Source organism: Colossoma macropomum, unplaced genomic scaffold (assembly GCF_904425465.1).
Source record: "Colossoma macropomum unplaced genomic scaffold, Colossoma_macropomum, whole genome shotgun sequence".
Lineage (NCBI taxonomy): Eukaryota > Metazoa > Chordata > Actinopteri > Characiformes > Serrasalmidae > Colossoma > Colossoma macropomum.
Window position 1 is genome coordinate 6,306,223 of NW_023494809.1, and position 144,179 is coordinate 6,450,401.

At 39.8% G+C, this 144,179-nt stretch overlaps 8 protein-coding genes across 20 annotated transcripts in view; 2 read left to right on the forward strand and 6 right to left on the reverse strand.

Moving 5' to 3' along the window:
• The window catches only part of gramd1a (GRAM domain containing 1A), a 66,895-nt gene extending 61,167 nt beyond the window's left edge, over positions 1 to 5,728 (reverse strand). For 2 of the 7 annotated variants that reach the window (XM_036558144.1, XM_036558143.1), the window contains exons 1-2: positions 5,616 to 5,728; positions 5,248 to 5,351 (exon numbers count right to left, since the gene is read on the reverse strand). Coding sequence is in view for 1 of the 7 variants with exons in the window: in XM_036558149.1 (XP_036414042.1) it covers positions 3,884 to 3,975 (92 nt within the window). In the remaining 6 variants the exon portion in view is untranslated. Of the gene's footprint in view, positions 1 to 3,883; positions 5,188 to 5,247; positions 5,372 to 5,615 lie in introns of those variants that run through there. The other 5 variants (XM_036558145.1, XM_036558149.1, XM_036558148.1 and 2 more) reach the window with 5 other exon arrangements.
• A 5,364-nt stretch (positions 5,729 to 11,092) lies between these two features.
• Positions 11,093 to 19,298, forward strand: si:ch211-225p5.8 (uncharacterized protein LOC555567 homolog). The gene is made up of 5 exons (XM_036558878.1): positions 11,093 to 11,464; positions 14,329 to 14,495; positions 16,825 to 17,062; positions 18,534 to 18,693; positions 18,845 to 19,298. The coding sequence occupies exons 1-5, from the start codon at positions 11,413 to 11,415 to the stop codon at positions 18,888 to 18,890; spliced, it is 663 nt and encodes a 220-aa protein (XP_036414771.1). The 5' UTR covers positions 11,093 to 11,412; the 3' UTR covers positions 18,891 to 19,298.
• Positions 19,299 to 38,060: 18,762 nt separating this feature from the next.
• Positions 38,061 to 48,072, reverse strand: LOC118799123 (caspase-4-like). Its single transcript, XM_036558834.1, has 7 exons — positions 47,412 to 48,072; positions 45,631 to 45,776; positions 44,767 to 44,943; positions 42,859 to 43,096; positions 42,227 to 42,346; positions 39,552 to 39,661; positions 38,061 to 38,561 (listed from the first exon to the last, which is right to left on the reverse strand). Exons 1-7 carry the CDS (start codon positions 47,674 to 47,676, stop codon positions 38,463 to 38,465), a joined length of 1,155 nt encoding a protein of 384 aa, XP_036414727.1. The 5' UTR covers positions 47,677 to 48,072; the 3' UTR covers positions 38,061 to 38,462.
• Positions 48,073 to 51,824: 3,752 nt separating this feature from the next.
• LOC118798716 (caspase-1-like) lies at positions 51,825 to 68,675 on the reverse strand. The gene is made up of 7 exons (XM_036558230.1): positions 68,339 to 68,675; positions 63,833 to 64,041; positions 61,180 to 61,356; positions 57,424 to 57,661; positions 55,460 to 55,576; positions 54,433 to 54,542; positions 51,825 to 54,344 (listed from the first exon to the last, which is right to left on the reverse strand). Exons 1-7 carry the CDS (start codon positions 68,607 to 68,609, stop codon positions 54,246 to 54,248), a joined length of 1,221 nt encoding a protein of 406 aa, XP_036414123.1. The 5' UTR covers positions 68,610 to 68,675; the 3' UTR covers positions 51,825 to 54,245.
• A 2,056-nt stretch (positions 68,676 to 70,731) lies between these two features.
• Positions 70,732 to 80,257, reverse strand: LOC118798714 (ETS1-related protein). 4 transcript variants are annotated; one of them, XM_036558229.1, is made up of 8 exons: positions 79,992 to 80,257; positions 79,673 to 79,754; positions 77,967 to 78,044; positions 77,700 to 77,774; positions 76,040 to 76,213; positions 74,355 to 74,594; positions 73,075 to 73,193; positions 70,732 to 71,724 (listed from the first exon to the last, which is right to left on the reverse strand). In XM_036558229.1, exons 1-8 carry the CDS (start codon positions 80,121 to 80,123, stop codon positions 71,452 to 71,454), a joined length of 1,173 nt encoding a protein of 390 aa, XP_036414122.1. In that variant the 5' UTR covers positions 80,124 to 80,257; the 3' UTR covers positions 70,732 to 71,451. The 4 variants fall into 4 exon arrangements, with proteins under 4 accessions (XP_036414122.1, XP_036414120.1, XP_036414121.1 ...); XM_036558227.1 differs by having other exon boundaries at positions 79,947 to 80,255; XM_036558228.1 differs by having other exon boundaries at positions 77,967 to 78,077; positions 79,992 to 80,253.
• Positions 80,258 to 86,773: 6,516 nt separating this feature from the next.
• On the forward strand, positions 86,774 to 120,395 carry fli1rs (Fli-1 proto-oncogene, ETS transcription factor-related sequence). Of its 4 annotated transcripts, none has more exons than XM_036558220.1 (9): positions 86,774 to 86,974; positions 101,915 to 102,126; positions 104,603 to 104,772; positions 109,864 to 110,067; positions 111,550 to 111,621; positions 113,564 to 113,632; positions 115,184 to 115,249; positions 115,350 to 115,397; positions 118,532 to 120,395. In XM_036558220.1, the coding sequence occupies exons 1-9, from the start codon at positions 86,957 to 86,959 to the stop codon at positions 119,050 to 119,052; spliced, it is 1,380 nt and encodes a 459-aa protein (XP_036414113.1). In that variant the 5' UTR covers positions 86,774 to 86,956; the 3' UTR covers positions 119,053 to 120,395. The 4 variants fall into 4 exon arrangements, with proteins under 4 accessions (XP_036414113.1, XP_036414114.1, XP_036414115.1 ...); XM_036558222.1 differs by lacking the exon at positions 86,774 to 86,974 and adding an exon at positions 87,090 to 87,287; XM_036558223.1 differs by lacking the exon at positions 86,774 to 86,974 and adding an exon at positions 87,299 to 87,589.
• A 1,303-nt stretch (positions 120,396 to 121,698) lies between these two features.
• zp3d.2 (zona pellucida glycoprotein 3d tandem duplicate 2) lies at positions 121,699 to 128,990 on the reverse strand. The gene is made up of 8 exons (XM_036557892.1): positions 128,517 to 128,990; positions 127,006 to 127,115; positions 126,012 to 126,115; positions 125,717 to 125,891; positions 122,799 to 122,910; positions 122,617 to 122,705; positions 122,426 to 122,508; positions 121,699 to 121,999 (listed from the first exon to the last, which is right to left on the reverse strand). The coding sequence occupies exons 1-8, from the start codon at positions 128,988 to 128,990 to the stop codon at positions 121,839 to 121,841; spliced, it is 1,308 nt and encodes a 435-aa protein (XP_036413785.1). The 3' UTR covers positions 121,699 to 121,838.
• Positions 128,991 to 131,387: 2,397 nt separating this feature from the next.
• On the reverse strand, positions 131,388 to 144,170 carry zp3d.1 (zona pellucida glycoprotein 3d tandem duplicate 1). Its single transcript, XM_036557893.1, has 12 exons — positions 143,628 to 144,170; positions 142,965 to 143,000; positions 142,337 to 142,505; positions 140,172 to 140,272; positions 138,776 to 138,950; positions 136,453 to 136,564; positions 136,280 to 136,368; positions 134,533 to 134,603; positions 134,334 to 134,440; positions 133,274 to 133,453; positions 132,711 to 132,884; positions 131,388 to 131,879 (listed from the first exon to the last, which is right to left on the reverse strand). Exons 1-12 carry the CDS (start codon positions 144,160 to 144,162, stop codon positions 131,388 to 131,390), a joined length of 2,241 nt encoding a protein of 746 aa, XP_036413786.1. The 5' UTR covers positions 144,163 to 144,170.
• Between the last annotated feature and the right edge of the window lie 9 nt (positions 144,171 to 144,179).

The window sequence follows — 144,179 nt, forward strand, 5'->3', positions numbered from 1 at the left end:
ACTCTCTCTCTCTCTCTCTCTCTCTCTCTGATGGGGTGGAGCTTAGCAGATGAAGTTGGAGGATTTCAGTCTGAACAGTTTGATCCACATTTCAGCCTGGACTGCTTTATGACTGAGGCACAATACAAACCAGCCAATCAGAACAGAGCTCATTTACATATTTCAGTCTTAAAGACACAGAAATAAAACAGCCTGTTTAACTCTGGTACAAAGAGATGTGGGAAAACGGTCATGTGGAAATAAATTACAGTGGAATATGATCCTCCTAACAGTTCAGCCAGAAACAAACAGGTCTGAGCTCCGGCACAAACATCGGCGAACTCCTCACAGGGACGCTTTTACGAGCGCGCTCCCTGGGTTTCCGCACAGCATGGCCGATCTGTAATGGACAAGGCAGAAACGCGTCCCTGTGTTTGCTCGTCTGTTTGTTCAGCCTGAATCTCTGCTTCACTTCTGTTTGCTCAGAGTAATCCAGGCGCTGCCCTGCCGCTCTTTACTGCCCTGTAAATCACACCACGTGGGAATAAATCACCCCAACCAATACCTGCAAACACTGACAATGGAGGCCGGCCAGAAAAATCACTCACTTAGACCACAGAGCGACGATTTTTAATGAGTTCTTATCATGATGGAGAAACTACACACACTGACAGGTGGACTCCACACATCACTCATTCAAAAAAGGGAAAAGCGGAAAAGATTACACTGAAAAAACAATAATTAACCCTCATAAATTAGCACAGGACTCTTAAAGTCACATGAGGTTACCTTCACCTTACATTACCAGTGGTTATGACTGATACAGAGCCACAGCAATAATTCACTCAATGCTGTAATATCATAACAATACATTATAATATAATATTATACTGTACTGAACTAATGTGGGGTGAACACAGACTTATTAGGGTGAGGGTGAAATTTCTAAACCAATTTAACATCTTGTGAATGTAGAGCTCACATTAGGGGGCGCTGGTGTGCTCGTCAGCACTGTCTGACAGGCAACAAGCTTGCCTTTAGCACATGGCTGCAGTATAAGTCAGCAAAAAAAATCAAATTAAGCATGTAGATGAGAGTCGCATGTCTGGAGAACACATTACATGCAGTAAACATAGACATTTACCTCTTATAATGGAAACAGTTCCAGTAAAGCACTACTTTAGCTTTAGAGCATCACACTGTGCTGGTGATTAGGGATGCACCGATATGGGAATTCTGGGCTGATGCCAATATCTGATATTTCACATGTACATACCTTTATCTACGTATCTTGGGCATGAAAAGGTGCCTTCTGTAAAGGCCACCACACTCTGGACGCGCCACGCTGCGCAACGCAATATCACTACTTACCCCCGACAAGCTGACTGATCAATCAAAATATCCTTATTATTCATTTAATGCTGGTCACATTTTCTGATAAGGTGACTTAGACCGTACAATGCTGAGGTCAGCTTCTTATTCTCCAGCTTCTTGTTTGAATTTTCCAGCTCCACCTTAAATGGTGCAGCAGTTACATTCTGAGCCTGGCTCTCACAGAGCTCACGTCAGACGTCCAAGCGTCTGCAGTAAGGCTAAAGGATGCCACATTATCGTCAATGACCTTGTGAATATGCCGCTATATGTACAGCTACAGGAAAGGCTACGTTGGAAAAATGATGACTGGGTTTGGTGTAACGTGGTGTAACATCCTCCAGAACTGAGAATGAGCATCCAGAGTCGTAAATTCCATCACCTTTGCTGTTTTAGCTGTAATTTTTGGGCTGTTTTGTCGAATTCACCTTATTACTGAAGCAGCTGATCTACCGGCTGAGTAGCTGCAGGTTTTGCGTGTGCGCAGTGCTGCGAGAGACATTTTAGCCGCGCTTAGCGTCACCTAAACATTACAGGATCACACAATAATAGGATCATTACATATCGCTTTAAAATATCGGCCAAATCTTAAGCATCAGCCCAATGCAGATTACCTTTAAAAAGGCAATTATCGGCCGATACCGACATGATTCTGATATCATCGTGCATCCCTACTGGTGATAAGTTAATGGTACGTTACCAGAGGCTGTGTGTCGCCTCTGAGTTTCACAGTTACAACAGTACAGCTGGTTGTACTGGGAGGGGTTTCTGTTGCACTGAGAGGAGTGTGGTTGTTGAATGCGTCTTGGAGAGACGGATGTGTTTACGCTGCTATAACACGTGTCTCAGTCCACCCCCTGAAGTGGTTTGAGTGATCAGATTAGTATCTATTTTTAACGTGTTTACACTCACATTTTTATGTGGCCTCATTCAGACGCAATCCTGATACTCAAGACGCATGAAGTGACCAGGTGTAAACGGGGTCTTAAAGTCATATAAGCTTACCTTCATCTTACTCAGTCAGTTATGATAGATAGAGATCAATGATTCATTTAATGATGCTAATATTATAACAATACATAGGATGATTGATACGTTTTAAAGGAGCATGCTGAAAAAAAAACACCTAACCTCACCATATCTTGATAATGCTAACTACCGCTTGACCACCCCTGGTTACAAATGAAGTAAAATGATATGCAGATATTTCAGTACAGTAACTGTCAACCAAACATAAAGCTCCTCTGGAGTTATATGGAGAAGAATTGGCCACATCGGAACGTCCAAAGCTGATTTTTTTCAGTGCAACTATCTCCTGATACCAGTATGCTTCCCATATCATCATATATCCCAAACTGTTTTCATCCCAAACCTAGTTTATGTATTCAATCCTTCTTTAAATTGAATCTGACAGAACTGAACGAATCCATGCGACGGCTTTGCAGCAAGTCAGGAACCAAGCCTGTGTTCTACTAACCAGCATCTCAATACCTTTCCTGAAAACAACACATCCTGACTGCTGTATTTACACTTATTTGTATTTATTCTAATGTCATATTGTGTTTTTTACAGGCAGAAAACACTTTACTGCTAAGAGAAAACCATTTAAATCATTTTACTTTCTGTACTTTACTGATTCATTCACGATTCATTCAGCGATGCTTCTGTTGTAGCTAATATTCACTGATTCATTCAAAAGAGCATATAAATAACCTCATTATCAGACAACAACAACACGTGAACACTTCTCTCCTTCATATTAACATACAGCCAAGCTTTAAAGCACCAAACCCGCATCAGCATTTCCAGCACACACGCTTAGAAAGATGCTTCTTCAAGGGTTCTTAAATAAAGGTAATGGTTCTATTTAGATCCACGAGTTCTATACAGAACCATCTGCATGCTTAAATGGTTCCTTGCATGGTGAAATGGTTCTTCAGATTGATGGAGAATGAGTTGTATATGGTTCTATATATGTTCTACTGTTGTAAGCTTGACACTGTAATGACAGAAGAACTCTTTTTGGTTTTGTTGCTATATAGAACCATATATAACACATTCTCCATCAATCTGAAGAACCAGTTCACCATGCAAAGAACCATTTAAGCATACACTCTCAAAAAAAGATGGTTCTTCAAGGGTTCTTTAGTAAAGAAAATGATTCTATATAAAACCATGAACACTCAAAGAATCCTCTGCATGATTAAAGGGTTCTATGCATCATGAAAGGGTTCTTCACATTGATGTCAAGCTTGAAACAACAGAAGAACCCTTTTTGGTGATATACAGAACCATAAGCACATTCTCCACCAATCTGAAAAACCTCAGGACGCAAAGAACCCTTTTCCCAGTTCTTTGAGTGTTCATGGTTCTGTACAGGGCCATCTTCTTTACTAAAGACCCTTGAAGAACCATTTTTTAAGTGTGTAGAACTCATGGTTCTACTTCACTAAAGAACCCTTGATGAAACATCTTTTTTTTAAGTGTTTAGACTCCAAAACTGCATGGAAATGGACTAATAACTCAGTCCTACCTGCCGTTTGATGAGTTCCCCCCATTTCGGTTGTCCTGTTCAGGCCGTTTGTTGACATTAAACTCCACTTTCTCATTGGAGCACATCAGCATCCTCCACAACTCGCTCCCTACAGCTCCTCTAGCTCAGCCTACAGCCAAATCTGCTCTACAATCCAATGTTTCTTCACAGTATCTTCTTATGAACGCCTGTAGTGAAACTCCTCGAGTGCTTGGTTTAATATCTGAGGTTATATCAGCCGCGAAGCGAATTAAAGTGAAGAAACCATCACAAATAGCCGGCCAGCTGCTGAACGTTAGCTAGTTCACAGTGAACGGTTTGCGGTCACCGCACTCCTCCTGCCTGTTCAGGCTCTAACTTTGACTATTCACATTAAACAGCGCCATTCTCGCTTCCTGAGACAATAAATAAGTGATTTAATCAACTTATCCTGTCAAACCTTTCTTGAGAAACTTAAATTCCACACAATACGATGTAGCTATAGCAAGTCTCCATTAAGTCGAACAAAAGTTTAGGAGTAGGGGGGGTTCACGGAAAACAATACGAACTAATGCGGAATATTTCGCGAAATGGGAGTCATTTTTAGCATTTTCTAAAAATGTTTCTCTATTTTGGCCATTTTCACGCTGAAACGGACACAACTGGGCACACATTTCTGTCTTTTTTCACTCCTAAACACAACACAAACACCCCCCGCCCGCCTTAACTTTATGGTAGCGTCGACAACATGTACGCAAACAGAAAAAGTAACGGATGTTTTTGACAGACAGGCGAGCTGGCCAATGGCACCGGAGAGAAGCGCTAGGTGGGCGGGTCCAAGACAAATGATTGGACGATTGAATCAGACTGCCGAGAACGTAAGATACAGAATATTAAACGGCTAACTCTGTATATTATGAACATGATAAAGGCTTAATAACCGTAAGACAACTTTTTAAACGTTTAGAAAGTTTTTAAGAAGTAAAAAATAAAAAATAATAAAACAAACTGCTATTTCTGTTTTATTTGACCAACTTCTCTCATTCAGTGCAGATCCAGGTGCGCTAGTTTATTGTTAAATATAATAAGACTTTAACTTTAAAATTTTAATGCAGAGCTTATTTGAGTCTATATATATATTATAACCAGCGCATTATATTTTTAATTAACACCTTGGGGGCTTTGTTTGCTACTAGAAGTGCTCTCTATGGTTTGGTTTATAAAGTGTGTATATTTTATTTAGTTTATAGACCGTATAGGCCTGCAGTTTCGTCAAATTAAAATTACAGCTTGCCAAATAAATAAATAAATAAATACATAGATAGATAGATAGATAGATAGATAGATAAGTAGAAAAGGATGAAAAAGTGCACATGCTTGCTCACCTTCACGTGTGGCTCCAGCGCTGTTGTTTATTATCATGCTGCTCGTGTTCATCTGCTCGGCACGCGCCTGATATCCACTTCTGACCAAGGGTACGGTCACCTTGCTTTATTGGAAACAGAAGGGCTGAAATACAGAAGCCTGAAGTGTAACCGTACCAAAATATTACAGTGCGTAAGATTCACTATTTAGTGACGTTGCAAGTTCCAGGATTCCAGATTTCGACGAGGCTGAAACTGGGTTTTATTTTGAATTTTCCGTTCCACCTTAAATGGTGCAGCAGTTCCCATTCTGGCGCTGCACCATTTAAGGTGGGACGGAGAATTCCAAGAAGAATCTGCAGCCTGGCGCAAAACTCTGCTCCACTCACTCCGGATGAGTTTCGGCTCGTCTCCTCCTCCCGCTCTCCGTCTCGATGCTGAACCAGTTGAACGCGATACTCTTCCTGGATTCCCTCCGGAGCTCGAGGAGCGTCTGAACGCGCGCCCGCGGGGCTAAATATATAAACACAGGCACGTGGGAGCCGGGACAGGGAGAACAGGCGCGCGTAGAGCTGTGCGCATGTGCGCCAGCCCCGCTTGCGTTCCTAAAGTTTGACGTCAACATTCAAGGTCCATGATCTGCGACCCCCGACCCTGGACTGCGTGCTTGTGTTCTTACTAGAACCCTCAGCTTAGTTTACCTAGTGCGTTCTTCTATCAAGAACATCTAGCTGGTGCGCACTTGAGTTCTAACTACAACGCTTAGGTCGTGCATACCTGAGTTCTAACTAGAACCCTTAGCTAGTGTGTTCTCCTGTTGTAACTAGAACATCTAGCTTCAGTATACTTGTGTCCTAACTATAAGGCTTGAGTGCTCTACTAGAGTTCTAACTAGACTAACTGGTGCATCCTTAGGTTCTGACTAGAACACTGCTAGTGTGTTCATCTGTTTTAACTTGAATGTCTAGCTGGGTACACACTTGAATTCTAAATAGAACATTTAGCTAGTGCATACACTCAGTTGTAACTAGAACACTTTGCTAATGTGTACTTAAGTTCTTACTAGAAGGCTTAGCTAGCACATTCTTCTGTTCCGACTAGAACACCTAGTGTGTTCTTAGCTTCTATCTAGAAAGCTTAGCTGATGCATTGAGTTCAAACTAGAGCACAGCAGGTGCGTTCTGCTGTTCGAAGTAGAATGTCCACACACTTCAGCTCTAACTAGAACACTTAGCTAGTACATACTTGAGTCCTAACTTCTAGCTGGGGAGGCGTGTACTTCAGTTCCGGCTACAAAGCTTAGCAGGTGTTTACTTGGCCTGCTGAAAAAACCATTAAAAGTGTAAAGGGGTCTAGTGAGGTCTACTGTTCTCTAACAGTAACCGTTAAGCCTATTCCCATTAAAAAAGCAAAACCATCAGCTTTTAATCCTAATGGTTCTAATGGTCTGTTTTCAGCAGAGTGCGTTCTCACTGTTGCGTACACTGAGTTGCGTGGTGAGTTCTAACTAAAAGGCTCAGATGATGTTTACTTGAATTGTAACTAGGCCACTTAGCTAGTGCACTCTTCTGTTCCAGCTAGAACGTCTAGCTGATGCATACTTGATGTCTACCTCTAGAACAGGGGTGCACAACTCCGGTCCTGGAGGCTGGTGTCCAGCACGGTTTGGTGATTACCTGCTGAAACACACCTGATTACACTCACCTGTTAACTGCCAGGTTAAGTGGGTGTGTTTGAGCAGGGCAACCTCCGAACTGTGCTGGACACCGGCCCTGCAGCACCGGAGTTCTGCACCCCTGCTCTAGAACATTTACGCAGTGCATACACTCTTAAAAAGGTTGGTTCTTCAAGGATCCTTTAGAAAAGAAAATGGTTCTATATAGAACCCTGAAGAGCCCTTCGCACGATTAAAGGGTTCTTTACGGCGTGAAAGAGTCCTGCAGATTGATGGAGAATGTGTTGTATATGGTTCTATATAGCCTCAAAATGGGTTCTTCTTTTGTTACGAGCTTGATGTAAGTGTAGCAGAACCATTTTTTGGTCCTATATAGAGCCCTTTTCAAAAAGGTTCTTTATAGAAACATCTACAGTACATTCTCCATCAAAGTGTAGAACCCTTTGAGGATGCAAAGAACCCTTTAATCATGCAAACAGCTGGTGTGTTCTAGGTAAAAATGCCCGTCTGTTGCATTCTTGTATTGCAGTGAGCTCATCTGAGTCTCTGACAGTAGCTCGTTCTGTATCAGTGCTGTGAGCACATCTCGTGCATAAAGGACGTTTTATTAACCTTGTGTTCTCGTGGAACGTCCTTGTGCTCGAGACTGGACAAACTGACATTGACACCGCGAGCCTCGGTTCTCTGAAAAGAAAACAAGTCAGCCTTCAGGAAGAGTTCTGAGTCCACAGCGTTCTGTCCGTCCCAAATGTTAACCAGTTCACCTGACGTTATAAGTGTTTCAGCCTGGGACTTCTTTTTGAACGAGGCAGCCAATCAGAACAGAGCTCATTTACATATATCAGTCTTAAAGGTACAGTAACAAAAACAGTTCCATTCTGAGGGGTAAAGAGAGGCTGGAAATGGTCCTGTAGAAATGTTTTGATGCATTAACTGACCACTGTGTCGTAAATGTAAGACAGGGGTCCTTTAATCATCAAGATTACGGCCCAGTCCCATTTCACCCCTCACCCCTACCACTCAGCCCTACCCCTCCGTTTAACACGTTCTCATCTAGGGGTAGGGTGTCCCGATGAAGTGTTGGGGCTACATGACCCTCCAAACGGAGGTTAAAAATCATGATAACCATCTTATTATCTTAGTTTAATGTTGTTTCAGTGTATTTTGGTCCTTTTCTTCATAACAAGCATAAAAAATAACTACGGGTGTCTCAGTAGCTAGCTAAATTTCCCGTTCCACCTTAAATGGTTTTATACGGGAACGGGAAAATTCGGACAAGAAGTTGGAGAATATCTGACTTCAGCTTCATATCACTGAAGAATTAGGGGTGGGTGATAATAAATAATTGCCCCCCTCTTTGAAGGCATATGATGTCCTAAATGTAACTAAAGCCCAGCAGTGAGGAGCTGAACTTTACCCTCCTCTGCTGTCACTGCAGACTGGCAGGGTCGCCTACAGAGCAGCGCTGGTAGCTGTTAATGAAGTGATGCTCTTTTTATTTGAGGGTCCCATTTCAGAGGGAAGATTTCAACCACTACCCTGTAACTCAGTTCCAAGGGGCAACACTCAAAAACAAGGGGTAGGAGTAAAAATAAGAAATGGAACTGGACCTAAACAGCAGAATAACAGGTTTGTATTATATCTGTGCTTTATTCTAGTTTTCAAGACACTTTTTTAGGGAATTTAAGATCATTTGGAAAATCTAAGATGATATGATACTCCAGCCTACACGAGAATTTCACTGTGAGCGTCAGAACTCGTAATCAGACGTGTTTTTATGTTTATTTATTTGCATATGGCCGTTGTTGAAGGGTATATGGCTGTCCGTGCTCCTGGAGAACAAAAGACCTGCCTGTTTGACATTTTGAATAGTTTTGCTTCTTTTTTGCATTTTTGGAAAACAGGCGGTGCTGAGAGTTCTTATCACCGCATCACGCCAGAGTGAAGATACACAGAGCTGGGCAAAACACTTTGAAAAAGTGGTGATGTACTGTAGTGAATACTGAATAGACTGCACTAAGGCCCAATCCCGTTTCTTATTTTTACCCCTACCCCTTGTTTACGAGTGTCTCCTTGCCCCTTGGAACAGAGTTAAAAGGAGTGGTGGTTAAAATTTTCCCCTTTGTTCCTGGCCGGCCACGTCTCTGAGGATCTGTCTTGGAACTTCAGCACCTCCAGTAGCGTCTTTACCTCCTGAGGAGACTGAAAAAGGTCTGTCTCCTCAGATTCTCACCAACTTTTACTATTGAGAGTATCCTGACCGACTGTGTGACAGAGTGGCAGCTCCACTGTGGCTGACAGGAAGGCCCAGATCAACGCCACTAGTGCCCAGCAGTGCTGTCTGCACCCCTTCCACTCCAGCCACAACCTGTACAACCTCCTTCCATCCAGGAGGAGATACATGAGCATCCAGGCCAGAACCTGTCGGCTCAGGTACAGCTTCTTCCCAGCAAGCGCCACGCTTAAAATCTACACTGCACTGGTAGAGCACTGATGTATATACAGCACACAATATTCATTTATTTGTTCATTCATCTCCTAAACCACTTATCCTCCTGGGTTGTGGGGCGAGCTGGAACTCATCCCAGCACTCACTGGGCAGAAGGCAAGAAACATGCTGGACAGGTTGCCAGTCTATCACAGGGCAAAGACACAGATGTACACACACACACACACAGTGTCTGCAATTGGTCTGCATGTCTTTTGACTGTGGGAGGAAACCGGAGAACCCGGAGGAAACCCACACAGACACAGGGAGAACATGTAAACTCCACACAGAAAGGACCCTGGTTACCCAGCCGGGGAAGTGAACCCAGACCCTTCTTGTATTGACACACAAGTCAATACACCAAAATCACCACCATTCTGTACCTTATATGTCTATATCTATCTATCTATCTATCTATCTATCTATCTATCTATCTATCTATCTGCCTATATACATATGTATGTAAATAGATATATACATATGAATCTGTACTACACAAATTTACACGTATATATTTAGATTTAAAGAAAATTGTAAATAGTATCTATGGATAATATTACACTTGCACTTTGTTCCTATTTGCATTAACTGCGTGTCTTTGCCTTCTACTTATGCTAAGAAACAACAATGAAGGTGAATCTATCTACCTATAAAGAGCCTGCTGAGTGTATTTGCCTAAAAGTGGTCCATTTCCGTTTCAATGTCTCCACCCAGTGGCTGTTCTTTGTAACTGCACTCAGCTCAAATTTACATTTGTTGCACACTGACAGGCCCAACTGACCAAATAGTCTCCAAAAATGTAATTCTAAGCCTTGTACTTTGTTAGAGAGTCTGATATCTATATCAAACATCCACTTTCACTTATAAAAGTATCAGCACCTTTTGTAAGTAGCTCTAGTCTAGCGATATTTCAGCTATATTAATAGATATAAACTTAAATGTAAATATCTAACAGCTACAGTGTCTGTTTATTAGATAATTACTGACTAAATCCTAGGCCTCAGTATCACGAGGATGCGATTATTCCCATGTTCTGCACACACAAATTTGAATAAACAAAACACCTATAAACAAGCAGATGCTGATAAGTTTCCTTCAGGCCAGGGACATTTAGTTCCCAAACAGCTTAAAGCTTTCGGTGAGGCTAATTTGGCTTTTTAGCTTATCATCATTTGCTCTGCGTCTTAAAGGGCCTGTTTCAAAAGAAAAAAAAGACCCTTGTTCTTTTTAAATAAAATGAACAGGTTTAATGTCATGTGTACAGTGTATATTTAGAAGCTAAGCTAAATACAGCACTGTTTTTGTCATGTCACAAACATAAGCACATTTCCGAATGATGCCCATTCAGCTTACAGCAGTTCAGTCCTACAAAATTCGTTATAAGGAATGTTTCAGCCCAGACTGCTGTCTTAATGAGGCAGAATACAGAGCAGCCAATCAGAACAGAGCCTGTTTACATATATCAGCCTTAAAGACACAGTAACAAACTATCTAAGGGGTAAAGAGAAGTCATGTAAAGGTGAATTATGGCTGTTTTTGGTACATAAACCACACAAAATGTTACAAATGAACCTCAGGAGGGCAAAATAGAATGCATGAAATGTAGGATATGGGCACGTTAATGCTGGGAGCCCCTCGACCCAATCCTGACTGCTCAAATTCCGCCTTGGATTGCAGTGTGACAGGGTGTCATATTAAGACATGAGGATTCACACGGTCTAAACTTAGACCCGAACAGGCTTGTGAGCACAGTCTCGCAAAAAAACCTGCACTGGATTTAACTGGAATTTTCAGAGGTTTGGTGGAATAGCTGAAAAAGAGCTAGAACAGAATTCTCAGCTGAATGTATGAAACTGAACTGCGCAGTGAAAATGCTGGAGAAGAAGAATAACTGACAGCAGACGGAGAGGAAATGTGACTAACATTGCACAACAGTGGCCGCTAAGCAGAATCAATAAAACCTTCAGGACACAAACATTCAGGACGGACCTCAGTGGGCGACTTTGAAGTGATTCTTCTGAAAATGTCTCTGAAAATTGACTCATTTTTGGTCCTTTGTGTGGTTTTTATATGCGGTAAGTTTTCTTCTTAAATATGTGACCATAAAAAATTATTTTGATAATAATTAGTCTTATTTTCATTAACCTACACCCTTAAAAATAAATGTTAAATGGTTCTCAGTTTGGACATACGGTTCTGGGAAAAGCCTTTAACTGGTATGGAATGTTTACATTATGTGGACGATCTTTAAACCTTAAAAAGGTTCCTCGTACTCACACAACTCATTTACAACATCTTTAAAGATCCTTCTAGAGAAACATCCTTTGGAGAACCAAGTACACTCTTAGCAAAAAGGGTTCTATATAGTACCAAAAAGGGCTCTGTAGCAATAGTGGAGCCCTTTTTGGTGCTGTATAGAACCCTTTTCAAAAAGGGCTCCATATAGAACCATCTACAACACATTCTCCATCAATCTGAGGAACCGCTTTCATGATGCAAAGAACCCTAAAATCATGCAAAGGGTCCTTTGAGTGTTCATGGTTCTATATAGAACCATTTGCTTTACTAAAGAACCTTTGAAGAACCGTATTTAGTGTAGTGTAATATAATATGAATTAGACTCTCATGCGTCTGATGTTTTAGTTAGAATATAGGTCCGTATTAAAGAGGCACTCTGGCCTAAAACTACAGTTGAATATACTATTTGTTCCCCAGTATCCTGTGGCACAGTGTCTAACTACAATACCCAGCATGCATTGTGCAAATACATCAGACAACCATTGGGGATCCCTCTGGTGCCAACCAATCCTGACTGCTAGCCTAGCCACTGAGCTACAGGCTGATACAGACAAACAAGCTAGTGTAAGCACAACTCTCACCTCAGCTGTCAAACAAAAACATGAAGAAAACACTGTTTCTATCTAAATAAACACCAGAGACGAGTTTTTACCCTTTCAGTCAGACAAAAGGAGTCAGACTAAGGGAGATGTCTAGATAGCCAGGTAGCTACCACGCTAACTGTAGCTTTTAGCGTTTAGCTTGTTGTCCTCCTCTTCTGATGTATTTCTGTGGTTTGAGTGATCCATTCTCTCCACTGTAATGATGATTGGAAGGCGGTTACTACAGTAATACAGCTGTAATAAAGCTAGCAGTAGCGCTAGCTATCTGCCTTTGTTCTGAAATAGCCAGCTAACAAACAAAACATTTCAAAATGGCCCCCAAAGCAGCTGCAGCTCTTCAAGAGCTCCTCATAACCTCAAGATGCAACATCTGAAGGGGGTTTTCCAGTCTTTAAACAGGAAAATCTCACTGTAGAAACTACTGAAGCGCTATAGATGCTGAGTAATGTTTACAGCAGATGTAACAGGGATTACACTTTTCATTACTTTGGCCTGAGTGTCCTTTTAAGCCCAGCAATGGTTAGCCTAAATCAAGCTGAAACAATATTCATTCACTGCTGGACTGTAGAACTTTGGGAATTCCTAGAGTTATTACTAGAGTTTTATTGTAAGTATAGTTACAATACAACTCTAGTAATAACTGTAGGAACTGTAGGAAGTTAATGGAGAAAATGTAATATTGTACATTTTCTCCATTTACTTCCATGTAGGTGTTTTGACTTATTTGTACTTTCCTGAGTATTTCTAAATGATAATCCTTTTACAGCCCTGTTTCCAAAAAGTTGCAATGATGTGCAAATCATTTAAACCCTACGTTTAATTGATAACAGCACAAAGACAACATATCAAATGTTGAAACTGGAAATTTTATTGTTTTTTGAAAAATATATGCCCGTTTTGAATTTGATGCCAGCAACATGCTTCAAAAACTGTGTTGCATTACCTCTTATTTTAACAACACTCTGTAAGCGTTTGGGAACTGAGAAGACTGATTGCTGAACTCTAGAAAGTTAAATGTTTTCCCATTCTTTTTTGACACAAGATTTCAGCTGCTCAACAGTTCAGGGTCTCCTTTGTTGTATTTTTCATTTGATAATGCACCAAATGTTATCCGTGGTAGCAGGTCTGGACTGCAGGCAGGTCGGTTTAGCACCCAGACTCTTTTACTACAGAGCCATACTGCTGTAATATGTGCAGAATGTGGTTTGGAATTGTCTTGCTGAAATAATCCAGGCCTTTCCCTGAAAAAGACGTTGTCTGAATGGCAGCATGTGTTGCCAAAACATGTGCACTAATGCAACCCTAGACCATCATGGATTCTGGTTTTTGAACTGTGCACTGTCAACAAGCCTTATGGTCTGTAGCCCGGAGGACACAGTGTCCATGATTTCCAAAAAGAATTTCTAATGTTGATTCGTCGGACCACAGGACACTTTTCCACTTCCACTTTTCCACTTCCACTCAGTCCGTTTAAATGAGCTCAGGCCCAGAGAAGGCGGCGGCGTTTCTAGATTCTGTTTTGTATAATGGAACTTCGTCGGACCACAGGACACTTTTCCACTTCCACTTTTCCACTTCCACTCAGTCCGTTTAAATGAGCTCAGGCCCAGAGAAGGCGGCAGCATTTCTAGATTCTGTTTGTATAATGCAACTTGCATTTGTGGATGCAGTGATGAACTGTTTTCACAGACAGTGATTTTCGGAAATGTTTCTGAGCCCATGCAGTGATTTCCCACTACAGAATGATGTCTGTTTTAACAGACATCATTGCGCCCAAAGATCACAACCAGCCATTATTGGTTTTGGAGGTTTGAACATCTGTGGATAATGTATAGGGATATTTCTAAATAAAGTTTTTTTTTAAGGAATGAAGGTAATTCAAAATCAAAAGAATATTTTAAATGAATAGAAATAGCTATTTTTACTTAAATATTTTCAGTGTTTATATTATATTGTTATTATTTGATCAAGTGCAGATAATCTATTGGGAACTGAGAGGGAATTGGGAGTTTGACTCTGTTCTGTTTGTTTGTGTGCAGCCCCTCAGTGCCATGCAGGCTGTGCGGAGGTGGACTCTATGACCGAGGCGGTGGCTGGTGAGAGCTTCATGCTGGGCTGTATTTCGTGTAAGCGGAGGGAGGAGGTGTCTGGAGAGACCGCTGTGGACTGGCACTTTAAACCTGATGGGACAGACGAGTTCTACCATGTGAGTGTCAGTCACTACATTACAAACATTACATTATACAGTGTTCACAGAGTTAAACAAGGATCACAGCATCACCACTGCAGCTCACAGCACTTAAAGGGGCACTCCAGCCAAAATTGAAAAACGTAACCATCACTATATCTGTTGTAAAACGTTTATCTGTCAAAATGCCTACTCACCCCCTATAGCTGTGCTGCAGTATCTCTAGAGTGAGACTTCCCAGTTTAAAGACTAGAAAACTCCCTTCTGATGATGTATCTTGAAGGTAGGAGGAGCTTTTCTAAAACACTGCAGCTGCTTTGGGCTGGATTTTTGGGGCAGAGTTTTGGAATCTTTCTAGCTGGTAAATGCACCCATTTAGACATCTGGCACAGTATGAAAATGGCCCAAAAATGTATTTGTTAAATATATATTTAAAATGCATTTATTAGTATTAGTTATTATCTGTGTTCAGTTGAGTGTAATGAAGGTTCCAGATGTAACTAAACGTTCTTCTGTGATCTGCACTGTACTTTACATTAATCAGTACGTCTGCAGTCAGACTCTCACACACAATGTATTTCACATAAACAAGATATCAGATCATAACTGCATTTTCACAGAGTATCAATACCCACAACACTCGCTTCTGTCCTGTCAAAGGATCATTTGATCAGATTTAAAATGAAGATACTGGAACACAAACTCATTTCTAAAGGTATCAGACAGTGAAGAGCATCAGACAGGATTCTGGATATTCTCATACATTTTCAATGGATTTGATAAACACATTTACATACGTTTATTTTTGTATGGTACATTTCCATGTGTAATATTTCCCCATCCATTTTAAAAGAAATGTATTTGAATAATATTTGGTTAATATGGTAAAATATTCTGAAATACAGTTTAGTGTTTGGAATGTATTTCAGCATCGACTGCAATTGAAATGCATAAAAATACATGTCCATATATGTTTTTCCATATGGGAGGTTACTGCAAGAGTCGTTGTGCTTTATTAAAGGCTGAAACCAGCCCAGCCACACTGTGTAAAGAGAGTTATAGTCTAAGAGTTTGCTCTGGGCTTGGCTACGCCTGAGCTCCAACTGAGTTCTTCCTGAACAACACATAAATACGAAGAAAATAAAATGAAAAGAAAGCCTAGTTCTTCTTTCTCTATTAGAGTCCTTGTCATAATAAACCCAGAGAACAACTGCTGGAGAACTAATAACCCAGAATAAGCAGGTAAACATTTTCTGAAAAATAAGTGCCCATACAGAATGAAGGCAGATAGCTAACGCTAATGCTAATGCTAGGATGTTCAATACCTTACTGCAGCTGTTTAACTGTAAGTTAGTAACTATCTTCAAATCATCATTACAGTGGAGAGAACGAATCACTCAAACCACAGAAATGACTCATGCTAAAGGACAGCAAGCTAAAAGCTACAGTTAGCAAGTTAGCTACCTGGCTATCTAGCTATCTCACCAAAGAACTTGTAGAGACCACTCTGTAACGTCTTCTGGGTTTCTCGAGTGCTAGAGGGCGCTCCCGAGCGAGTCCAAAATGAATGGGTTAAGAAGGAGCATTTGAGCAAAATCACAAAATCAGAGCATAAAACATTTTAACACCGCTGTTATATTTTTAAGAGCTTTTAAACTCGAGTTATAGGAGTTTAAAACGGAGCCTCATGTACGTTCATGACATCAGTGAGCCGAACAGCCAATGAGCTGCTCTGCTCGCCAGCCAGTCAGCGCTCAGTAGCAGTAATGTTAGCGTCCTGCTGCCCAAAACTTGTTTGCTGTAGAATAAATGAAACATACAGGTGAGTTTTCTTTGCTATTTTAGTGAGATACATCCTTAGCTCCATTTACTCCCATTCATTGAGGACTCGCTCGTGGGCGCCCTCTGGCATTTTGCAGTCCTGTTTTTGATGTAATGGGGAAAATAAGAAGTGGCCAGGCTCCTCATAAACTGGCTCTGATCTTACCTCAGTTTGGCTCATAAAAACTCATCTCTGTTGTTCGTTTTGTACTAAATAAAGTTAGCTTTTTTATGTTTAGCTGTGCATTAACGCTAGCTTGGTTGTATATATTAGCTCAGTGGCTATGCTAGCAGTCAGGATTGGGTGACACCACAGGGATTCCCAACGGTTATATGCTGTATTTGCGTAATGCATACTGGGTATTGTAGTAAAAGAAACATACCAAAATAACCAGGACTCAGTTTTAAACAGTGTCTTCAAGATTATCTGTGTCACTATGAAGCTGTGTAGGCTGGTAGAACTTCAGGCCCACAGTTTGACTCTCCGTATGTAACTCCACTCTAACTGAGCTTCTCTCTCTCCCAGATCTTCCATTATGAATACCCGCTCTCCACCATCCTCCACAAAGACTTTGAGGGCCGGCTGGAGTGGCACGGGACGGAGGGCACGGCGGACATTCAGATCGGCGCCATCTTCATCCACAACGTCACCTACAACGACACGGGAACCTACACGTGCACCTTCGAGCGCACGCTCTTCTTACCTCCGGGAGAACAACACGTCACCATCCAGAAGACAGTGGAGCTCGCAGTGGTGCCTGAAGGTGACATCATCTGTTATAGGCTGATCTTACAGGCTGTAGATTCACCTCACTGTTCAGTTCACCGTCAGCTCACAGACTGAACTCTTTCAGTTCAGTTTCCTCCTGATCTCTCAGATTTCCTTATCTTCCTTATCCATCAGGTCTGTTCATCTGATCTATCAGGTCTCTCCTTCTGATCCGTCAGGTTTTCTCCTTCTGATCTATCAGATCTATCAGATCTCTCCTCCTGATCTATCAGATCTCTCCTTATCTATCAGATTTCTCTTCCTGGTCTATCAGATCTCTCTTCCTGATCTATCAGATCTCTCCTTATCTATCAGATTTCTCTTCCTGATCTATCAGATCTCTCCTCCTGATCTATCAGATTTCTCTTTCTTATCCATCAGGTCTTTTCATCTGATCTATCAGGTCTCTCCTCCTGATCCATCAGGTCTCTCCGCCTGATCTATCAGGTCTTATAATTAAGACCTATAATTAAAATATAAATATGGACATATAAGATGAATATACTTATATAGATGTACAATAAATTTGATTCAATAATAACACCAATTAATTATTATTATTATTACTTTTTCTTATGTCATCCGAATCTCACCTCTCACTATTCACCTTATAATAATAATAATAACAACAACATTTGAATTATTATTACCTCTCTCCTTTCCCTGGCTTAATCTGCAACCCCTCTTTTTTCTTTCTCACTTTCTCTCTGGTCTTCCACTCTTTCTACCTCTCTCTCACTATCTTTCTTTCTTGATGATGATGGGGATGATGATGATGATGATGATGATGATGGTGATGATGATGGTGATGGTGATGATGATGGTGATGATGATGATGATGATGGTGTTGATGATGACGGTGAAGATGATAATGGTGATGATGATGATGATGATGGTGGTGATGGTGATGATGGTGATGATGACGGTGAAGATGATAATGGTGATGATGATGATGATAATGGTGGTGATGGTGATGATGGTGTTGATGATGGTGAAGATGATAATGGTGATGATGATGGTGATGATGGTGATGATGATGCTGGTGATGATGATGATGATGATAATGGTGATGATGATGATGATGGTGTTGAAGATGATGATGGTGACGATGATGATGGTGATGATAATGATGGTGGTGATGGTGATGATGATTATGATAGTGATGATGATGATGATGACGATGATTATAACGATGATGATGATAATGGTGATGATGATGACGATGATTATAACGATGATGATGATAAAGGTGATGATAGTGATGACGATGATGATGGTGATGATAATGATGGTGGTGATGATGATGATGATGATAATAGTGATGATGATGATGACGATGATTATAACGATGATGATGATAATGGTGATGATGATAGTGATGATGATGATAATGGTGATGATGATGATGATGATAATGGTGATGATGATGATGATGGTGATGATGTCCTGTTCCCTCCTGTGTGCAGCGAATCGTGAGCTGACTGCGTTGATCTCTGAGATCATGATGTACGTTCTGATCGTGGTTCTGCAGCTGTGGATGATCGGAGTGCTGATTTATTGCTATAAGAAGATCTACGCTGAGAATGAAGCGCGCGAGGCTCGGAAAGCTCTGCGCGACACAAACAAGTGAGACTCTCCTCTCAGTTCTGTTTACGTACCTGGAAACATCTGTTTACTGTGCTATAGATCATTCTTCTCTCACTGGAAGCTCTGATTTGTTTGCTGTGTTATTGGCTCTGATTCAGAATTACCTTAATGACCTCATCTCTCTTTACAGACTCATTGACCCGAAGGACACGTGCGATGGGGTGCATTTGGAGTGACTGCGGTGGTCAATGTGGTCAGCATGGTTTGTTATAGTGAATAATAAAAGAGCTCTGAGTGTTGTGTTTGTATAGTTCTACAAATTCTGGAGTTATTTTGGAGATATGTGCTCGTGTGTTTCTATAAGGGTTACCAAATCCAGAAAGCTTTGATATTGCAAGCAAGAAATATTATAAATGCTGCATTAAAACATGAGAAATTATGTTAAATAGAAAACTGTTGGTACTTAGATACGAACGTGAAAAAACAACTCCAGCACTTAAGCTTTTATTACTGCTTTGCAAGAGTATTTTAACAGATTTGTGTTGTAGTTTGACTTCTGTATCCTGATGACCTTATGTTTGAAAAAATCACTAAGAATCCAAAAACTGCTTTTTATCAAATAAAAGGTTTATATAAAATTGTGATTTATATTGTGATTTGTTATTCTTTTAATGTTATAAATGGACAATATAAGTTGCAATGCAAGTCAAAAAAACAGTTGTAATGCAAACTGGCAGACGATCACTTTGAAGGGACATTCTGTCCTAAAAATAATAGAACTAAAAAGAACAGAACTACAAGTGATTGAGCATTGCAAAGCATAGCAACCACCTATCAACACCCTAACAATCACCTGGGATACCACAGCAACCTCACAGCAACACATTAGCATCCACTTGGGATAACTTAGCAACTGCCTAGCAACCACTTGGGATAGCATAGCAACCACCTTGCAACACCCTAGCAACCACTTGAAAAACCATACCAACCTCATAGCAACACTGTAACAACCACTTGGGTTAACGTAGCAGCAACATAGCAACACCCTAGCAACCATCTGGGATACCACAGTAGCTGCCTGGCACACACCTGGAAAACCTCTAAAATACTTAGTGGTACATGTTGCTTTTAGCAAAAGTGTGACTGTATAAATGATTTTAAACATTACAAATAAGCTGAAGATCATCAAGCTGGAAAGTGAATTCAGGCTGTTCAGACAAAAGTAATTATCTTTCTGATTTTTCTATAAACGTCATTTGTGACGGTCAAACTCAGACAGATGCTGCTGAAGTCTGCACTTTAAACCGGTTTGGACCAGTTTAGTTTGTACATCCAGGAGGAAGTCAAACATTTCCTGTTTGAAAAGAGCTGTTGGAAGCAGATTTCAGAGCTTGGGGTGTTCTTTACACCTTTACTTATTCTATTTTCATTTCAAAATCCATGAAAAACAGGAAAAAGGGGCTGTTATTGTCTGATGTCAGAGGAAAAAAAATCTAGAAATACGTTTGTTTTATATTTTCACAAACTAGTCATAAAACCAAATAACAAACAAACAACAATGGAGTAAGTTCCCTTGCACAACATGCAAAGCCACGTTTACATGCAGCCTAATAATCCGTTAATAATCTGACTAATAGCTCAGAATAGAATGGAATACATCCATGTAAACACCTCAGTCGGAATAGTCTAGTCTGATTGAGGCCATTCAGAATACAGTTTCTATCCGACTGATCGAGGTGGGTAATCCTGTAAATAATCCGTTAAATAGAAGAATAATATCCGTGTAAACGCCTGTATCTGATTACATTCCCTATCAGAAAGTTTAAGTCCGTTCTGATCATGTTCGTCGCGTCATAGTGAGAGTTTATACCGTCCAACATGGCAGAGCAGAAACTGGTCTGCAGAGGAGACGAAGTTTATGCTCTGGTCTTTAAAAGACGGCGGTGGGACGGACGTCCAGCTTATGTGTCTCAGAACACGACGTCTTCCTCTCGGCCTTCTTTAATAAGGACATGTGAAGGACGTTTTACTGAGTCTGACATCATTTTCACTGTGCACTGAAGCTGAAGAGCAGGCGGCTCTACAGGCAGTTCAGACAAAAAAAAACTGTATTTATATATACCTAGCAATTCAACTCAACTTCAACACTGGAGCCACAAATGTGGACCTTTTCGCCGCCGTGCAGGAGCGGTAGGTGTGATTGTGTGTGGTTTTGGGTGCGACTTTGAGAAATCGGTTTGTGAGGCGGCTCAGACTGTGAGACAAGCGACCAAAATGTCTGACATGTCAGAAATCCATCCGATCATCCGACTGCTCAACCAGAGCTCGTTTGGGCAGCTAATCGGGCATCGTTTCCCCTCTCACACCGCACGGGAAACGACGGCCGATGAAGCTGAAATTCAGCCCGATCATGAAATTCAGTCAGCTCCGACTGAATCGGGCTAAAATCGCACAGAGTGCGCCTGGCTTCAGACTGTATAACCTGCAATGAATGCAGCCTAAATTAATCACCTCTTTGGCCTGTGTATGAAATGTTTTCCCTAAGATTAACGTTGCACTGGAAAGTGACTTGATTTAGGTTTGTCTATTCAAATACATCATATCCTCATGAAAGACTTCAACACAGTTTTGTCTTTCAGTTTACTATCAGCAATAATTGCATCGATGCAATATTTTAATCAGTGGAGAAATTCAGTTATGTACAAAGAAAAAATATTGCATCACTTTTTATGCTATTTTAATATGGTAATGTTATTTTTTTCCTATAAAACCTCTGGGCCACCCCATTAAGGTTCTAGCTATGCACCTGATTGGACTCCCACCATTTGAGAGCGAAATGGAAGAGAATGAAAGTCATGTCGCCCAATAATGATGAGAAAAAAGTAACACTAAGTGTGTTACTGCTCCAAGCTTGAAACAATAGCAGAACCCTTTCGCTGCTATATAGAACCATATGCAACACATTCTCCATCAATCTGAAGAACCATTCCACCATGCAAAGAACTATTTAAGCATGCAAATGTTTCTATATAGGACTCTTTTTTGAGTGTAGCGTTGATGGTTCTTTTTAAGACTGTGTTGTTTTAACTGGGTAGGTTAGTATTCTAAAAATAAAAATTCACCTAAAGATGTTTAAAGTAACTGTATTCTGAATTCTGCCTTTACTAAATGGAACTTGGACTGAACACAGATATTTAATCTCTACATTCTGAATATTTTCCCTAATACTTGTATTGTGTTACATCCCAACCCTGATAACATATGATACAATACAGGATGTCTGCTCAGAGATCCAGTTACTTTAGAAACATAATGACTTCTGACACCTCAGAGACAAGATTCTGATTACAATATAAAGGTGAACAAGTAAAAATAATATATAAAAATAAGAAGAATGAACACATTCAGTCAAATAACGCACCCACAGTTTAAATCAGTTGGGGATCTTTAACACATCTAAACTGGCACAAGCCTAACAAACAGCTTTAAATGACAATATCTGCTCTGCAGTATTATACAGCGAGAATGATGAGGTTTGATGTGAAATAAAGGTTCTGTTCAGGTACATTTTTCGTTCGTCAAGGTCCAAACAATGTAAATGTTCCCTCAAAGCTCCAACAGTGGTTTTAAGGTCTGATTGTGAACCTTAAATAAGTTTTTCCAGGTGAAAAGTTCGTATTTGTACCTTTTCATAACCGAATGTTTTAAACAGAACAGTAAAATAAAAGCCTGGAGGCGAGACGGGGTGTGTGGAGTCAGTACAGCTTAGAACATATCATTTCAGTGGATTATGGTTCAGTTATGTTCCCTGACTAACCCCTTTACCCCTTAAAATCTCAGGCTTAGTATTCTGTTACTACAGGGACTTCAGTGCAAACTGGTTGAGCTATTCTTAGGTTATAGAAGTGTGTAATAATACTTTATTATACAACAGTTAGTTCCGGCCACGCAAGCTGATTGGTTGAGAAGCGTTCTAACCGTGCTGTTATTTCACCAAAACACTGTATCACTCCGCTGAGACGCTGTTGCTAAGCAACGACTTTGACAGCTGTAGGAGACGCTCAAGACATCTGAACGTTTTTACTTCTTACTTTGCCACAAACAGAAAATGGACACTTTTAAGATCACATTTGACCGACAGCCGATTTGGTCAGACTCTGAAGATGAGACGACACTAAATTCCCAAACTGTCATCACCACTGAGCAGCTTTTCAGTCGGCAGCTGAGACAGAAGAACAGCTGAACAACCTGGAATCAGCCAGAAATGAACCCAACACCATTCGCCAAACTAAATGGGCTGTAAGATGCTTTACAGACTGGCTGGAACAAAACAACACTAATACTGATCTGGAAAAACTGACAAAACTGAGCTGAACTTGATATTGCGGCAGTTTTATGGCTCAGTCTGATTTGGTCGGACTCTGAAGATCAGACTACACGTTTGGCAAATGGTGTTGGGTTCATTTCTGATTCCAGGTTGTTCAGCTGTTCTTCTGTCACAGCTGCCGACTGAAAAGCTGCTCAGTGGTGATGACAGTGTGGGAATTTAGTGTGAGGAGCTGGAGAACGAACTGCCGGCTGTGCAGCGAGTGGGCAGAGCTCGTTACTCTGACGTAGCAACAAGCTGCTCGTTAAGGAACTATAACTTGGTGAAGGAACTGCGAACATTAAAACATATTAAACGCCGCGTTCACGGCCCACTTTATTAATTTATTACTGTATTTATTTAACTGTTGTATAAAAGCAATAACATCACGGCTGTGATGATCTACAGTGACCAAATCACAGCTAACACACTAACACACACTGATAACACACTCCCTCTCGGGTTCTACTGCTTAATTAATACAGGCCACAGCTTGTTAAGGGGTTCATATCTGCATGTACCACAATCAGAGTAATTAAAATGTTATGTATATCTAGCAAACAGAAGATAATATTGATAAAGTGAAATCATCTGGCAGTGAGGATAGTTTCATTTGATAAAATCGCTTTAAGTAAACAGTAACAGAGCAGACAGGTACTGCAGTCCTATGACATCCTCGTCACAATTTAATAGAAATATTAGATGTGTTGAATATAGTTAGTTCTTTTGCAGAGCAGCAATGAATGACTCTGTTGCTGCGAATGTACTAAATGATCTAAAACGATTAAGAGCTTCAACACGACGGCTGATAAATAAATCTAAATAAGAATGTGAAACACAGAAAGATCTAGAACACTGCAGCCTTGTGACACACACCTTCTCTCTGAAAGACACGGCTGGTGTGCTTGAGGTTAAAAATGAATATTGAAATATTATGTGAATGCTGGAGCTATTCAAAAATAATGTTAAATTAAAACATTTTTACATAATACAATAGGCTAAATTAATGGCATTTGGCAGACACCTTTGTCCACATCAACTTATAATTTGATCAGTTTGCACAGGCAGGTGAAGGTAGTGTTAGGAGTCTTACCCAAGGATTCTTATTGGTATAGTGTAGGGTGTTTACCCAGGCAGGGAATTTGAACACCAGTCTAGAGCATAGAAGGCAGAGGAATTATCCACTACACTACACCAACCACATACAACTATACATTAGTGGCAGATAATAATTAAACCCCTTTAAATTTTCTGAGGAGGGAGGTTTCGTTTTAATTATTTGCTTTAACTAGACACCTGGCATTTTTGGTGCATGCTGGGGATTGTAGTGCAGCTCATGGTGAAATAAGCTAACTTTACTAGAAAGTTACAACAATTTCGTGGGCCGGATAGGATTGTGCCATGGCCTGATTTGGCCTGCGGGCCTTGTGTTTGACACGTGGATCTTATTCTATACATTCGGCAGGTTGATCTCCTGTTAAAGCGTTAATTATGGTTAATGAAATCTGAACAAACACCAACACATATGAATTTTGTATTATCTATTTTCAGTATTTGATTTATTTCTTGGTTCACATTTGGCCTGATCACAGAGCAGCTGCAGTCCGTGGTTTGGTTTAAACAGCACTAAACTGGCTTGAAAATGTGGTATTTACACAGTCCAGTGGAACTCAGTCTGCGGAACCTTAAACAGACTATTGTTTTTCCTGCATTGAGTGGAACCTGAATAGCAGTAGTGCTGTACTGTGCTGTTCAGTAATGACAGAGTTTCACAGAAACGTACAGTTTCATCACAGTTTTATTGTAAACAGATGTTATGCTACACACTTAAAAATGATGGTTCTTCAAAGGTTCTTTAGTAATGACAATGGGTCTATATAGATCAACACTCAAAAAAACATTTGTATGATTAAATTGTTCTTTGCACATGAACGCGACGGAGATTGATGGAGAATGTTGTGTATTGTTCTATATAGCAAACTTGACAACGTAAGAATAGAAGAACCCTTTTTAGTGCTACATAGAACCATTTTCAAAAAGTTTCTATATAGAAACATCTACAGCACATTCTCCATCAATCTGAAGAACACTTTCACCATGCAAAGAAACCCTTCCTCATGCAAAGGGTTCTTTAAATGGTCATGGTTCTATATAGAACCAATTTCTTTAAGAACCATTTTTTAAGAGTGAATGAAGGTGATTTAGGAGCATTCCATTACTACAGTGAATTAAACCTGGAATCACCACAGAAAGCCAATCTAGGTGACACATGGCTTTAAAACCAAGACATGCAGTCAGGCTAAGATCTTCAAGATGAACAGACACATGCTAATCCAGCTCCAGTAGCTCTTTAGACAAGTGAGCTTGCTAAGTTCTTTAGCGAGCCCCCAGGTCCTTCATCATGTAGGACTGCTGCTCCATCAGAACTTTGTACAGGGCGCTTTTCGCTGTGTTGCCACCAGCAAAAATTGGTCCAATAACCAAAGCTCTCATCATCTTCTGGGCCGTTCTCTCTGCGCTGATGTCGCTGTATTGGTTGCTGTTGATGACCTTCCTGCTCAGGAGAACGTCCAAGATGGATTCCACCCCAGTGGCTCTGCTGACCAGATCTGCCCACTTCTCATCAATGAATTCGGCTTCTGAAAGAAGTGGTGATCGGAACATCGAAAACACGTCAATTTACCGTTACATTTTTACTTTATAGTCAAAGTTATTTTAGTCTAATTTTCCAATAAAAATTCCTCTGAAATGAAAAACATCTATTTACCATTGAATGGAGCCCCCGCATTGGTTGGTCCATCTGTAGAACATCAAGACATTGTTACTGACTCTCTGGTAAGTCAGACACAATCAATCCTATACAAGATTAAATGCATTTTCATCTGGCATACGGTAAACCAACTTGGTAACGCTTTCTAACACTATTTTGTAGTTAATATGTAACTATTCAGGAACTAAGCAGGGACAAATGAGTAGTGCTGCATTAACACTTAAGTAACTACTATTAACTACCAGGGAGTACTAGTTAATTACTCAGTAGGTCATAGTGAACTAATGATTAGAGTAGTTCACTATTAACTAACTAAATAATAGTTTATCTTACATTTCTCCTAGAAAACTACTCAGTAACTATGGTGTCTTGGAATGCTCATAAATTACTGATTGAACAGTAATCTCTCAAGAGTCTGATTTAGTTTATTCCATCACTTCTAAAAGTACTGAAATAAACAGGCATGATTCTGTACTGGAAATCACTGCATGCGCTCAGGAACACTTCCAGAAATCATTGTCTGTGAACACAGTTTGCCATACAATCCACAAATGGCAGTTAAAGCTGTATCATGCAAAGAAGAAGCCAAATGTCAACATGATCTAGAAACGCCGCCGTCTTCTCTGGGCCAAAGCTCATTTAAAATGGACTGAGGCAAAATGGAAAACTGTTCTGTGGTGAGATGAATCAAAATTTGAAACTCTTTTTGGAAACTACGGTTGCTGGAGCTGCCACCAGCAAAAATTGGTCCAGTAACCAAAGCTCTCATCATCTTCTGGGCCACTCACTCTGCGCTGATGTTGCTGTATTGGTTGCTGTTACCTAAATAATAGTTTATCTTACATTTTTCCTAGAAAACTCCTCAGTAACTGTGGTGTCTTGGAATAACTGCTCATAAATTACTGATTCGACAGTAATCTCTCAATAGCTGAGTCTGATGTAGGTTATTCCATCACTTTTAAAAGTACTGAAATACACATTTTACAATTAAGCAATTGCTGTTGAATTGATTAGCAATTAACGAGTAGTTATTCTAGGAAAGCACAGTTACTAAGCAGCTCTCTATGAGAAATATAAAACTCAGATGTTATTGTTTAGTTAATAGTAAACTACCCTAATCATTAGTTCACTATTACTGAGTAATGAACTAGTACTTCTTGGTATTTAATAGTAGTCTCTTAAGTGTTAATGCAGCACTACTCAATGCTTCTCATGACTCAGAACTCCTGATTAGTTATATATTAATTGCAAGACAGTATTATAAAGTGTTACCGCCCACTTAAACATTCGCAAATCTACTGGAACAACATCTAAAAGTGCTTCCATGCTAATACGTATTACATTTTGCACTCTAAAAGCTGCCGGGGTGATTTTTTCAGACCCAAAAGCTGAGCTCAGAACATTTCAGTTGTTATTTACAAAGTGTTGGGTAGTTTTTGGGTAGTTTTAGTGCTGAGTCAGTTCCTGGATAACACCCCAGCCAACATGAGCATGGAGGCATGGCTGTCAGAAACGTTTAAGTTTACATACCTCACAGTTTATACACCTTTTACTTTCTACTCTTAAAATAACGGTTCAGCAAAAAATAAAATGTACCAAAATTTTATGTCATGTATTTTTTTCCCAAACTATTCATTTAAGTGAAACAACTAATCTCTTTTTTTCAATTAAAAACTGTAATATTAACTGTATTTGTCTGGTAGTATTTGTGACAGGATTGGTGTTAGCTTGCTAGCTAACTTACAGTCATAATGTTTGTTACTACTGTCTCACTAGAAGGTCACTACTGAATGTTCAGCAGACATTAATGTTAGCTGTGTAATAAATGTACTGTAGTTGGCTAAATGTTAGCCATCTTACATTATTTCAGAAGGTATTTTAGCCTAGTTTTCTACTGAAAGCTCCTCTGGAAAAAACACATCTATTTACCATTTTCAGCTGATCCACCTGCAGAACATCAAGAAGACTGTAAATCTTATGTACTGTGACAACAACTAAATGTGTTGGAACGTATCACATTTTAAACTCTACAAACTGCTGGATTGTTTTTTCATTCTTCATTTGCCAGGTTGAACCTGTTGGGTCTTTTTGTTGGGTTATTTCCAAAGTTATGACTAGTTTTTGCCATTTTTCCCACCCAGGGAGCCAATTAGAAAAGATTGTGTTAAACGGTTTTCATTGGTAAAGGCAAACAGCCACGGCCAACAGAAATCTGTCTTATCTCTTAAAACAATTACTTCTTTACTCTGTAAAGAACAGTTTGTCAAAAAAAAATCTAATTTACACAGTTTTACACTTGCAGCGTTGACCTGGACATGGTTTAAACAGGTCGACAGAGGTTTTTGGGGTGTATTTACACAAAAGATTTGGGTGACTGGAGAGTTTGTTAGCAATGTTAGCCTTGTACCTGCAGCGTTACCTAAAGATGAAACATCTGGAAACTGGGGTAGGTGGACAGTTGAGTACATTTTTGTGAATTGACTAGGTATGGCTATTTATTTCCAGTAAGTACTGTAATGTTATTAACTGTATATTTCTGGTTGTCATGTGACGTTTGTGACCGGATCAGCATTAGCTTGCTAGCTTAGTTGTTTGTTTCCACTGCCTTTCTAGACGGTCACTGCGATGTAACCAAGTTTACGATATTTGCTGGTACTTATAGTTAAATGTTAGGTGATATTTCAGTCAATATCATGTTAACTGTGTATTAAATTTACTGTAGCTGGCTGGGTGTTAGCCGAACAACTGAGCTACATGCTAGAATATCTGCAGCAAAGCCGAAAAAAAGGCCAGATTGACTTCAAGCAAATGTCTGACTGTATTAATGCATTTAATATTACAAATATGCTAAAGACGGCTCTCATTATTGAGCAATTATTGAGTTCTGTTAAAATAAAAAACCCTAAGCTTTTTCAATAGTCAGTTGTTGCTATGGGACCATAGAGCTTGTCCATATTGGCCAAATTGACCCAACCTGGGTCGATATTAACCCAGCAGTTGTTAGAGTGTAGTTTAGCAGGATGTTCATGTCTAAACACGAAAAGCTTCAAAAACACAAAAGCTAAATATACAATAGATCTGTGAGTGGATCGATTCAGTGTCAGATCTTAATTGAGATGACGATTCATCGTAATATTTCAAACCAACTATAACTCAGCTGTGTGTTGTTTTGGTTTGTCTTCTACTGTCTGCTTCTGGGTTCACCCACCTTCTCGAGGGGGCAGCTGGAGTCCGATCGCTGAAAAAAAAGAAGAAACAAAATCAGATCGTATGACTTATTTCCTTAGAACAACTTCAGCTCCAGAGGCTCCTAATCTCAAAGAAAAGAGCAGAACACATTTTTAAGGGCTCCACTGTGATACTGCAGAGTGAACCTTACTGAAAAGTGTGGCGCTTATTAAATCATCTCCATATTAATCAAATTTAGACCATTTCTACTTTTCAAATATGTGTATTTTTCAAATCTAATTCCAAACTTGAGCTTTGAACTCTTCATATTTTTATTATTTCTATCTCAAAACTGTTATAAAAAACATGAAAAAGTGGATAAAACTGGTCGTTTGCTGAGCATTTTTTGTTGGTTATACAGTAAGTGATTATGTGGAGTAATTTATTTATATTTTCATTAATTCATATTTTGGCAAAGGATCAACCAAAGACTGTATACAGTTGTATGCAAACTTTTGGGCCACAGGTCAAAAAAAAATTTTAAAAACATAAAATCAAAAGTTCTGGCAAACTCAGCAATGAAACGGAAATACTGCACCACAGTTTTTAGTTTAAGCGTGTTATCTGAGGATTTGTTAACTTATTCGCACTTAGAAAAGTGGGTTTTTAACTTAAAAACGTTACAGGGCTGCCTAATTTTTTAACTTAACCCTTGAGTGGTGTTCAGGTCTGTGGGACCCATTTTCAATGTTCACCAAAAGAAAAACTGATGTGATTTATTATCATTTGTACCTCAGATTCTTGTCCTTTGCTCATTTTCTGTGAAGAACATATAAAATAACCCATTTTCAGTGTCTTCACTCTGTTCACCCCCCACACATTTATATTACACATGTGGTGTTGGGTTAAACATCTAGTATTTTTACATAAGTTGTTATGACTGTATTGATTTAACAAACAATAATGCGGTGGGTCCACCAGACCACCGAGTAACAAACACATCAACACCACACAAGGGTGAACAGAACAAGAATCTGTGCCTGCTTATTATTTGAAGTTCACATAACTCAAGAATTTAAGGTAGCCCAGTAACTAACTTTTTAAACCCCAATTTATTATTTACAGTATATAACCATATAGCCATACATATATATATATATATTGTTGTTGTCAGAACAAAACCTTGTATCTCCAAACCTACTTTACTGTTAATGTAAGTCAATGGAACCAGAGTTTTTCCAGGTCATTTTGGGTCGTTTCTCTTAATCCATTCATCATGAAATTTACACACAATGTAAAGAGTAACAGGCATTTTCAAATTATGTAAAAAACTGAAAAACGGCAAAAATGGAGATATGAGTTTTTCTTCCAAGAACAGCGATATATATATACATATATACATACATATATATATATATATATATATATATATATATATATATACACACACTACCACTCCAAAAATCTGGAATCACTTTTTGTATGACTAATTTTTGCATCAAAAGTTTTCTTCTGTTCTATCTGATCATCATTATGAATATAATGTAGTTATGTTATAACTGAAGTTTGAGGGGAGGAGCATGGCTGAAACCCCTCCTTCTTTCAATCTAACGCCCTACAAATTCACATCCTCACCTTCCGTTCCGTGACGACGTGTTCGCAATCCCCACCGCCACCCCATCTCCTCCCCATTCCTCAGTCCTGCATCAGGCCTACTACGGCTATGAGGGGGGATCTGGCCTTCTAGCTACAGGCAGAAGGTGCCCAGAACTCCAGCCCAAGTTCTCAGAGTTCTCCCCCCTCTCTCAATCAATTCTCCCTCATACTACCACCACATGTTGAAGGCACGGTCCGAACTCACAAAAATGTATTATAATAAACTGCGTTGATTTTAGAATCTTCTACAGCTCAGTTTATCATTCCTGTTACATCTCTTACTTATTATAAACATCCCACTGATTATATGTTATTATACAGTGAAATAACGCTAAATGAGTAGAATATCAGCATCATTTTACTCATTTATCACCACTTTTATATACTGATATGATTATTTTTATTGATTAACACCGATTCCATAAAGATATCAGACATGGGAGTGAAAGTGAAACTAAAAGCTGTTAGTTAAGTCTGATTGCGGTGCTCACTCTCTCTCTCTCACTCACTCTCTCAGGTGTATAAATGTGAATAAATAACCCCCCCCCCTTACTTGCTGCCTCCTTTTCTAGATCCTCCGCTGGCTGGATGAGTCCGATCGCCTTCAGCAGTTCCCCTGCGACCCCCAGCGCGCGCTTTTCCGTGTAGGTGTCTATCATAATGCGCGTGACGTCTAAGCGGTCCTTCTTTTCCACGGCGCCTCGCCGCACGCGCGGCTCCAGGCGAGAGTCAGTCAGCTTGTCGGTGAACCTCTTAAACTGCTCCTCGGTCAGATCGTCCAGACCCTCGAGCAGGACGTCCCGCGCGGATTTGGACATGGTTCACAGCAGCGCGCGCTTCCACACCGGCGGCGATGGAGGGTCAAAAAATGTCTTTCAGGGCGTGACGCGTTTTTTTCAGGAAGTTAGAAAAAAAGCCCGCCAACCTCCTCCTCCGCCTCATGAATATGCATAAATATTCATGAGTTTGGAAGTTGGCTTCAGGAGCGCCCTCTGCACTTTTAGGCTCTTTAAAAAAGATGGTTCTTCAAGGGTTCTTCAGTAAAGACAGTGGTTCTATATAGAGCCGTGGACACTCAGAACCGTTTGCATGCTTCAGTGGTTCTTTGCATGGTGAAATGGTTCTTCAGATTGATGGACAATGTGTTGTAGATGGTTCTATATAGCATCCAAAAGGGTTCTGCTTGACATCATAACAATAGCAGAACCCTTTTCAAAGAGGTTCCATATAGCTGCACATTCTCTATCAATCTGAAGAACCCTTTCACCATGCAAAGAACCAGTTACGCATGCAAAAGGATTCTGAGTGTTCATGGCTCTATATAGAACCATTGTCTTTCCTAAAGAACCCTTGAAGAACCATATTTTTTACAAGCGTAGACAAAGGTAAACATCAGCCTAGAGCCCCAGTGAATATACATATTAGACATATTGCACACAGGGGCAATTTTGCCCCCCGGCGTGGTAAAAAGGAAAAAAAAAACATGTTTATTATGCTGTATTTCTTTATGAGGCTGGTTGGTGTGCATTTAAAGGTAACACAGCTAACAATTAATAAGGTAAGTTTTGCTTTCACTGCTAAAACATATCAACTTGGTAGGTGAAATCATCTTAAATCTAGTCAATGTATGTAATATTTCTCATTTTGAGATCACTGGAAGCTTATTTTAAGATATATCCACGTATTTGTAGTCATTTTTGCTTGCTTTAAATAATTTTGTTGAGTAAATTTATCTCACTAGATAATTTTGCTGATTTCAAGCATGCTTATGAAAACAACACTCAGGGATGGGGGAGTAGGTAAGTAGCGCGCTACTTTTTGTAGTTACAATTTTTAGTATCTAATAGCTGTAGCAGCCACAGTTTTATGAAATGTAGCTAGTAGCCGTAGCGCCTACAAATTTTTGTGCAGCTATAGTGAAAACTTTTGCTACAATTTCGCTACAGGCTTCAGTCAAACCGCCCAAAATCTGGACCAGAACGCGGTCGGTAACTGGGCTGGTGGCGACTGTGCAATCCTGACTGACAGCTCGAGAAAACGGGCACGCGCTGATCACCCCTTACTAGTAGGCTTAGCTCAGGGGTCACAACCCAAATGTTAAGAAGAGCCATTTTGTCCTTTCAACGAAAATCAAACCACTGTGGGAGCCACAACATTTTATGTCCGTTTTACCATCTAGGCTGTAAATATGTCTCAGTAAGTGTTGATACAGGCTAAAGATATAACATAAACACAAACTCAGACTTACTTTCTCTGCTTTAACCTTTAGCTCCGCTGTAGCCGCTTTTCTCACATCTCGGGAAACTTCTCCGCGAGTTTCTTGTGAAATGTCTCTCAACATTCGACTTTTTATGAGGCTGAAGCCGCTTCTCATTCTCCAGCTTCTCGTTCAATATGTCCCGTTCCACCTTAAATGGTACCTGAGGTGCCAGATTGTACTGCTGCACCATTTAAGGTGGAAAAGGAAAATTCGAACGAGAAGCTGGAGAATGAGAAGCTGACTTCAGTTTCACGAGTTGCTGTAGATTAAACGTATCAGGAAACCAGCTGAGTGATCTCTAAATGCATAAGTCCATTCATCTCCAAATTATTGATGTTCGTCTTAAATCTCTCTCTTTGCCGTTTCGTTGTCTGTGTTGCTGTGTGTCCAGCCGCTGAGCGTCAGTCTTCAGCGTTAAAGGTTGGTGAATTAGCCGTTATGCATTAACTCCAGCGTTTAAGACCATTTATTGTGAAAACTGTGTTAGAACGATTTTACAGTAAAGGAGGATTATGTTATTTTACCTACAAATCTAGTTCTGCTGTGGAGCCGCAACAGTGGAGAGATTATTCAGGTCTGATTCTCACCCCAAACAGAGCCAGAGTCACTGATGAGAACTTTGAGGCTAAAGTGTTACTGAAGTTTAACACAGGTCTCTGAATGCCATGTCTGTCTGTACTGATCTCACTGAAAAGTTTAAATTAGAGCAGTTTTATTTCAACAGTTGAATGGTTTGGTTTGTCGGTTATTTCTGTTGATTTTTGTTAGGAAAAAACTGGAATGATTGACTTTGCCTTTAGTCTAAATTGTTGTTGGATATCACACCTTTGGTTGTGTAAGTTTGAGTGTTGGTTACACTCAAACTGACTTTTTGGTGATCTTTTTGTATATTTGCAGCTTTTCAGCTGTACGTTTCTTTCTGGCTCATGATTAAATGCAGTGTCTTGTTCACACAGTCAGTTGGGCTTGTTTGGTGTGTCAGGTGGAGATTCATAAACATTCTGACAATCACGCTTTGAAAGTAGCTAAAAAGTAGCCACTACTTTTTCTGGAAAAGTAGCTAAATTGTATAGCTACAATTTTGGGGAAAGTAGCTACAAAGTAGCTAACTACTAATTTTTCAGTAGCTAGGCCAACCCTAACAACACTGATGCTAAATTTATCACTCACAAACACATCCACAACTGGGTTTGATCATTCCTTTAAAAGAGCTCAGTAACACTGAGATTAATAACTGATCACATTGATTTATCAGTCTACTCAGGCTTTAGCAGAGCTCAGTAACACTGAGATTAATAACTGATCACATTGATTTATCAGTCTACTCAGGCTTTAGCAGAGCTCAGTAACACTGAGATTAATAACCGATCACATCGATTTATCAGTCTACTCAGGCTTTAGCAGAGCTCAGTAACACTGAGATTAATAACTGATCATCACATTGATTTATCAGTCTACTCAGGCTTTAGCAGAGCTCAGTAACACTGAGATTAATAACCGATCACATTGATTTATCAGTCTACTCAGGCTTTAGCAGAGCTCAGTAACACTGAGATTAATAACCGATCACATTGATTTATCAGTCTACTCAGGCTTTAGCAGAGCTCAGTAACACTGAGATTAATAACCGATCACATTGATAAATCAGTCTACTAAGGCTTTAGCAGAGACTGAGTAGACTGGGCTGAGACTGAACTTTACTGGGTTATGACAAAAACACTGTCTGTTGCATTAACTACTGATAAAATGCTCACTAGATGTATTGAATCAAAACCTTTTCCTTGTGTTTGTTATGAATGACTGCTTACTAACTAATTGCTAGTTAGCAAGCTAACTTGTTCTCTCGTCTCTGTGCTCCTCGTGCTTCTGAAATCCTGATTTTGGGTTTGTTTTTATTTTTGGTTGGAGGGCAGAAAGCAGGCACATAAGCATTCATCTTATCATAGAAGTTATTGTTTATTTCTATAATAACAGTGAGTATATTAGAAACCAAAATCAATGTATATCCAAGGCTTTTGCAGGGCCCCCCTCCAGGCAGCGCCCTGATTAATCTGGTCCACCATGACCTGTGGTCCGATGCCCCTGACTATACGTGCTGATGTTGAATCACCTATTCTGAAATATGTACACAATTTAAAAACAGCTGTTACTTGCAATCGTAGCAATTCTTTACAGTATATTCCATGCAGCCTCACTCCTCAGTCATGGTTATCCCTGCTAGAAAAACTAGCATAGACAAGCACGGCTGGTCACCAGCAAAACCAGCATATGTTGTGTTTTAGATGCTTGAATGCTGGTCAACCAGCATGACCATACTGGATGATGAACTAAACCAGCACTAGACCAGCATAAACCAGCATAGACCAGTGTAGACCAGCTGACAAAGTGTTAGCTGACAAAACAGTACTAGCAGTTAGCGTTCTCCTCCAAGCGTGTTGAGCCCCAGTGACATTACAACATTGGCAGTTTGAAAAGATCTGGAGCTTTATGTGTCTCTGTTACGTTCCCCTCAGATGTAGCTAGGGGTGGAGGGGAAATAACATGGCATGTGATGGAGATGGAAGGGAAGGACACAAGTACACAATAGTGGCGTTTGCAATCAAGTCTTTAGTTTTGCTTCTCACTTGCAAAAGTGTCTGATACAGGAACAACATATTTGCAAGGAAAGAGAGTTAATATAATAAGCTGAGCTGAATGCGTATAGATTAAAAGAAAAGGAGTTAACTAACCACCAAGTATGCAAGAACATTGACTAAGGGGACCCAACCAACCGCAAGGGTGGACGGAGGACGGTGCCAAAGAAATGAAACAAAGAAAACCAAAGTCTAATCTGCCTAGCCAAGTCTAATCCTCACCAAAATACAGCGGGTGGCACTCGCCCCTTACCTGATGTGTCTAAACAATCCAACCACTATTGTGTATGCACATGTATAGGCGCGCCCAACTTGCCTGTCCACACATGCGCTGGGGGAGAGAGAGAACTAGAGAGGGAGCACGGGAGACTAGCACTACTGGTTACATATTCACGGCTAAAGTAACACAGCTTGCCACTACAAGTCTCAAGCACGCTAAACGCTCCCCTCCATAACTGGTCTCAGGTGAGTGCTTTTATCTGCCAAGGCCCGCCCCTTTGCAGAAAGCACCCATCCGGATTTGTAGAGGGTAGAGCACAGCCAAGCGTATGTTGTCCACATTGGTCCTTTTATCCACACCTGCACCACGATCTGGTTGGGGGAAAGAGGAGAGAGAGAGAGAAAGGAAAAAAAAAAAACAAACAAAGAAAAACAAAACATACGTGCATCGTATACGTGCACGTAACAGTCTCTAAGGAAGCTCATGCTAGCCTTCACCCTCTGAGATTGGAAGAACAGAGTGAGGCTAAGCTATCAGGCTGAGCTGGACACGACTAAATTGTTGAGAAAACTGACTAAAATTCATTTTAAGATGTTGATAAGTAATCCATAATTCAAAGTTGACCTGACTTTTCATTTGTTTTACAGTGAAAACATGCTAACAGACATGGCTGTGTTGTTATTGCTATTGAGTGTCCTGTGGTGCAACACGGACAGGCTATCTTTGGGAAATTACACAGATGCCACAGATAATTACAAAGATCTCAAAAATAGCCGGGCATTTGTTGCACCACTTTTCAAAGTACTGATGAACCATCACTTTCTGATTGAGTTCAGCTCGTTTACATCATAAAGAAGTTAAACCACACAGAGTGCTGACCAATAGACCCGAACGGAGAGAGATTCAAACTCAATGACAGAATCAATCAGAAGGTCCATTTCAGCTGGGGGAAGGGTAGGTGTTCAGTATTGTAGGGGCTTATTCAGTACTGAAGATGCTGCTTCAGGACTGTCAGTATTAACTCAGTACAATAGATGTTCAGTACAGTAGGTGCTAATTTAGTACTGTCAGTACTTATGCAGTACTGTAGATGTTCAGTACTGTAGGTGCTAATTCAGTACCGTAGATGTTCAGTACTGTAGGTGCTAATTCAGTACCGTAGATGTTCAGTACTGTAGGTGCTAATTTAATACTGAAGGTACTAATTCAATATGGTGAGTATTAACTCAGTACTGTAGATGTTCAGTACTGTAGGTGTTAATTCAGTACTGAAGATGTTCTATACTGTAGGTGCTAATTCAGTACCGTAGATGTTCTGTACTGTAGGTGCTAATTCAGTACTGAAGATGTTCTATACTGTAGGTGCTAATTCAGTACTGTAGATGTTCTATACTGTAGGTGCTAACTCAGTACTGTAGATGTTCTGTACTGTAGGTGCTAATTCTGTATTGAAGAGGTTATTTCAGTACTTTCCATATTAACTCAACTATTAACCAACAACCAAAGACCAAAAGAAATGCTTCTGAAGCTAGAACGTCTTTGTTTATGCAGAACTGCATATTGTATGATAATGTAATAAAAGCATCTTCAGGAACAATTACACCAATCAGGCATAACATTCTGACCACCTCCTTGTTTCTACGCTCATTGTCCATTTTATCAGCTCCACTTACTATATAGGTGCACTTTGTAGTTCTACAGTTACAGACTGTAGTCCATCTGGACTACAGATCAGACACAGCAGTGCTGCTGGAGTTTTTAAACACTGTGTCCACTCACTGTCCACTCTATTAGACACATCTGCATTGTTGGTCCACCTTGTAGATGTAACGTCAGAGACGATAGGTCATCTGCTGCTGCAGTTTGTGTAGGTCATCCTCTAGTCCTTCATCAGTGGTCACAGGACGCTGCCCACAGGACGCTGTTGGCTGGATACTTTTGGTTGGTGGACTATTCTCAGTCCAGCAGTGACACTGAGGTGTTTAAAAACTCCAGCAGCACTGCTGTGTCTGATCCACTCAGACCAGCGCAACACACACTAACACACCACCACCACGTCAGTGTTACTGCAGTGCTGAGAATGACCCACCACCCAAATAGTACCTGCTCTGTGAGGGTCCATGGGGGTCCTGACCACTGAAGAACAGGGTAAAAGGGGGCTAACAAAGTATCAGAGAAACAGATGGACTACAGTCTGTAACTGTAGAACTACAAAGTGCACCTATATAGTAAGTGGAGCTGATAAAATGGACAATGAGCGTAGAAACAAGGAGGTGGTCAGAATGTTATGCCTGATCGCTTTATAGTGCCAAAAACTAAAAACAACTAAAAACTCTTTTCAAAAATATGCTTTAATACTTCCTTCCAAAAGTTACAAAGCTTCTCCTGCTAATCTGAGTTTGTCCTGTCATGTTATATCTGAGAGACATACAGCATAACAGCATAATTACAGTGTAAGACCAGTTCACGGTATGCTGTGTACATCATTATTCATACAGCATTAAAGTCATTACAGTTCTTTGTGAATCATGTTCATGTTTACTCTGAATGTGTATGTAAACCAAAAAAGTAGTACAAAAAATCAATTATTTTGCATTTTTCTCCTAAAATTGTACATTTTAATCCTAAGTAAAAGAAAAAGAATTGGCCATAGTTGCACCACTGTAGGGCGCCTCTTTACAGATTCGTATGTGATAGTCAAGCAGAATAAAAGCTCAGACAAAACAAGTGTCATCTCAGAGCCCGGGGAACAGGTAGAACAACTTTGTGAGAGAAATTCGATCCTTAGACACCATCTGCTTGAGCTTCTGGAAGTTCTCAAAGCGTCTCATAACCTGAGGACACAAATCACAACAAACAAACATCACGTATATTAGACGCCTATTGCTTAAGTTGGAACTTGTCTGAATCCGTTTTCTTAATTAACTCGACATCATTTTGTATGAAAGCCTGGATAAGTTGAATTTACTTAAAAAAATCGAGGAAACTGGTTGCCTTAAAAAAGATAAGTAATGTGTAACGAAAGCTTGACTGAGAATAACTATAATTTTTCTGTTAGGTTAACATAAACGCATGTTTGTGGAATTCGTAAATTCGGATTATTTTAATTTAACGTTTTTACGTCGCAATTTAATTACGTTTCATTGGGCAATTAAGAACTTTTTTCTAATTAAGTGATACTGACCACTTTGCCAAACACCCAAGGGTTAACCCTTAGTGTGAACGTGGTCACTGACCAACACAAACCCCAAATCATCGGCAAAGAGAAGGGTAACCTTCACTTTTAGCCAAGAACACAAGGTCAAGGAGCTGAATAAGGCATATATTATAAGCATACGCCTGAGGAAAGGCAGCCTGGGTGGAATGAAAACACACTGAAGGTGAGTAAAACAAATGGAAGGAAACACCCAATATGCAAATAGCTCCAGCCAGGAGCCAATGGGAAAGAAAAATACGTTATATCCAACAAATTTGTGTTAACAAAACAAACATGTAACTGTATTTCACAGCTTACTGAGCTTCACTCAGTTTCACACATTTGTTCAGCAACTTTACTGAGAAAGAAACGATTAAAACCAACAGAAATTTCATCATTTTTTTAATGTGGGGTTTCAAAGCTTCCATGGCAACAGACTAAACTAAATAGCAATAAGTTAATTCGACTCAAAAATGCCATTTGAGTGTACAAAATCATCAAAAACATTCCCTTAATTTAAAATTGTTGAGCAATATGTGGGGTATACTGAGTTGTATGTACAACAGTCTTAATTTATTAGAGTTCAAACAAAATGCAGGATTTCAGTGTAGGTGTAATTTGAACTTGCCTGTCGGAACAGTTCCTCAATGTGGTCCTTATGGGCGTTCGCATTGAACACCTCCACCAGGAATCCGATAAAAAATGCTCCGTGTTCTGTGTGCCTGTAAGACACGGTGTCTGTGGAAGAAACAGTCACGATTTAGAGAATCCTAAAAAATTTAACCAAGTCACAAAATTTCTCCACTGACCAGAAGAAGAACCCTTAAGACATCAGTTGCACACAGGATACACTGATGGTTTTGGTAAGGTATTCAGTCTGATCAATCAGGCACCCTTTAAAATGATGGTTCTTCAAGGGTTCTGTGGTAAAGAAAATGGTTCTGTATAGAACCATGAAAAATCAAAGAGCCCTTTGCATGATTAAATGGTTCTTTGCATCATGTAGCACCAAAAAGGGTCCTTCTGTGGTTACAACCAGTGGTGGACGAAGTACACAAACCACGTACTTGAGTTAAAGTAGAGATACCCAAGGTAAAATATTACTGCAGTAAAAGCAGAAGTTCCTCCCTTTAGACCTCCACTTGAGTAAAAGTACTAAAGTATTTGCCTTCAAATGTACTTAAGTATCAAAAGTAAAAGTACTAACAGATTAATTATGACTTTAATGTCCTGTTATCATTTATGTAACAAGACTCGCTTCATTAACTCATTTTAGGTGAAAATACTCCAGTGTCTCTCTTGGTAAACCAGTCTTTTAATAGAGTCATTAATTAGTGACGCTGATGTCTATTAAAATGATCATAAGCACAAAACACTGAAGGCAAACAGTTTCCATCAGGTAGAACTGAGTGGCTCTGAAATCACTTTTTACAAACAAGCAAAGTTTCAGTTTAAGATTTATTTAACTTAGTTACAAGTTTAAGTTTAATAAAAACTTTGAACTCAGATTCACAAATGAGTTTTCCTTTACTAAACTGCATCTGTAGGTCTCTGTTCATAAACATAAACTAGCCAAAACTAATTTACTATAAAATGAAATGTGTTTGTATAAATTCAGATAAAGACACGTCAGTCTCAACTGCATATGAGTACATATTTCTATATTGTGGTCTGTTTACACAAAGTTAGGTTAGTTCATCATTTATGTTGAATAGACTCTCCCAAAATTTTACGCTGCTGCACTGATGTTGAGCCGTGTGCTGCACTGGGTCGGTATGACCAACAAGCTCAAAACAAGCTCTAAACAAAGTGCGCTGTGCCCTGATTGGTGTTCTTGCTTTGTGCCTCTTTTATTTTGACGGTACGTTTTAAACACACATAAACCAAAAGGAGCGACAGATTTCTCATCATGTAGTGGAGTAAAAAGTGAGATATTTGACTCTGAAATGTAGTGGAGTAAAAAGTGAGATATTTGACTCTGAAATGTAGCGGATTGAAAGAAAAAAGTCGCCCAAAATGGAAATACTTAAAGTACAGATACACGAAAAAACTACTTAAGTACACACACACATCATCTAAACCTCTTATCCTTCTGGGTTGCGGTAGGGTGCTGGAGCCCAGCTGTCATTGAGCGGAAGGCAGGATACACCCTGGACAGGTCGGCAGTCCATCGCAGGGCAGACAGACAGACATACACATTCACGCCTAGGGGCATTTTAGCGTGTCCAATTGGCCTGACTGCATGTTTTTGGACTGTGGGAGGAAACCGGAGTACCCGGAGGAAACCCACACAGACCATACAAACTCCACACAGAAAGGACCCTGGTCGCCCGGCCGGGAATCGAACCCAGGCCATTCTTGCTGTTACAACACAGACATCGTCACAATAGAAGAACCCTTTTTGGTGCTACATAGAAGCTCTTTCCAAAAGGTTCTATCTAGAACCATCTACAGCACATTCTCCACCTATTGTCGCTTTTCCACTGCATGGTACCGGCTCGACTTGACTCGACTCCACTCTACTTACTTTTGGTACCAACTAGTTTGTTTTCCACTGCAAATATAGCGCCCCCTCGATGTAGCTGTTCATCATAGCGACGCTGCATAAAACTGTCGAGACGTGAAAGAGACAAATTCATTTCAGAAGAGGCTGAGGGCAGCAAGACTGAACACAGCTGAAGAAAACAGGAGAGTTTGGGGAAAAACTACATCAGACGACGAGACGATTCTGGTGCTCAAAGGCGACGCAAGACGTCTAACCTGGTAGCTAACGTTATGTGTTTAGTGATTCTCTCCAACCAATCAGTAGTTTGTAGCGTCTTTACGTCACCTATTGGTAATAGCTCAGCTTTCTTGGAACCTTAACGGAGGTGATACCAAAAAATAGAACCTTGTACCAGGTACCAGGTGCTAGATTTGCCTAAAACCAAAAAAGAGAGTTCAGTCGAGTCGAATTGAGCTGGGACCATGCAGTGGAAAAGCAGCTGAACTGAAGAACCCTTTCACGACGCAAAGATCCTTTTAATCATGAAAATGGATCTTTGAATGTCCATGGGTCTACACAGAACCATATTCTTTACTAAAGAACCATTGAAGAACCATCATGTTTAAGAGTGTGGACACTCGATAATTTAGCGTAGAGGAGTGAACAGTGGGATGAAACAGTCATTCAGTGTGGGGGTCAGTGTGTTCAGACCAATATAATCCAGTGTGGACGGTGAGAATGACCGGGAACAAAGCAATAGTTTTAGTGTCAGCCTTGTTGGTGTTTTTGGAAGGTAAATCAATGATGGCGTTACTCACCAGGTGTGCAGGACAACAGCGAGACAAAATCCTTCTCTTTATGCTCCCAGACACCGTCGCTCTCCATGTTCCACAGATCCTCTGATGCACTGTCAGCGACCCAAACACGGCCTTTCTCATCTGAACACATCATTAACAGAGAGAACATGAACGACGGCTACAGCTGAGTCTCTAGCTTCTCTCTCCATCACTGGCTCTAAATGTAGGTATTGTGATATAAACTGAGTCTGTTCTACAGTTTCTCATTAGGCTGAATGAATAACCGACTCTAAATGTAGGTATTGTGATATAAACCGAGTCTGTTCTACAGTTTCTCATTAGGCTGAATGAATAACCGACTCTAAATGTAGGTATTGTGATATAGACTGAGTCTGTTCTACAGTTTCTCATTAGGCTGAATGAATAACCGACTCTAAATGTAGGTATTGTGATATAAACTGAGTCTGTTCTACAGTTTCTCATTAGGCTGAATGAATAACCGACTCTAAATGTAGGTATTGTGATATAAACTGAGTCTGTTCTACAGTTTCTCATTAGGCTGAATGAATAACTGACTCTAAGAACCAATATATCTATAATAATTGGGTCATTTTGTGAAGACAAAGAGAAATGATTATTAATATTAGACGTACCTCCTCTGCAGGCTTGAATCAGAATAACTTTTGGTTTGTTGAGCAGAGCAGGACAGTTCTGCGTGTTCAGGTGGGAGTAGATTCTATCAACAGAAAGGAAATCAGTTGGGTTGTCAGGTTTGTGATGGACCCCCAAAATGGCGTCTCTCTTGCCGTGGGACATTATAACCACGAAGGTGCTGTCTGACTCTTTGTGCTCACTACGTCCAGCAAAGCTTCTTAGCGCCTCGTCCATTTCCTGAAACAACAATCAGTCATTTACTGGTGGGATCAAAGGTGGTGGACCCTATGTGTTCTAAGCTACCTCAAAAATATCAGTAATAAACTTTATGAACAAGGTAGTTGTTTGACAATGGTCCATCTCAGATTTATACTGACCAGTTATGTTGGTAGCTTTGTTTACACTTGGATTAACTAGCAGGGATTAGTAAGAAAGACCAGATATGGGTTCTACCACTAGAAGTTAGCTTCCTACATTAAGATCATAGACTTAGTATATTGTAAACTATATTATTCAGTATATGGACTACAATGCAAACAAACTGAGTTATTCTCAAGTCATAGAATCATGTACTAGACGTTTGGACACAGTAGTGCACTTAAAGGTTCTACCATACAATGCTAATTTGGCTAATCCAGAAAATGTAGCATGATCTGATGTAGTCTTGCAGGGCCAGGGTGAGCTCTCGTAACAAAACTACACACCTGGGGACAAACCTTTTAATCTTTGGTGCTGGACTACAGTGAAATTGGTCACTAACAATAATACGGCCCTTTAAACTCCGCCCCCAGATTAGTATAGTCCGTTTTTTTTAACATCTAGAGTAAAATCAATGACACAAGCAAAACCAGCTAGCTAGCGAAGTGCTAATTAGCTAGCAGAACTAGTAAGAGGTCATGTTTATTTTGAGTGCATGTAATGTAGGTGATGTGTTCTTTTACAGTCCCTTAAGTTCTAGACATTATCCAGGTAAGAATGAAGTACAAACACCAAAGGACTAGCTAGTTATGGTGAGTATCATGATAGTGAGTTCTAAGGCAGTCAGATGAAATTACACTGAAATGCCCAACAGGTTCTAGATATTTTCTGAGTAAGCGTAACATTTAAACTAAATTATTTTGATAGTTAATGATGTAAGATGGTTTTAGATGAACAAAGTACATAGTCTTATATAGTTTGTAGCTGTTTATTAGCTATAAACTAAACTGAAGCTGGGCTGTAAAAGAAAGCAGTGGTTCTTATAAGGGTTCTAATGGGTTCTTACATTTTACTTACATTTACTAACTATCTGTGTATTTTGTGTCATCATTGCCCTTCATAACTTGTTCATAACAGTTACTTCGTAATTTGTCTTGGAACTCACCATCTTGTTACCCAAAATAATTATCTAGTACATAGGAGTTTGTACTCTATATTTACCAGGTTAATACTTAGAACTTAAGGGACTGTTACTGTAATGTGTTCTCCGCACATGCAACACACATCTACATGCTTGATTGCAGGTTTCTTGGGGGGCTGTTCTGCACTGCTAACTTACATCACAACGATGTGCCAACAACAGGCTTGCTATTTGTTTGACGAATGCACCAGCGCCCTCTACTGTCAGCTCCGCCCTCTTGAGCCATTGGATTGGTTCAGAAGATTTCACATTCTGTTGGTTGCTTCCCTAATATGTCTAGGTTCCCTCCAATATTTAGCCCAAACTTTCTCATGGTTGTCCCCAGAACCCAGTTTGGTCCTTTAGGACTAGATGGGATGTTGATCAGATGTCGTAGCATTTAAGCAGAAAAGCCAGAGAATGGAAACAACAAAAGTCTCCACACAGATTGTCCTGGAATTTTTGTCCTGGAACTTATTGCACAACAAGGTCTCATACAGACGAACGGAAGTTTGTTTTCTTGACAAACCTGTCCAGAGAGGTTGGTGTGTTTTACGACGTCGTAGCCCAGACCTCTCAGCAGCTTCTCCATGTTCTCCTCGTCTCTCTGAGCTCCTCTCCTCCTCATATTCTCACACTCAAACTCCACGTTGTTGATCAGCAGAGCCAAACGCTTCCTCACTCCCTTATCTAGAACAGGGTAAATCTGACAAACAGCACATACAAATTTGTTGGTTATTAGTGTCCTACAACATTTCAGATGATGGTTCTCTTTCTGTACATGAGGTATGAGTGTGAAGAACCTTTGTAAAGCCCAGCTTTCAGCTGTCATTCATAACTGTTTGTAAAAGGAAGGTTTTTCCATTTTTCTTCTACATAATTTCATGTTTGAGATTTAACATTTAGAGTGGTTTGAAACTTACACAATTATTCACAGTGGTGGTGATAGGAACCAGACGTCCACCTCTAAAAGCTCCCTCACAGAAAGTTCCTACATGAAATGGTTATGAATTCACTGCCTGATGACTGAGACACTGTTTTATGATAGTTTAGAGAACTTAAACTCCATTCATGGTGGAGGGATACATGCAGGGCGCTGTGAGGCAAAATAGTCCCCAAAGAAAACGTATTATTTCAGATTTCCCACTATTTTCCATCATCAACATTCCATATAAACTCAGAAGACTCGTGTAGGTTCACTGGTGGTTCTGGATAGTAAATAAAATGTCTACATTTGTGTTGTAGTCATGGTGACCCCTGGTTCCTATCACCACCACTGTAAAGACATCTGAACCATTTCACACCAAACCACTCTGAATCTCTCTGTTTACATCTCACACACTGAGTTATGCTGAAGAACTAGTGGAACTGCCTTTTCTGAAGAGATACTTGCCTCCTGTCCTTTTTCTTTGAGGATTTTGTCTTTGAACTGTGGGGTGCAGTGAATGAGAGGAGAGCTGGTGTTTGGCTGTGGGCCGGGAGGAGGACGTTCCTCAGGTTCCTTATGAGGCGGTTGCTTATGTTCCTCAAGATCTAAAGCTGAAATCATACAAATAGAGTGAGAGCAAGCCCTAAAAAAGTAACTTTAAAGGAGAAGGAAAAATATAACAAGTCTGTTAACGTAGCTTACTAAACCTTAAAATTTTGGACTATTTCTATTTAGAATTCAATTTTCACCAAAAATATTATCTATTAATCTATGTTGACCGTCCCGTGTTTATAATCAGCAGTTTACACTCTGAAAAACGATGTGCTTCTGTGTTACATTGTTATCAGGTGTTTTTCTTTCTTTGTTTTTCTCTTTGAAGCTCTGCTCTTCCAGCACTGATCCGTTATTGACTCTTCTCTTCATGCTGAAAGACTTTTCATTGTTTTCTGGTCAGTTTTTATCACATTGGCCACAGTCATGCACAGAATAGCACCCTCTGAAAAGTGATGGGCTGAGTGTCCTGAGAACAGATAACATTTCTATATTTATTTCATTTATTTCGTTGCTCATACACTGTTATTAATAAAGGTTCTGTTTAGGTATATTTCTCATTCATTATAGTACAAACACTGTAAATGTTCCCTCAAAGGTCCAACAGTGGTTTTAAGGTCTGATTGTGAACCTTAAATCAGTTTCTCCAGGTGAAAAGTTCGTATTTGTACGTTTTCATAACCGAATGTTTTAAACAGAACAGTAAAATAAAAGCCTGGAGACGAGACGGGGTGTGTGGAGTCAGTACAGCTTAGAACATATCATTTCAGTGGATTATGGTTCAGTTATGTTCCCTGACTAAAGGTACTGAGATGGAGCCTTGAGGGAACCACCCCAGTGACCAGAGGGGAACCACACCAGTGACAGTTTAGTGCCTTTATTTCTGAGAGTGTTTATTTGGAGGGTTTCATTACAAAATATATTATAATATCAAGATTTTTCTTGATGTATGTTGTTGGGAGCGAGCTTTACACTATATTTAGCTGTATTATGATTAATACCACCTTTAATAAAGAAATAAAAAAGTATTTTCCATCATACGTCGCTGTTATTTATTTATTTATTTATTTATAATCAAATCTCCAAAATTGTTACAAATAAATACTTAAATTTCACTTCTGCAGTCACTTCGGGCAGTGAAAGTTTCCTGGCCATTGGCCCCACTGACCTGGTCAGCAATCCACCCCCAGTTATTCTACACTCTTAAAAAAAAAGATAGTTCTCCAATGGTTCTATATAGAACCATTAACACTCAAAGAACCCTTTGCATGATTGAATGGATTCTTTGCATCATGAAAGGTTTCTTCAGAGTGATGGAGAATGAGCTGTATCTGGTTCTATATAGAACCTTTTTGAAAAGGGTTCTATATAGCACCCAAAAGGGTTCTGCTTTTGTTATGACGTCAAATTCGTAACAATAGGAGAACCCTTTTTTTGGTGCTGTATGGAACCTTATACAACACATTCCCCATCAATCTGAGGAACCATTTCACCATGCAAAGAACCATTTAAACACGTAATGGTTCTACATAGAACTCATGGTTCTATTGCCTTTACTAAACAACCCTTGGAGAACCATATTTTTAAGAATGTAGAACGAATCGTTTTAACCACTCTGAATGATTTTATCTTAATTATTTAATTATGCAGAATGATAACTGCGCGTGAACCCTCGTCCCCCCCCTCCTCCTCACCTGCTGCCTCCTTTTCTAGATCCTCCGCTGGCTGGTTACATCCTATCGCCTTCAGCAGATCCCCTGCGACCCCCAGCGCGCGCTTTTCCGTGTAGGTGTCTATCATAATGCGCGTGACGTCTAAGCGGTCCTTCTTTTCCACGGCGCCTCGCCGCACGCGCGGCTCCAGGCGAGAGTCAATCAGCTTGTCGGTGAACCTCTTAAACTGCTCGTCGGTCAGATCGTCCAGACCCTCGAGCAGGACGTCCCGCGCGGATTTGGACATGGTTCACAGCAGCGCGCGAGAGGAAACTAGCAGAAAAACAGAAGAAGAAAGTCTGGAGCGCTGAGATCAGAGAAAACGAAACCAGGCTCACCTGGCGGCTCAGGTGTGCCGCGCATGCGCAGTTCAGAGTTTCCAGACGAGCAGTGGTTTCTGACTGGCATAACTGATATAAGATTTCTTATAAAGTGGACAGGAAGTGGACTCAACGGCGTTTACACTGTAAGAGACATTTTAAGATTTTTTTTAAAGACGGTTTTGCAAGGGTTCTCCAAGAGTTCTTCCAAGTGGTTCTGTGCATGGTAAAATGGTTCTTCAGGTTGATGGAGAATGTGTTGCATATGGTTCTATATAGCAACAGAAAGGGTTCTTCTGTTGTCAAAAACTTTTGACAACAGACTTGACAAAACACAATTTTTGGTGTTACATAGAACCATATAGAACACATTCTCTATTCTCCAGAACCCTTTAAGCATGCAAATAGTTCTTTGAGTGTTCATGGTTCTATGTAGAACCATTGTCTTCACCAAAGACCCCTTGAAGAACCATCTTTTTCAAGTGTACAGGCTTTTAAAGGCCCACATAATCTTGTTAAAATAAAAGAGTTTGATGTGGTATTTCAACATTGAGTGTGTTTACATGCACTTAATAATCTGATCATTATCAGATTTCTGCAGTTCTCTGATTATTCAGTGGTCATGTAAACAGCACACTCTGTTTTCTTAGATCAGATTAAGGTCTCTAAATCTGATGAAGAAATCTGATGAAGAGGCTGGATTTGAGTCAGTAATGGGGTTTCTCAGTGCTGTAAACTCTCACTCTGATTTCTTTCATTTCTCTCAGTCTGAGCATGTGCAAAAAAGAGCACCGTCCTGGTAACAGCAAGCAACGTTTAACACAGCACCCGTGAGACGCAGCACAGCACTTTGGAGCGGCGCTAAACCAAATACATGCTCAACGAGATGAAGGATTTAAATATTCTTCATCTTCTACACAAAGTGTGTTCATATTTTCCACTAAAGTGACTTGATCTTTTCAAAAAAGATGCAGCATGACGTTTGAGTTTTATGTCGCGTTTGTGTCTTATTCTGTGAGTGTAAACACACTGAAGCGGTTACTGACACAATCTGATTTCTGCAGTTATCAGATTATTAGGTGTAAACACACTGAACCGATTACTGACACAATCTGATTTTGTACAGTTATCAGATTATTAAGTGTAAACACGCTGAACCAGTTACTGACACAATCTGATTTTCTACAGTTATCAGATTATTAAGTGTAAACACAAACTGAACCGGTTACTGACACAAACTGATTTTCTCTAGTTATCAGATTAAGTGTAAACACACTGAACCAGTTGCTGACACAATCTGATTTTCTGCAGTTATCAGATTATTAAGTGTAAACACACTGAACCAGTTGCTGACACAATCTGATTTTCTGCATTTATCAGATTATTAAGTGTAAACACACTGAACCAGTTACTGACACAGTCTGATTTTCTGCATTTATCAGATTATTAAGTGTAAACACACTGAACCAGTTACTGACACAATCTGATTTTCTGCAGTTATCAGGTTATTAATGTGTTAATTTGTTATATTTATTATATATATATGGAAACTAAGCTGCAAAAACAGCCCATTTTGACTTTATAAGGAGTGTTTCAGCTTAGACTGCATTCCTGAATGAGGGTGGTCTTTTAGAGCAGAGCTCATTTACATATGTCTGTTTTAAGGCACATTAAGAAAAATAATTCAAAAAATTATTGAGAAAATTGTCATCAAGGAACTTACTGTCTTTATGTCCCCTAGACAAATTTCAGTCAGGATTTCGGCCTAATCATAGTACCAATCAAAATTATTAATGACATTTGCTTAAATACAGACACTGGAAAAAACATCTGTTCTATTACTGCTCGATCTCTGCGCTACCTTCGATACTACCTTCGATGTGAACTGGGTTGGGCTCTCAGGATCTGTCCTAAAATGGTTCAGTTCATACCTGCAAGGAAGGAACTTCTTTGTGGAAATTGAAAACAATCTTTCTGAGAGAGTGCCAGTGACCTGTGGTGTCCCCCAGGGTTCAATTCTTGGGCCACTCTTATTCAATTTATACATGCTGTGTCCTGGCCAAATACTAAAAGACTATAGGAATCTTACCACAGCTATGTAGATAATGCTTAGATCTACTCGGCCCTTTTCCCAAACAACTAATGTTCACTTGACTCACTCTGTAAGTGCCTTGAGCTCATCACTAACTGGATGGAACAAAACGTTCTGTAGTTGAATAAAGATAAAACAGAGATTATTTTATTTGGGAATAGCAACGAGGGGCTCAATGTAGCTGCCTGGATTTGAGGCCTAAAATCTAAAGAGCTAGTATGTAACATGAATCTGATCTCAGTTTTAGCAGTCGCGTCAAAGCAGTTACTAAATCAGCTTTTTATCACCTTAAAAATATCAACAAGATCAGAGAGATATTTTTACTAAAGCAGAGCTGGAGAACCTCATCCACACCTTTATTTCTAGCAGGATTGATCACTGTAATGGTCTCTTAACTGGACTCCCAGTAAAGACAATCAAACAACTTCAGTTGATTCAGAATGCAGCTGCCAGAGTCTTACTGTGAGTAAAAGAAGGACACCCCATTCTTAAATCCATACACCAGCCTGTTCCTGAATAGACATTAAGGTGCTGTTACTGCTCTATAAATGTCTAAATGGTGCAGGAGCAGCGTATTTATCTGATCGGCTGCAGCGATTTGAGACGAGCAGAACTCTCAGATCATTAGGAACTGGTCAGTCAGCACTGCTGAAGGTGAAGACTAAACATGGAGAAGCAGCGTTTAGATACTACGCTGCTCTTAAATGGACCCAGTGGACAGAGAGCATTAGAAGAGCCCCAACACTGGACATTTTAAATCAGCCTGAAAACGATCCTGTTTGAGCAGCAGCGTTAATTTTTTTTAATTTAATAATTTTCTCTTTTAAATTTATTGCTTTAATCATGTTTTAATTATGTTTTAATGTTATTTTTAATTATGTTTTTCTATTTTTACTGTTTTTAAACCACTCTGACTGTATTTTCTCCTTTGTAAAGCTCTTTGAATGACAGCAGTGAATGAAAGGTGCTGTATAAATAATCTTGCCTTGCCCTTTGGAATGGCCTAGTTTTATTAATTAATTGGTCATAAAATATGATCTGTTCTTCTTCCGAGTCACAAGTACTGACAAAAACAACTGGCGAAAGGTAATGACACACAAGCAATCATAATCTTTTGTGTGTTTATTGTGCACACCGATTAAACGTTCAGAGTGCTGGTGGAAAAAGTAAATGAACCACCAGATTCAATAACTTGTTGAACCTCTTTTGGCAGCAATAACTTCAAGTTTTTCCGGTAGCTGCGGATCGGACCTGCACGACATTCATGAGGAACACTGGACCTTTCTTCCCTATGGAACTGCTTCATCTCAGCCATTCCTGCAGCTCAAGTCTTTAACGTAGTCATAGTTTCTCATCATTTATAGTGGTGCTGAGTCTGATATTGTTAATATCTTTTACATTGAGAAATGAAATCTTCACATTGTGCTGTAGCTTCTTACTGAGCCTATAAACAGTCCAGCTGGGGAGTTAAACAGTCAGGATATGATTGGATATAATAACACATACAATTCAGTATTATTTCCTGATTCATTCTGAAGATGTTTGTGCTATTTTTTATCTTTATCCTTCACAGCAGACTGTAAGACGCTGAGTTTACTTTAAAAAGTTGGAAAACTAATTGCTGAAAAATATTCAATTTAATTGTTAATTAAGTCTGAAATTCAATATAAATATTTGCAAGTAATATTAACTTTAATATTAAAATATTTATTCAACTTTGGTTATTTTTGTTCTGAAAGCTTAAATCCTTTTAAAAAAAAAACCTTTATAAAAACTTGCCTGAATCTGAGTGATTCTGTAGGATTTTCCTCCAAATCAAACCTATGAAATCCATCTGGAGGATGTAAAATATTTCAATTTGACGTTTCTTTAATGCTTCAATTTTAAAATAAAAAACATTTTAAGATGTTTTCAAATATTTAATTCTATAATTTCTGAAGCAGAATCTTTTCATTAACAGTGAAAATGATCACAAAGAATAACTTTCAAACCAAAATGTCTCTTTATTTAAAACTGCAATTACAGCACTTTATATGAAGGGCACTGCAGGATCATTATATGTTATCAAACTGTATTTAACGGCACAGGCTCCACATGTTGGTCTTTAAATGACACTTTTCTGCACATTTTTAAGTCTTCATTACTTCACATGTACATTAAAGTGATCACATTATGGAAAATCAAAATTCCCTCGCTTTCTTGAAATAAGAGTAGTAGATATAGGTGACAAACACTGTTAAAGCACCAAAACATAAGCTTTGCTTTTCAGTCTATTCAGTCCATATATGGAAATGAAACTATTTGGAATTCATCGCTTTTGTGATGTCAGGAAAACCAGCACACTGACTAACATATCCCTGGCATATCACTGACATATTGTAACCATCCTGTTACAACCCTAATTACCTAGTGGGTTCTCTAGGCAAATGGTTACAATATCCCTGACATATCCGTGACATATCACTGATATATCGCTGACATATCCCTGACATATCCATGACATATCACTGATATATCGCTGACATATCACTGACATATCACTAACATATCGCTGACATATGCCTGACGTATCACTAACATATTGCTGACATATTACTGACATATCCCTGACATATCGCTGACATACCCCTAACATATCACTGACATATGCTGACATATTGCTGGTATATTACTGACATATCACTGATATATCACTGATATATTGCTGGTATTTTACTGACATATCCCTGACATATCCCTGACATATCACTGATATATCACTAACATATCAATGACATATTGCTGGTATATTACTGACATGTCACTGGCATATCTCTGACATATTGCTGGTACATTACTGACATATCCCTGACATATCCCTGACATATTGCTGGTACATTACTGACATATCCCTGACATATCCCTGACATATTGCTGGTACATTACTGACATATCCCTGACATATCCCTGACATATTGCTGATATATTACAGACATTTTCCTGACATATCCCTGACATATCACTAACATATCACTGACATGTCACTGATATATTGCTGGTATATTACAGACATATCCCTGACATATCACTGACATACCGCTGGAATATTACTGACATTTTATTGAAATTTTCCTGACATATCACTGACATCACTGACACATTACTGAAATATCACTGACATATTGCTAGAATTTTGCTGACATATCACTGACATATTGCTGATATATTCCTGACATTTTACTGACATATCACTAACATGCTACTGACATATCATTGACATATTAAGCTCTTTTCAAGCAGGCTTAGTATAACATGGGGAGGTGCCGTAATCTGAGTGATTATGGTCAAAATCCATGATTTTAATCCAGTACAAATCTGTTATGTCCATATTTTTTACAATAATTCTGGAGTGAATTACCTCCTATAAACTGCCAACTCAGAGCTCAGTAATAGCAGTCCTGCTCGAATTGACATCTCAGTACTGTAATAACAAAAGTGGGTCATAGAAAACAGACAAGGCTGAAGTTGTCTTACTCTTTTTCGGCTTGCTGTTTGAATTTTCTCATTCCACCTTAAATGGTGCAGCAGTTACATTCTGGCATCTCAGATTTCCCGTTCCACCTTAAATGGTGCAGTAGCAACATTATGGCATCTGCCCCATTTAAGGTGGAATGGGAAAATTACAGGGCCTGCCTTTATTTTCTTTTTTGTGACTTGACGACGAGGCTAACAGCTAAATGGAGCTCAATTTGACCAATTCCTTAATCCTCAAGTTCATGATGGCCAAATTACAAGGACAACCTCTCGCAAGGCAGTGTGTTTTCTGTCTTGTTGGGCGGCATTTGGTAAGTTAAATGAACCCACTTACTAGCCTAACGTTAGTCTATATATCAATTAGCCTGTTGTTATTGTTCAGTAGCGTGGCACCTGTCGCATAATGCTGATGCAAATGTCCACGCAATGTTTCGAGACGGGCTTTTGAGGTAATTTGGGGAAACCATTAAACTTTATTCTGTGCGAATTGGCTAGTTAAATCACACAAAAACAACATTACCGGACCTCCTCTGGTCAAACTAATCCAGCTCCAATAGGGCTTTACTGAAGTATTGGTGTTATATCACTGGCATATTACTGACCTATCTGTCAAATATTACTAATACATTGCTGTCATATTACTAACATTACTGGTATTCTACTGACATGTCACTGACCTACTACTAATATTTTGCTGGAATATTACTGGTATATTACTAACCTATTACAAGCATATTGCTGACATTTTGCTGACCTGCTCCCGTAGGCACCAGAGGACAGAGAGGTTTCTATGATTTAAGAGAACATTAAGGAAAGAGGCAATTTGGAAGAAAATATCACAGTTAACAAAGTGAGAATTCCACTTTAAGACGCACTGAGTGACTCGGAGCATCAGAGTCCAGGGAAAAGGTAGAAAAGCTTCAGCAGAGTGGTGCGGTCCTTACACACCATCTGCTTCAGCATCCCGAATTCCTCGAAACGCCTCATAACCTGTTACAGGACAGGAGAAGCACATCAGACTCGAACTAGTATTCTCTGTTAAACATAAGTTTAAACATCATGTCCAGTTTAAACCTGCCTGTCGGAACAGCTCCTCGATGTCATCCTTGTTGGCGTTAGCGTTGAACACCTCCACCAGGAATCCAACAAAAAGAGATCCATTCAGTTTGTGCCTGTAAGATTTGGTATCTGTGGACAAAAGGCAAACGTGTTTACGGTAATCATTAAAAGAAAACTCTTCACCCAACAGACACGGTTCGAACAACATCCAGGAATCTTATGAGTGCATATTTGGAAGAATTTGCTGAAGATGGTTCGGATTAGGGATGGAGTGAGTTTAGCAGTTGTATATTTTCTTATCATTTGATTTGTATGAAATCTTACAGAGCTAGCTTGGTGCTGTTTCTAGGAATTTCTAGGTTATTTCCAGATTATTTCTATGTTATTTCATGAGATCAGGTTGATACAGGATGCAATATACAGCAGCCAACAGCAGAAATTGAATATGTAAAGACAAAAGTAACTGACCAGCCAGTAGTTTAGAGTAGAATTCAACCGGCTCAGACAAAGATAAAACAAAATTTAGCATGAAACAAAGGAAAATAAACCAGGGCTGACCATAGTGGGGCCCACAGGGCAAAACTGGCCCACAAGAACATGTAATCTGGCCTGCCAGAAAGCTGCCTAACCCCCCACACAAATGTAATTTTGAAGTATCAAAATAAAAAGTGTGACGTTATGTTATATCTGACTCTTGACACTATACAGTTGTGATTGTGATGCAGATTTAACAACAAATATGAGCTAACAGAGCGGGTCAGGTGGTGGTCATGGACATAAGGAGATTTAAGGAGAGACCACAAGGCAAGATAGATACAGTTTGTCCATATTTACTGGCAACCTTGCAGAAATGTAAAGCTAGCCAGTTGCTAACTAGCTGTTTTGGCTTTTGGCCCACTACAAACATTACATTGTGGTCCCCCAAGACAAAAACCTTGGGCACCCCTGGTCTAAACAAAAGAATAAACTATAAGTGTCGTCTAAACAAAGACATATACCAAATGTTTAATCTAATCAAACAGGGATAAGCCAGTAGTTTTATTCACCAGGTGTGCAGGACAGCAGGGAGATGAAGTCCTTCTCCTTGTGCTCCCACACGTCACTCTCCATGTTCCACAACTGGCCTGGTTCACCATCAGCAACCCACACACTGCCATTCTCACCTGAACAGATTAATTAGATTAAGGTTTTAATCAGACTTGCCCTGTTCAAGCTCCACCCACAAATATGTTCTTTGGTTTCTACCGTGAAGTTGGACAAGGTTTATAAAAGGCTGGAAAATGGCATTTGAACTAACGAGAAACTGTAACTAGTTGTGGCTTGTAGATTGACTTGAACCCCAGGCAATTCATGGCAGTTACTGAGAGCCTCCATGCTGCAAGATCCACCAAAATGTCGTTAATCCCACATCCTCCTGTGCACCTTAACCAACACTTGGAATTCTGAAAATCCTGGAAGTGCACTCCCATCAGTCAACATGGAAAATTCAGACTCTACACTGAGGTGTCCCACAAGGCTCAGTACTGGGTCCTCTTTTCCCTTTAGACCTGTTCCCTTGGTGATGTAATATCGTCTCTTCTCCTACCATAACTACGCTGATTATGCTTAACTCGCATCCTGACATGCTTGAAGATGAACTCCCATCATGACTGAGCTGCTATACATCTCTGGAGATACAAGGTCAATCCTTCTGAAAATGTCCAAAGCCTCTGTGAAGTTCTGAATACTCAGTTACCCTTCTCAAAAATAGGTAGTGCAGGTTTCTCCTCAAGAGTATCTGAGGATTTGACTCTCTCCAGGGAGGCCATCCAGGTGCTTGTTAAATCACCTTCCATTTTAAGACGTAGCTGCTGCTGCTCACTCCTGGCTGGTCTTCCTAGGTTTCCATCAGGCCCTTCTAGCTGTTCCAGAATGGACAGGCCTAATGCTGGTGCCAAAAATCCCTTAGAGTAACTTGAGCCATGAAAGTAGCAAGTGGCTAAGATGTTATTCTAGCTAGCTAGCAACACTAAAACAGCTGAAGCTGTGAACTTCCTGGTTAGAAATCGAGTTGGTACAATACTGCATGGGGTTTTTGTCCAATTTCTTTTGTCCAACCTTAGATGGGTCAACAGATTCAAATACAGTGAGGGGAAAAGTGTTCAAATACTTTTTATTTGTTATTTAATACACTTCTAGTCCATATATCCACTTCACATGTGCACATCTAAAGTATTTTGACTTTGTACCTTTAAAGGTGAACCAAACCATTTGTATTTATTCGCATAAACACATTTTCAGACATATTTAAAAAATTAAACTCATAGGAAAAAAGTTTTCAGACACCACAAATTAGTAACAGAGGTACTTTGTTGAAAAGCCGTTGTTGGCACTGCTCCCCCTACTGACCAAACTTTCCAGTGTTAAAATTACGACAACTGAAAAAATGTGATTCTCTCAATTTGTCAGTAAAAAGAGAATGATTATTTGTCTAAAAGAACATATTTAAACACTGTACTATTGCAGTGGATGACACAAGCTGTGTTTTGTAGTGTTTATTTTGTGGGCGGAGTCAGTAGTATAAACAAAAGCACAGTGTAAAATGTTTTTGAATGGAACATGGAATAAGTGGAGCTTTTGTTTATATTAATGTGCATGTAAAATAAGTACTGCACAAATTATTGGTGTTATTAACTGTTTTTACTCTTATTATTGGTACTATAGATGATATTAAAGATAGTTTTGGTTAGTTAACCATAAATCAAGCATTTTGATCAGGTCTTGCGGTCAAATTTACACCAGACATGAGTTTGATCATACAGATATGCCAAAGATGAAACTGATGAATAACAAAGCTGTCAGTGTCAGATGAATTTTGATGGATAAGTGCCTGTATGTGTGTAAATTTGAAGTGGATTTTTGCACTGGAAGTTCATTAAATAACAACAAAAGGCATCTGAATACTTGTTTCTCTTCACTGTAAGTCGTCTGTGGAAATATGAGGGAAAATAATAATAAATATTATAAATACCTCCTCTGCAGGCCTGAATTAGAATCACTTTGGGTTTGTTGATGAGAGCTGGACAGTTCTGCGAGTTCAGGTGGGAGTAGATATTATCGACAGGGAGGACGTCAGTCAGGTTGTTTACTCCATAATGGACCCCCAAAATGGCGTCTCTCTTGCCGTGGGACATTATAACCACGAAGGTGCTGTCTGATTCTTTGTGCTCACTACGTCCAGCAAAGCTTTTTACCGCCTCGTCCATTTCCTGCAAAGACAGTCAGATTACAGGTCTTACGTGGTAACCAATTCAATGACAAACTGCAATTACATAATGAGGTCTTTGAAATATTTTTACATTTATTTCTGGTGTTGCAAACGTAAAGAACTTAGAAGGATTCTGGAGGTAATTATGTCTCAGGTGTATTAAATGGGTGCTAATGTGAATGATAGAAAGCTACTGAAGGCCCTAGTTAGAAAAAGGGTCGCAGCAAACGACTCAGAGCGGGTTACAGCAAGCTCTCAGAAACTCTCTCCAAATCTGCAGGAACGTGCGTGAGCCAACTCGTTTGATAAGTTGTCTGTGGTTGAGTTAATCTGAGGGGGACATGTTTACAGGAACACCACTCCTGAATTAAACGAAATTCTCATGAATTCTTCCTAAGTTCAGGTTCGATTGTAACCGGGGCAGATGGTATAAATGGACTGGTGGTCGTCCGTCTCTTTCAAAGACAGTTTTCACAATTAGAGTTCATTTTTAGCATCCACATTGATTTATCTAACCCTTGTGTGGTGTTGGGGTCTGTGGGGCCCATTTATTTTGTTTACCAGAATAAAAATGAAGTGATTTATTATTATTTCAGCCTCAGATTTCTTGGCCTTTGCTCATTTTCTGTGAAGAACATATAAAATAACCCATTTTCAGTGACTTCACACTGTTCACCCCCCACACATTTATATTACACATGTGGTGGACAACATGGACAGGCTGCTGACTGGCTACAGCTGCTAAAGGAGAACCCTATGCTGGACATTTATGATATTTTAAACATCTGGTATTTTTCCATGAATTGTTATGGTCATTATTTAAAAATCAATAATGCGGTGGATCACCAGACCACTGAGTAACAAACACATCAACACCACACCAGGGTTAATAGCAACAAATGACTAGAAGCGAATTATTTTGGACTTCTGTTTACCCAGCACTCTTACCCAGGGTTCTTTAGTAAAGACAGAACCATGAACACTCAAAGAACCATTTCAAGCTTTAAAAACTCTTGGTGAACTGTTTCTACAGATTGGTGGAGAATGTGTTGTATATGGTTCTATATAGCACCAAGAAGTGCTGTATACAACCATTTTCAGAAAGGTTCTATACAGAACCATATTAAACACTTTCTCTGTCAATCTGAAGAACAATTTCACCATGTAAATGGTTCTATATAGAACTCATGGTTCCAAATAGGGCCATTGCTTTTACTAAAGAACCCTTGAAGAACCATCTCTTTTAAGTGTTGTTTATGTTGGAGGTCGGATGTAAGTTTGCAATTAAATGTCAAAAACATTTTAAACAGCTTTATAAGAAGCCTGGATTTATCTGATCTGCACCACTGTATTAGCGCTAGTTTCTATTAGCACCCTATTGCGATCTGCAGTATGTGTTTGTGAGTTCGAATCATGCCTTCAACATGGTGGTGGTATGAGGGAAGACTGATAAAGGAAGGGAGGGAGAGATCTCTGAGAAGGTGGGTTGGAGTTCTGGGCGGCTTCTGTCTGTAGCTAGAAGGCCGGACCCCCCCTGTAGCTGTAGTAGGACTGATGTAGGACTGAGAAAAGGAGATGAGGCGGTGGTGGAGACTGCAAACTCTTTGTCATGGTAACGGAAGGTGAGGATGTGAATTTATCCCAACTGTATCCCACTTCAGGGGCTGCATCCTTCGAAGGCTGCATTTGAAGGCCGACTGCGTCACAGCGGTGCGACTAGGCCGTCCCATTTCGAAGCCTTGTTCATATGCGGCCGACAAATGTGTCTTTCTTTTCCATGGCAACGAAGGATCCAACGGGTGGATCCTTCACCAGCCAGCATATCCCGAGGTTCACTGTGTGCCAGAGAGGATTCGAGAACATGGCGTAGTCAGCAGAGTCGAATAGCAAACAATACAGATGTTAAAAAGCCAATGTGGACTGAAGCAAAACTTAAACCAATGTTTCGTTTTGTTTTAGGGAGCAAAGAGCCCGACAGAGAGGAGCATCTCCAGCTCTAATAAATGAAAAAAAAAAACAAATATCAAAGTTTTGGGCCCCATCTTTGAAGAACTTCAAAAGAACTTGACATAAGCTGCGTTTTGTGAGGCGTTTCGGTGAGGGCGGGAACAGCGGTGCTGTGACACAAACAGGAAATCCGCCGTAGAGCAGAACGTCTCATTTCGGTTCAGGCTTCGCGCCTCTACACAGCCTTCGAAGGACACATGCAGCCCCTGAATTGGGACACAGTATATAGGGCGTTTTACTGGAAGAAGGAGGGGTTTAAGGCGTGTTCCTCCCCCCCAAACTTCAGTTATAACATAACTACATTTATGTTTGCAGTTTATAACAGACATTTAGCCATCTGATATTATGACCAGCCGTCGGAATGTTTATGATGTAAACAAGAAAGTTACAATCAGGGAAACTTGTAACCCAAGTTAAAGAGAAAGAACAGGTTTTAAGATAAGGTGACCAGATTTCTGACATGAAAACCGGGGACATGTCCAGTTCGGCGGTCACTATATCATTAAAACATCCAGTGTTTTTATCTACGAGTTTTGATCATGGTATCAGCTGTACTGTAATAAACTATGGTGAAGGCCGACAAAACTGGGTACTAGCTAAGTAACTTTGTAAACCGTGTCAGGAAATCATACAGTAGCTACCATATTGAAGCTAATAGGTCAATATCCAAAACACACCCCTGGGCAGCTCCAGTTCTGGACAGACAGAGTCGCTGATATCAGCATGAGCCATATGTCTTATATGGAGGCTGAAAAAGTGAAGCAGTTAAAAAAATGATGCACTATTTGTGGATCTCATGGTGGCTACATTCAAGGTCCCGTAACTCCACCTCTGCTATAACCCCCGGGTCACCTTGTGTCTCGAGAAGACGTTTGTGGTGATGTTGTGGACTCTCCTGGTTACCTTCTGGTGGAGTTTTACACAGCAGTGTTCTCTAAAACTAGGCAAGCGTGTGGTAGAAGTGGTTACTAGCAGCAGCGCCCTCTGCTGGACAAAACAAGCAGAATGCAAGATGTCTGCCTGTCTGCTCTGCTGCAGGTCTTTTTTAAGATGTTCCACAGTGTTTTAAACGCACAGTTAAAAACGGGGGACAGCTCTAGCCACCAAAAACAGGGACTGTCCCTGGAAAACAGTCCGTTCTGGTCACCCTATTTTAAGATCATGGTAATGAAGAAACTCTTTCTCTGATGGAGAATATGGCTGTTAGCATGATCTGGGCTCATATGTATCAAACTTCTCAGAGTAAGAATGATGATCTGGGGTCAGTCAACGCCTTTGATATCCCCGCGTGAAGCTGAGACCTGATGTTAGACGACTGTTTTTACTCTGAGACTCTTGATAAATATGGGCCTGTTGATGCTAATCATATCAGCACTGAAACACAGAGGGGACCTGAGAGAGGAGACAAGACAACTGCAGTAACAGGCTCCACTCAGGGGTTCATACATTTCGATTGTAGGCCTACAGATAAACTCTGCCTGATACAGATGAATGGAAGTTGTGTTCTCAAACCTGTCCGGAGAGGTTGGTGTGTTTTACGACGTCGTAGCCCAGACCTCTCAGCAGCTTCTCCATGTTCTCCTCGTCTCTCTGAGCTCCGTTCCTCTTCATTTCCTTACAGTCAAACTCCACGTTGTTGATCAGCAGAGCCAAACGCTTCCTCACTGCCTTATCTAGAACAGGGTAAATCTGACAAACAGTACACGCTACCATTAGCTTTGTCTATTCATAGTTATGCACATATCATGTATGATCCACTGTATGACACAAGCACTATTAATAAAACACTGAACAATTTAGAGTAGATGCTGAAACATTTACAGTAATCCTGAATAAATAAATAATAACTAAAATAAAGTCTTATAAAGATTAATAACTGTATAAGAAGCAATCATTATCTACTACAAATTATTCAGTGTCTGATCTGAATTATCTACTCTGAAACCAATGTCTAAGTTCAGCAGTTGTGAGAGTGAGGAACTGAGGTGTCAGAAGATAAGAATGTCCTGCTGAAGTCGTGCCCTTGACACACTCACAGATAAGAAGCTTTACCCAGCATTTCCCAATCCTGCTCCACCTGAACTCGTCCACTCATTAACAGAGCCTTCATGAGGGTAAAACGGGCATTTTTGAGCAGAAAGAGTGCAAAATGTTGGGTGCAGGAGGAACACAGGAGCAACGCTGAGAAACAGCCGCCTACAGTGAGTTACACTGGTGATTGTACATCTCAGAGAGTGAACAGGATAAAAAAACATTCATTGGGCCTCATTCATCAACATCTTCATAAGCTTGTTCTTAAATGTGATCCGGAGAAAAAGTCTACGTCAGATTCATGACGTGTTCTTAAAGCACAGAATAGGCCCTCTTCACATTTTCTCCTGCTAAAGCAACAGTGATGATGAGTAGAGCGTGTTCAGCTCACTCAAGTGTTCGAGCTTGAAGCGAAAACAGCCTCATCTCAGTTTCAGTGGTTTGCCAGCTGATGATAAGCAGAGGAGAAATGAGTTTGTGCAGTTAATAAAAGAATAAACTTTGTCATACGGAGTAAAAGAACCTCTGTGTCTGTGTTTCAGCGCTGCTCACTAACGTTGACGTGCAGTTTGTGCTGTAAAGTTGCTGCTTCAGCCGCTTTCAGAGGAACAGTTTTCATTTTCTCCCTCTAAAGCTGTCGGTATCTGAGAGAGCGAGAGCTCAGCGGGAGCAGATGTTCATTCAGTGTTTATAACGTCTACTGTGGCACTACGGACCCTGACGACCCGGCGCCCCCTGCTGGTGTGTGTGCATGTTTAGCTTTTGGCTAACTAGTTTATTGTTAGAGAGCTGTTTCAGCATCTCCAGCTAACATGGCTAATCCAGCGTTTTGGTTATAGCTATTTTCACCTCCACTGATTTATCTCTCTGTAGACGTAGCTGACGTTACTGTGCTCTGACAGCTGTGAAGGAATTTCTCCACAAAGCATTTATATCCTTTATTTAGTCTGGACTCCACATTGTTGTGTGTTTGGTCCTCTGTCAGTTCTGGACACAGAAATGTCTCCTTAATGAGGCCCAAAGTTCCTATTGTTCACAGTGTGGCACTGCGGCCTGTTGAGCTGATATGATAATATATTCGTGTTTTTTGATTATATATTAAACTTCTGTCTTTGTTAAGTAATTCTATCACTGCTTTTGAGACTTTGTACACATGTGTATGTAAATTTGCTTGTACATGTTAAGATCCCCCCAAAAATCACACAAAATATTGCATATGACTGATATAGGGTGACCTGGGGGAAAGAAGCCCCCCTTATTTCCTCTCCTGGTCAAATGATAGGGCCAAATGTATTCTCAGCTCATTTACTGAATGTTTATGGTCTAATAAATTCTGGATCACTGCATTGGGCCTCATTCATCACTGTATCCCTGAGATTTACTCCACCTGCAACGCTCAGAGGTCAGCTGATGTATTTTTTGTGATTGAATAATCAGGAAAAAACTATTTTTCTATTGAAGTGAAAATATAAAGTGAGACCTTTAGTAGCAAGAAGTTCCCCCAAACATGGGGCTAAAGACCCCCTTCACAGTGCTGCCCCAAAATATTATTAAATTAGACTCATAAAGTGACCGTGAGCTGCATATCTAGCATTAGCATTAACATCCTAGTTTCATCTGAATGCTATTGGTTTGTTTACATTGTTCACTCTAAAAAAATAATTCTTTAAGGGTTCTTTAGTAAAGAAAATGGTTCTATATAGAACCATGAACACTCAACAAACCATCTGCATGCTTCAGTGGTTCTTTCCATGGTGAAATAGTTCTTCAGATTGATGGAGAACGTGTTGTATATGGTTCTACCTAGAACTTTTTTAAAAATGTATCCATATAGCACCAAAACGGGTTCTGCTACTGTTATAATGTCATGATATCAAGCTTGTAACAAGCTTTTTTGGTGCTACATAGAACCATTTTCAAAAAGGCCCTACATAGAACCATATACAACACATTCTCCATCAATCCAAAGAACTATTTCACCATGGAAAGAACCACTGAAGCATACAGATGGTTCGTTGAGTGTTCATGGTTCTATTAAGAGCCATTGTCTTTACCAAAGAACCCTTGAAGAACCATCTTTTTTAAATGTGTACAATAAGAGTGAAGTGACTCCTTCAGGCTGGAGGTCACTGACCTTCTGTCCTTGTTCTCTGAGGACGGTCTGTTTGAACTCCAGGCTGCTGGGAATAAGCACTGCAGAAGTGTCCGGCTGATCGTAACCACCTGGCGGAGTCCTCGCCACCCCTGCTGACCTCTGGGGTGCAGGTACAGCGGAGTCCTGCACCTGAGGCTGGGGCACAGGTACATTGTCGTTCCGCACCTCAGGCTGGGGCGCAGGACCGTCTGAAAACAGATACACTGTTAATTATTATCAACGTTTCACAATATTTAACACTAATTGTTTACAGTAAATTAACAAACTTAAGGCTGAAATATGAATCATTTTTATATTAAAATCGCAATTTGAAAGAGTTCAATATTCAAATAACAACAGCTACAATTTTTATAAAACTTTGATAGTCTGTTAAGAACAACACTCCCAACAAAGATGGTTCTCCAAGAGTTCTTTACTAAAGATAATGGTTTAATATAGAACCATGAACACTCAAAGAACATTCTACATGATTAAACGGATATTATCATGGAGAAATTGTTATTCAGATTGATGGAGAACGATGCTGTAGATGGTTCTACCAGAAAGCGTTCGTCTATTATTATGATGTCAAACATAACAATAGAAGAACCATTGTTGGTGCTATATAGAACCATATAGAAGACATTCTCCATCAATCTGAGGAACCATTTCACAATGCAAAGAACCTCTGAATCATGCAGAAGGTTCTTTGAGGGTTCATGGTTCTATATAGAACCATTTTCTTTACTAAAGAACCCTTGAAGAACCGTCTTCTTTAAGTGTAAATGTTGATACGTTGTGAGGTTTAAGTAGGGAAGTAGAGAAGTTTAATCTAATCACATGGAGCTTGTGAGCTACTTTTAGATAAATTCGATGAATGAGAAGCAGCCAGACATCCGTTTGCTGCATCATCACAACCACAAATAACCGGGAGGCTGGTGCACTAAGTTAAGTGTTCAAGCCTTAAGACAGAAAAGCACTAGCTGGTCTTCTTAGACTGAAAAAAAGGCCATCAGTTTAACATCAGTTTATAGAAAACATTCGCAATTTAAATCGTAATCACAATATTGACTAGAAAAATCACAATTAGATATTTTGCCAAAATCACTCAGCTCTACCTGACTCATCATTGCACTGTCAAATTAACAAAATAAAAAGACAAACAAACAAAAAGAGCTTCAGTAAAACTCTACGGCTCTTTAACTCAGAGCTTCAGTAAAACTCTACGACTCTTTAACTCGGAGCTTCAGTAAAACTCTACGACTCTTTAACTCGGAGCTTCAGTAAAACTCTACGGCTCTTTAACTCAGAGCTTCAGTAAAACTCTACGGCTCTTTAACTCGGATCTTCAGTAAAACTCTACGACTCTTTAACTCGGAGCTTCATTAAACTCTACGGCTCTTTAACTCGGAGCTTCAGTAAAACTCTACGACTCTTTAACTCGGAGCTTCATTAAACTCTACGACTCTTTAACTCAGAGCTTCAGTAAAACTCTACGACTCTTTAACTCGGAGCTTCAGTAAAACTCTACGACTCTTTAACTCAGAGCTTCAGTAAAACTCTACGACTCTTTAACTCGGAGCTTCAGTAAAACTCTACGGCTCTTTAACTCAGAGCTTCAGTAAAACTCTACGACTCTTTAACTCGGAGCTTCAGTAAAACTCTACGACTCTAACTCAGAGCTTCATTAAACTCTACGACTCTTTAACTCAGAGCTTCATTAAACTCTACGACTCTTTAACTCGGAGCTTCAGTAAAACTCTACGGCTCTTTAACTCGGAGCTTCATTAAACTCTACGACTCTTTAACTCAGAGCTTCAGTAAAACTCTACGACTCTTTAACTCGGAGCTTCATTAAACTCTACGACTCTTTAACTCGGAGCTTCATTAAACTCTACGACTCTTTAACTCAGAGCTTCAGTAAAACTCTACGACTCTTTAACTCAGAGCTTCATTAAACTCTACGACTCTTTAACTCAGAGCTTCATTAAACTCTACGACTCTTTAACTCGGAGCTTCAGTAAAACTCTACGGCTCTTTAACTCGGAGCTTCAGTAAAACTCTACGACTCTTTAACTCGGAGCTTCAGTAAAACTCTACGGCTCTTTAACTCGGAGCTTCAGTAAAACTCTACGACTCTTTAACTCGGAGCTTCATTAAACTCTACGACTCTTTAACTCAGAGCTTCATTAAACTCTACGACTCTTTAACTCGGAGCTTCATTAAACTCTACGACTCTTTAACTCAGAGCTTCATTAAACTCTACGACTCTTTAACTCGGAGCTTCAGTAAAACTCTACGGCTCTTTAACTCGGAGCTTCAGTAAAACTCTACGACTCTTTAACTCGGAGCTTCAGTAAAACTCTACGGCTCTTTAACTCGGAGCTTCAGTAAAACTCTACGGCTCTTTAACTCAGAGCTTCAGTAAAACTCTACGGCTCTTTAACTCGGAGCTTCAGTAAAACTCTACGACTCTTTAACTCGGAGCTTCAGTAAAACTCTACGACTCTTTAACTCAGAGCTTCATTAAACTCTACGGCTCTTTAACTCGGAGCTTCATTAAACTCTACGACTCTGGTCTTTATCTGTTTGATCTGATCTGTGTTATCGTCTTATATGATTCTAAATTAATTCTTTGGCTTTGTCTCCTGTCTGTAAGACACCCTGAGCTGCCGCAGGCATGAAAAGTGCTATAAAAAGTAAAGATATTATTGTGAAGTTATGGTAGTTGAGATCTTGTGAGCTGTTTAGAAGAACAAAGTTTGGTTCCAGATCGTTTCCATCGCATCGATTCGTTCAGTTCCATCAGCAGCACAGTTTATTTAACATAAAGAAGCACTGATTATTTTGATTATTACTGATTAATTTATATTGGTTACTGAAAAATCATATTAGCTATGGAATGATTCATATTAATTTTTATTACCAAAAATTAATATTAGCTACTGAATAATTCATATTAGATGATTAATAATCCATAGAAGTTGCTGAATAATTCATAACAGTTACTGGATAATTCATATTATTTACTGAAAATTGTATGTTATTTACAGAAAAATTAATGTTAGCTACGGAATAATTCATAGAAGTTACTGAATAATTCATATTAGCTACTGAATAATTTATAGCAGTTACTGAATAATTCATAGTAGTTACTGGATAATTCATATTACTTATTGAATAATTCATATTATTTACCGAATAATTCATAGTAGCTACTGAATAATTTATATTAGCTCCTGAATAATTCATATTAGATGATTAATAATTCATAGAAGTTGCTGAATAATTCATAGCAGTTACTGGATAATTCATATTATTTACTGAAAATTGTATGTTATTTACAGAAAAATTAATGTTAGCTACTGAATAATTCATAGCGGTTACTGGTTAATTCTTATTAGCTACTGAATAATTTATAGTAGTTAGTGAATAATTCATAGAAGTTACTGAATAATTCATATTAGCTACTGAATAGTTTATAGCAGTTACTGAATAATTCATAGTAGTTACTGGATAATTCATATTACTTATTGAATAATTAATATTATTTACTGGATAATTCATATTAGCTATTGAATAATTCATAGCAGTTGCTGAATAATTCATATTATTTACTTCATTAAAAAAACAAACTCTATTTGTTCACTGTCGTTATTTAATTTAAAATAAAAAGACCAATGGCAGACATTTCTGTGCTTCACATTTATTTAATGAACGTGTTTCAATTAAGCCCAGCATCTTCTAATTTAGTGAACTCGTAGGCACGATAAGAGTCCTCTCCAACACAAGGCCAGTTCATCCTGTAATACAGATAATGAATAATAAAAATACAAATTAAAAGTCTGCTTTAGATTAAAAAAAGAGTTGCATAACTCCTGACCCCTTTACACTTCGACACAGAGGAAGCCTTTTCTGCTGTCTGTCACTTTTTTCTTCTTCTAACTGATCTCAGATCAGCTCGCGAAGGGCTACTTCCTGTGAGTAAACTGCTCTTGTTTTCTTTCTTTCAGTGGGTTGTGAGATGATGTATGTAATGCCATGTAATAAGAGTGCATATTAATGGGTTCATGTACCAGAAGGGTGCAGTATAATGACTGTTATTAGATTATTATAGTCATTATTAATAGCTTATTATTGGTGTTTTTAACAATTCAGCTCGATATGGATGTTGATTGTCCCTTTGGGTCAGTATTTTGACCACCACAGTGAAGTTTACCCCCAAAAAATTACATTTTCTTCAGCTTTTTGTTCGAATTTTCCGTTCCACCTTAAATGGTGAGGAGCCTGAGGCGCCTGAATGTAACTGCTGCACTGTTTAAGGTGGAACGGGAAATTCGAACAAAAAGCAGGTGGATACTAAACCAAGTCGTTCTAAAAAGGTTAGTATCCATGTTTTATGACTTTTGCGACCACCTTTAGCCCCCAGTGTCAAACTTCAGCCTGCTCGGCCGAGCTGAAGAGTGCAGCAGCGAAAATGAAAGCGAGCTTGTTTTGACCACTCACCGCCCTCGGTGTCCCTCTTCAGGTCCTCTGCGACTTGATTGCAGCCGATGGCCGTTAAGATCTCCACCGTCACCTGCACGGCGCTCCTCGTGGTGAAGGTGTTGATGAGGAGGTCCGCGAGCTCCACGGTGTACTCCAACTTCTCCACGTTGCCGCGCCGCACGCGAGGCTCCCCCTTACGATCGCACAGCTTGTTCTTGAATTTCTTCAGGTTCTCGCTGCTCAGGTCGTCCAGAGCGCCTACCAGGTGGTCCTTGATGGTCTTCTCCATGGCTGCTCACGCTGTCCTTCTCGTTCGCTGCTCTAGATCTCCTCCCCTCGCTTCCTCGCTCGTCTGCCTGCCTGTCTGCCTGCCAGCCTGAATAGGGGTGGTGCTTGGAGGTTTCAACAGGTTTGCTGGTGACTTCACTGCCCACCCACGTATGCAAACTCTCTGTGGAGTATATGCATGACCTGCTGTGGTCATCAGATAGCAGTTCCTGATGGTTCTGTTTTGTATTTAGGCTTTTTTAATGGGTTGATTCCACAGTGTAAAGGACTCTAATGGTTTAACAGGTGACCAGTGGTTGGTTCTAAACGCCACTGATGGTTTTCCAAAGGTCTTCTACAGGAAACTAATAGAAACCACTAAGCCAGTTTCCCTTGGAAAGAAGAATTATTCGTTTTTAGTCCTAATGGTGTCTAATGGTCCTGTTTCTGCAGGGCAGGAGGTGAAAGTAAGGTGAGAAGGCGAGTGTTGAGCTTTGGTTTGTAGCTTTTCTATTTAGAATTCAGTTTATATGGAGTTTCCCTGGTGACTTTCCTGCTTAATAGAAATAATGTGTGAGAATGAGATAATTACTTAGAAACACACTGAAATGAGATAATTCAATTGTGTCTAGGAGTCAGTAAAGTTTGAGAATAAGGTAATTAAGTTGTGGCCATGACTTAGTTAGGCATGGGAGTGATATAATTAAGCTATGGGTATGAGTTAGTAAAGTATAAGAATGACATAATTATGTAGTGGCCATGACTTAGTTATGCATGGGAATGAGATAATTAGGTTGTGGCAATGACTTAGTTAAGCATGGGAATGAAATAATTCAGCCATGGCTATGAGTTGGTGAAGTATGAGAATGAGATAATTAAGTTGTGGCCATGACTTAGTTAGGCATGGGAATGAAATAATTAAGTTGTGGCAATGACTTAGTTAGGCATGGGAATTAAATAATGAAGTTGTGGCAATGACTTAGTTAGGCATGGGAATGAGATAATTAAGTTGTGGCCATGACTAAGTTAGGCATGGGAATGAAATAATTAAGTTGTGGCAATGACTTAGTTGGGCATGGGAGTGATATAATTAAGCTATGGTATGAATTGGTAAAGTATGAGAATAAGATAATTATGTAGTGGCCCTGACTTAGTTATGCATGGAAATGAGATAATTAAGTTGTGGCAATGACTTAGCTGGACATGGGAATGAGATAATTAAGTTGTGGCAATGACTTAGTTGGGCATGGGAGTGATATAATTAAGATATGGTATGAGTGGGTAAAGTATGAGAATGAGATAATTAAGTTGTGGCCACGACTTACTTGTGCATGGGAATGAGACAATTAAGTTGTGGCAATGACTTAGTTGGACATGGGAATGAGATAATTAAGTTGTGGCAATGACTTAGTTAGGCATGGGAGTGAGATAATTCAGCCATGGCTATGAGTTGGTGAAGTATGAGAATAATTAAGCTGTGACCACGACTTAGTTACGCATGGCAATATTATGAAATATTAAGTTTTCTTTGGGGACTATTTTGCCTCACAGTGCCCTGCATGTATCCCTCCACCATGAATGGAGTTTAAGTTCTCTAAAACTATCATAAAACAGTGTCTCAGTCATCAGGCAGTGAATTCATAACCATTTCATGTAGGAACTTTCTGTGAGGGAGCTTTTAGAGGGGGACGTCTGGTTCCTATCACCACCACTGTGAACAGTTCTGACTCAACAGTGCAATTTTGAAAGCAAGTCTTTCTTCTGCTGGATCTCCTTCAGTACTCAGAGTAACAGGCGTAACAGACAGTGAGGGTTTCCTGTCTGACACCAAATCTCTATCGATAAAGATAAAAGTGTGGAGTGATTCGTGACAGAATTGTGAGTAGTCAAAAGCAGAGTAAATATAAAAAGTGCCAGTGAAGTGTAATGTGATTGGTTGCTGTGAATTATCTTTAGAGAAAAGCTTCATTTAGGTGATCTCGCTCTCTAAACACCAGCATGGTGAAATAAATGTCAGTGGCTCGATTTAAAAAAAGAACATGTGGACGACAGTAATTTCACTTCCTCCATCTGTCGACCCCAAAATATTTTTTCTTCAAGCTGAGTGATGAAAGTTGGCATGTATGAATGATGGCAGCTGCGAGTGAATCGTAGACAAAATGATTTATTTACAATAATACACAATCTGATGCTGGAACACCAAATTAAAAAAGAGGTAGCTGATAAAAAAATGTTAAAATATGTCGAATTGCATTGATTATTTAGAGCTTGTTCATATGTCCATATACACTCTCACAAAAGATGGTTCTTCAAGGGTTCTTTAGTAAAGGGAATGGTTTTATTTGGAACCATGAGTTTTATATAGAATCATTTGCATACGTGGTTCTCTGTATGGTGAAATGGTTCTTCAGATTGATGGAGAACGTGTTGTATGTGGTTCTATAATAGCGCCAAAAAAGTCTTGTTGTTTCAAACTTCATTAAAAATAGCACAACCTTTTCGGTGCTACATGGAACCATTCTCAAAAAAGAACCATTTAAGCATGAAATGAGTCCGTATAGAACTCATGGTTCTAAATAGAACCATTCCCTTTACTGCAGAACCAGCATAGAGTGTCAACACAAGGCTTTACCTCCAAGTTTGTTTTTTCTTTACAGGTACTGAGATACTAAAGTCTGGATGAAGTCTGTCGTCAGCAGCGCTGACAGTGCTCCAGGCCATCCAGGTGGAGGTTCTCCGTCCACAGAGCAGTGGAGATGAATGGAGGTGCGAAAGTCTGTTGAATCCTGGATGTAATCGACTCTCTGGAAGCTCCTTCAGCGGAGAAGCTCCTCCTTCATCACAGCGCTGAAGAGTGAACTTTGCTAATGAGGCCAGACGTCTGCTGTGTCTTCTGACTTCGTGGTACCTGCTGATCTCGGTGATCCTGCGCTCGACGGTGAGATGTTCATGCTGGCCAGGACCTCCTGCGCGCTCTTTCCCAGCATGCCCTGCACATCACACACAAAGCGGTAGACGTAGCGCTTGCCGGCCGTTTTGTGGATGATGTTCTTGTGGTAGTAGTAGCGCAGGCCGCGGCTCAGCTTCTCGTAGTTCATCTTAGGCTTGTTCTTGCACTGACCCCACCGTTTGGCCACCTGTTACGTGGGAAGGAAAATGACAGGTGTTAGTATTACATATAGGAAAAGCAGCATAATGTGTATATCATTGCTGTCAGAACAAAACCTTGTATATCCATTTTTGTCGTTTTTCAGTTTTTGACAAAATGTGAAAACGCATGTGGCTCTTTACATTGTGTGTAAATATAATGATGAACAGACCAAAACAAATGACCCAAAATCAGTTGGAAAAAAGTCTGGTTCCATTGACTTACATTAAAAGTACAGTAGGTTTTTTCCTTCTCCTGTAAAGTTACCATTTTGGAGATATGAGCTTTTGCTCCAACAGCGATAACATTTTTTTATAAATGTTTCTCACACTCTGAAAAATAAAGGGGCCAACAAAGGGTTCTTTGAGCGGTGCTGCAGAGGAACCACGTTTGCTTCCCTTTGTAAACAGGTTTGCAAGTCTGAAGAACCTTTTAAAGGTTTTAAAGCACCTTCACATAATATAGAGGTTCTTTACCAGTTCAGGGGTTCTACCTAGAACCTTTACATTCTGTGGAGTGAAGTTCACGCTCACACCTGTTTTACAAGTAGTTCTCTACACAAGCATCCTTTGAGAGGTTCCAAAGTGGTTCCTCTTTTATTTTTGGTTGTTGGTTTTCTACACACAAGAAGGTTCTTTAAGTGTTTCTTAACGAAAATGATTCTATATAGAACCATAAACACTCAAAGAACCCTTTGTGTGATTGAATGGTTCCTTGCATCATGAAAGAGTTCTTCACATTGACGGAGACTGTACGGGTTCTATGTAGCACCAAAAGGCTTCTATTGTTACGATGTATAGCTTGTTACAATAGAAGAACCCTTTTTAATGCTATATAACCCTTTTCATTAAAGGTTCTATTAAGAACCATATACAGTACATTCTCCATCAATCTGAAGAACCCTTCCCTTTACTAAAGAACCCTTGAAGAACCATGTTTTAAGTGTGTAAGTGTAACTTAGTAATAAAATAGTTTACACATCCTCTACAGAGAACACACTCAGAGACTCACTCAGAGTCTCACTCAGAGTCTCACTCAGAGACTCACTCAGAATCTCACTCAGAGACTCACTCAGAGTCTCACTCAGAGTCTCACTCAGAATCTCACTCAGAGTCTCACTCAGAGACTCACTCAGAGTCTCACTCAGAGACTCACTCAGAGACTCACTCAGAGTCTCACTCAGAGTCTCACTCAGAGACTCACTCAGAGTCTCACTCAGAGTCTCACTCAGAGACTCACTCAGAGTCTCACTCAGAGTCTCACTGGTTCTCCTGCATTATGTTTTGTTTCCCCGTGTGTTGGTGGGCTGTCTTGTTCTATGGTCTGTGTGAGTTCTCACCTCTGCAGGGTCGGACATCTTGAACTCCCAGCCGTCTCCTGTCCAGCTGATGAAGGTGTGACACGCAGAGTCCAGCAGAAGCTCCAGCAGGAACTGCCACAGCTGGATGGGCCCTGATCCTGCACAGCAAAACAGATCAATCACAGGTTAATACACACGGCCAGAGGAGTGAAAACAGGCGTGAGGGGGTTGGAAATACTCGAGTACTTAAGTTATTATGGAGCGTTTGTGTTTTACCCAGGTATTACTGAAACTGGATACTTGCATTTTTACCCAAACATGCTGTTTATTTACAAAAGTAAGTACAAAATACAAATTTCAAACTCCAGCGGCCGCCTGCGTAACACAGCTCGAGTTTTTTTTTTCTTAGGGATCAATTTAAAACTGTACATTTTTGTTTACATTTCTGCTGAAACTGTTAAAAGTGGGATCTAAAAGTCAGTTTACAGATTCTTCACACTTAAATTACTATTATACTTATTATTATACTTCCTAATTAAGGAAATATTTTGTTTAATAAATATTTTTTTCCTTTCACCAATCAGTCAAATTTTGTTACACTGTAATTTATTGTTTTTTGTATGAACACACAATAAATTCATATCACTGTAAAATAAAGCTACCCACAATTACTGTAAGCTAATCTATATATTAAAATATTTACTTTTTACTCTTATATGCTTGAGTTTGTTTCGACTGTCACTCACATTTAAAGCTATTTATTTTAATTGCACTTTGACTTAAGTAAAAAATTTGCAATACAATAATCAAACTTTCACTTAAACATATTTTCTGTACTTTTCCATCCCTGAATTCGATTACGATTTCATTTTCAAGTCAAATTTCATTTTCATCACGATTATTTTTGTTAGGCTACGACTGAGAAACATTTCTACTGTACTGAATATGCAGATGTAACTGGGATGCGCTGTAAATGGCCGTATTAGGTCTGGGCTTTAGGACACAGCTGAAAGCGAGCTAACCTATCAAAATCTTAAATAACTCGAAGAATCGAAGTTTTCAGAAGAGAAATTTGTGGACATTTGTTGAAATTAATTTGTTAACTTTATATAAGTGATAAAAACGGATTTCCCCACTTTTTTAGTAAACTCAGCGTGTTACAGGTCAGTGGTCGTAAAAGAAGCGCATGCTTTACTGAGTCGAAGAATAATCGATTATAATCGTAACATTACAGAATCCACGTGGTTGAATCGGCACCTTCAGATTCGCGCATCAAAGCGTTTTAGGCCTTAAATGGTCAGTGTCGGCTGATTTCTCACCTGGGTAAGCGGACATGCCCGCCCCCTCGCCCTCGCGCTCCAGTCTCTGAGAGGGTGCAGTGCGCCGCTTGGCCACGCGGGGGCAGAAGGGCTCTGAAGGCTGAGGGAGGGGGGATGAGGCGGATGGAGGCTGTCCGAGCAGCGGACTGCAGTAGCTGGAGGAGGAATAATCTGACCAGTAGGGCGACGGTCTGCTCTGAGCGTCTGACTCGTACAAACCGTAACTCCTCTCTGCGTCACCTGCAGCACAAAACACGGGAGAGGGAGACTGAAATACAGCGCTGATGACCACTGATGACCACTCACTACTCTAAATAAAGAGGGTTATTCGTGGGTTCTCAAAGTAAAGGGAATGAAATCGAGTGTTCTTTATAGAACTATTGTATGCTTAAATGGTTCTTTGCCTGGTGAAATGATTCTTCAGATCCTTGTATCTGGTTCTTTATAGCACCAAATAGGGTTCTTCTGTTGTAATAGGCTTGACGTTGTAATGAAAGCAGAACGCTTCTGGTCCTATATAGAACATATACAATAATCTAAGGAACGATTCCACCATGCAAAGAACCATTTAAGCATGCAAATGGTTCTTTATGTGTTCCGGGTTCTGAATAGAGCCCTGAAGCCCTGAAAAGAACCCTTGAAGAACCACCTTAGAGTATAAATTAATATTGTAAAGCTTCTTCTATTTTACTTTTGTATTTTTTTTGTGTTTTTTTATTTTTGTATATTTGTATTTTCCAAAATCATTTTTGTAATATATTTGCATATATTTCTGACACATTACATATTTATAATCTACATACATGGACATATATTTTAATATACTGGCATATATTACAATATTAAAATCAACACTGAAGAGGGGTTTGAAGTCTGCTACATGTGGGGCAACAGACTGAACTGCATTTATTAAAAATGGAATAATAATAATAATAATAATAATAAACAGTCTGAACTGAAAAAAGGAAATAACATAAAAAAACCTCCCTCAATGTCTCTGATGACATAAATTAGTATTTCTTTGTTTTGTGTTTTGTATATGAGGATATATATATAATATATATATGTATTTTTTTGCTAAGCCATCATATTTATTGACATTTATTGCTCATAAATTTTGGATATAAAGAAATAAATGTGCATACATGGAATTTTGTTGCTGAGCCATCATGTACATTGACATATTTTGCACATACATTATGAATATTGAGAAATATATGTACATATATTTTTGTCTCATATGCAAACATATTTTTAAATGTAATATTTATTTATTTCTATGTCTGTTTTAATGTGAGCTACTGCCAAGAACAATGCATTGTTAATGGTGACTTATCAATTGAAATATATTGCCCATATATTTTGGATATTAAGACATATAAAAGTACATAAGCTTTTATTACATATGTCTATTCATTTTTCTCTCCTGCTCTAGATTCAGTCACTGTACCTGTGTGTGAGCTCCTGTTAGGAGGAATTCATCGTTAAAGATATCTTACCTATTGACATACATTGCAGATCAATTTTGGGCATTAAGAAATATGTTAATGATATCTCAGCTGATGAGATCTTGGCTAGTAAAACCAGATCTGGTTCTCATTAACCTCAGAAAAATAACCTGTAACCATCTGATCACTTATCTGACCACTCTATCTACCACCTCTGTAGTAGCTTCTGTCGCTCACCTGTTCCTCTGCAGCCGAGCTCTTTGGGAGGCTGGTAGAGGCTGCTGGGGTCCACGGAGGAGCTGAAGGGGCTGCTCTGGGTTGGTGGGCAGGGGGGCAGCAGGTTCTGATAGGTCTGAGAGGGAGAGTCGTGAAAGCCCCCCTGCTGTCTCTCTGTCACCATCCCATCAGGAACTGAGAACATGAGGACACACTATGAATAATCTACACAGCACATACGAGAGCCTCTTGATCCAGCAGTGAAGCTCTAACTCTAATGTGTCCATACAGCGGTCAGCAGGCCAACGAATGGACAACCAGGTCGCATCCAGATGGCATTGAGCTCTGAATTCATGACAGCATCTAAAGTCAAACTGTATTTTGAAGGTCTGTATGGATAAACTGACATTTTTTACAAATTTCAAATTAGAATTTAGAAAATTTCCCTTTGAAATAAATGGCTGAATCTGAAATGTATAAACATAACAGCCTTAAAAATGTTTTACATTTTTTAATCCGGTTATTATGTTTTGGCCTGTAAAAACACCATATAACATGGGAATAAATACAAATAAATGTGAATACATTTATATATCGCTGTTATTGGAACAAAACCTTGTACAGGAGAGGGAAAAAAACCTACTTTAATTTTAATGCAACTGAATGGAACCAGAATTTTTTCCAAGTCATTTTGCGTCATTTCCTTTGGTCCATTCAGCATGAAATTTACACACAATGTAAAGAACAACAGGCATTTTCAAATTATGTGAAGAACTGTTTTGTTCCGACAGCAGCGATATGCAAATATATTATAAAAACGATAGACATATTTTGGAAAATATAAATGTTTGTCCTTAATGCATATGCAATAAACAAATATAAAAAACACGAAAAATAATACAGAAGCAAAACAGTGTAAGTTGTGAAGTTTTACAAGACCTTTCAGAACCCGGAACATTCAAAGAACAATTTGTATGCTTTAAAGGTTCTTTGCATGGTGGAATGTTTCTTTAGATTTTTGTATATTTGCTATGTAGCACCAGAACGGTTCTGCTATTGTTACAATGTTTCTTACAACAGGAGAACCTGATTTGGTGTTATACAGGACCCACTTTACTAAAGAACCCTTGAAGGACCCTCTTTATTGAGAGTGTAATATATATATATATATATGTATATATATATATATGTATATATATATGATAATGAATGATGGACCAATAGAAATGCTCAAAAAATCTACTTCCGTTAGAAGTGAGGAATGTTTTTGATTCTCCTGCAAAGTTACTATTTTGGAGATATGAGGTTTTGTCCATATTTATTGCTGCTGTCAGAAGAAAACCTCTTATCTCCATTTTTGTTGTTTTTCAGTTTGACATAATTTGAAAATAATGTTGTTCTTTACATTGTGTGTAAATTTCATGATGAATGGACCAAAAGAAACGGCCCAAAATGACTTGGAAAAAAAGTCTGGTTCCATTGACTTACATTAGAAGTAAAGTATGTTTTTTCCTTCTCCTGTAAAGTTACCATTTTGGAGATACAAGGTTTTGTTCAGACAGCAGCGAAATGTGTGTATATATGAAATGAAGCAGTTAAAAGGAGCCTCTCTTTGTGAATAACCTCCATACAGACTGCCAGCCTTGTTGAGAAGATCTGATGGCTGGTAAATGGTTCTCACCTGTGTTATAGGCTGTCCAGCAGTTGAACTCAGGGAAGGACTCTAGACTAAATAAGCCATTATCGGTGGAATGAACTGGAAAGAGAGAAAACAGGATGGAGAGCAGTGTTAATGCACTGTTAGTCTACAGTTGAGCTCAGCTGCTCTGCCTTAATGAGAGGAACTTGATCAGAATCAAATCAGGACAAGCTAAGAATGCACTGAACTGCAGAAGAACTGCAGAAGCTGAGGAGCCTGAGTGAAGTGATCTGCATGTTCACTGCTCACCTTTGGAGCTGTTGCTGTGGTCCTTCTGCAGTTCTCCGTACGTGTCGGCGTACTGCGGTTGGACGGGTCCTTTGCTGTCTAACAAAAAGGACAGGTCTTCACCATTGTAGTCTGCGGGTACATTATCAGAGATATCGACATGAATGAGTTTCACTGAGACCAGAGCAGACACTGCAAACAACCTCTGCTTCAGTCTGCACATGCAGGACAAAATATTGGAAACGGTAGCTGATTAAAATGTGCCCATCGTTTCCACACAAATATAATAACTAAAATGATGAATAGAAGTAGATTCAGTGCAGCACATTCAGAGTGCAGCAGGATCTGTAGATGTCCAAGTGGACCTCCACTGTGGTCAACCGACTCACAAAATGTCCAAGAAGTCTTTTTGTGTTGCTATATTTTTTCATCATAAGTAATAAGTACATTGGTTTACTTACGTACCTAACTGAAATTAATGGAGCTCAAAGATTAAGGAAATATTTGCACCAACATGCAGCAGAAATAGTTCCTTGAACACAGCTTTTTCAGTGAAAAAGCTTTACAATGCATCTTATAACATGTAAATAACCATGTAACTACTCAGTAACAAGCACTGTGATAAAAAAAAATCTGGGTTAAAGAGGTTAAAACAGAGATGAGATGTAACTGACCACAGCCTAAGGCTATTTGAGTGTTATTCATTGTACAAATAGCAAATAGCACCAAATGCAGTTTGGACCTAAGCTACAAGACTAATGTGGTAAAGACATACACTTTGAGGTTAATTTAATGGTTGCTGTTAATTTAATGGTCATACACAACACGTTCTCCATCAATCTGAAGAACCTTTTGATGATGCAAAGAACCCTTTAATCATGCAAAGGGTTCTATGTATGTTCATGGTTCTACACAGAACCATTGCTTTCACCAAAGAACCCTTGACCCAAGACCCAAGTGAAATTTTACTGTTGAATTACAGTAAAAGGTCTGTAATTTACAGATTTTTTACCATCATTGAAAAACATTTCTACTTAATGATTTAATTAACAGATTTTGTGTGGCGCCCACCATTTTTAAATTTTTTTAATTTAATTTATTTTTTATTATAAGTTGTTTTTTTACAGTGTAAACCCCCCTCTAGCAAACAAAACCAGGACTTTTACAAGCCCGAAAAACAAAACACGGCTGTATTTCTCTCAGTGAGAGGAGCCGGAGCCCCACCCAGCGCAGCGGTCTAAACCAGGCTGGAAAGGGAGGAAACCGGCTGAGGCGCTGGGACGGAGGGATGATGAAAGGGGGAGGACAGGGGGTGCTAAATCTGTTTGAGGAGGAAGTCTGGAGGAAAGGATTAGGAAAAGAGGGAGGGAGCTGGGATAGAGCAACACACACACACACACTCACAAAAAAGGTTATATCTTTAACCTGCGCACCGGCCGCCCTGCTTTACACATTCCTCACTGTCCGCACACATGTGTCCTAACAGCCCCTGCTTTCCTGACCACCAATGAATTAGTGCAAGCAAACAAGATGTCAAGGTCCAGTTTGGGCTCCCTGACAGGGCCTGCTACGAATGTGGCTCCTCAGTTGAAGGACAGAGGAAATGTTTTTGCATGCAGACACAGGAAACGTGACAGGAGGAACGCTAGAATCTCCCAAAATCTCCCTTTTTGTCTCAGGACCGAACCCAGGAGTGAAGAAGAGGAGGAGAGGAGCAGATTATTTACCATATGAGCTGAAGTCAAAGCCGCCAGGAACCTCCTGAGTTCTGAAGTCCTCTGTATAATATCCGGCCTGATACATCTCCATCTGAACCACACAAACAAAGGGCTGCAGTTAACCCACAAACTGGCTTTAAAGCAAAAACTAAGCAGCATAAATAATAAACAACACAAATGCAACTGCGTTATTATTTGTAGGACTACATAATAGCATGTTATGAATGTTATTATTTAAGGCTCTGATCATCTATAAGTTATAAACAGGAGGTGATAATCCTACCACAAAGCAGAGCTGGACTTCAGGAGAATCGGCGCGTGGACGTACCTTCAGGTTTCTCGCGAGCTTGGAGAAGCTTTGCATGGAGTAGCGGCGCCTCCTCTCCGTTATAAAGAGGAGGGGGCGTGGCGCTGGAATGTGCTCGCGCTGCTTCGTGACTGCAGCTAGACCCCCCCCCATACACCCCTCCCCGGTCTGTTCGCACGCCGTGACGTCAGCCAGGAGTCACGAGCGCAGATTTGTTACCTTTTTCATTCAGAAAAAAAGATAAAACAAACAACAACAACAAAACTTTGAATGAGTGTAGAAACGAGAAAAAGACACATAATTTAGGGGTCAACTTCGTTTAAAGGATTAAAACGTAATGAAGTGGTAATACAATGTAATAGAAATGTAATAAAATGCAGTAAAAGTCTAATTAAGTGGTTAAAATGTAAACATTCAGAGTGGTTCAGAGCGGTTTAGAGTGGTTTGGTGTGAAACGCTCTGTTCTAGATAAACTTACGAGTCAGAACTGTTCACAGTGGTGGTGATAGAAACCAGACGTCCACCTCTAAAAGCTCCCTCACAGAAAGTTCCTACATGAAATGGTTATGAATTCACTGCCTGATGACTGAGACACTGTTTTATGATAGTTTAGAGAACTTAAACTCTATTCATGGTGGAGGGATACATAATATGCAGGGTGCTTTGAGGCAAAATAGTCCCCAAAGAAAACGTATTATTTCAGATTTTCCACTATTTTCCATCATCAACATTCCATATAACTCAGAAGACTCGTGTAGGTTCACTGGTGGTTCTGGATAGTAAATAAAATGTCTATATCTGTGTTGTAGGCATGGCGACGCCCTGGTTCCTATCACCACCACTGTAAAGACATCTGAGCCACTACAATCAATCATTTCACACCATTGAATTATAAAAAGAAAAATGGGTGGAATTCCCCTTTAAGACAAAGCTTAAAGCATAGACTCTGGATTCTCAATGATGGATTGCCACTGATAATCTAGACCAAGACTAGGCTTAATCTGTCCAGGCTTGTGTTCTGGAACCACTGTGTTAAATAAACATCTATCAGTCTCCAATTTTGATGAAGTAATTTTCTTTTACTTTTATTCACATTTCATATTTGGATTTTTTATAGTTTGGGTAAAACTCTGTGACCAAAAATACTGAATTCACCATCTTCTATGATGAAAAATCTTTTTTTTTTTACTTTTGAAAAATAGTTCTATCTAGCACCAAAAAGGTTCCTCTATAACCAGTGTCTGGTATTACATTGAACCCTTTTTGCTACAAACTTGTTCCGGTTGGTCTAAGGTGATGAAATTGTGTAGAGTTTACCATCACTCTCTCACTCAAGGGTTCTCAACAGGGTTCTCTGGAACAATAGTGGAACCCTTTGAGTGCTACACAGAACCATTTTTGAAACTACACACATGAGGATCTCCACTTAAGCAGGAAGCAATGAACCACATCTGCATTCAAACGGTTCTTTGAGTGTATAGAAGCACTGCCTTCACTGAACAACCACTGAAGAGCCTCCTTTACAGGTAATTAAATATCTAATACTGTCCAATTTTAATGGCACAAAATTTCTTTTACTCGCAAGCAAATTTGGATTTTCTACACTTTCTCGATTTAAGCTGTTTTAAACTGCATAATGTTGAAAATATTTAAACACACACTTAAAGGGTCTATAAACAAATTCTGGGCTATGGGCTCTTCTTATGTTAAATGACTCCATTCTCTACAGCGCCACATTGATGTTCTTTTATATGTTTATAAATTTTACTTGTTATTTTCATCCTCATTAGACGGAGATGAGCATCTGGTATACTACGGCGATGTGAAAGACCTGACTCGTCTACACATGGGACTTAGGATATCCTGTCCTGTTTTGTAGTGCAGTGATTTCACAAACACTGATTGGCTATAAATCAATGAAACATATATATATATATAATATATATATATATATATATATATATAGGCATAAAAACACAGATTCTATTTACACTAAGCATAAATCGCATGATTTCATTGTTTACACTTAGTGTTCATGCTATATACATTTACATAATTATGTGATATTTTATACTATTTCTTAAAACTGATTCAGCAGTGTTAGCCTATATTTCAGCAATATTTTTTTTCAAAGCTGTACTTGAGGTCATTCTTACCAGCATCTATCTCTCTCTCTGTTTTCTCAGACAGTGATAATATACAGTACATAATGTGAGGAACAAAATGTGCTGCCTTGGCTTAAACTCTACTGAATTAAAATTTTAAAAAGCCCAAACTGCCAAATAAAAACTACAGAAAATATCATGCAACTTCCCCATTTGCCCCAGCAAGGAATTAAACATGAGTTTTAAACATGCAGGGTAGTGGTGTTATCCACTAGGCTATAGCAACCAGCATAAGTCCAAGACAAGAGTGTTTAACTTTTAAGACTGTTACTGTTAAAAATTGCACTCACTTATTTTCTAGTTAACCCCTTAAAAGGCCAGGGCCCACTGGCAGACCCAACGTTTTATTACACACTTTAGTTTGCATTGAAGTTTGCATTGAAGTCCCTGTGGTTTGTGAAAAATAAGCCTTAGTGTGTAAAAAGACTGAGATACAAAGGGTTAATATTACTCTATATAACCCACCTCTCCACTTCTGTTTTGAACACAGCTTCTCCCAATGTTGCCTCTTTTTTATTAATGGAAAATATAAAATGGCAGCAAAGATAAGCGTTTTCATGTGATAGTGTGGGTTAGCCAGGCTGTGTGGTTGATATTATTTCAGTTGGTGCAAGTAGACACTCCCCCCAAAAATGGTATTTTGTAAATGGTAAGTTTGGTAAAAAATCTGTGACCATAAAGACTTAATTTAATGTAAGTGATAAAAACTCACTTTTAATCTAGAAAAATGTCCAGATTTGCTGTTCAGAGAATATGTACGCCAAATATATATGAATATTCCATATGGGCAATAACAGGTTAATGAAGGCATCATTTCTTGGTAATGAGTGAGTGAGGGAGTGAGTGAGTGAGTGAATGAGTGAGTGAGTGGGTGGGTGAGTGAGGGAATGAGTGAGTGAGTGGGTGGGTGAGTGAGGGAATGTGAGCAGGGGAAAATCAGAAGGCTCTCAGTATGAGGGGTTTCTCCTGTAATCAGGATTACTGGTAGTCTATCTTTAAAAGCCATTTCAGGGGAACAATGGGCCGTAAAATTACAACCCAAGCAGTCCTGAAATCACGGCGCGAGTGCTTAGAGCAGATAAGGCCAAACCCAAACACCAGCAAACACCGCCAAACATCTCCACAGGCAAAAAAAAAATCCATCTGGAAAGTCAGTCAGCAGCACTTAAGACACGAGTCGTGATGGAGAAGCTACACTGAGGGTCGAGTTACAGCACAGACCCCCCCTCCAGCCCCCACTGCAGACTAATGAGCCGTGCGATCTGTCACTTTAACGACCCTCACTGGCGCGCGACGGGTTTCACAATCTGAAGAGATTGTTTTATTGCACTATTTAAATCTGACTCTTCAGCGTAAAAATCAGCTTTCTTTACTTAAATCATGCAAACGTACTGCCTCGAAAAATGAAGTCACTGCACAGGTTGAAGCTTGAATAACTTCGTATTTGAGTTATGATCGTTTTGTAATTGTCAGTGATCCGAGTCAGATCAAATCAGACATTATTAACAGCTTCAGTTGGGCTCTTTTGAGTCCTGCTCACTCTGCAATGAGTTAGATTAATCAGAGCATTGACTCCAAATGACGTCACTTCACTCAATAAAACTGTTCAAACTCATTTCCTTCCTCAATCAGAATCACAATCAGAATCAGATTTATTGGCCAAGTAAGTTGACACACAATATGGTTTGTTGGTGTCTCTCTAGTATTAAACGCAATAAATAAACAATGTACAAATAATTTACCGACCATACACTGTAAAATATGGCTCGTCAGATCAACCTAAACAAAAAAAAACCCTCACCTAGTAAAAAACAATTGAACTAGTTTAATTTAACTCTGAAATCACATTGATTGAAAGAATCGTTGATTCCAAGTACTTATTTATGTGGAATAAAACTAGGTTATTTACCTGTTACCACATAAAGTCATTTCTTATGTTGATCTGACGAGCCATTTTTTACAGTGTACTATATACACAATATACAAGCAATATGCAGACTGCGTGTGGACACAGACAATGTATATATTATTTACAGACAAGACACAATATTCAAGAGACAAGATTGTACTGGGATAAGCAATAGACATAAGTGTATTGTAAAAAAAACACCATCATATTGGGAGTAATAAACATACACAATGCATCCAAACTTCAAATAGAAGGAGAAAATGCTACAAAACAAAAACATCATAATAAAAATAAATAAAATAAAATAAAAAAGAGTTAATTAAGCAAAACTAACAAACCAAAGAAACAAAGAATGCTGGGAAGCTTTTCGGACTCTAGTCTGTAGAACTGATCGAAATAAATTAATCTTAGCTGGCTTTACTTGAGTAACGTAGGCCTTTTACAAGAAACAGTGTTACTAAATGCGCATTAGTTTAACTGACAAGTAAGCCAAAAATAATATGAATAAAAAAATAAGTTAGTGCAGTTGTTACATTTTTGTGCTTAGTCAGAATAAGAGAGCTTAAATCTGCCCAAATCATCTTTTAAAATCTGTTCAGAACGCACTGCGTAACGGAATCAGGCCTAAAAGTTTGTGCAAAAGTTTGATCTCCTGTTCACATTTTCTGCTTTGTTTTTGAATTCTGGGGGTTAATCTTACGAAATATATGAAATAAATCAGCGAGGATGCGCTCAGAAAACCAGCAGCACTGCGGAACCTAGTTTGAGCAGGGGTGCACACACTTTTGCACACGTCGTATGCGGAAGTCTGTCACCACCCCCCCCCTCCGGCTTATATGTACGTGTTTTGTTAATTTTGTAATTGCAGAAAATGAAATGCGTCTACAACACTTACATATGACATATTATGCAAATTTTTATTGCGCAATTTCTGATTATTTGCTGAATTTTACATGTTGAAAAAAATAAACACAAAGCGTGGACTGCGCGCACATTTTCTATTTTATTTTTGTTTCCAGTATGTTAAATTCAGCCACTAAATAGAAATTGAATTCAAATTAAGCTGTAGAGGATGTGACTTACTTTCAATGACAAAATCAACACAGCGTGGACCTTGAGAAGGGGTGCGCTAACTTTAGCATAGAGCTTTTGCATGACGGGTTTGGTGCAAATGGTGCTTAAATAAATAAATCAATAAACAGAGAACAGGCAGTAAATAAATAAACAGACATGGCCACAGGGGGCACCACGAATTATATTCTATAAGCAGAATTTCAACTAAATCTGCAGATTCAACCATATTGGGCGCTAAATGTGCGAGAATATCGCAAAATGTTGAATATATGTTCAGTGTGTACATTAAATATACAGAATATCTGTCCTAGTATAGAACATAGGGGGTAAGGTTTACTTTAATTATATGTAAACACTCACTTTCTTAAAAAAAGCGAAGGTTCCTAAATAGTTCCTGGGCGTGGTTTGTTATGAGAACTCATTGAATGGTCTCTTTACCTGGAGGTTCTGTAGACAATTAAAAAGGTTCTTTGGTTCTTCAGTGGCTTCACTCAAACGAGCCCTTTTTGGCATCTTTAATTTGAACTCTGTAGGCCGCTCTAAAGTTATCGTTAAATTTGCGATTAATAAAAAAATAATTTTTGACGCATTTTTTATATATTACTGAAAAAATCTTAGTCAGTCAATCAAAAATACTATTAAGACTTATATAAATAATATTAAAATGTGGAAATGTTCTTAAACTTTGTTTGAAGAATCGGGCCTATATGAGAGTCAGGAATTTAAAAAAATGTGTGTAAAATTTTAAATCAAACCAGAAAACTGGAGAAAATTTCAAATTAAAGTCTGTTAGCTATGAGGTATTGGCCCAGCGATGATGATGATGATGATGATGCTCAGTTCAAAACCTTCATCACTCCCAGTTTTGGTCAGAGATGCTCATTAATTACACATTTGATTGATTTGATTCGTGCTAAACAATCTGGCGCCAAAAATTCAGCAATCTAAATTTGAAATCGATTCAAAATAAAGTGCAAGTTAACGCAATAACGATAAAGTGTTACGACTAAATGACTATATGATTAAAATCAGCCTTTAAGGGAGCCAGAGGCTCTTATTTACTTACTACATATTTAATCAACAACATTTTTAAAAAGTAAGTCGAGTAAATCTAAACTTAACAAAATGAATTAAATATAATGAATTTAATTAACTGTGTTCAACTTAAACACCTCGACTCGACTTTTTTACAGTGTACAACCTCCTGATTTACATTTAACATCCTTTTCAAACTGAAAAAAATAATAATTAATAAAGGATAATTTGTTGATTTCAGCCGGTAAAAAAGTTATTTTAATAAAAAATGCAAGAAATATGATCTTGTATCATGCAAAGAAGCTCCTGGTTTAAAAACAAACGAACGAAAATATAAAAAAACGCATAAACGAATTTTTACGAAACGTGACGTTACTGCGTCTTCACTCCACTGACGCTAATCTACCGCTCTGCGCTACTGATGATCTATTATTGTTTTTGTTTTATTCTGAGGCAGTAAATAACACCTCGCCAATAAGAAGCGGAGCTCCGCGTGTGACTTCACTTCCCAATTTTAGAAAGCAGAGCTCACGCGCAAAAAAAAAAGAAAAAGAAAGCTGCCCTTGCCATCCGGTTCTACTGCGTGTGTGTGTGTGTGTGTGTGTGTGTGTGTATGTGTGTGTGTGAGAGAGTGAGAGAGAGAGAGAGAGAGAGAGAGCAGCAGCAGCAGCAGCAGAGATGGTGTGAAGGCTGTTGAGTCTGCGCGCGCTTCACCTTCACCCCCCCCACCACCACTACAACCAGCCAGGGCTCCACGCGCACCTAAAACGCACCACCAAAAAGCGCCTCGATGAGCTTCTGCAATGGACTGTACGATTAAGGTAGGCGTCCGTTCGCTCTGCTTCTGTTTTGAGAGTGAGTTTGGCTCGCGGGCAGCCACCCACTGCCTCTCTCTCTCGCGCTCTCTCTCTCTCTCTCGCTCTCTCTCTCTCTCTGAGTGAGAGAGGCAAGGCGGTGATGCAGCTCCCCACTTCTTTCCTTCTCGTACAAAATTTCCTCTTCCTTCCCGTTCGTGGTCGAATGTCGCCTCTTTAATAACACGAGAAACCGCCACGCGCCTTTTACACGCAGACGAAAAAGGCACACACGCGCGCGCACTCTCTCTGAAATGGAGTCCGGGCTGCGCGGAGAATTGTGAGTGTATTTGGGTTTTTTTCTTTTGTTTTTGTTTTGTTTTTGTTCGCTTGCTTGTTTTTCGTTCTTTCAGGTCGTCTGCGGAGTGCTCGCGCGGCTCGCGCGCTAACGAGTTGCCGCAAATCAGCAAACGGCGCCCGAGAAATAAATATGACTATTTTTCTAACACGGGGTGCGCGCGCGCACTCATGCACACACTCACACGCGCCTGTTGCAAGTTCGTGGCAGGGGAGGGAGAGCGCGCGCGCAGGTGCCGCCAGCCTTGGATGATCGCGGGAAACTTCATGGAGCAAAATTAGTCGGTATTTGCGGCTTTGTTTTTGTTATTGTTTTTGTTTTCAACCGCCCGCAGATTAAAAATGCTGTTTGGGATGAAAACTGAGCTTAGTGCTGCAAAATGGCTGCACGACTTTGCATATGTCTTTGTGTGTGTGTGCGCGTGTGCGCGTGTGTGTGCTTTTGCGACCAAGGCAGAATTTTCGCAAATAAAACTAAATTCGCAAAATTCAAAAATCCAGAAATCTTAAACTGAAAAGATATTCTGAAGGGCTGCGCTGATCTGGGATTGAAAATGCATTTAAAAGTGTTTCAATTTCACAAGGTAAAATTCTATATTCTGATAAAAGAGTGAATAAACGTGCTTCATTGCGTTTTTCGTTAAAAACGACTTAAATAAAACGGACTAAATGCCCCAAATGAATATAGACACCTATTCAGACTTGTTTAGCAATTTCTGAAAAAGTATGTTAAGCATTTGTCAAGTCATTTGTCATAAGGTTTCACAAAGCTCTCTTTTATATTTGTTCATTTCATTTATTTGGCTAAAAACGAAAATTCAATTTTGCAAAATAAAGATTTTTAGTTTTTATTAGTGATGAAGTAAGCATTATTAGCTATTATTAGTGATGAAGGAATTCTTGGACGAATGTTAAGCTCAAATCTGGCCCACTGACCCTTAAACTTCTCGCTTGTTTACTAACGACTACCAACAAACTGCTTATATTAAAGAAATGCGTTTTCATTTGTTGAAAAAAAACGCGAAGCATTAATAAAAAAGAATATTGCATAAAAAGTATTTAGGAGTACATTAAGAAACATTGACTGAACCTGGATTTCTTTAACAGCGTAGTCCAGATTATAACAGTCATCATAGCAGATCACGTGTTTTTGTTCCAGCACTTTAAAATATCAGAAAAAAACGCGCGAAAAACATCACATGAAAAACAACGACTGTACAAACAATGCAATGCAGCTGTAGCTCATCTGTTGTTTACAGATGTTTTGGTTAAAATTCATTTTAAAAAATGATTGCTTCACACAAGCAGCCCCGGAAGAGGGCGAAATAATGGAAACACCTTTTGATAAAGAAAAACACGTTCATATTTGATTCACATTTATTCATGTTTAAAGTAATATATGTTGATATGAACAGAAGTGAGGGAGCACATTAAGCTCTGTAAGCTCTGACTGTTCCCTCCTTCCGCGATGATGTGATGATATTGACGGTGTATCGATTATTGATTATGGATGGATGCACTAGCCTCGGTTCCTCGCGGAGTGTGTGTAACAGCGTGTGTGTGTGTGTGTGTGTGTGTGTGTGTGTGTGTGTGTGTGTTTGGAGGGAGCGAGCCTGCCAGGTGCCCTTATCTCCACTCAACACACTTCCTGTGTCTCAAACCTCAGACTTTCCGCACACACACTTCCGCTCCCTCCATACCAAAAAAAAGAAAGAAAAAGCAACAAAAGACTTGACAAAAAAGGCTGAAGTCCCTGCACGCGCATTGTTCAACATTTCAATGCGATTTTTTAAATGCGCGCAGTAAGAGTTAAGAGAAGCAAAGTGCATCCACACTGCGCCCTGACAAACACCCCACGCGCACCGGGCCGCCTCCTTCTTCTCTCTGAGCTCGCGCACAGCGATGCTGCTGATTAAAAAACTTGTGAAAAACCACAGAGTGTTTTTGCAGCTCGAGGCGCAGCTGCGTGTCTATTTGCAAAATCAGCATGGCCCAACTTCTGCTTTCTCTCTGCGCGCGACCAGCGCAGGCCTGTCTGACAACACTGCTCAGAGAGCGCGCGCGGATCTCCACTATGCTCCTCCGAAAGATGGTTCTTTAGTGAAGGCACTGGTCCTGTTTATGAATTCAGAATTCATGGTTGTGTAGAACCATTTGCGTACTTAAACGGTTCTTTTCATAGCGAAATGGTTCTTCAGATGGTTGTATATAGCACCCAAAAGGTTCTATTTAGATCAACGAGTTCCGTGTAGAACGGTGTTTGCACGCCGAAATGATTCATTGCATGGTGAAATGGTTCTTCAGATGCTTGTACCTGGTTCTATGTAGCACCAAAAGGTTCTACTTAGAACCATGGGGTCTATGTAGAATGGTTTGCATGCTTAAATGGTTCAGTGCATGGTAGAATGGTTCTTCAGATGGTTGTGTATGGTTCTATATAGCACCAAAAGGTTCTACTTAGAACCATGCAGAACGGTTTGCACGCTTAAAGGTTTCTTTGCATGGTGAAATGGTTCTTCAGATGGTTGTGTATGGTTCTATATAGCACCAAAAGGTTCTACTTAGAACCATGCAGAACGGTTTGCACGCTTAAAGGTTTCTTTGCATGGTGAAATGGTTCTTCAGATGGTTGTGTATGGTTCTATATGGCACCAAAAAGTTTTGTTCAGAACCATGTGTTCTATGCAGAAGAGTTTGCATGCTTGAATGGTTCTTTGCATGGTCAAATGATTCATTAGATGATTGCATGTGGTTCTGTATCACACTAAAAAGGGTTCATCTACTGTTACAAACTTGACATCATAACATGCTATATAGAACAATTTTCAAAAAAGTTCTATGCAAAACCACATAGAACACATTCTCCATCAATCTGAAAAGCAATTTCACAATACTCTTAAAAATGGTTCTTCAAGGTGTTATTTAGTAAAGAAAATAGTTCTATATAGAACCGTGCACACTCAAAGAACCCCATGCATGTTTAAATGGCTCTTCACATGGTGAAATGGTTCTTCAGATGGTTGTATATGGTTCTATATAGCACCAAAATGTTCTATTTAGAGCTGTGAGCTCTATGTAGTAACCATTTGCACGCTTAAGTTGTTTTTGCATTGTGAAATGGTTCTTCAGATTGTGTTGTATATGGTTCTATATAGCATCAAAATGGGTTCTTGTATTGTATACAAACTTGACATTCTAACGTGACATCATTTTTACAAAGGTTCTATGCACAACCATTGATGGATAATGTGTTGTGTGTGGTCCTTTGTAGAAAGATTTGGGAAATTGTTTTATAGCATCAAAATGGTTTTGCTATTGTTATGATGTCAAGCTTGTAACAGTAGAAGAACCCTTTTTGGTGCTGTATAGAACCATATACAACACATTCTCCATCAATCTGAAGAACAATTCCATGCACCATGCAAAGAACAATTCAAGCACGCGAATGATTCTTTGGGTGTTCAGGGTTCTGTACAGCACCACTGTCTTTACTGAAGAACCTTTGAAGAACCATCTTCAAGAGTGTGTTTAATCATTGTCATCTATTAGAGGGATAATCTTATCATGGAGATCCAACCACAGACAGTATTACGCGCTGCTCTCTCTGCTGGGGGCCTGTCAGGCTGCGGGTAGTGCAAGATTTCGTTTCTTCTTTTTCGGTTTGTTTTCAAATATAGAAATACAGGTTAGCTTTCTAGTTGCTGGCTAAAAACTTTAAACCATCACCTTCAACCGGCCTTTCATATTAGACCAGCCTCAACTGTTGGGACAGTGTTAAAGGGGAATTCCACTAATTTTTGGTGGTTTGGTGTGAAATGGTTGATTATAGAGATGAATAATTGAAGCTGTGGTGATGATCTGGAACCACAGTACCTTTAAATAGCCATTTCATTTACTCCTGAGTTGAATGTTCATGAAGGTAAAATAGTCAAAAATCTGAAAAAAATCAGTTTTCTTTGGTGACTGTTTGGCATCAGAATATCCTGCATGTATCTTTCCACCATTAATGAATTTTAAAATTGACCTTTTAAAAATTCAGTAAAACAATTTATTAAAAATATGGTTCATAACCATTTCATGTAGGAACTTCCTGTGAGGGAGCTTTTAGAGGTGGACGTCTGGTTCCTATCACCACCACTGTGAACAGTTCTGACTCAGTAAGTTTCTCTAGAACAGAGCTTTTCACACCAAACCACTCTGAATGAGTCTATTTACATTTTAAAACAACCATCATAATCTTTACACCCATTTACTTATGCAGAATTTTTGAAAAATTATCCACTGTAAAATAGTGAAAATTGTGTTTCAGAGAAAATTACTGTCCATCACTTTACCTCATCTAGAAACATCTATGTAAGAAGTAATTGTAAAAAAATGTAAGAAGTTGTATTTTCATCAAAAAGCAAGACAAATTAGGTAGCAACAAAACATTCATTCATAAATGGATATAAATAGGACTGCTGGTGTCCCTCAAAGTTGAAAAGGCAACCATACAGTTGTGTGCTAAAGTTTGGTCAAATTACATATTTTGTTGATTTTTTAAGTATAAAAGAAGTAAACACAACCTCTGCAGCAAACCATTTAGAAAAATGTTGTCCACAAATGTTAAAGCACTGTTATTTATATGATATTAACTTGAAAAACCAATTCTGGCATGTGGTAAAGTTTGGACACCCTTCCATTTGTTAGGTTTCAGAATTTCACTGGTTAGGTGAGTCCAGTATGGTCACTAGGATTTGTTGGCTGTGCGTAATAAATTCTCTGACTCTTCCAACCTTGTGCTAACACTCAAAAAAGTACAGGCAATTAAGAAGTAGCAGTTGGGGGAACTGTAGAAGTCAATGCTAGATCTGGAAGACCAAGAACACTCTCAGATAGAACTGCTTGTATGCCAGAAAGGCAAAGCAAAGCCCCCACATGACAGCAAAGGGCCTGCTGGAAGGTTTAGCTGATGCAGGAGTGCTGGTGCACTGTTCTACTTTGCAGTGTCATCTGAAGGATACCTTACCTGCAACACTATCATGAAATGCAACGTCTGAAATATGCAAAACAACATCTGGTTAACTCAGAGGCATTTTGGAAACAAGAGCTTTGGACTGATTAAGTAAAAAGGACGATAATCAACAAAAGCATTTTCAGAGAAAAAAAGGAGCAGCATTTGATGAAAGGAACACCGTGCCAACTGTTAAGCATAGGGGTGAATCTATTATGCCTTGGGGTTGTGTGGCAGCTAGTGGCTCAGGAAACACTGCACAAGTAGATGGAAGAATGGATTTCACTGAATATCAGCAAATTCAGACATAGTCAAGAAACTGAAGCTGAAAAGAAGGTTCTACAACAGGACAATGATCCAAAACACATCTCAAAATCTATTGATTTTGAACTATGAACTATTTCAGGAAATGCAAGCTGAAGCTTTTGGGATGGTTCTCACAGTCCCTGACCACACTGAAAATCTGTGGGTGGATCTCCAACATGCTGTGCATGCAAGATTAGAAAACTAGAAGCATTCTGCAAGAAAGAGAGGCTGAAAAATGACAAAACAAAAATAGACTCCCATCTGGCTGCAGAAAGTGTTACTAAGTACTGACTAAGTAGGGCATCCAAATTTTTGCTCATGCCACAATTGTCTTTTTCAGAAATAAAATAACTGTGCATTAACATTGGCGTAGTAAATATTAAAAAAATCGCTGCAGAGGTTGTTTTTAATCTTGTCACTTTAAAAATCAACAAAGGCCCAAACTTTAGCATTTAGCAATGTGCCATCTCAGCAACTCTTACTGAGCTAATATTAGCATTATGTTACTTTTACAAAAAAACAATGTTTCATTTGAATGAAATTGGCATCTGCAGAGTGAGTGACAGATGATGTGTTATTATTACATATGATATAATAACCAAACTATATTCTACAAAAATTAAAATAAAAACTGCCAGTACTGAATAATACACTTTTATTTGCAATGCATTATGGTGTTACTGGAAATCATCTGTACACTGCAGTGCATTGTGGGTCTGTGACAACTAAGCACAGTGGTCTGTAAAAGTTTAGGTGTCAAATTACATGCTGTTGTTGATTTTTAAAGTGTGAATAAGTTTACACATCCTCTACAGAGACACACCTCTGCACATTTTAATGCACATTTTAGTGTTTATTTATGAATTTGGGGAGAAAAAAATGAAAACGTGGCCTGTTATTTGTTATATTTCATTGTTTTTTAATTTTTTTTCAACATGCAAATAAATAAAAAATATGCAACAAAATGTGCATAAACTGCCATATTTCAATGTGTTCTCTATAGAGGAGGGTTTACTTATTTTCACTTAGAGAGGGGGTGTGTAAAACTTTTGTATTTGTCTGTATATGGCTGAGAATTTAGACCAATGGGATGACGCACAGTGCAGTCTCTGACTAAACTCTGTTTTAAAGGGCAGAACTCCACTCAGGTTACGGTAGCAAGTGAACTGCTAGGCCAATTAAGGCCAATTACCCTTTGATAAGTCTTACATTTTAAGATCATGTTAAGAATATTAAGAAAATTTAAGATCATATAATATCTAAAAATTGTGGATACATTTCTGCATACAGTATTTAAAAAATGCTATCAGCTAACAAAAAGCTAGCTGCTAATGTTGCTAATTTATGTACAAATTTGACATTTTGTTCAATTTTGCACGGCTTGATTAACACAACAAGCCCTGAATCAAATTATCACCGATTATTACTTATGTGCTGCAGTTCAGTTAAGTTTGTTGAAGAATCAGTCAACTGATGAAAATTAGCCTCAAACATATCATCAATTTCAAATAATAAAATAATAAAATTTCAAAAATTCAAAAATTCTCCAAAACTACAACTTTACAGTAGGAGGTAAAAACACTCTTAACCTATATTGTAAGTCAACATACATAGATATGACTCCAAGTAATGGAGCATTTCTATTGGTCCATTCATTAGAAACTGTTTGCAGGTTGTAAAAAGCAGCTGCTGCGTTCAAATGATGTAGAAAAATAAAAAGCAAAAAGACTTCAGGCATATTTTATGCTAAATTTTTCATCCTACTTTGTATGAAGTGTCTGTAAGAACTTGTTCTCGATGTATTCTCTGTTACAGATGTATTACAGTGTAATAACACACGTGTAACTGTTTTTCCAAGACTTTTATGATAACAGCGCATAAGCGTAACAGTTTAGTTGTGTTGTTACATGGTAACCAAAGCTCTGGATATAAACCATTCTGTGATGTGACTGTATTTACAGAAACATCAGATTCCTATTTGTTTAAGCCTCTCTATGCAGGTGCTGTGAAATTGCAGATGTGATTAGATCAGGTTGTCATATTACAGCAATATTCTACAGTAACTTTGTAACACACACACTTCCTGTGTAGCTTTTTATGTAGATACAGTGAAATTACAGATTCCAGGTTGTTGCTTTTGGGGTTCAACAATACAACACATATTTTATGAATTGCACTAAAGTTACTTTTAAATATTACTGTTGTTGCTTAAATACAGTCACGTTACAGAACAGTTTAAAGCCAGAACTTTGGTTGCCATGTCAGAACACAGCTAGCTAAATGTTGGGAAAGTTAGCATTTACTGTGCAGTTGCAGTGAATGATCTTGTTCTTGTTGGAAAAAACAGCAGTTAATACAAATGTATCACCCTACCTTAACCTATTACATGTGTAATTACATGGGAGAAAATGGTTACAACGATCATGTTACACTTGTGTAATTGCATGAGTAGAAACTGAAGTTGATACATGTGCATTTACATGAGCTGCACTGCTGTAATCCATCTGTGACAGTGACTGCAGTAGTTACACTGTTACATATGTGTTATTACTGTATAACTACACAGTTATTAGAGATATTAGAACATTTTTGCCACTATTATTTCTCACTCCTACAACTTAAAAACAAGTCAGGCTTACTGGTGAGGGAGGGTTCCTATACAGTGCTATACAGAGCTATTTATATATTTGACCATATACAAGAGGCTCTCCAACACATGCACTTAAAAAAGATGGTTCTTTAAGTGTTACAGGGATCTTTGCACAGTGAATCGTTCTTTAGATTGATGGAGAATGGGTTGTATATTGTTCTATACAGAGTCATTTTGAAAATGGTAGCAGCAAAAGGGTCTTCTACTGTTACAAGCTTGACATTGTAGCAATAGCAGAGCATTGTTTTGTTGCTATATAGAACTATTTTTGAAAAGGTTCTACATAAATTAATCTGTAGAACCCTTTAACAATGGACAGAACCCTTTGTGTGTTCATGGGTCCAACATAGAACTGTTACTTTTACTTTTTCTTTATCTATAAACATGTAGAAGAACCATTTAAGCATTCAGACAGTTTTCTGACTCATCCTGGTTCTAGATATAACTGTTGCTTTTACTAAAGAACCCCCTTTTTAAGGGTGCACTTTGCATTTTCATGCATACAGTTATTGAATATAAATGAGTTAATAAAACTGGGGTTCAAGAGGTTCATATAAAGTTGGACCCGTGATGGTGATAATATGTTAAAATCTATGTGAAATCTTGACTAATTGGGTTTGTTCCTTAAAAATATGCACATACGTGAAAGTATGAAGACATGGTTCCACGAAAAGATGAGTAATTTTAAGACGTGTTGCAATTCATTAAAAAAAAAGAAGCAACAACAATAAAAAAAAGTTCCTCTCAAAGGCTAAACGAGAAGGAACGCAAGCCCAAACCCTCAGAGCCAGTGCGAGAGTGGAACTGTCCGGTGCGTAAAGGGAGCTCGGAGAGGGCAGAAGGTGTGCATGAAATCTGTCTCGAGCCCAACCTCGAAATTATTTTGCAGAAAGTGTGCAAGCTGCGTTTGCTGCAGCAGTTGTGTTTGGTTTCGCAGCAACAGCAACTGATATGAAACTCATTGAACAGGAAGTCAGTTGTGGCTTGAGCTCAGTTTAATGTGTAAGTTCATCACGTTGGGGCAGAGAGAGAGAGAGAGAGATAGAGATAGAAAGAGCGAGATAGAGTGAGAGGACGTGTGTAGATTCACACGTGTTTGTATACGTTTGTGGTCAGAAATGTGCAAAACTTACAGAAGAGCTCCTGGTCATGTGGTTGATGAAGTTAAGATGAATGGGGGCCCCAAATGTTTTCTAATAGATCTTTACTTGTTTTGCCAATGAGGAGATCTGTAAATGTGCCTTATCGGCCGTATTGAGCTTCACTCAGATCCACCACCAAACTCTCTCACTCATCCTGTTACTCATCCTTCCCTTCACTGCGGCTGCCTTAACCACATTTGCTGATAATCCAGCAGCCGCAAGTTCAGGTACGTTAAGAGGGAGGGGTGCGTGAGGGCTTAGGCCTCAGTAACCTTTCACACCAGTTTTTCTGGCGCTCCTCATGGGGCCAGCCTGCTTTCACTTCTCTACTGGCCTGCTTTTACGCTGCTGGGCGTGCGTGCACAGCTCAAGAGAAAGAGCTGGAACTTCTCAGAAGCTTCCGATGCAGGCGGGAAGTGTGGAGATATCACTGCTTTAACTACAGATTGGCGAATCGAGACCAGAGTGACATAAGACACCATAGTGAGATCCGGAGTGATGAGACTCTTTGCAAAGATTTCCGAAGGCAGGGTTACCCGAGTTCTGTTTCTAGATGCCAAAAAGGGTTCTTTTTGATGCCATGGAGGAGCCCCTGATGAATCATTCCATGAACGGTTTCTGTAAATGAGATGAACCTTTTTGAAGTTTTAAAGTTTCAAGAACCTTTGCATAGCCTAAAGGCTCTAGAAGGTCTTTCCTAGAACTGTACACTGTTAGAAAATAAAGGTTCTCTGCAGGTACAGTTCTCATTCATCAAGGTACAAACAATGTAAATGTTCTCTCAAAAGTTCAACTGTGGTTTTAATGTTCCCTGACTAAAGGTACTGAGATGAACTCTTGAGGGTTCCACCCCAGTGACAGTTTAGTACCTTTACTTCTGAGAGTGTACAGTCGAGCAAGGAACCATTCAGGAGCCTTTATTTTTAAGAATGCATTGCTGGAGCTTCAGCTTTGTAACTTTCACTTGTCGAACATTTCTCATTTTGTTAATAAACCAAGAAGTCAGCGAGTGATGTTGCAATGCTGCTTTGCTTTTGAAGTCACAGGACATTTTTCAAGACTTATCACTCATATTCTTATGTCAAGATGCATGTTTAGATATTATGTGGCTTTAAACCATATCTATAAACCAGAAAGTGTGCTTTTTCTATCATTTGATGGTTTTGAATGCTGTGGATAAGAGAGATCCTCAAACATGCTTTTACTTATTTGCTTAAAACAAACAAATAAATACATAAACAAATAAATAATGATACTAATGTCTCAGCAGCAGTGGGGACTTTTTTGCACATTGATTTTTTTATTGAAATTATTTTAGGACTACATAAAAAATATACAGTATATGCAAAACACCAAATTACATATATATATATATATATATATATATATATATATATATATATATATATAGTGCACAATTTCTTTACATTCTTTATATTTATTTAACGTATTAGAAAGAAAAAAAAACATAAAATGCAAAATGTGCCATAACATTTGCCCAGACCACATTTTTTGTTTTATTTTTTACTCCCAATATGTTCAGTAAATAAACAGTAATTGTGCATTAAAATGTGCAGAAGTGTGTTCTTTATACTTTTTTTAAAAATGGTTCTTCAAGGGTTTTTCAGTACACACAACCATAAACACTCAATGAACCATTTGCATGCTTGAATGGCTCTTTGCATGGTAAAATGGTTCTTCAGATTGATGCACAATGTGTTGTATGTGGTTCCATTTGGAACCGTCTATATAGCACCAAAAGGGGTCCTTCTATTGTTATGATGTCAAGCTTATATAGATTCATATACAAAACATTCTCTATCAATCTGAGGAACTATTTCATCATGCAAAGAACCATTTAAGAATGTGGATAGTTCTTTGAGTATTAATTGGTCTAATAGAACCACCGTCATTACTAAAGACCCCTTGAAGAACCATCTTTTTTAAGAGTCCAGAGGACGTTTTCATTTATTTTCACTTAGAAAATCAATTAGAAAAGGGCGCCCAAACTTTTGCAGGCAGTTGTGTACAGCTTAAATCGTTTGTGTCTGAAGTTGCACTAATTGAGTGAAGGTAGAGCACAACGCTGTTTAGTCGTTCATCAAGGTTGTCTCCTCCCTGGCCGCTGACCCCCGCACCCCCCAAAGCTCTGGACAAATTTGTTTTTCAGCTCAGAATGACCCACATCTCTCCCCCTTCTCTGTTTCCTATCCCCTGGCCTGAGCCAAAAGGTTTCGCCGCACATGGGGGATCGATTTCCTGTGGGCCACCAAAAAAGCTGAGCCGTGACGCATATGAGCTCCAAAGACAATACCCAGCCCCTCCAAACAAGAGCTTACGCCGCACTAACACAAACACTCACGCACAAACACTTACATACATTTGAATACATAAAGCAACCCTGAAACCTCACGTTGGCATACAAACACCGTCTTCAAAGAGGAAGCAACAATACGAACAATCCTTAACCCTTACCTACCAAACTTCCTTCTGATAAGGCCTTCCACTGTTTACCTACTTGAAGGTTCCAACCATTGAGAGGATTATTTAATGAAAGATAATAAATAAACATCTTATCTGAAAGCATCTCTACAGCCAGGCTTCCTAAGATTTCACTGCTTGACATTACAATGATTTAATATCTGTCTGCATGCCGTGTTCAACACCAGGTAGAAGCAACATCTCAAAGACTGATCAGTGTTTACGAACACATAGTGAAAGGCCCAGTCCCATTTCTTCTTTTTACCCCACCCCTTGTTTTTGAGTGTTGCCCCTTACAGGTTAGTGGTTGAAGTCTTCCCTCTGAAATGGGACCCTCAAATAAAAAGAGCATTACTTCATTAACAGCTACCAGCGCTGCTCTGTAGGCGACACTGCCAGTCTGCAGTGACAGCAGAGGAGGGTAAAGTTCAGCTCCTCACTGCTGGGCTTTAGTTACATTTAGGACATCATATGACTTCAAAGAGGGGGGCAATTATTTATTATCACCCCCCTAATTCTTCAGTGATATGAAGCTGAAGTCAGATATTCTCCAGCTTCTTGTTCAAATTTTCCTGTTCCACTTTAAATCGTGTAGCAGTTACGTTCTGGCGCTTCAGGCATCAGAACTGCTGGACTATTTAAGGTGGAATGGGAAATTTAGCTAGCTACCAAGACATTAGCATGCTATTAGCAATTTTTATGCTTGTTATGAATAAAACGACCAAAATACACTAAACAGCATTAAACTGAGATAATATAATGGTTATTGTAATTCTGTAACAGAGTAAATTCTCACATTTGTGGGTTTCTTTGGTCTCTTGTTCTCCATCTTGCTGGTTTTTCTTCTTTTCTCATAACTCTCTGTTTGGAGTCTCTGAAAAACCTCCATTTGGAGGGTCATGTAGCCCCAACACTTCACCGTACCCCTCTATCTCAACAAGAATCAGGACACCCTACGGACGTGAACACACAAAACAGAGGAGTAAGGGCTGAGCGGTAGGGGCGAGGGGTGAAATGGGATCGGGCCTAAGGTTACTGTAGATGTAGATGCAAGGTCCTCTAGATGGAGGTGTAATTGTGTCAACTTTGTACCGGGTTCAAAAGCTCCTTTTGTGACGACACAGCAAGAGTTTCAAGTGGTAGAAATGGCTATAAATGTGCACTTTGTGTGGAGTATCAAAACCTGAGATGTCTGGGGGTCATTTCAAAGCAGAATTTGTCAAGTAGCCGCATCACTTAAGCTCAAAGTCATGCCTGACCAGTGGGAGAAGAGCTACAGGACATTTCTACTCACTGTAATCCTCACTGTGGGGTTAAAGTAATGCATCTGGCTATTTGGTTTGCTGTTGAACGTTGGTCGGTTCAGTTTTGGGCTGGTGGTGCTTCCACACACTTGAAAAAGATGGTTCTTTAAGGGTTCTTTAGTAAAGAAAAATGGTTCTATATTGAACCTTGAACATCCAAAGAACACTTTACATGATTAAAGGGTTCTTTGCATCATAAAAGTGTTCTTCAGACTGATGCAGAATGTGTTGTACATGGTTCTTTATAGAACTCTTTTTTTGAAAAGGGTTCCACTATTTTTACAAGCCAAAGAACCCTTTTTTGGTGCTATATAAAAGGCTTTTTGCTATGAGTGTATAGCACCTAAAAGGGTTCTTCAATTGTTACAAGCTTGACATCATAACAAAAGAAAAACCCTTTTTGGTGCCATATAGAACCATTTTCAAAAATGTTCTATAGAGAACCATCTATACCACATTCTCCATCAATCTGGAGAACACTTTCACAGCGCAAAGAACCCTTTAATCATGTAAAAGTTTCTGTGAGTGTTCATGGTTCTACATAGAACCACTGTCTTTACTAAAGAACCCTTAAAAAACCATCCTTTTTAAGAGCGCAGCTAAGATCTTGGCTTTGTTCTCCATCAGAATGATCCTCCCACATTGTTGTGCTGCTGGAGGTATGCTAGTCATTACCAGGCAACGTATTCCGGAATTGTCTGGAAAAAACTCGAGCCTACTCCCCACATTGTTCTACACCAAGCTACGAGGACCTTTCTCAGATTCTTAACTTAGAACGTCATTGTCTTACAAGCAGACATGGAAACCTTCAGGTGTCTAACAGGATGAATCATAGCACCGTCATATTTTCGGCCTGAATTCGACACGTTAAGCCAAAGCATACCAATCGAATGTTCTCCAGTGTTCTATAATACACCACTATGAATTGGGAGAACACTTTAGAACAATGTAAATGGGTGTTATAAAGGGTGTTTTTCAAAGGTTCTTTAACAAAGACAATGCATGGTCAAATCATTCTTCTTCAAGAAGGAGAACATGTTTTATATGGTTCTTTAAAGTAACTTTGAAAAATAGTTCTATACAATACCAAAGAGGGTTCCAGTATTATTACAAGAACCTTAATGTAGTACTAAATAGGAGTGGTTGTCAAAATAATCCTCAGACTGGTCCATACTTTGGCCCTCTCTCTAGGTGTTGGGAGTTCTTTAAAAGTGGAAAAATGTGGTGTCCCTGCTACCCAGTTTGAGAACCATTGCAATATAGAACCCTAAAGATGATCACAAAGGTAGAGCACAACCCCAATTTCTATGTTTGTTGGAGAACATTGTGCTCTGGGATTTAGCATGGTTTTAAAAAACCAGTTTGTGATCGCTACCACTGGCAGGCCAGTTCTGAGAACAGCAACAACAAAGACTCACTAAAATATATATGCATCTCTATTAGCACTGAACCCTCAGAGCTATTCTTGGGTTCACTGTGGCGCCATTTCCTGACTGTGGTGTTAAGCTATTTTAAGCTAAGAAATAGACCCTGCCCAGATAGCATCAAAGACCTGAGTGAACAGGGCCCGTTCTAAATAAGGAGAGCAACCAACAATGTGAAAATAATAATGCTTGAACATGAAAATATCATGTCCCCCCAAAATCTTGCCTGGTTGCACATATAAACCACAATCAGGGCTGTTGATCAGCACTACTGGCTGTACTGAAGATCCTTATCACTGTTGTGTGATAGGAAGCTCTGTCGGTGGTGAGTGAGGACCAGTCCATATTCGAGCCAGCGTTCGGCAGCGCCCAGGCCGTGCACATGAAGGGTGAGATCACGTCCCCGCCGCAGGCAGTTTACAGGCAGGGCTCAGAAGAGAGCTCCGAGTCCACCGAGCCCGACTGGACAGCGACATCAGCACCAAACACGGCCAAACGAGTCGAGCACGTCAACGGAGCCAGGTGGGAGAACACGCACACCAACACACCTAACAATTAACACAAGCAGCGTCAAAGTTAACACCTCCCATTTTCTCAGGAGCAACTATAGAGACTGCCTTAAAGTGTCTAACAGGTTCTGCAATGAACCAGTATGAATGTGGGAGAACGTTTTAGAACGGAGAACGGGGGAATGACATTCTATAGACCAACTACTCTCTTCAAAAGGGTGTTCTTCAAAGGTCAAAGGTTCATATGTAGGACCGTGACAACTGTTCAGTTGTCATGTTCAAATGGTTCTTCTTCATGAAGGACAACCTGTTCTATATGGTTATTTGAAGAACCTTTTGACACAACAAACAATTAATACAAGTGGTGTCTAAGTATTAATGCCACTTTCTCAGGAGCAAGCGTGAAGACTGCATCAGAATGTCTATCAGGTTCTGTAATGAACCAGTATGAATTTGGGAGAACGTTTTAGAACAGAGTGAATGGAGGAATGATATTCGATAGACCGACTACTCTCTTAAAAAGACTGTTCTTCAAAGGTTCATATGTAGGACCGTGAGAACTCAAATGGTGTTTTTTCTTTGCATGTTCAAATGGTTCTTCTTCATGAAGGACAGCCTGTTCTAAATGGTTATTTAAAGAACCTTTTGACACAACAAACGATTAATACAAGTGGTGTCAAAGTGTTAAGACTGCATCAGAGTGTCTATCAGGTTCTATAATGAACCACCGTGAATGGGGAGAACGTTTTAGAACAGTGCAAATGGAGAAGAACAATCTAGAACAGTGTGAATGGAGGAGTAACATTCTATCAATGACCAGGATAACACGTTAGTAGCACACTGACACGACACATAATTAAGGCAACATTAAAACGTTTAATGTAAATGCATTGTCCTAGTTTGACCTAGTTTGACCTTTCTAGCCGTTAGTAGTTCAGGCTGAAGCCCAGCTGCAGATAACTGTTGTTTTGATTCTGCAACTGATAAGAAGGTCCACTGATGGCTCTCTAAAAAAGGCCAAATTCGTGCTAAAACCAAAGTCAGTTCCAGCTACTGTTATAGTGGAGTTTTCACTGATATATGTTGATCAACAAGAGCAAAAGCGAGTTAAAACATTGACTGTATATATGATTTATATGATATATACTCTTATTGACTGTATATATGATGTGATATATATATATATATATACTTATTGACTGTATATATGATACATGCAGTCAATGAGTGTATATATCATATATACAGTCAATAAGTATATATATCACATCATATATACAGTCTTGTTGTATATATCAAATATACAGTCAATAAGTATATGTAATATATATTATACACACATGCTTATTGACTGTATATATCATATCATACTCTTATTGACTACATATATGATATATACACTCATTGACTGTATATATAATGTATATGACATACATGCTCATTGACTGTATATTGACATATATTACATATTCACTCATTTATTGCCTTTATAATGTATATGATATATACACTGACTGTATATTTATGATATATATGATGTACACACTCATTAGTTGGAACATGCAGACACTGTTGCTCTCACTGGATGTTGGTAATAAAAAAATTGCGAACACTGCGGAGTTTTATTTTGTTCACTCATGCAGCTGCAATAAAATGCACTGCTTTTTAAAAATAGATCTAGTTTAGGGTCGAATCTGAGCAAATAAGACAATGCGATTAATCGTGATTTTTGTTCATGACAAATCATTTAGCAGCGTTAATTAATACACAATATTTTGTTTTCTAACACACAGTGATACTTCGTCTAGCACTGCGCTGTGAAGAGTAACTGATCCGTCAGTGACTGATCAACTGTGTTGACTAATCTTTGCAGTTGCGCTACGCAGTGATGTGTGAGTGCTGTGCTCTGTGACCTTAGAGGAACCTTAGAGAAAGTCCACTGAAGATCTGATGAGACGCGTCAAACTTTTTAACCCTTCATGAGCCGGTATATGAGCCAAACCTAATCTGTTTGGAAAACAAGCTCAAAATTGGGAAAGACTTCGCAATGTTTTGATTCACCTGATTGAATTCAGGGTATCATGAAATTTCATTTTTTGATTTGAATCTGTTATTTTAGTTGATTCAGAATTATTTGAAAAAATATACTGAATACACAAATATTTACACAGTCATAGAAAAAGCCAATGAAAACAATATAAGATTTATGTTCTTTGCATATGTATTTTAAGTAAGTGCAATATTTAAAAAATAAATCAAACCAATTTTAAAAGTTTCAAATTTTGAAATATGTTTATGTAATAATAATTGATTATAACTTTAAAAATTGATATAGCTCAGCAGCTTTTCCTAGTCAGCTGGCAATTCCACTGCATTTATTTGGAAATGTTATTTCATTATTATCATTACATTAACTTCATTAAATACGTTCCATCAGATTTGTTTCATTCTTTCATGATGCATTGTTTTAAACTCTGTTTCTGTCTCAGTCGAGAGTCTCCGGTGGAGTGTAGTGGGGCTAAACGGAGCCGCCACATCAGCAGCAGTGATGGAAGTCAGCTGGGATATCAGGCCTCGTACCCGGAGCCCCGGACCAGCCCCCAGGCCCCCACGCCCCCCAGCAGCACCACGGAGGAGAAGAGAGTCATTGTCCCAGCAGGTGAGAGAAACAGCCTCTCCTACTTAACTACCCTCTTTATTAACTGCCCTGTCCAGGCTCCGCCCACAAGTGTGTTCTGTCATAGCTGCAGTTGTGAGGAAACTGAGAAACCGTATAACAAGACTCAGTTTATATCACAATACCTACATTTAGAGTCGGTTATTCATTCAACCTAATGAGAAACTGTAGAACAGACTCAGTTTATATCACAATACCTACATTTAGAGTCAGTTATTCATTCAGCCTAATAAGAAACTGTAGAACAGACTCAGTCTATATCACAATACCTACATGTAGAGTCGGTTATTCATTCAGCCTAATGAGAAACTGTAGAGCAGACTCAGTTTATATCACAATACCTACATGTAGAGTCGGTTATTCATTCAGCCTAATGAGAAACTGTAGAGCAGACTCAGTTTATATCACAATACCTACATTTAGAGTCAGTTATTCATTCAGCCTAATAAGAAACTGTAGAACAGACTCAGTTTATATCACAATACCTACATTTAGAGTCAGTTATTCATTCAGCCTAATGAGAAACTGTAGAACAGACTCAGTTCATACCACAATACCTAAATTTAGAGTCGGTTATTCATTCAGCCTAATGAAAAACTGTAGAACAGACTCAGTTTATATCACAATACCTACATTTAGAGTCAGTTATTCATTCAACCTAATGAGCAGAACTATATTAATCCACAGTTACATTAAAAACTAGACTAATGCAGCGTTCTGAGATTTCAGAATTAGACCACAGCTATTCAGTAAATGTTTTGAGATTAGATTTGGCTCTATTGTTTCATCAAATAAAGGGGGCACATCTTAACTTTGGGGGTCTTCTTCCTCCTAGTTAACAGTATATGTTTATAAGTTAGTAGAACTTGATTTGGAGGGCCATTAACAGAATAATATTAAGATAAAAACCTGATTACAGTCACATCCGCAGGCTGATGTTTGGTAAGCATGTTTCAACCACAAGCTCTTGCATCACAGAGGAAGTAGAAGTTGAGTGTGGAGAATGCCAGGTCAGTGGCACAGAGTGCGCTGTAAATGGGAGGGGCACACTTTTATGCACGTCCACTTCCTTCCTGTCTCTGTGTTCAGCCCCAGCTATATTAAAGCTTTAAACCAATCATTTGACGAATTTGGTAGAATAAAATGTCACTTTTAAAAGTTACTTTAAAAAAAACACCATTTCCTTGTAATGGCTTTTCATTAGAATCTTCTGTTCCACCTTAACCGGTGCAGCTGTTACACTCTGGTGGAGTTCAAATGAAATAGAACATTCAAATAAGAAGCCAATTTCTGCCTTTGGAGTGATTTCAGATTCCACCTTAAATGGTCTGGGGCCTCAGGTGCCAGAGTGTGACAACTGCCGCATTTAAGGTGGAACGGAAAATTCAAAGAAGAAGCCAATTTCTGCCTTTGTAATGATTTTCAGTTCGACCTTAAATGATCTGGTTCTTCAGGCAGCCGAGTGTAACATTTGCACCATTTAAGGTGGAACAGAAAATTCAAACAAGAAGCCACTTTTTCCTTTACAGCAATTTCAGGTTCCACCTTAAATGGTCTGGTGCCTTAGGCATCAGAGTGTGACAACTGCACCATTTAAGGTGGAATGGAATATTCAAATAACAAGCCTATTTCTGCCTTTGTAATGATTTTCAGTTCCACCTTAAATGGTCTGGGGCCTCAGGCACCCGAGTGTAATATCTGCATCTTTTAAGGTGGAAAGGAAAATTCATATAAGAAGCCAATTTCTGCCTCTGAAGCAATCTCAGGTTCCACCTTAAATGGTGCAGTTATTACACGGAATATGCAAATAAGAAGCCAGTTTTGTCTTTGAAGTGATTTCGGGTTCCACCTTAAATAGTCTGGGGCCTCAAGTGCCAGAGTGTAACAACTGCACCATTTAAGGTGGAACGGAAAATTCAAATAGGAAACCAGTTTTTGCTTTTGGAGCGATTTCAGGTTCCACCTTAAATAGTCTGGGGCCTGTTTCTGAAAGAACATTTCAATGGATTTGTGTTAACGAGCTGCGCGAGAACTGTTTTAAAGTTTAAAGAACCTCCACATAATGTTCTAGACTCCCTTAAAATGTTTCCTCAAGGATTCTTTATTAAGATCAACAATTAAGTAATAAGAATCATGACTATTCAGAGAGCCGTTAGAATGGTTCTTTGCATGGTCGAATCGTTCTTCTCTAAGATGGAAAACTTATATATGGTTCTTTAAAGAACCTTTAAAAATGGATTTTTATAGCACCAAAAATTCATATAATCATTTTTTCCTACCTTATACAGCAAACGTCCGAAACCACTCTTTTTACTTAACTTCCAGTCAAAACAGCCGTAAGTCACAAGTTTCATTTTGCAGTGTTAAACACATATTTACAGAAAATTGTACATCAATTGAAGGTTTTCCTAGAAACCATATAACCCAAAAACCATTTAGGAACCGCTTTTAGAGTGCAGCTAACATGGAAAGGGAAGTTATGGCCGATTTGGCTCCTCAACTGACCAGTTTCCTCTTCATGCTTGCGCTTTTCCCCGCGCCGCCCATGGTGGGAAGTCTCGGAACCAGAAGAAAAGATTCATCTGATGCTCGTAATAAGATTTAATTGATGCTCGTAAAGATTCGTTTGATGACCTTTCTTCCAGGTAGGAGTGACTCATGAGATGTGAATGTGAGCTGTAGTTGATATGGGGCTGTGCTGGCTGAGGGGTTTCAGTCTGACTCAAACGCTCAACAGGATACTGGGCCGTCTTTCAGGGTCACTGTTGAAGGTTGTGGTGACATCATTTTAAGGGGACAGAAAAATGGGGTCATTGCGCGTGGTGCGTCAGACAGCGCTGGCCGTTATTTCACACGCAGCTCAGTCAGACCTCACGGCGCTAAAGCTGCACTCTGAATCACGGTTTTAATGAGAAACACAGAGCCGTGACCTGCAAAAGGGGTCACTGTTTCATAGTGTTTAATAAACAAAGCCGTTTTAATATCATGTGAGAATCTGCTGGCCTGCAGCACCAGCTCAGAGTTTGGAAATATCTACTTGTGAGAGGCTTTTCTTATTTTTACTGTTTTCCACTTTTCTCATCTTTAGCCCAACTTCTTTCCCTCCGATTTTGATGTGGTCAGTTTCATTGTTAGCTTGGACACACAGTGCTAATAAGCTGGGAGGGTGAAGGCTGCGCTTACAAAAACAAAGTATGCTTAAAGTTCACTTTATTAAGTAAAGTTAAGTAATGTATAAAAGTAAAGTATACTTTATGTAGTAAGAATACTAATATCAATGTACTAGTAGTATACTTACAAGTATACTATTTCAATACTTCTTATGACTAAATTAGCCCATTTTTTAGTTTTTAAAAGTGTAACTTTAAGTATATATTAGATGTAAGAGTTGTAAACTTTGAGTGCACAACTACTTTACATCCAAGTTTTATCTTATGCTGCAACTATACTGTGAACTACACTATAAGTGCACTTATAGGCTATAAACTTCTAGCCCACTCTTTAGTTTATGTAAATATACTCTGAAGTATACAGCAAGCAAACTTATACATACTTACTGTTAGTTCACTACTTCTGTAACATTGCTCCACTTTATAGTTTTTAAAAGTACACTTTTACGTATTCTTTAGGTGTAAGAGTTGTAAACTTTGAATTCACAACTACTTTACATCCAAGTTTTAATTTGTACTGCAACTATACTGTGAATTACACTATAAGCGAACTTATAGGTATACTTTTAGTCTACTAGTTATAAATTTATACCCCACTTCTGAGTTTATGAAGGTACACTTTATAAAGTATACAGGCCACAAGTATACATACAAGTACAAGTATTGGCCAAATAGACTTAAACTTTTCTGTATGCTTGTCAGAATAACCCAAGTATACTTAAGCACAATTCAGTTTTGTATATTTCTGATAAAGACAAAAAGTGAAACTAAAAGCATACTCACTTATTTTTCGGCTTAAAATAATATACTAATAGCACACTTGAATAAACTTCTTTTTTGTAAGGCTACACTGCGCTTGGCAAGTGATATCATCTTAAATCTGGTCAGCATATCTAATATTCCTCATTCTGAAATTGTTGTAGGAATATTCTGAATTTAACTTACTTATTTTTAGACATTTCTTTTTACATCTTAGTCCTTCTATCTGTGATTTTTTTTTGCCAACATTCACCTTTCTCTATAACTCTGGACCATCCTACATACCTAGAAATACAGAGGACAGTTATGCTCTTGTGGGTAGTTGCGCAACTCTGCTTTCCACATTTTAGAAAAAAAGTGACAGCAAACACAGAAACACAGAAAACTACAGAAGTGCATTACCTGGAAAAAATACAGTGGTTTTACTGCTTAAACAGTTGCTACGCAGTTGCTAGGGTGCTGCCAAACAGTTACTATCATATTTTAGGTTGTTGCAAAAGTGTTGATAATTGGTTGCTATGGTATTCCAAGTGCCTGCTAGGATGTTGCTAGGTGGTTGCTAAAGTATTCCAGGTGGTTGCTAGGATGTTCCTAGGTGGCTGCTTTGGTTCCCCATTGATAACTGACAATGAAAACCATATATCTGATCAAAAAGCTACACAAGCAGACCATTCGCGATCAGGCTGACCGCTCTGGAGTTGAAACAGTGTCGATATCTCGAGAACTGCAGAACAAGTTAGTGGACAAAAATCCGGCCAAGAATAAAAATACAAATCATAAAATCATGTTGCTTTTCAATGCGTAATCACAAATTATTCAGTGACCAAAAAAGTGTTAAACATAACAATGAATTATTTCAGATCATTTAACCCTTTTTCATAGTAGCCATTGCAGTGTCCACCTGTTTTGGAGGTCTTCAAGGTGGACTGCACATTTTTCCTTAATTATGTTGATGAATTATGTTTTGATGGAAGTGTGTATGATGTACAGAACTGCTTTTTACTTCTACTGGAGTCATTGTTCCATTGCAGTTGTACTTTGGTTTTGGGTTTAGGCTCCTCTCGAGGTCCTGAACTCTCTTCTCTTCATGGTCCACTCAGTACGGTCATCTTCCTCAACCTTTTCCCCTCTCTCTTCCTCTCAGATCCTGAGGTGTGGACACAGGACCATGTGCGGCAGTGGGTGGAGTGGGCGATAAAGGAGTACAGCCTGGTCGAGGTGGACGTGTCCCTTTTTCTCGCGCTGGACGGCAAAGCTCTCTGCAAGATGACCAAAGAAGACATGATGAGGCTAACGTCTGCCTACAACACCGACATCCTCCTCTCACATCTCAACTACCTCCGCCAGAGTGAGTTACCCGAGCGGCCGGGTTCCCAGAGCCAGATTAGGCCTAAACCCAGATGATTTTAAGGGGGAGATGGTGCAAAACTAGGCCTAATCTAGAGTCCAGAAAATAAGTCCCATTAAGTTATTAATTACATTATTACTTTGAGTATCTAGTTTTTGACATTTAGATAGGAATTTTCAAAATTGTTGCCTATTGAAATGGTTATTCAGAGTGGTTCAGTGCAGTTCAGAGTGGTTTGGTGTGAAACTAGAGAAACTTACCGAGTCAGAACTGTTCACAGTGTTTTCCTGTAACTGTTATTACAGTTATTACAAGTTACTATCTATAACACATTTTAAAACTAGGTAAAATGTCTATATTTGTGTTGTAGTCATGGCAACCCCTGGTTCCTATCACCACCACTGTAAAGACATCTGAACCATTTCACACCAAACCATTCTGAACCACTCTGATTACAGCTCACACACTGAATTACGCAGAAATATTGAAAAATGAAAGGAATTCCCCTTTAATTCTACATTGTGGAAGTTATTATTGTCTAATATATGACATTATTAATATGATTAGTATTTAAAAGTCTTTGAATGATAATGTATCTTTAACTGTGGGCGATACAGCATAAACAGCATAAACATAATGGCATAAAAAATAAATTTGGCACAGTAATGATACCACATATCACCCACCCTTATAGTTAAAGAGGAATCCACCAATATCTTAAAAAAATCCTCCATAACTCAATGTGTGAGACGTAATCAGAGAGATTCAGAGTGGTTTGGTGTGAAATGGTTCAGATGTCTTTACAGTGGTGGTGATAGGAACCAGGGGTCGCCATGACTACAACACAAATACAGACATTTTATTTACTATCCAGAACCACCAGTGAACCTACACGAGTCTTCTGAGTTTATATGAATGTTGATGATGGAAAACAGTGGAAAATCTGAAATACTAAGTTTTCTTTGGGGACTATTTTGCCTCACAGCGCCCTGCATGTATCCCTCCACCATGAATGGAGTTTAAGTTCTCTAAACTATCATAAAACAGTGTCTCAGTCATCAGGCAGTGAATTCATAACCATTTCATGTAGGAACTTTCTGTGAGGGAGCTTTTAGAGGTGGACGTCTGGTTCCTGTCACCGCCACTGTGAACAGTTCTGACTCAGTAAGTTTCTCTAGAACAGAGCGATTCACACCAAACCACTCTGAACCGCTCTGAACCACTCTGAACCGCTCTGAACCGCTCTGAACCACTCTGAACCGCTCTAAACCACTCTGAACCGCTCTGAACCGCTCTGAACCACTCTGAACCGCTCTAAACCGCTCTGAACCACTCTGAACCGCTCTGAACCACTCTGAACCACTCTGTTTACATCTTAACCATTTAATTATGCATCAAACAAACTGCATTGTTGTTGACTCTGCTGTCAGAAAGCCACAGTGGAGTGTGTCTGTATTTATTGTTTTGTTTTCTGACCTGCAGGCAGCCCCACCTTCTCCTACCCTCCCACCCCCACCAACACACAGCCCCAGCCCAGAATACAGGTCAAAGCTGGTGAGTCAACACCGTTTCAGCATGTGTCTCTTTCTGAATGTTGAATGTCATTTTGAGCTCAAAAACTCAGCAGTACAGACCAGCAAACACAGCTTTGAACAGCTGTTCACACAGAAAATCATCATATTTTACATTAAAACACTAAAAAGTGCTGAACTGCAGAAAATATGACGATTCTTAATGTTCCACACTGATTTAACTGCTCACCATGTGGCCATGAGGGACAGGGATGCAGCCTCACTTCCTGCTCTGAAATACAGGGAGGGGGCTAAAACTCTGTGTTTCAGTAGTGACATAAAAACGCAGGACAGCATTTTTCGAATAAAGTTTTTTTATTTTAAAATTAAATTCATGATAAATCTAAATCTTTCAACTTCACTTTAAAAGAAATTTAAATATTATTTTCATAAGTGTAATTTTAGGGGTTAGGGACAGAGGCCTCCCAGATACCAAACACGTGAGGACGGACAACGATTTAAATCTTTATTTATTTATTTATTTTGTAAAGTATCACTTTAAGCTGCAACATTTACAAGAATTGGTCCAAATAACGCGAGTTTAAAAGAATGTAGCCAGTTAGTCTGGTCAGTTTCAACTCTGATCCAAAGCACTTGATAAAAGTGTTATATTCACATGCACTAGGTCAGTGCAGGAGGCATGAGTGTGGTCAGGGAGTCCAGGTCAAGTGTCAAAAGGTTTATAGCATAAAGAACAGTGTTCTGTGTTTCCTCACACTTTTATTGCCGTAAACAGAAGGTGATGAAAACAGCGATTTCAGCTTCAAGATGAAGTGCTGACAGGTCGTGTAGACACTGAAAGACAATTACATGTTGGCAAGTGAAAGCATCTTAAAGGGGAATTCCACTGATTTTTCAGAATTTTTGCATAATTCAGTATAAACAGTGTGGTTCAGAATGGTTTGGCATGAAATGATTCAGATGTCTTTACAGTGGCGGTGATAGGAACCAGGGGTCGCCATGACTACAACACAAATATAGACATTTTACCTAGTTTGAGGCCAAATCCTTCTCAAAATGATCATAAAACAGTGTCTCAGACATCAGGCAGTGAATTCATAACCATTTCATGTAGGAACTTTCTGTGAGGGAGCTTTTAGAGGTGGACGTCTGGTTCCTATCACCACCACTGTGAACAGTTCTGACTCGGTAAGTTTCTCTAGAACAGAGCGCTTCACACCAAACCACTCTGAATCACTCTGTTTACATCTTGAACTTGGAATTATGCTTATATTTGTTTAAAATTGGTGGAATTTCCCTTCAAATCTTACCATGGTATCTAATATGGGATTGCTGTACAAAGACTTCACAGTGTGTTTTCCACATGTTGTTTATTTGAGCCACTTTATCCAGTGCAAAGGTTCATTCCTTGTTTAAAGCAGGTCCGTATTTAAAGAGACAGTGCTTAAAATGAGCAAAATTATATAAATATAATAGGAACATTTCTCTAGATACAATTATATACAGGTAAAAGGTCTATAAACAGGCTCTCATGATGAGAAATATAACATATAATCTGCAGATTTAAGATGATTTTCAGTGGTGTTTTCTGCCGTGAGGGCAGTTTGATGAAGCTCTGTGATCAGCACTAACTAACGTTCTCTGCAGTTTCAGACAGGAAACAGCTGCACTGGGGCAGGAAGTGGGGTATGGGTACCCTGTTAGGACACAATTGACTATTCTATGGCAAATACATTTGGCCACAACAAAAGGACACTCACCCCCAGGGACTGTGGGTCATCTTCGGCCCTCCTTGGGCTGTTTTTCTGCTGCTGGCTTTGTTCTGGCCGGCATTCTTTCTCAAGCGTCTCTAATGTAACGTCTTCCTTCCTCTCACGGCGGCCCCCCTCCTCTTCTTCAAAGCCCCCCTTTCCTGCAGAATCCCCCTCCGTTAACTCCTCTTATCTCACTTTGTCTTGGCGCAGAAAACAACTTCGAGGAGATCAGCAGAAGGAACAGTTGGTCTGCAGGGGCCATGCCTGCAGTTCCCAAAGGTACGGCTACTCTCAGGGGGGGTCAGCAGGTTTGTCCAGGTTGGCTCCACCCATCTCTGCTTTCTTCTGCCACCTTTTTAAATTAGTAGTTTCATAGAAAACCAAATTTGCTTTACCGAGTTAAAAGATTTCTGTGTATAATATGAACATTGTTAAAATACATTGTTTTTATATGGAAACTGTAGCAACAGCCTGTAGTCAATCCCTCATGGCTGTGATGTCACAACCATGAACATATTTGCATATGATCACCCATTTAGCCTACAGCAGTTTAGCCCCACCCATTCAGCCTACAGCATTTTAGCCCCACCCATTCAGGATACAGCAGTTTAGCCCCACCATTCAGCTACAGCAGTTTAACCCCCCCCATTCAGCCTACAGCAGTTTAGCCCCACCCATTCAGCCTACAGCAGTTTAACCCCACCCATTCAGCTTACAGCAGTTTAGCCCCACCCATTCATCTTACAGCAGTTTAGCCCCACCCTTTCAGTTTACAGCACTTTAACCCCACCCATTCAGCCTACAGCAGTTTAACCCCACCCATTCATCTTACAGCAGTTTAGCCCCACCCTTTCAGTTTACAGCAGTTTAGCCCCACCCATTCAGTTTACAGCACTTTAACCCCACCCATTCAGCCTACAGCAGTTTAACCCCACCCATTCATCTTACAGCAGTTTAGCCCCACCCATTCATCTTACAGCAGTTTAGCCCCACCCTTTCAGTTTACAGCAGTTTAGCCCCACCCATTCAGCCTACAGCAGTTTAGCCCCACCCATTCAGCCTACAGCAGTTTAGCCCCACACATTCATCTTACAGCAGTTTAGCCCCACCCATTCAGCCTACAGCATTTTAACCCCACCCATTCAGCCTACAGCAGTTTAACCCCACCCATTCAGCTTACAGCAGTTTAGCCCCACCCTTTCAGTTTACAGCACTTTAACCCCACCCATTCAGCCTACAGCAGTTTAACCCCACCCATTCAGCCTACAGCAGTTTAGCCCCACCCATTCAGGATACAGCAGTTTAGCCCCACCCTTTCAGTTTACAGCAGTTTAGCCCCACCCACTCAGCCTACAGCAGTTTAGCCCCACCCATTCAGTCTACAACAGTTTAGCCCCGCCCATTCTCATTGAGGTGATGTGGAGTGATGTTCCTGCAGGCAGTCTGTATCAGAGTTAATGGAGTAGAAGTAGTGAGAAACAATTGAACGTTGTGCTTTTCCTGTCTGTCAGCAAGCATGGTTTCTTAACCATGAGGCCTACACAGCTTTTTGAACGAGGGTTGGCAATCAAAGCAGCACTCATTTGCATATGGTCTTTTAAAAATGAATCATAATCAGTTAACTTTGGGCAAATATAAACCACACAATCGTTATAAGTGGACTTTAGAGGAAAGAAATGAACAGTGGAACATGAGCCCTTATATTTAGAGTGTGAACCGCTGCAGGGAGAGCTGCTGCTGCTTAGACACTTCCAGGAATTGTGCTGCACAAACAAGCAGAGGAAAAAATGATTTGGAGTTAAATACTGATTTCCCATCTGATTCGCACAGGTTCTCCAGTGGAGCCGCAGCACAACAGCAGCAGGATTACAGAACCTCCGCCGAGACCCACTCAAGGTGAACATGGCGAACTCACTCACAGTCTTACCGGTGATATGAATGCAGCAGTAGTTATGTGACAATCTGACCTGAACTTCAACCACGTCTCTGTTTTCAGACCCCTACCAAGCATTAGGCGCTATCAGCAGCCGCCTGGCCAACCCAGGTAAGAAGTAGGAATAGAATAGAATAGAATCGAACAGAATATAATACAATAGAATAGAACTGACTAAAGTCAATTGACCCAAGGGGCCATTCGTAACTGGGCCTATAAACATATACAAACACACACCAATCAGGCATAACATTACGACCACCTCCTTGTTTCTACACTCATTGTCCATTTTATCAGCTCCACTGACCATATAGTCTCACTTTGTAGTTCTACAGTTACAGACTGTAGTCCATCTGTTTCTCTGCATACTTCGTTAGCCCCCTTTTACCCTGTTCTTCAGTGGTCAGGACCCCCATGGACCCCACAGAGCAGGTACTATTTGGGTGGTGGATCATTCTCAGCACTGCAGTGACACTGACGTGGTGGTGGTGTGTTAGTGTGTGTTGTGCTGGTCTGAGTGGATCAGACACAGCAGTGCTGCTGGAGTTTTTAAACACCTCAGTGTCGCTGCTGGACTGAGAATAGTCCACCAACCAAAAATATCCAGCCAACAGTGTCCTGTGGGCAGCGTCCTGTGACCACTGATGAAGGACCAGAGGATGACCAACACAAACTGTGCAGCAGCAGATGAGCTATCGTCTCTGACTTTACATCTACAAGGTGGACTGACAAGGTAGGAGTGTCTAATAGAGTGGACAGTGAGTGGACACAGTGTTTAAAAACTCCAGCAGCACTGCTGTGTCTGATCCACTCATACCAGCACAACACACACTAACACACCACCACCACGTCAGTGTTACTGCAGTGCTGGGAATGATCCACCACCCAAATAGTACCTGCTCTGTGAGGGTCCATGGGGGTCCTGACCACTGAAGAACAGGGTAAAAGGGGGCTAACAAAGTATGCAGAGAAACAGATGGACTACAGTCTGTAACTGTAGAACTACAGAGTGAAACTATATGGTCAGTGGAGCTGATAAAGTGGACAGTGAGTGTAGAAACAAGGACGTGGTTTTAACAAAGTGGCTGTTTGGTGTATATATGCATTTACGTCACTACATTTTTTACCTCCCGGACACAAAACCATGTCCGATCAGTTACATTAGCGTTTCATAAACAGTGATAAAGATGAATCTCAACGCTGATCTTATATCAGTCGTCTCCCCATCTTCCTGTAGCTTCAGATCCACCAGCAGGTGTGAGATAGCAGAGATAAGCAGAGATTCCTCAGCAGATGATCATCTCTACACCAGCAGAATGCATCATTAAACGTGCTTCTACTTTAGTGCAATAAAAGTCTTTATGTGTTAGCTGCTTTTAAATTCGAGTTCCAGGCCTGGACAGCATCTGTACTAGAGTTCTGCATTTTCCCTGCTCCCAGATTCAGTCCAGAGGCCTTAATAATGTAGCTGAGGAGCTGAAACAGGACTGGTAGAGTCTCCATCACTGTGTATCTTTGGTGGGATTCTAAAACTGCAGAGGAGAAGCTTCACTCTGTGGTGCAATTATGATAAAATGTTTCCCAAAAAAGGCTATTTAGATTATTTCAAAGGGGAATTCCACCAATTCTGACTCGGCCAGTTTCTCTACAACAGAGCGTTTCACATCAGCCTATATGGAAAACAATATATGGACATGTATTTTTATGTATCTGAAATACATTTCAGACATGCTGCACTCAATGCTAATATACATTAGACTAAAATGTGTTTCACGATATTTTGCCATGTTAACCAAATATATTTTAAAATGCATTTATTGTAAAACGTATGTGGAAATATTACACATAGAAATGTACCATCAAAAATAAATGTGTGTAAATGTGTTTATCAAATCCATTTAAAGTTTATGAGAATATCCAGAATCCTGTCTGATGCTCTTCACTGTCTGATAGCTTTAGAAATGAGTTTGTGTTCCAGTATCTTCATTTTAAATATGATCAGATGATCCTTTAACAGGACAGAAGCGAGTGTTGTGGGTATTGATACTCTGTGAAAATGCAGTTATGATCTGATATCTTGTTTATGTGAAGTACATTGTGTGTGAGAGTCTGACTGCAGACGTACATGGTTAATATAAAGTACAGTGCAGATCAGAGAAGACAGTACGTTTAGTTACATCTGGAACCTTCATTACACTCAACTGAACACAGATAGTAACTAATATAAACTAGAAATGTCAGGATGGTTGCGCAGCTTAAATGGTTCCCACTTCCTGCTAGGTTATTGCTAGGTGGTTACTATGGTATCCCAGGTGGTTGCTAAGGTGTTGCTGGGCAGTTGCTATGGTATCCCATGCAGTTGCTTAATTGCTGTCAGGCAGTTGCCATGGTGTATGGGGTGTTTATTTAGTTGTACGTAGGGAGTTGCCAAGTGTTAGCTACGTGTTGTTGAAAATGAATAGGCCTATGAGAGGAACGAGGGATGAACAAAACAAATAGAGGAGTGCAGGTCAGTGTGGCTGTGGATCAGAGCTTGAGGACCTGCCCTGAGTGAATACATGCATTTAGTTGTCTGTTGGGCAAAAGAAATAACAGGGCTAGGGTTTGGGCAAAAATGAATGGGACTCTAAGGGAGAAATGAGGGATGGAAAAAAAAAAGACAAACAGATGAGTGCAGGTCAGAAAAACATTGAATTCCATGCTTGCGGGTCTGCCCTGAGTCTTTCAGCTGAGCAGAAGTACAGAAGTACAGTAGATGGTTGTGCAATTTTTCACCCCATTCATTCCTATGGGAAAAAAAATCGGAATTTAACGAAGATTGTATGGAATCTGTGCATCCGATCAAACAAGCCCGAATCACCCAATCGTACTAGACAATCTGGAGTTGGAATGGTGTTGATATCTCAAAAACTGTGAAACGAGTTACGTGGCAAAAATCCAGCAGAAATAGAAGAATAAAAGAGAAGAATAATATAAAACGATGAACAATATAGTTGTGCAATGCATTTTTAAAATACATTTTACAAATATTTTTTTGCCCTTTTTCATACATTGCAAAAAATATATATAACAAATACATCTGGAATATTCTTTTTTTTTTCCCCATATGGAAAAAACACTCTGAATTACTTCATCTTAACTGTTTAATTTTTCCCTTTAAAGTAGCTGATTTTCCCCCATTAGAGGGGCTGTCCAGATACTTTTGGACATATTGTTGAAATTACAGTCTTTCTGTCTGCCTGCAGGTTCCGGCCAGATCCAGCTGTGGCAGTTCCTGCTCGAGCTGCTCTCAGACAGCGGCAACGCGAGCATCATCACGTGGGAGGGAACCAACGGAGAGTTTAAAATGACCGACCCGGACGAGGTGGCGAAGCGCTGGGGCGAGAGGAAGAGCAAACCCAACATGAACTACGACAAGCTGAGCAGAGCACTGCGCTACTACTACGACAAAAACATCATGACCAAAGTGCACGGCAAGCGCTATGCCTACAAGTTCGACTTCCAGGGCATTTCCCAGACGCACCAGAGCCATACACCAGAGGGCACTGTGCTCAAGTACCAGCCGGACATGTCGTACGTACAGGGCTACCACAGCCACCAGCCTAAGGTGAACTTCATGCCTCACTCGAGCCCCATGCCCGTCTCTTCAGGCAACTATTTCTCCCCTCCCTCCACCTACTGGAACTCAGCCGCCGGAGTGGTGTACCCCAGCTCCCCGATGCCGCGACATCCGGGGACGCACTCGCATTTGAACTCTTACTACTAACAAGAAAAGCATCGTCAGACTATCCACTGCCGAGGATTTTTACTAACAGATCCACCGAGTTTATTAAGCTGCATTCACATTGCAGGGTTCTGAGTTTTTAAGAGCTGTGTGAACACTAGGGTTTCAATCCCTGACACTGAATTAGAAACAACAAATGGAAGCAGTTGAATCACCATGCTTGCTTCAGATGTACAATTTTTTTTGCCGGAAAGAAATGTGATAAATAACAATGTAATCACATTTACCGGTTTATTCAATTCAGATTCATTGCGTACACATTACAATCTGTTTTACTCAATTTGGATTTTTTGCATAAACCTGGGGATGTAGCTTTCTAGTGCCACCTAGTGCCCTGGTGGGACTCCAGTGTGAAAAAGCCTCTGCCCTGTGCACGTGCACAAACTAATCAATAACATCATGTGAACGATTCACGTCACAAACAACAACCAAGAACCAAGTCTTCAACAAACAGGATACATGTGCAGTGAAGAAACCCACATGACTTCTGATCTGATTTATTACAGATCAGACTTATTACAGTTGACATGACCATAAACCGAACACATCTCTTATCTAGAACCACATATGAAAGTGGTTTGGATCTGATTTGAAAAGATCAGACATTTGTGTTCACATAGTTCACAAAAAAATTCAATTTGTGCAGCCTTAGTCTGCGTTCACATTACAAGCTTTGGGCTCAATTCTGATTTTTTTTATCAAATCTTTTTGCCTGTTCACATTTAAAGTGAACTCATATCTATCTTTGGTGTGAACACTCCTGTGCGCTAAAAGCACCTCCTAGCATCAACTTAAAACACACAAAAGTGGCTCAAATCTGATTTAAAAGATCAGGTTTTTGTGTTCACACTGCTCTTAAATCAGATCCGTATCACATTCATGCTAAGAAACTGATTTCAACCCTGCAGTGAACGCAGCCTTAGATCTCACCTGTTGATCGGTTTGTGGCACCAAGGATGAAACCAAAAGGAGATAAAACCTATGAAAAGGACTTTTAGTGAGAAGTTCATTCAGTTCTTCTAAATACAAACATATGTTCATATCGCTTGTAGCAGTCAGAGTCAAATTCTCCATCCACATTAAATTTGTACAGCACTTGCATATTCAACACACTTACAGTAAGGGCTCAAGTGTAAATATTATTGTGTTTTGGCCTCTGTTGTATAAAAAGGGCTTTAAAAACAACATATTACCCATTTAAAATATTTCCCTGTATCATTGCTTTTTTTTTTAAGGCAAATGGCTTTGTACAGACTTTTGTGACAAATAGCCTCACACTTATGTATCATTTTTTTAAACCAATAAACATGTATCTCACTATCAGCTATACTATTTCTAGACGTTTGTCTTAACAAATCTGGAAAATCTAAAACTATATTTTTTACTGATTTGATCCACACAGAGTAAAACTCGAAATGTTTGGCTTTATCTGTTATTATGCAAACAATGAAACACCCCATACACAGCAAAATACACTTTATTATAGAGCATAAACTCTCACACACAGCTGCAACTATCCAATATGTTTATTTTCAACTATTCTACCAAATATCTTGCATATGATATAAGAGCTCAAGACATAAAATAATGGAATATTTTATTAGCTTTTAATCTTTTTCACTGCGTTATTATATTTATCATTTTCAACTATAGTCATTAATTATTACAAATACTTTAAGCTTTTTTTTTTTATTTCTGTGTGAGATGTAAACAGAGCGATTCAGAGTGGTTTGGTGTGAAATGGTTCAGATGTCTTTACAGTGGTGGTGATGGGAACCAGGGGTCGCCATGACTACAACACAAATATAGACATTTTATTTACTATCCAGAACCACCAGTGAACCTACACGAGTCTTCTGAGTTTATATGGAATGTTGATGATGGAAAATAGTGGAGAATCTGATATAATCAGTTTTCTTTGGGGACTATTTTGCCTTAGAACGCTGTGCATGTATCCCTCCACCATGAGTGGAGTTAAAGTTCTCTAAACTATCATAAAACAGTGTCTCAGTCATCAGGCAGTGAATTCATAACCATTTCATGTAGGAACTTTCTGTGAGGGAGCTTTTAGAGGTGGACGTCTGGTTCCTATCACCACCACTGTGAACAGTTCTGACTCGGTACGTTTATCTAGAACAGACCGTTGGACTGACTAGGTAGAGTTTTCTCTCCCTCTTCCCAAATTCCAGTAATTCTCCGCTGCCAGTCCAGAGTGTTTCATTCAGTGAAGCTGCAGTACTGGGAAACTTTATAAGCGTTCAGGTCATTTTTAGGCGTAAAGGAGACACAAAAAACAATGGTTCTTCAAGGGTTCCTCTATTGTGACAATGTCAAGCTTGCAACAATAGAAGAACCCTTTTTGGTGCTATATAGAATCTACACATTCTCCATCAATCTGAAGAACCATTTCATGATGCAAAGAACTGTTTAATCATGCAAAGGGTTCTTTGAGTGTTCATGGTTCTATATAGCACTGTTTTCTTCACTAAAGAACCTTTTTTTTGTGTAGACCTAAGCGCATGAGTCTCACTGTCAAAAGCGCCAGAGTTGGCAGCCCTGTGAATATGATGAATCGTGCTTAATATGACAAACATCAACTATAAGTAAAAAAGTTTGATTCAGGCTGACTTTACTGGGATTATGATTGGTATATTATAGAAACTGGAAACAAGATTAGCCTTGTTTTGTTTTTATTGACATTTGATTGGAAAGTCATTCTGCATCAGTGAATCTTCATTTATCAAGTGTCCTACTTTAAGGTCTTTAATTCAGTCCAGTCCAAACACCTCCTCAAACGTCCGGTGTGGCTCCACTGCATCCTCCTTCTGCGCTGTGGTCAGATGTTCCACTTTCACGCTCTCGTCTGTGATTTCGCCCACATACTCACCCACCTGCAGGGAGCTCTGATCACTAGTGTCCGTTCTGTTGGCTGTTGGGGAGCAGAAATTATAACAATTTAAATAATAATAAAATAAATAATGAAGCATTTGTAAAGAAAATTTAGAAAGTGCTTAACAAAAAAAATAAAGGGGTTTGTTTGGTTTTTTTCAGTTAATTCCTGACCTCTTTAATACTTTACATTTACAGTTTCTGTCAAATGTTGCAGGGCACCAGATTTCCAGAAATAGGACATTAAGGATCTTCAGAGACCCAGATTATTTAGGTTTTATTTATTGGTTTTTTTATTTTAAGCTCACATTAAAGATTAAATGTAACAGGTTTATAAAAAACATCACTAATTTAAAGCTCAGATTAAAATGAGCTTTACAAAGTTGTGCACCCAGTAAATCATTACCAAAGTAAAAAATAAATAAATCAGTTAATTATTTAAAAAACAAAAGGGATTGCTGTTTACACTCGTCACCAGTGGGGGCGCCAGAGAGACATGTCGAGTTGCAGCAGGAGCAAACAGCACTGGAGCCGTAGAGTTCCTCCCACCTACAGAGAGAAGAACCACACAGCCAAGTGCAAACCAGGACCAAGACCAGAACCAGGACCAGGACCTTCAACACAACAAAAACAGAGCGCGGTGGCGTCTCATCGTACCTGCCGCTCTTCTGGTTGTAGGTGCAGAACTTTGAGGTTGCAGTCGGAGTCGCGCTGCTGACTGTGGTTTCGCAGTGCATGTACAGCTGCTGTTGGAGGAAATAAATAAAGCTCCAAATAAACAGAGGCAGAACAGAAAACCCCAGGAGAGGAGAACCATACTGTCTGTGGGGTTCTATTACCTTAGCCAGCTTTCCCTGGAACACAAACGCTTCCACAGAAAACCTCACCACGTTCCTCCTGCTGCTCTTCAGGAACCTCGACTCACTGCTGCTCCTGCTGTCCACCATGCATCTGACCAAAATCAGAGCAGTTTAGAGAGGCTCAGAAAGGAAACAGGCACAGCATAACACTGCAAACACTCACAACCCGCTGATCCATATACAGCCTGCTCCATAAATATCTGGACAAAGGTATTTTACCCATCTACCCCAGCATCTGAGAAACCAAACAATGAATAGTAGCTTAAAGTGCTGACACTCAGCTTTAATTTGAGGGTATTTACATCCAAATTAGGTGATCAGTGCAGGAATTACAGCCATTTTCATACATATCCCCCATTTTAAGGGCTCAAAAGTAATTGGACAGCTGGCTGCTCAGCTGTTCCATGATCAGGTGTGTTTATCCTCTCATCATTATTGTCACAGGAGGCCAGACAGACGTCTTTAGACGAGCTTCTCTGTGCTGGGATTGAACGCTGCTCTCCCACGAGTAACTTAACCATTAGGCTAAACAGCCAATTATAAAACGCACAGCAGCTCAAACACTCCATTCTGAACTACACGCCGGTAAAAACACATCAAATAGGACTGTTCTCACACTCAGCATTGAATTTTAAAGAAATAAATAAATAAATTCGGTTTTTTTTGTACCTATATAACAATAAATATGTATTTATATATTTTGCAGCCGTTAAAGAAAAAGCTGTTGAAGTGATGCTGACTGTCAGTGCACAAGAGTTCTCAGTTCTGATGTAAACAGCTGTTAGCATCTTATTTCTTTTCTACTTTGCACAATAGTTAACTGTGCTTTTGTAATTTTGTATTTTGCATTTGCTTAAAGGAGAGATCAGTTAGATTTCTGTTTACACGTCCAAAAAAAGTCTGTACTTGCGTCATATCCAAGATGCAAACTATTTCCATAATAATTTATTGCGTCTCATATCATCATAGTGATATTCAGTGTCAGTATCGTACAGCCCAAATATTTATTGACTTGATCGTATCAGTAGTGTAGCTGTTCTCCAGATTAGTGTTCATGAGTCATTGAATTGTACAGTTCTATTTCTATCTTCCACACTGAGGCAGTAAAAGAAGAACTGCGCTATTTACAGATTAACACAAGCTCTAAACCACTGATTTAAAGCTGAGGGGAGAGTAAATATATCATTTTCATGTTTTCACAACACTGCCCTCCGCACTACTGACACTGCAAACAGGAATTCAGCTTGTTTAACTTTGTGTGGTGATCATTCTGACCAATCACGGCTCCAGATGAGTGTTCTGATTAATCAAAGCACCCAGGTGATTCAATAAACGTAAATAATTTTAATCAAAACAATGCCAGCCAATAGGTGTGCAGAAACTGCTTTCAGATTAATAAAAATTTTAATTTAACAGCATCAATAATCAAATGTTGGACTGAATTACAATCAAAAATATGATTAGACTAATTCAATAAATAAAGTGCGCATTTTTGCTAAATGAACTGTAAATAAAATGCTTGAGGGGTTTTATTATTATTGTTATCATCATCATCATCGCCTAAGTTTCACGACTGTGTAGACTGCTGTCCGGTCACATTTATGCATCTTGTTTATTATTCTAAAATAAACATTTGAATCATACCAACATAATCATATCATGCTCAGCTCAGAGATTTACACGTGTGTCGTTCGGGTAGACGATGTGGCAAAAATATCATATCACGATGATATTTTCATGATATGCATCATGATAATGCACTAGTAAAGCTAGTCATTAAAAACACTGATGCCAGTAAAACAATGATTTTTATTCATGCATATTCGGAGCTGCGCTACATCCAGTTAAACAGGACTCATGATATTCTATTTATAGGAAACGTGTAGCTCTGTGCTATTTAAGTGATGATGATATTCATAATATGCTCAGAAAAGCATTTCACAAATTTAACAGGATAATGACAAAACAATCGTCATATTACCCACTTCTGTATGGTTGAGTGCAAAAATATGAACGCCGTCAGTCAAATCTCAGTCACGTTATTGATTTTCTAAGTGTAAACACATCAACATCCTCTACAGAGACACTTCTGCACATTTTAATACACAGTTAGATAAGATGATCCTTTATTAGTCCCACAATGGGGAAATTCTCAGTGTTACAGCAGCAAAAGGAGAGCAAGTCACTCAGACAAGAAAAGAAGTAACAAGAAGAGAATAAACAAGCAAGTAATTAAAATCTTAATTACTTAAGGGTTTTACAGTTTGTTACTTTTACTTTATAGACAATATATATAATATTAAAAGTAAAAAATTAGATGAATATATACTCTATCCTTCACAAAAATTATCAATATAAAGGATTATAAATAAAAAAAAGCTAAAATATTTACACTGTAAGGATGTTTTACTTGAATTTCACATTGAGGTGATGGTGATGTGTTAACAATATAAACATTATAAATAGAAAAGCAAAAAATGTTTACACAAGATATTTTAAATATATTGCACATGGAGTATTGATTATATTGCACACAGGAAGTGGTGATGAATTCACATCTCAGTACCTTTAGTCAGGGAACATAACTGAACCATAATCCACTGAAATGATATGTTCTAAGCTGTACTGACTCCACACACCCCGTCTCGTCTCCAGGCTTTTATTTTACTGTTCTGTTTTAAAACATTCAGTTATGAAAAGGTACAAATACGAACTTTTCACCTGGAAAAACTTATTTAAGGTTCACAATCAGACCTTAAAACCACTGTTGTAGCTTTGAGGGAACATTTACACTGTTTGTACCTTAATGAACGAGAAATGTACCTGAACAGAACCTTTATTTCTAACAGTGTAAGCGGCAATATAAGCAGCTCACCTGCAGTCCAGGCAGATCTTACCCATAGTTGTCGATGACGCTGAGCCGCGGTGTGGAGAGGCGAGAACTGTTCATGGTCACGTGACACGAGTTCACAAATAACCTTTGATCTTCTGCAACCGACAAAACTTCCACCTCAAAGTACATGGGCTGACCGACGATATAGCCTTCAGACGAGTTCAGTCTGTTCCACTGAGCTGAAACAGAGCAGCACAAACACCCACAGCCGTCACGCTGAGACTTCACCTCAAACACCAGCAGAACGATAAAAAAACACAACAGTCTGGCAGCTTTTAGGATCAAAACCACTGCGTTACCGTCATACGCGCTCAGTGAGACGCTGCCCTTCGTCTTCATGGGTTTGAAGAGCCTCAGAGTTTCAACCTGAGGCACAAAACCGATTTTGTAGGAGTAGTGGAACCTGAAAGCAGATTTGGGTTCATTACAGCAAGGAAAGTGTTGACATTAAAGAGGATTTCCAACAATTCCGAGAGTCGTTCAGAGCGGTTTGGTGCGAAACGCTCTGTTCTAGAGAAACTGAGTCAGAATTGTTCTCAGTGTTGGTGATAGGAACCAGACGTCCACCTCAGTTCCCTTTTTGGCCATAAACTCCATTCATGGTGGAGGGATACATGCAGGGCGCTGTGAGGCAAAATAGTCCCTTATTATTTCAGTAGTAACTTATTATTTCAGATTTTCCACTATTTTCCATCATCAACATTCCATATAAACTCAGAAGACTCGTGTAGGTTCACTGGTGGTTCTGGATAGTAAATAAAATGTCTATATTTGTGTTGTAGTCTTGGCGACCCCTGGTTCCTATCACCACCACTGTAGATAATTCTGAACCATTTCACACCAAACCACTCTGAGCCACTCTGTTTACATCTCAACAATTGTTCTATGCAGAAATTCTGAAAAACGAGTGGAATTCCCCTTTAAATGTAGAGTTTTACCAATGCGAATGACCAGTTTAGACAGATATACCCATCTATGGTTTATAGCTGACTTGCTTTCTGTTACATACTTGATGTCTGCAGAATCCAGATGTTTGCAGCCAGGAAACCAGCAGGTAATAATGAGATATTTTCTTTATAGGCAGCCAAGATGATTCATAGATTTATGGACGTCTATTAGCTGTGCAAAGTCAACAGCTAGGCTTCCTGGTGTCCACATGAACATAAAACCTATTAAAACCACTGTGCCTGTCTACATGTCTATTAAACACTGCAGTATTTAATAGACGTTTAAATATTTTTAGGATGGTCTATAAATTTAGACAGTCGGCATCCACCACCGTCCAGGACTCACCTGTTGAAGTGACACTTCACAGGTACGGAGAAAGGCCTTTTTTCTGACCCCAAGGCCTCCAGAGGGGCGTAGTGGAGCGTGTTGGAATAAACCACCCTGTTATTTATTATCTGTATCCAAAAACAGGAGCAGAGAACAGGGTCAGTGTTAACATCCGGGTCAGTGTAGAACTCTGCCTGTGTGTGTCTGCCTGTCTAACTGAACTGGACTAATTCAACTCAAAGAATGAGGCTGAGTATTTATGAGTTCAGAACCAGTTCAGCTGCTTTTTAACCACATGAGGTCATTTTTCCAGGCTGAACAGACCATTTTTACAGTGTAGCATAAAAATAAGTGACCACTGATCACTTCAAACCCAAAACATTTGCACGAGAATTTTTTTTTTTAACTACACTTTTTTAATAGAGGGTTCTTCAAATGATTCTATGTAGCACCAAACAGGGTTCTTCTGTTACAAGCTGGACATCATAACAATAGCAGCAGAACCTGTTTTGGTGCTGTATAGACCACCATGCAAAGAACTGTTTAAGCATGCAATGATTCATTGAGTGTTCCTGGTTCTACACAGAACCACTGGCATTACTTTAAGGATCTTTTGTAAGAGCGCAGCACCAAAAAGAGTCCTGCAGTAACAATAAAGTGGTGCTAGACAGAACCATTTAATTCTCCATCAGTCTGAAGAACCATTTAACCATTTGGCACTCATGGTTCTAAACAGAATCATTCCTTCTACTAAAGAACCCTTGAGGAACCAGGGCTGAAAGATTAATCATATTTATATCGAAATTGCAATTTAAAAGAGCGCAATTTTTATTATAGTCTCATCAACTACACTCCTAAAAACAGATGGTTCTTCAAAAGGTTCTTCAGTAAAGAAATGGTTTTACATAGAACCATGAATACACAAAGAGCCCTTTGCATGCCTAAATGGTTCTTTGCATTGTGAAAGCGTTCTTCAGATTGATGGAGAATGTGCTGTATAAGGTTCTATATAGAACCTTTTGGAAAAGGGTTCTATATAGCACCAAAAAGGGTTCTTCTATTATGATGATGTCAAGCTTGTAAAAAGAAAAGAACCCATTTTTGGGCTATATAGAACCATATACAACATTCTCCACTTAAGCAAGTAGTGGTTCTAGACTGCACTCATTGCTCTAAGCAGAACCTTTCCCTGTACTAAAGAACCATCTTTAAGAGTGCAGCACCAAAAAAAAAAGAACCCTGCAATGCAATAGTCATGACATCAAGCTCATAACAATAAAGGAACCCTTTTTGGTGCTACACAGAACCATTTTCAATAAGGTTCTATACAGAACAATTTAAAACACATTGTCCACCAATCTGAAGAACCATGTCACCATGCACAGAACCATTTAAGCATGAAATGGTTCTATATGGGACTCCTGGTTCCAAACAGAACCATTTCCTTTTATTGAAGAACCATCAAGGTGTGGCTAAAATCAGTTCAAAGAGAAAGAGCGTCTTCGCTCAGGAGCGCGCGGATGTTCTACCTCTCTTTTGGTTCCACACTGGTGGAGATCATGAAGGAAGACGAGATGCTTCTTTGTTGACCAGCTCACATCGCACGTGCCCAGCCTGAGCCCCTCAGCGGAGCCCACCGTCTCTCTGGGGACCTTCACGCGCATCTGTGTGGCGCTGCAAGCCACGCGCAAGCGGTTCCGCCCGTTCTCAGCGCCGCTCGAGCGCGCGGGCGCTGGAGGGGGAACCAGCACGTTCCTCACGCGCTCGGGAAGCTTCTCGAGCCCCGAGCCGCGCGCTGGGGAGAAGTGGGCTTTGTCCAGCAGAGGAACCCTGGAGTGCAGGAAGACCGGGAGGTGCAGGTATGGCGGACCGAGCTGCCTCTCTTGGTTGACCCGGAGCTCCGGCAGCGCGAGCTCGGCCCAGACGCTCGAGCCTTCTTCGGCACGCGCGCACGGAGAAAGCAAGCCTAATAACACGCACACCGAGGGGAGAATCAGACCCATACCGGGCTCGGAACACTCTGAGGACTCAGACAGGGGCACGGCGGAACACGGGCCTCTATAACTAACTGGTATCCCACAATGCCTCGGGGTTGGCGGGAATTATGGTGCACGTGCAGCGTTTTCCCTTTGTAGAAGCATGCACTTTGAGTGGGCAGGCAGGAAGCAATACCCTCCAGAAAGAACCCACAGAACCCAATAAGTGTGTTTGTTGGTTCCTGATGGTTTTGTGATGTGCTTTGGCTTTTTAATGGGTTGATATCACAACATAAAGGATCCTAACGGTGTAACAGGTGAACAGCAGCAGGTTCTAAATGCATTTAATGTTTCCTAACGCAAACCGTAGCAGAACAACAGCAGAACCCTTTTTGGTGTATTTACATTTACGGCATTTGGCTGACGCTCCTATCCAGAGCGATGTACAGAGTGACCATTTTACACAGGCAGGTGAAGGTGGTGTTGGGAGTCTTGCCCAAGGACCCTTACTGGTATAGTGTAGGGTGTTTGCCCAGGTGGGGGGTTGGACCCCAGTCTACAGCGCAGAGGGCAGAGGTGTTATTCACTACACTATACCAACCACATATAGGGTATATAGAACCCAAAGAACCATTTAAGCATGCAAGTGGCTCCTTGAGTACTCACGGTTCTATGTAGAACTATTTTCTTTACTAAAGAACCATCTTTATTAAGAGTGAACCCTACAGTTGTATGCGAAGGTTTGGGCACCCCTGGCCAAACGACATTTTTGTTTGTTTTTTTTCTTTGAAGTTAAATGGTATCAATGCAGTTACTTTATATTGGATAGATAGATAGATAGATAGATAGATAGATAGACAGACAAAGCAAGCAGTAATTGTGGCATGTGCAAAAGTTTAGGCACCCTACCAAGTCATTATTTGGAATTTATACTTTTTAAAAATGTAGAAATATAAACCATCTCAGCTCGGACACCTGACATCCCGCTCTCTCACTGCGTCATGCTACTCGAGTTGCACCACCTCCATGAAGCACTGGTTAACCTGTGCATGCATTGTGCCGTTAACACCCGAGGCCACTGCTAACGAGGTTAGCGGGCTGGTAGCGAAGCCTGTGAGAGGAAAGCAGCTGGCCTGGAGATTCAGATTTTACAGCGTATGAAGCCAAAAATGTGCTTTCAACACAGGAGTCAGGCATGGATTTTCAGAACAACTTTTTAGCCCTGCCCCTCTCCTCCCCACAGGGTGAAGCTTCCAGTGTTCGCTGTTGATTACTGCCAAAGCTCCGGAGTCCAAAAAATGGTATCCAGCACAGCCCCAGCGAACGTTCACCGACTCTTTCATGCAGAAAACTTCTAGTTCTGCGACTCTGTTGGTCATCTACTCACAGACTTTCAAAGCAGTTAAGGGTCAGATTACTGTTCAGTTCCAAAAGCTTCAGCTCAAAGTAGCTCATGGTGGATTTTGTGGTGTTTTTGAGCGTCGGTCAGCCTCTTTTTGGCAGTTTCTTAACTGTCACACTTACTACCAAAATGTGCTAATATTTGGTGGAATCTATTCTTTCATCTACCTCTGTAATATTTCTGTGTCCCTGGCTGCCACACAACCCCAAAGCATAATAGATCTACCCTTAACTGAACAGTTAACAAGGTGTTCCTTTCATCAGATGCTGCTCTTTGTTTCCCTTTCAAGCATACCTTTGGTGATTGTGACCAACAAATTTAGCTTTTACTTTATTAGTCCACAGAACTTGAATGCAGCTGTAGTCCCTCCCACCTTCAAGATGCATCAGAAGGGTTTTTTCTTAGATTATACATTTTCTTAATTAGAAACTCTCTAATTGTGGCAAAGCTTTAGGAGGATAACAGACACCTTTACAACAAACAATGTTTAAATTGTGTCATTTTGGCCACAGTACTCCTTTAATGATTGTCTATTGATGGACCTGAACGCTTAATCAATCAATGAAGGTCTTTAGGTCATTTGTAACCCCCCCCCCTTTAAAGTCTCCAAACCAGGGGTGCTGCATAAATGCTCTAACAGGAGCACTGCTTAATGTAAAGACTCTACACTCTACTTGTCACAAAGACAGAACTTTATTATGAGAGAAATGATGTTTTTCTCTATAAGAGCAGTGCAGCAGAGCTCCAGAAATGTTCTTAGGAGAAGACACAGGAACATAAGAACACAAAATAAAGGTCCCAAGACATTCTTTTGGTTTGGATGTACAGTTTCAGGACAAACGCCAGTGGTATAGGACCATATGTTATGTGGAGGTTCTTTAAATTTAGTTTTCCTATACATCATGCTATACAAATACTTCTTTAAAGAACCTTCCATTGAAAGGACCGTAACACATTCACACCTGGAATAAGACCATGTTGACGCAGAAACGGAAGAGCTCCATCACTGCGGTCTTTGCAGGTCACTGGTGATCTTCACTCCACTCAGCAGGTTCATGCTGAGCTCTTAGAAAAGTGTCTTCTTCTATCAGCTCTGGCTCGTCTGTGTCCTCCGCAGACGTACTAGCTTCAACACCCTCGGGTTTCTCTGTTGCAGCGATGGAACTTGCTTTTCCAGAAACGTGGTTCCAGTTTTTCTGCGAGAGCTTTCTAAAACGGCCCATCTCCTTCTTCCTCACAGTGCCTGGCACTGATCTCATCATCCCCTCTTCTCTTTTCTCTTCTGCAGGAAGCCACTCGTTCCAGGCAGGTGCTTTGCTGACCTCCTCCTCCTCCTCCTCCTTTCTGACCGGGCTGGTGTTTAGTCCTGACCAGGTTAGCACCTGCTGCACTGCACGCTCATCGTCCACCTCTGCATGCTCAACGTCCACCTCTGTAGGGCTCAGGCTTTCCTCAACTCCACCCTGAAAAACCTCCTCCTCCTGCTCTTCAGCATCTTTCTGGAGGAACTTCACCTGCAAGCAGGAATCAGAAGATAAGAACATCTCATCATGATGACATCATACCAACATCATCACAGTTTACATTAATGTTGAGATGCTGTTACAGGCCGCAAATCATGGTTTCAAAACACATTGCTGCTGTCGGTACAAAAACCTTGTGTCTCCAAAATGGTAACTTTCCAGGAGAAGGAAAAAAAACATACTTTACTTTTAATGTAAGTCAATGGAACCAGACTTTTTTTAAAAGTACATTTTGGCCATTTCTGTTTGAACATCATGAAATTCACATACAATGTAAAGAGCAACAGGTCTATCAAAACTGTCAAACTGAAAAATGACTAAAATATGCAAGACATGTAGTTAACTTAATGAAACAATCCCCGTCATTACTACTATTTACTGATTATAATTGTGTCAGAGTACAGCTGCACAAATGCACTTTTACTGTCCAGAGTACAGCTGCACAAATGCACTTGTACCACCCAGATTATAGCTGCACAAATGCACTTGTACCACCCAGATTACAGCTGCACAAATGCACTTGTACCACCCAGATTATAGCTGCACAAATGCACTTCTACCACCCAGACTATAGCTGCACAAATGCACTTTTACTGTCCAGACTATAGCTGCACAAATGCACTTGTACCACCCAGATTATAGCTGCACAAAAGCACATTTACTGCCCAGATTATCGCTGCATAAACTTATGTTTACTGTCCAGATTATAGCTGCATCTTCAGATTATAGCTACATTAACACGTGTTTACTGTTCAGATTATAGCTGTGTAAACTCTTCTCTTCTATATGTAACCACTCGTTCCAGTCAGGTGCTTTGCTGACCTCCTCCTCCTTCCTGACCGGGCTTATGTTTAGTCCTGGCCAGGTTAGAACCTGCTGCACTGTATTCTCATCGTCCACCTCTGCAGGGCTCAGGCTTTCCTCAACTCCACCCTGAAAAACCTCCTCCTTCTCCTCTTCTGTGTGTTTCTGGAGGAACTTCACTTGAATGTTGCTCTGCAAGCAGGAATGAGAAGATATGAACATCATCATGATGACATCATACCAATATTATCACAGTTTACAGAAATGTGATGCTGTTACAGGGAGCAGATCATTTTTCTCACTGTTTTTTTTTAATAAGAGTTTAAAACATAAGACAAGTGCAAGAAAACAATGTTTACTGTCCAGATTACAGCTGCATACACACACACACTGACTGGTTAGATTACAAATACGCAAACACACGTTTACTGTCCAGATTATAGCTGCGTAAACACATGTTAACTGTCCAGATTATACTTGCATCTTCAGATTATAACTGCATTAACACGTTTACTGTTCAGATTATAGCTGTGAAAACAAATTTCTGTAAGTAACTCATTCCAGTCAGGTGCTTTGCTGACCTCCTCCTCCTTTCTGACCGGGCTTATGTTTAGTCCTGACCAGGTTAGAACCTGCTGCACTGTATTCTCATCGTCCACCTCTGCAGGGCTCAGGCTTTCCTCAACTCCACCCTGAAAAACCTCCTCCTCCTCCTCCTGCTCCTCAGTGTGTTTCTGGAGGAACTTCACCTGAACGTTGCCCTGCAAGCAGGAACAAGAAGATATGAACATCATGATGACATCATACCAACATCATCACAGTTTGCAGAAATGTTGTGATGCTGTTACAGGGAGCAGATCATGGAAAACCATTTCTCACTTTTTTTTAAATAAGATTTAGTAGGATGTGTCCTTTAAAACATGCAAGACAACAGTTAACTTAATGAAACTATCCCCATCATTGCTACTATTTACTGATTACTACAACTGTGTCAGATTATAGCTGTGTAAACATGCATACACTCCAGATTATAGCTGTGCAAATGCATATTTACTGTTCAGATTATAGCTGTGAAAACACTTTCACTGTCCAGATTATAGTATACTGTATACTGTTCAGATTATAGCAGCATAAACATACATTTACTGTCCAATTTAGTTGCACAAACAGTTACTGTCCAGATTATAGCAGCATAAACATACATTTACTGTCCAATTTAGTTGCGCAAACAGTTACTGTCCGGATTATAGCAGCATAAACATGCAGTTACTTTCCAGATTATAGCTGCATAAATGCAAATTCTCTGTCCAGATTATCACTGTGTATTTAGATTATAACTGCATAAACATGTTTACTTTTTAGTTTATAGCTGTGAAAGTGTGTTTACTGTTCAGATTACAGCTGTGCAAATGCAAATTTACTGTCAAAGTCGCTGCATATTTAGATTATATCTGTAAAAACATGTTTACTATTCAGATTATAATTGAAAGTGTGTTTACGGTTCAGATTACAGATGTGTTAAATAAAATTTTACTGTTTACTTCCACACTTTTTAAAAAGACATGGTTATGGAAATTAAAATGATTATCATTTGGTTTTATATCGCGGAATCTTTTAATCCTGTAATCATTTTGTTTTTACCTTCAAGGTGTTCGGCCGTCCCCAGGTGTTCCCAGGTAAATGATCCCTTGTGTTAAAACTCCAGGGTTGACTGGTCACCACTGCTTGCTCAACACCGGCCAGAGAACCTCAAAAATAGAAACAAGTCATTATTGAGTGACCAACCCCAACGGACAGCTTCTTAACATGTGAAGTGTGAAAATTCTTATACATAACTTACCGAAATCCACAGCTTCACATACAGAATCACAACAAGCACACACAGAGTCATCACTGTGAAGCTCCTCCCACCTGAGAATAACACGATACACGATCTCAGGTTCTCACCAGATTCAGAAATCACTGAAATGTCAGTTTGGCCAGAAATCTAATTTACACAGCTTCCCAGCTTTCAGCCCAAATGTAACTGAGCAACCAAGACAGGTTTGGTGTCTGAAGTTTCCTGCTTTAGTTTCAGCACCAGAGTAACGACAGAGTCACCTTGTAAAGTTGCCGTGACTGAAGCTGGTCTGGAAGACTGGCGTTGAAAAGGATTCCTCCACGCCGTGCAGTTAGCAAACTAGCTAACCATAAGCAGTACTGACAGAAGCAGGAAGACAGTGCAGATAGCAGTTAGCAACCTGGCTAACTTGTCTACCCTAAACAGCAAAAACACAAATGTGAACATAATGATGACATAACTACAGACTCACAGCAGAGAGCAGCACACTGATGTAGTGTTGTTAAAAAGGAGATTCCAGCCTAAAACTACACTCTAATACGTTACGCAGAGTGCCGTGCAGTGCTGTATCCCTCAGCCTCGTCCCTGACTAAGTTCAATTTTATACTGTCTTCATTTTTTTTTTTTTTTTAAAATCGATGGTTTCTCACCACAATATCCAGCATTCATTGTGCAAATATACCATATAACCTTTGGGAATCTGTGGTGTCAGCCAATCCTGACTGCTAGCCTAGCCACTGAGCTACAGGCTAATAACCCTGACCAGCATGTGTTTTTTTCCCCAGAAGGGAAATCCAGCTAAACTAGCACTAACTTAACAAAATCATATCTGTGTTCAGCACCAAATAAACACCAGAGATGAGTTTTTACTTTTTCAGTCAGAGAAAAGAAGCCAAACTGAGGGAAGATGGCTATAGCCAAGTAGCTAACTTGCTAACTGTAGCTTTTAGCCTTCCTGATAGTGAGCATATCGATTTACTAATCTAATTTACAAAGGGTAACTAAAGAAAGGAAGGAAAATAAATAAATAAATCAGTAAACTGGACTGTGAGTGGAAAATGAGTGATAAGTGGAATTTTGTCTGATACTCTGCTTAACCACTGGTGGACCTCCCAGGAAATGCAGAGCAAAACGCCAGTGGACCGCCAGCTTTGCCATCAGTGGGCCAACAGTGGTCCACTATCCTCTTGCTTTCAGGGCTGTTGTTCTCATCTGATAGGCATTTCTGATCCATTCTCTCCACTGTAATAACGATCTGAAGACAGTTACTACAGTAATACAGCTGCAACACAGATATTCAGCTTCCTAGCAGTAGCGCTAGCAATCCGCCTTCATTCTGAATTAACAAACAAACAGCCTGATGCCAAAAATCCACCCAAAGCATCATCAGACGGGGGTTTTCTAGCCTTTAAACCAGAAAATCTCAATCTAAAGACTGCTAGCACCGCTGCAGGGGGCGAGGGCACGTTTACAGCAGGTGTAGTGATGGTTTTCATTTTGGTGCGAGTGTCCAAACTCGACACAATTTGGAGAGAAAGTGATTTAAGCATGCAGATAGCACCACGCTAATTGGTGGGGAATAAGCGTACGTTATGTGTTAGCTACATTAGCCTCGTAGCTCCAGTGCTAAAACTAAAGAAGCAAACTTGCCACCAAACAGGTCTCGGCTGATCAGGTACATTTTAATAAGGTGGGGAAGCTGTGTTTGTTTTTAGGACAAACTATCGCTTTAAGCTCATTAACACACCTCCTGATTGCTTTGTTGTAGGTGCAGGACTTCGCTGTAGGACTCACAGCATCTCTCCCGAGGAAGATTGTACAGTGCAAATAAAGCAGCTGAAAAAGCAGCAATACAGAATTATGAGTCAATAATTCTACAGTACATTCATGTTAAACTTTAAAGCACTGGAAAGAAGTTACCCTAGAAGTGATGTGGGGGAACAAAAATGTGTCGGATGAAAACCGGAGGACGTTTGACTGCCTTAAAACGAAGCGGGACCGACTTCCTGTTCTCCTGCTGTCCACCAAACACCTGAAATTCATTCAACAAATTGACAGTGTATTATATAAGTGTAATAACTGTCTGTTTTGGCGAGTAAAATAATCCTAAATCTACTCCATATGTAATATTTCTAATTATAAGCTTGCTGTAAGAAGCATTAAGCTGTAAGTGTTCTAAGTCTATTAAGACTCTTCATAAAATTCTTATTCCAATGGCAGATAAATTAGCTTATTATAAAAACATGCTCGTTGTGAGGAGATTAGATATAAGAATATCTACTTGCATAAAGAAGGAGAAAGATAAAGTGAAAAAAACAGGAGTTTCCAAAACTGGAGTTCAGAAACTGATTAAAAGCTACTGAGAAAATGTGGCTCCTAACAACCACCTGGAAGAGCTTGTCGACACCAAAACTGCCCCATCAGATAAACAGCACTTAAAGCTTTCATCTCTGAGAGAGAGGAGAAAATCAAGCTGATCAGATCTGAAAACATCCACAGGTGTTTCTGTCCATCCTTCCACTGTGAGAAGACGACTCAGCGCTGTGGGTCTGAAAGGATGTGTAGCTGATCAAGAAGAACCTCACTGAGAAAAGGAGACGGACACATCAAACAAAGAAGCTGAACGATGGACTGACCACCCCAGAGTCCAGACCTCAACACCACTGAATGTGTTTGATTACTTCAGAAAACGATCAACCAGCTTCTAAGACTGAACTTTGGAGGTGTGTCTGCAGATTCTTTGAGGAACTGAAAGTGAGTCTCCTGAACAGAATGGAAGCTGGAATAAAGGAGAAGAGTGACTCACTGAATACTAAACAGCTGAGAGTAGCTTTAGCTGTTGAGGATTCTGGGTAATTTTCTGTAAATGTGTGTTTTTTCTCCTGACACTGAAAAATGAATGGCTGTTTTGATTGTAAACTAAATAAATGGTCTCTGACTTTTGCACAGTACTGTATACTTCTGTGTAGATACTTAACTTGGATTTAACTCTTAAATTTACCTTAATTTTCCCAACGCTTGCTCTAACCTCAAGCCATAGTCCTAAACCTATCCCTGGTCTTAGTCCCCAACACTGTAGAGAATCAACCGACTTCCACAAGATTGATTTGAACAGCTGTAGATAGTGAATAATGTTCTATCCAATTGAAGTGAGACCAAATAATCTGCCAAATAAATAAGTTTGTTACGTAAAACAAGCACAAAATCAAAAAAAATTTTAAATATTCATTATTATCACAATAATCTCAAAATTAGACAATGTTAAATCATCGAACACCATGATTTCACCTTGTTTAACCATGTTTTCCGGAGCGCTCGTCTGTAAGAGCTTGATTTATCTTGATTGGCCAGATTATATTTAATTGAAGTATCTTGAATAATGTGTAAACAATATTAGTGTTTCAGAATGTACTGTTTACTCTCCAGTATATATGGAAACTAATCTGTAAAAAAAACTATTTGTGATGTCACAAAAAACATGTCCACCAATTCAGCCTATAGCCGTTTAGCCCCGCCCACTCACACTGATGTTATAAGTAGTGTTTCAGCTGGACTGCTTTCTGAATGAGGCGCAATACACGGCAACCAATCAGAAGAGCTCATTTGCATGTATCAGTCTTAAAGGCACAGTGACAATAAATGACTTAAGTGAGAGGCTGAACCATGGTCATGTACACTCAATGATTCTTCAATGGTTCTTTAGTAAAGACGATGGTTCTATATAGAACAATGAACACTCAAAGAACCATTTGCATGATTAAAGAGTTCTTTGCATCATGGTAGCGTTCTCCGAACTGATGGAGATATATGCTATAGATGGTTCTATCCAGAACCTTTTTGAAAAGCATCCTCTATGTAGCACCAAGAAGGGTTCTTCTATTGTTCTGATGTCAAGCTTGTCATAATAGAAGATCCCCTTTTGGTGCTATAAAGAACACTTTACGAAAAGATTCTGGATAGAACCATATAAACACACATTTTCATCAATATGGAGAACTCTATCATGAGGGAAAGAACCCTTTAATCATGCAGTGTTTTTGAGTGCCCATGGTTCTATATAGAGCCATTTTCTTTACTAAAGAACCCATACAGACATCTCTTCTGAGAATATTCATTGGTACATAAAACCACATCAGATAATATAAATAGAGCTCAGTGGGAAGCTGTAGGATCGTGGGCCCTTTAAGAAATGTGACGCTAATCGGTGGAGAACTAGCTTCAAACTGTTTAAGCAGAAGATTACCCAGAATTGCTGATGAGGTCATGCCGTGGGGTGGAGTTTGGATCTTTGGACGCCGTCATGTGACAAGAACTGATGAAGATCGTCTCGTCCTCCGCTAAAACGTCAGCAGCAGCTTCGAAGTACAGCGGCTCCCCGAGAACAACACCTTCATTTACGGTGAGAATCTCCCATTTCTCTGCAGAGTTCACCAGAACAGAACACCAGAACCGCGTTATCATCAAACAGGCCTTCAGCCGCCCTGGAGGTCCAGCACAGTCTGAGGGTTTCCCACTCTAACACACCTGACCACCAGAACCAGGATTTTACTTCAAATAAGACTGATGTAGAATGAAAACACAAAGTTTCAAAACGTACCGTTTACTCGTCAGTCCACGCAGCTCATACACGGAAACTAAACTGCAAGACCAGCACATTTACACAGCGATCAGGCGTAACATTCTGACCACCTCCTCGTTTCTACGCTCATTGTCCATTTTATCAGCTCCACTTACTATATAGGTGCACTTTGTAGTTCTACAGTTACAGACTGTAGTCCATCTGTTTCTCTGATACTTTGTTAGCCCCCTTTTACCCTGTTCTTCAGTGGTCAGGACCCCCATGGACCCTCATAGAGCAGGTACTATTTGGGTGGTGGGTCATTCTCAGTACTGCAGTAACACTGATGTGGTGGTGTGTTAGTGTGTGTTGTGTTGGTCACACAGCAGTCCACTCACTGTCCACTCTATTAGACACTCCTACCTCGTCAGTCCACCTTGAAGATGTAAAGTCAGAGACGATAGCTCATCTGCTGCTGCACAGTTTGTGTTGGTCATCCTCTAGTCCTTCATCAGTGGTCACAGGCACTGCCCACAGGACGCTGTTGGCTGAATATTTTTGGTTGGTGGACTATTCTCAGTCCAGCAGCACTGCTGTGTCTGATCCACTCAGACCAGCACAACACACACCACCAGTGTCAGCGTCAGTGTTACTGCAGTGCTGAGAATGACCCACCACCCAAATAGTCCCTGCTCTGTGAGGGTCCATGGGGGTCCTGACCACTGAAGAACAGGGTAAAAGGGGGCTAACAAAGTATGCAGAGAAACAGATGGACTACAGTCTGTAACTGTTCCAGCCTGGACTGCTTTTTCAGTGAGACACAATTCTGGGAAGCCAATCAGAACAGAGCTCATTTACATATATGTTTTGAAACTTTAGCAATGTTTATATAGTACATCAGTTTTTTTTTTGTTTTTTTTTTTAAATAAAAGAAGAAAATTCAGTTTTGCATGATAAAGGACCTTTAAATAACCCCAGACTGTGAACCTCCATGAGCAGAACCGGACACTGAGATGAATCATAAGGTCAAATATAAATGATTAAAGATCTTATGAGTCAGTCAGACAGTGGAGAACCTCACCGTTACACACTGACATAGTGAACCTGCGTTTGGCACTCAGGGTTCTCCGGAACATCCACGGAGCGTGGGGAACGTAGCCCACTTTATAAGAATAATGAAATCTAGGAGGAAAAAACCCAACAAATTATATTAGTTAGAGGTAGAAATCGGTTTTTACACCAGAGCTTCAATAATGCTTCTCATATTTTCACAGTATTAGCTAGCTAGCGTTATATTAGTTTCAAGCTAGCTGGTTTAGCTTGCCGCTATATTGGATTTTGATGTCAGCTGTAGTTTAAACACGGACATTTTAAGCTCCAAACAGGCCTGTAAACAACATTCTTTACTTTGTAGGTGCCAGTTTTTAGTTAACACTTTATTTAAAGGGATGAACCTGGTCTGTGTCTTATTAATGTAGCGTTAGCCTGTTAGCCGCTTAGCTTTCTGCTGACCTGCTCAGTCTACTGTAGTGAGGACAGAATATATCCGGTTATAAAGAGAATATAGAGTGTAAACCAGTTCAAGTGAGTCTTTTAGGAGAAACCAGAGATGTTTAACAGGCAGTTCGTCATCTGGTTTGATTTTGCTGCTGAAAAAAAAAAATTATAGGAAACATTCAAAGTTTCTGCTGATGTCCAGTAGTCACACATGGTATTGTGTCTCTTCCTGATGGGTTGATATCACGGTGTAAAGGACTCCAATGGTTTAACAGGTGTTCTGAGTCTAATGGTAACCATTAAGCCAATTCCCATTACACAGCAAAACCATCAGGTGTCAGTCCTAATAGTTCTAATGGTCCTTTTTCAGCAGGGCAGTCTCCTCTACCCCACCACCACTGTGAGCTGAAGTCCCAACTCACACAATAAGGTTTGGTGTATTGCTCTGTATGTATTCTGTGTAAATAGTGCATTCAGTTACATTCGCATATTTAGTGTATTTTTGAAAATAATTCTGACAAAAACTACAATGGAATTGAGTTGTGTTGAAATTTAATTTTTCATAATGCACTGAACCATTTTGTTAATAATAATAATAATAATAATAATAATAATAATATAATAGAATCTACTGACATGCTAGAAGTCGTGGGATTGCAGTATGTAAATCGATTGTGAAGTGGTGTTACCTCAGGGGAGGGATTGGGACACCCACAGCTGTATAAGTTGTGAGGTGTTATCTTGTGAGTGAGGCTGAATGCTGGCCTGCGTGCTCAGGGCAAGGCAACGTAAATTATCGGAGTCCGAACGAGGCATGATAGTGGGTGATGCCACTTCCGAAGTTGTGCGGGCGTTTAACATTCCTCGATCCACAGTGTCACGTGTGTATCGTGACGCCAGTGTCTGGTTAGAATTGTCTGTACAAACAGACTAGCGACATCCACATTCAATGCAAGAGGCCCAGCACGCATTTCCCACAGGTCAGTGCAGCGTTCTTTAGGTTCCATGGGATACAGGAGCAGAAGACCCACATATATTAACACCACAACACTTGACACAGCGCCTCACCTGGGCTCGTGAGGTTGCTAACTGGACCCTAGAAGACTGGCAACATGTGGCCCGGTCTGATGAGCCACGGTACCAAGGGGTTTGTGTGCGGTGCAGACCCCATGAAGCCATGGACCCCAGTTGTCAGCAAGGCACTGTGCAGGCTGGTGGTTCCATACTGGTGTGGGGTGTGTTCTCATGGCATGGGTTGGGTCCACTGGCCTGCCTAAGCACGTCATTGACCAGTGACCGCTATGTTTCACTGACTGTTGACCACTTGCAGCCCTTCATGGATTTCATGTATCGCCACAGTGATGGGACATTCCAGCAGGATAATGCACCGTGACGTCGGGCCCAAATTGTCCCAGATTGGTTTGAGGAGCATTCTGGAGAGTTCTGACGGATGGTGTGGCCTGCAGGTTCACCCCAGTCGAGCTTTTATGGGATGTGGTGGAGAGGAACATTCGCACCAGAGATCCTGCACCTACAAACACCACAGAGCTGTGTGTGGCTGTTCAGACGACACGACTCAACATCCCTCCAGACGTCTTCCGTCCAACTGTGGAAATCAATGCTACGTCGAGTTGCCGCACTTCACTGGGCTAAAGGGGGTCCTACACGATACCAGCTCCTGTCCCATGACTTTTGGCATGTCAGTGTCATTAAGAGGTTGGAGACTTTGCTGATATAGTGCAGTTTTACCTGTTATACAGACACTGGATGGGCAGCGTTAGCGGCATTACTCTGATCACCTCCTCCTCCTCGTCCTCCGGACCTGCTGGCCTGAACTCAACACTGTTGGAATAGACGACGTGGCCTCCAACCGTCTGAGGAGAAACACATTCACTCAGCACTGAGACGCTCTGAAGCTCTTAATGGCATTTAAGAGCAGATAGTAGCTCCCTTTACCAACATCCAGGCACAGCTGTGCTGCCCAGTACGCTCCTAAAAAGATGGTTCTTCAAGGGTTCTTTAGTAAAGAAAATGGTTTTATATGAAACCATGACCACTCAAAGATCCCTTTGAATGATTAAAGGGTTTTTGCACCATTAAATAGTTCTTCAAATTGATAAAGAATGTGCTGTAGATGGTTCTATATAGAACATTTTTGAAAAGGGCTCTGTATAGCACCAACAAGGGTTCTCTCCATCAATATGAAGAACGCTTTCATAATGCAAAGAATACTTTAATCATGTAAAGGGTTCATTAAGTGCTCATGGTTTCATATAAAACCACTCTTCACTAAAAGAACCCTTGAAGAATCCAGTGCACTTCCATAGGAGAACTCAGCACAGGAGTTTTTGGACTCCAGCTTGTGCTTGGAGCTTACCTCTACCAGAGTCATTATTTAAGCAACAGTACCTTGCTAAAAAGGGAACTCCACTGAGTTTTTAAAATTTCTGCACAATTAAGTGGTTAAGATGTAAACAGAGCAGTTCAGAGTGGTTTGGTGTGAAACGCTCTGTTCTAGATAATCTTACCGAGTCAGAACTGTTCACAGTGGTGGTGATAGGAACCAGACGTCCACCTCTAAAAGCTCCCTCACAGAAAGTTCCTACATGAAATGGTTATGAATTCACTGCCTGATGACTGAGACACTGTTTTATGATAGTTTAGAGAACTTAAACTCCGTTCATGGTGGAGGGATACATGCAGGGCGCTGTGAGGCAAAATAGTCCCCAAAGAAAACTTATTATTTCTGATTTTCCACTATTTTCCATCATCAACATTCCATATAAACTCAGAAGACTCGTGTAGGTTCACTGGTGGTTCTGGATAGTAAATAAAATGTCTATATTTGTGTTGTAGTCATGGCGACCCCTGGTTCCTATCACCACCACTGTAAAGAAACCTGAACCATTTCACACCAAACCACTCTGACTGACCACATCCAAGCAGTGGAAAAGTTTCATTAAAAACCCAAATATTGGTTTTACCATTGAAGATGTACATAACTCTGGTTTGGAGGTCTGTATTCAGCATTATTCTTTGCATCTCCTTACCTTTAATGAACTACCACAGTCATTGAGGTCATAGTAGAAGTAGAGGTAGTGTCCCACGGAGCGAGATACCGGACACGTCCCCAGGTAAAAGTCAGAATCTGCACCTTTAACCCCGATCCTTGCTGTATTTATGCGAACAGAAACTTTCCTGTAGCCACACCACACCTCCACACCGTGTTTATTGTCCACAGGAGCCACCTGGATGTGCTGTGGATGACCTTGAGGGACTAAAATGTTGGTTAAAGTGCTCTGAAAGGTTCTCCTACCAGCCACTGGTCTGAAATGCTCTTTGTTAACAAATGGAGCTGCTGCATGTCTAAACATTGGAAGAAAGAGATGAGGAGGCACCAGATGTTGCGTATGCTGGACAAACTCACTGTCCCTCATCTTTGGCCTGAGCTCAATGGGAAACTCCTGCTTGGTGGATCGGAAAGGGCTGAACTGGTGATGATTCTTCTCAGCAGTATAAGCCACAGCAATCCACAGCAAACCAAACACACACAGCGATGGACTAATACGACCCATGTTAGCGACCACAGCCG

What these genes read in the sequence shown, in the direction of transcription:
- si:ch211-225p5.8 (XM_036558878.1), top strand. Translation starts at nt 11,413, where the DNA reads ATGTCTCTGAAAATTGACTCATTTTTGGTCCTTTGTGTGGTTTTTATA. An exon ending in TTGTGTGGTTTTTATATGCG is followed by an intron (nt 11,465 to 14,328) that starts GTAAGTTTTCTT and finishes GTTTGTGTGCAG; the next exon opens with CCCCTCAGTGCCATGCAGGC. An exon ending in GCTCTGCGCGACACAAACAA is followed by an intron (nt 18,694 to 18,844) that starts GTGAGACTCTCC and finishes CTCTCTTTACAG; the next exon opens with ACTCATTGACCCGAAGGACA.
- LOC118799123 (XM_036558834.1), bottom strand. Translation starts at nt 47,676, where the DNA reads ATGTCCAAATCCGCGCGGGACGTCCTGCTCGAGGGTCTGGACGATCTG. An exon ending in ACACCAACCTCTCTGGACAG is followed by an intron (nt 43,097 to 44,766) that starts GTTTGTCAAGAA and finishes TTGTTGTTTCAG; the next exon opens with GAAATGGACGAGGCGCTAAG. An exon ending in GATTCAAGCCTGCAGAGGAG is followed by an intron (nt 42,347 to 42,858) that starts GTACGTCTAATA and finishes TGATGTGTTCAG; the next exon opens with ATGAGAAAGGCCGTGTTTGG.
- LOC118798716 (XM_036558230.1), bottom strand. Translation starts at nt 68,609, where the DNA reads ATGGAGAAGACCATCAAGGACCACCTGGTAGGCGCTCTGGACGACCTG. An exon ending in GAAGAGGGACACCGAGGGCG is followed by an intron (nt 64,042 to 68,338) that starts GTGAGTGGTCAA and finishes ATCTGTTTTCAG; the next exon opens with ACGGTCCTGCGCCCCAGCCT. An exon ending in AATTCAGGCCTGCAGAGGAG is followed by an intron (nt 55,577 to 57,423) that starts GTATTTATAATA and finishes TAATCTGTTCAG; the next exon opens with GTGAGAATGGCAGTGTGTGG.
- LOC118798714 (XM_036558226.1), bottom strand. Translation starts at nt 80,123, where the DNA reads ATGGGGGGGGGTCTAGCTGCAGTCACGAAGCAGCGCGAGCACATTCCA. An exon ending in CTTTGACTTCAGCTCATATG is followed by an intron (nt 78,078 to 79,672) that starts GTAAATAATCTG and finishes ATGTACCCGCAG; the next exon opens with ACTACAATGGTGAAGACCTG. An exon ending in GCTCGGCTGCAGAGGAACAG is followed by an intron (nt 74,595 to 76,039) that starts GTGAGCGACAGA and finishes TTTGTGCTGCAG; the next exon opens with GTGACGCAGAGAGGAGTTAC.
- fli1rs (XM_036558220.1), top strand. An exon ending in TCTCAACTACCTCCGCCAGA is followed by an intron (nt 110,068 to 111,549) that starts GTGAGTTACCCG and finishes TCTGACCTGCAG; the next exon opens with GCAGCCCCACCTTCTCCTAC. An exon ending in CATGCCTGCAGTTCCCAAAG is followed by an intron (nt 113,633 to 115,183) that starts GTACGGCTACTC and finishes TGATTCGCACAG; the next exon opens with GTTCTCCAGTGGAGCCGCAG.
- zp3d.2 (XM_036557892.1), bottom strand. Translation starts at nt 128,990, where the DNA reads ATGGGTCTGATTCTCCCCTCGGTGTGCGTGTTATTAGGCTTGCTTTCT. An exon ending in TCCAGGGAAAGCTGGCTAAG is followed by an intron (nt 122,706 to 122,798) that starts GTAATAGAACCC and finishes TTCCTCCAACAG; the next exon opens with CAGCTGTACATGCACTGCGA. An exon ending in TACAACCAGAAGAGCGGCAG is followed by an intron (nt 122,509 to 122,616) that starts GTACGATGAGAC and finishes TTCTCTCTGTAG; the next exon opens with GTGGGAGGAACTCTACGGCT.
- zp3d.1 (XM_036557893.1), bottom strand. Translation starts at nt 144,162, where the DNA reads ATGGGTCGTATTAGTCCATCGCTGTGTGTGTTTGGTTTGCTGTGGATT. An exon ending in ATCCAGTGTCTGTATAACAG is followed by an intron (nt 140,273 to 142,336) that starts GTAAAACTGCAC and finishes TTTTCCTCCTAG; the next exon opens with ATTTCATTATTCTTATAAAG. An exon ending in ATGTGAAGCTGTGGATTTCG is followed by an intron (nt 134,441 to 134,532) that starts GTAAGTTATGTA and finishes TCTATTTTTGAG; the next exon opens with GTTCTCTGGCCGGTGTTGAG.